This window comes from Mesoplodon densirostris, chromosome 10 (assembly GCF_025265405.1).
Source record: "Mesoplodon densirostris isolate mMesDen1 chromosome 10, mMesDen1 primary haplotype, whole genome shotgun sequence".
Taxonomy (NCBI): Eukaryota; Metazoa; Chordata; class Mammalia; order Artiodactyla; family Ziphiidae; genus Mesoplodon; species Mesoplodon densirostris.
The window spans coordinates 109,220,774-109,364,952 of record NC_082670.1 but is presented as its reverse complement, the minus strand read 5'-3'; the positions used below and the strand labels follow the sequence as shown (position 1 = coordinate 109,364,952).

The following is a 144,179-nucleotide window of genomic DNA, read 5'->3' as shown; positions in this document are numbered from 1 at the left end:
GGTAGCACCCCCTGGGGGGAATCTGGTGACACCCAGGAAAACCATCTCTTGTGACCAATGCCACTTCCAGGAGTCTTCAGTGAAGACACACTGCATCCCACGAGGCATGTACACAAGGCTGCTCTTCGCAGCTCTACGTGTAACACAAAAGAATGTAAACAAACAAATGCCCATCAGTCGGGACTAGCTGAACAAAGTAAGGCGGGTCCACGCAGCGGAGTGCTGTGCACCTATATGTAAGAATGAGGAGTACCTCTGTCTTCTGCAATAGCATGATCTCCAGGAGACTACATAAGTGAAAAGAATAAGGGACGGAATGTTATGTAGAGCAGATCGGATACATGTGCCTAAGAAAGGGGGAATATATGTGTGTGCTTGTGCTATATGTATTAAAAAAAATGAGGGGGATAACCCAAAAGCTAATAGGTTACCTGTGAAGTGGGGACAGAATGAGTCAGAAGGAACAGGAAAGGAAGTCAGACCCACAGAGGGTTTCCAGATTTCACTTAGAAACGGTGATTTGCACCCCTCCAGTGGGAGGTGCTCTAAGGACCAAAGAAGTGCAAAGAAATCTTAAAAGCGTTTTCGATAATCATATATAGTTAATAATAGTACTGGAAGTGTAATTCTGAAACACACACACATAGTAAATAAGAAGTAGGCAACAAGTATCACTAGGAACCAAGCTTTTTGTTGTTGTTGTTAAAAAAGTATAAAATCTAACAATTTAAGGAAAAACTCCGTTAAGTCTTCATTTGAATGAAAAATACCATTATAACCTCAGCACACTCTTAAAAGAATAAAGTATTTCCCAGCAATGTCTAGAAACAATGATGGACCCAGTAATCACAAGCACCCCTAGCACCCAGGCTGTGGCTTCTAAATGCCATTTCCTGCTGAGAGAGTACCAAGGCTCCATGGAAAACAGCTAATTCCAGATATGGGGCAGGAAAGAGAAAAGATAAGCCTGTAACATCTGTCCTTCCTAGGGTCATGTCAAAAGCACTCAGGAGCCAACTTGGAGAGGCTCAAACTAGCCAAAAATGAGGCAACTTGATCATCAGAAAGAATAACTGCAATGGACTGGAGCTCATTGCCCATGGGTTCAAAATGAAATTAAAATTAAAAATCTCTCGGGCTTCCCTGGTGGCACAGTGGTTGAGAGTCCGCCTGCTGATGCAGGGGACGTGGGTTCGTGCCCTGGTCCGGGAGGATCCCACGTGCCACGGAGCGGCTGGGCCCGTGAGCCATGGCCGCTGAGCCTGCGCGTCCGGAGCCTGTGCTCCGCAGCGGGAGAGGCCACAATGGTGAGAGGCCCGCGTACCGCAAAAAAAAAAAAAAAAAAGATTTACATTCAGTAGTATTTAGTCAACATTAGGTCAGAGGAAGAGCTGATCCATCCCGGGCGCCCACAAGTGTCTGTGAAGGTTGGGCCAGGCACCTGGGAGTGAACCCTCCCCAGGACTCCCTGCTCAGCAGGAAGTCTGCACCCCACAACCTCTGACTTCATCTGGTTGTGCTGTATTTGTGAAAGTTAAAAGCAGAGGGTAACCTTGGAAATCATCTATTTCAATCTCCTCACATGTCAGAAGAAAGTCTCAAGGTGGCACCCCAGGTCCCTCCACTCCAGACAGAGCTGATCTGTAGCTGGGGGCAGAACCACCGGCATGGCGGCCCCGAGGTTGTCAGAAGCGTCTGTCCTTCTGCGTCAGTCAAGAGATAGCTGTTCCCCTGAGCCCTCTGAGGGCCCACTTCCATCCCAGCTGCCCTGTCTCCTCCTCTAGAACCTTCCAGACACTGTCACGGTCCAAAACCTACAGGCCTGTCCACCAGAATGGCTGAAATTTAAAAGGCTGACAGGACCCAGTGCCAGTCAGGGAAGAGGATGAATGGAACTCTTACACGTTGTTGGGCAGAGGGTAAAATGGTACAACTACTTTGGAAAAATATCTGACAGCTTCGTAGAGAACAAAACATACACTTCACCTATGACCTGGAAATCTCATGCCAGAGTCATTGCTGAAGAGAAATGAAAACATGTCCACACACAGACTTGTGCAAGAATGTTCACAGCAGCTCTATTCTTAATCACCCCCAACTGGCAACAAGCCAGGTGTCTTTGAACTGGTGACTGGATACACACCTGGGCTACCCACCCCCCATGCAATGCAATACTGCCCGACAATAACAAGGAGCGGACTCCTGACACATGCAACAGCGTGGGTGAATCTCACGTGCATTATGAGGGAAACAAGCCTGAGACAAAAAAGCGCTGCGATTCCATCTACAAGACGCTCTAAGACAGTCAAAACTAATCTTTGGTGGAGGACTCGGAACAGTGCTTGCCAATGGACGGTATGGTTGGGGAAGGAATTTCTGGCATGATGGTATCTTTTTTCTCTTTCTTACGGAGGTATAACTGACATAAAACATGATATTAGTTTCAGGTGCACAACATAATGATCCGATATTTGTATCTATTGTGAAATGATCACAATAAGTCCAGTTACTATTTGTCATCCTACAGTTGCAGAATTTTCTTCCTTGTGATGAGAACTTTTAAGACTTACTCTCTTAATAACTTTCAAATATACAGCACAGAATTATTAACAACTGTCACCATTCTGTACCTTCCATCCCCAGGACTTATTTTATAACTGACCTTTGACCTTCTGGGTGATGGTATTTTGATAAGGATCTGGGTTACATAGGTCTGCGTATTTGTCAGAAATGACAAGTCATAAGCTTGAAATTGAGACTTTTCATTGTAAGTAAATACTACCTCAGGCGTAGAGAACAAACGTATGGATAGCAAGGGGGAAAGGGGGGGGATGAATTGGGAGATTGGGATTGACATATATACATTATTGATACTATGTATAAAATAGATAACTAATGAGAACCTACTGTAGAGCACAGGGAACTCTACTAAATGGTCTGTGGTAACCTAAATGGGAAGGAAATCCAAAAAAGAGGGGACATATGTATATGTATAGCTGACTCACTTTGCTGTACAGCAAAAACTATCACAACATTGTAAAGTAACTATACTCCAATAAAAATTAATTTTTAAAAATGTTACCTCCAGGGCTTCCCTGGTGGCGCAGTGGTTGAGAGTCCGCCTGCCGATGCAGGGGACACGGGTTCGTGCCCCGATCCCGGAAGATCCCACATGCCGCGGAGCGGCTGGGCCCGCGAGCCATGGCCGCGGAGCCTGTGTGTCCGGAGCCTGTGCTCCGCAACGGGAGAGGCCACAGCAGTGAGAGGCCCGCGTACAGCAAAAAAAAAAAAAAAAAAAAAAAAAAAAAATGTTACCTCCAAAGAAAAAAGTGTTTAGGGGTGAAGTACTGATGTCTGTGAGCCACTTTGAAAGGCATCCTTATAAGCTGGATTTGTTTAGAGGCATGGATAGATGGACAGATGGGTGAGAAGCAACTATGCAGTAAATGTTCCAGAGTCCATGTGATAGGTATATGGGAGTTGGCTGCAATATTCATCTTTTCTGTAAACATCCTCATAATAAAACGCTGAGGAAAAATCTACAGATAAAACCCACAGAGGTGTGGGCAGGAGTTTGCAGGAATCTGCCCACGTGTCCCTGCTGTCCCAGTTCTTGGCCAGGTGTTAAATACTTGGGCAATCCCACCTGTCCCCAGTCTGACCTGCTTCCCCCCACCCACTGGATCACTCTGCCCAGCCTGGAGCATCTCTCCCTGAAATAATCTTCCAGGTAAACTTACCTGGCAGGCCTTGCTCATAGCTATAGTCTAGCCAAGCCCTCTATTCTGCGAACTCTCCTCTCTCTGAGAATATCTATTCATCTTTGACTTCAGGTCAAAGCAGAACTGAGACATCCGTTAACAAACATCACTGAGTGTTTACTAGGTGCTACACAGTGGGGTGCAGAGGACATTAAGAAATGGTCTATAGAGTTGCCTTAATGGTCAGAATGGGATGTTTTGGAGGTGAGGGAGGGGTGGATGAACAGAGGCCAGATCACAATCTTATCTTTTACAGCTGCTAAGAGGTTTGAATTCTATTCTCAAAGTAGCAGAGCCCTCTAAGCCCTCCTGAAAAGCTGGGTGTAAATCAAACCACATTTCAAACATTTTACCAAAATGCCCAGGAGATTTTGAAACTTAAAAAACTATATGGGAGATCTTTTTGGAGATGAAAAATTATTTTACATTGAAAATCATTCATTTTTACCTTTTTTTCCATTTCAAATTTGAAAATATATGCTATAGTTTGCCTTCTTAAAGAGAAGCATACTAATTACAAAACCAACTCTGTTCACAGACAGTTCCCAGCAGCTAAGGGTCTTAGGTCAGGAGATGATGTGGTCCATATCCCAGGAGACACTAGGGGGTTAACATCTGTACCGTTAGTGAGTTTGAGAGTCAAATCAAGACTCCTTACCCTCAAATGGTCTTTATTTCATCAGTGAGCAACTTGATTACACATATGTATGGGGTTAACTCTTAGTTAAATCAATTAGATCTCAATGTATTGATATAATAGTTTAACATAGAACCACAACCTAACAAGGCTGGGAGAGGTGTAGGAATCACCTGGTCCAAATCCCCCTCATTTCATAGTGAAAGCCGATAAAACCAGACTATGTTAAGTGACTTGGAGTTACACAGCTAGTAAAAGGCAAGGCTGAGACTCAGATCCAATGTTATTCCAAGTTCAGTGTTCATTCTACACCATACACTCAGCTGTCATAAACCCTTCACCACTTGTCTCTGTTTTTTCTTAATCCACAGTATTTTACATTTCTTGAGAGAAAGGTATAAATAAAAATAAATTAAAAAATTTGAAACATTTCTATTATTTTTAAAGTTTTTGTAAGAAAAAAATGTTTGGGGGAAAACAATTACTCAAAGTGGCTAAAGCCCAAGGTCTACGGCATGATTCCATCACATACATTCCACATCACGTGACTCTCTGTGCAGAGAAGCTCCCTAAGAGTTTATGAGTCTGAAAACACAACCTACTTCACTAAAGGGTATCAAAATATCCTTCCGTAAAAGCAAGTTCCACCAAATGAGAAAAGGAAGTCTTTAAAATGCATGGCCTCTCTGAATGCCCTGTCACTGACAAAGCACCGAAGGGTTGGCATTCCAGGCTTTGCTCCAAAGGGTGAGCTTGCATTAACTCATGTCCCCTTACAACCACCCCTGGAGGTGCTACTCTTACTGCTGCTCCAGTGGGACCCTCAGGCACAGAAACCCCTGCACTGCCAAGAGGCAAAGTCTGAACCCAGCAGTCTGGCTCCCAGGCTATTCGTTGAACCCACAAAGCAATCCACTCAGAGATGTCTTGTTATCAATTCTGCACAGAACTTAGTTCCTTCAGGGGAGTCCGTCCTTCTTGTTCTTTCAACTTTATCCTTTATTCTCCCTTATACTTTAAGGGATGGAAGCAGACGTCCCAGACAGCAGGATTCCAGCTGGGTTTTTCCAGTGGGAGGCGCTCATGGACCCACATACCCCCAGACTCCATAGTGACTGCAAGCTGGACTGATGGGGGGACAGCAGCTCTATTTACCCCCTGCTCTCTGGGCACCAACAGCTCACCCTTTAACACACCTCCAGCCCTTCCTTAGGTGAAAACCAGTTTCCTCCATGCAGTCCCTCTCCTGAAATACACAGGTCAATTTTTTTTCTTGAATGCTGATTGATTCTGACATCTCACTTAAATATTTAACATTTTCCTGTCTTCTCAAGTGAATTTAATGAACGAGTGTAACCTTGACTTGATGAGCAAAGACAGTCATGATGCTGTAACAGTGAGATCCTTGGGACCTGTTTAAAGAGCACAAGCACCTGCCACCCCTCCTTCCCAGGACCTCTTTGTAATGATGGGAAAAATATATATTTTTTAATTTATGAGCTGTAAAAGCATTAGAAAACAATATAAGGTGCTCCCTGAAGACCAGAAATGTAGAGGAATTCCAGGAAGGGAGAAAGCAGTTGGAGCCGGGTGGGTGGAGAAATCAGGGCAGAGGTAAAGGCGTTCTTCCCAAGGGAACCCTGGAGAAGCCTTTGATGGCCTCACCATGGAAGAGACCACGGTGAAGACAGGGCATGGAAGCTGCATCCAGAACGGCTGTGAGCCCTGCCTCCTCTGTAAATACAATTCTGGGCAGCGAGGAGCTCCCAGAAAGGGGAGGCCCCAGCTGAGGTCCTCGGCTGAGAAGCAGACAGAGCACAGACAGACACAGGGGAAGGACGCAGTTCAGCCCAGGACTGGGATATGGGGGACACAGCCTGCCTGCCGTGGTGCCTGTGGGGGAAGGGCGGGGGTCTGCAGCCGGCACACCAATCTGCACCACGCAGGGGGCCTCCCCGTCCCCACAGAACCTGCCGATGGGGGATCCGATGCTGGGGGACAGAGGCCACAGCAGAGGAGCCAACACTGACCAGGATCATCTTTCCTTAATAAACATACATGGTACCAGACATTGCAGAGAAAGCACCACCAAGTGTGACAAAGACGGAGAGAAACTTGAAGCGGATAACTGATCCCAAAGGCATCAGAGATGATTCAGGACACTAAAGAAAAACACAGTATACATCTTAAACTTATTTTAATTTCTTAAAATTAAATTAATTTAAAATGTTTTAAGTTTATTTTAATTTTTCATTAATTTTAAATTTTATTTTAATTTTTTATTAAATTAGTTTTAAATTTCTTTTAATTTTTCAGTTAAAAAATCTGTACTGGGCTTCCCTGGTGGTGCAGTGGTTGAGAGTCCGCCTGCCGATGCAGGGGACACGGGTTCGTGCCCTAGTCCGGGAAGATCCCCCATGCCGCGGAGCGGCTGGGCCCGTGAGCCATGGCCGCTGAGCCTGTGCGTCTGGAGCCTGTGCTCCGCAATGGGAGAGGCCACAACAGTGAGAGGCCCGTGTACCACACACACACACACACAAAAAAAAAAAAAAATCAAAGGAAAATAAAGAGGTACTCTATTGAGAAGTCTCCCACTTTGCCCCTCAGCCTCATTCCTCCCCACCCCATGGGTAATCATTTATATTAGTTTCTTGGGCAACTGCAAGCAAATATGAAAAAATACACTTATTTTCCTTCCTGGCTTACACAAAACATGGCATAGTACATGTATTAGTTTGGTAGGGCTGCTGTAACAAAGCACTACAAACGGGGCGGCTTAAACAACAGAAATCTATCGTCTCAGTTTCTGGAGGCTGGAAGTCCAAAATCAAGGTATCAGCAGAGTTGGTACCTTCTGGGGCCCAGAGGGAATCTGTTCAGGCCTCTCTCCTTGGCTGGTAGATGGCCATTTTCATGTTCACAGACCATCCTCCCTGTATGCATGGCTGTGTCCCAACGTCCCCTATTTATTAGCATGCCAGTCACACTGGATTAGGGCCCACCCTAATAAAGGACCTCATTTTCTCTTGGCTACCTCTTTAAAGATCCTATCTCCAAGTAAGGTCATAATCTGAGGTACTAGAGGTTAGCACTTCAACATTCAAGTTTGGGGGACAAAATTCAACCATAACACTGTAATACTGTTCTGCTCTTTTTTCACTTAGTCATATGACCCTGGAGATCTTCACATATCAATACATAGGGAGTTTTTCATCAGACATCATTTTTTGTAAATACCAAATTCCCATAAAAACTTGAGTCGGTTTATGGACTGTATTCGGTTCCAGTGAAATAACTACCTATTTTTCCTTCAGTACTACATTGCTTTAGTTTCTCTACTTATAATGTTTCAATATTTGATAGGCCAAGTCACCTCTCTTCACCATTGCCTTTTCTAAGTTGCACTGGCCATTTCTGTATTTCTTTCGAAAAATTATTAGTCTTTATTAAATTAAAAACAAAAATTAAATAATTTAAGAAATACAGAAAATATCTGAAGTTAAAAAAAAAAAAACACTGCCCCAAATCCTACGAAGCAGGAAAGAAAACAGTGTTAAATATAGGCTGAATATCATTTCAGACATATGTCTAAAGCTATATATAAATTGAAGGGTTCTGTTGAATATTTGACCTTAACAGAAGAATGAAAACTTGTGTGAAATTTTAAAAATTGCTGAACTTCAGAAAAAAAAGGTGTTTTTTTTTATCATAAGATGTCCCTAAAAGATTTCTCTAAGGTTATAAAACAATTAGAAAGTTGGATTTATTGTATGTTTGTATCTACATGTCTCAATTTTGGATGAAAACTGTCGATTCCCTGCTATGAAATAGGAGATTTGTATTCTTACACTTCTTTCTCCACTAGCATTTTGTTACTTATATTTTCATTTTTATTTTGTCAAGTGTTATAACACATTTAGTTGAACAAACATTTCTCCAGTTGCTTAGTTTTAGTCTGCGTTTATATGAATTTAACACTTAACACTGACCCTTTCTTTTTTTTACTACATAAAATTTTTTATAACATTTTTTAGTCTCATCATCAGTTCTATTTATTGTAAAAAAAATGACAAGAAGTGCCATATGCAATATTTCTTGAATTCTTCCATGTTTGCGTGTGACTTCCTGTTTCCTTTCTTTGGCTGGTGACAATTATCTTGGGTCCCACTTCCTTCCCTCAGAACATTACTAATACTTCACCCCCACACCCCCGCAATGTTCACTGGTCATGAATGCTGCTGACCTCCTCCCTGATAAATGACTTGTTTATCCACCTGGATGCCTGAAGAATTATGCCTTCAGTCTTAAAGTTCAATAATTTAACAAGGTCTAAGTTATTCACGGTTCTGTATAAATTTCCCCCTAAACACTAAGTGCCCCTATGAGCAAAAGATTTAACAGTTTCTCCATTACAGGGTTTACCTTTATTATATTCATGAACATTCTGTCTGCTCCATGTCCTGGGTTCTGTTTTTGAGTTACTCCAGTTATCCTTGTGTTGGTTCATTTTGTCATTCCTTCAAATCCGTCACCTTCATTGCTTCAGTCTCTTTGTATTTCTCCTCTGAAATTACTGTGTTATCTCAAACCCTCTGTTCTACATTAGGAATCTGATTTCTTACTCGTTCCAAATGATTTATTAAATCTGTAGTGGTGCTGGAATCTCATGTTTCCGTATCTCCTTACTTTTCATCTCTGTTATTTTATTACCTTAGCCCTGAGCTAGGTTTTATGGAGTTGATATCCTTTTTTAGATCTTCCATATCATGAAACACACCTGGAAGTTTTCTTCTGTTCCTTAAACTATGATTTCCTCCAGACTGCATTCTTTGTTGCTTCTATGCAGTATTTTATGCATTTTGGTTGTTATGAATTTTCATAGCTGCATGTCATTTCTTTCATTTTGCACATTCTTAGGATGGTACCCATCTGCCCAGATCTTCTATTTGCCCCACTATCGTGTGGATGAGTTCTCCTTGATACCCTTCTTAAGAGGTATTTTATATTAAATTTTGTGTGACTTGAGGGCATGTGGTGTGGCCAGGGGCAGTGTTGAGCCAGCTGGAGTTGTCAGAAGCCCTCGCCAGGGCGCTGGACACTGGCTCTCTCTTCGGAGCGTTCATTCGGGGTCTTGTACTGGGACACCTTCCCTCACTCCTGCGGGCTTTGAGCCACTTCCCAATGTGGCACAGACTCTGAGACGATGCCCCTTCTGGCCTCTGTAGCCTGGTGGTGATGATGTAAGCTTTCCCACTCTCAGGGTTTCCTCTCTCCTACCTGCAACTCCCTAGTTACTGCTCTGTCCACTTTTCTTCCCACTGGAGGATGTTTGTGAAATTTTCTGTATTTCTTTTTGTGGGAGTAGGTGAAGGAGAGGAGATTCAGTACTTTAAAATCCCTCTGGGGGAATTTCAGTTCAACACTTTACTGGACTATTTTACATGTCAAAAGTTGGACCTTAGAGTCTAGTGTAGATTGATGAGAAGAAAAACTCCAAAATGAGGAGCTGGGGATTGCAGCAAGCTAAGGAAGAGATGAGAGAACACTAAAAGTGGAAAGGAGAGAGCCCAACTATATGGCCAGATACTGGTTATAAAATGTAAAAAATGACCAAGGAAACATCCAATGGGGCATATTTATCGTTTGATGTGCTGTGCTGTGAGACTGAACTACCCTAAGGCTTCAAAATTTCAGTCACATAGGCTCGACACACAACCTTCAATCAGTGGTACTTGGAAGAGTGAAAATATCGTGCTGGTTTTATGCAGAGTGTCCAAGAAAAGAAAGAAACAGTGTGAAAAAAGGAAGTAAAATCAGAACACAGATCAAAAATCGCTGGAAGCAGAGTCTTAAAAGGCAGGAGTGATCGAGAGAACTGTAACTCCTTCCCCTTATTCAGCCCTGAAAATACTGGCTGGGGAAAGCAGGTTTTCAAGCATCCTCACCAGCCAACGGGAGGACGGGGTGGCATTCAAGGTACTGACATACAGTTACCAATGTTTAATAACAAAAGTTTCAAATTTTCCTTGAAACAGTTTTCATCACATCCATGTTTTCTTAGTTTTGCTACATGGAATGGTTATTAGTGCCTCCTAAATCCTTAATGTGGAATCAACATCAGAAGACTTCTAAAGACCATTCATACCTAAATATTAGATAAAACTATTATTCATTGGAGATTTTTGCATTTTTTAATTGAAGTAAAATTTACATACATTGAAATGCACAGATCTTAGTATGCAATTCAATACATTTCGAAAAATACCTACACCCATGTAACCAATAGTCAAGATATAGAACCTATCACCCCAGAAAACTCCCTTGTTCCCACTTCTACTTAACTCTCCCATTCCAAGCAACTACCGCTCTGAATTTTGTTGTAGATTATTTTGCCTATTTTCAAACTTCCTCTAAAAGGAATCATACAGCGTGGATTCTTCTGTATCTGGCTTATTTTGCTCATTGTAATATTTCTGAGATTTTTTTCATGCTGTTGTATGCATCAGTAGTTTGTTCCTTTTCATTACTGATTAGTATTCCATTGTATGGATATGTTGCCAATTGTTTATTCTCATACTGATAGACATTTTTCTTTCCAGTTTTTTTTTTTTTTTTTTACTGTTTTTTCTGTGTGTCTTCTTGTGAACAAATATTTTGGTTTCACTTAGGTAAAACTTAGAAGTGGAATTTCTGGGGCTTCCCTGGTGGCGCAGTGGTTAAGAATCTGCCTGCTAATGCAGGGGACATGGGTTCGAGCCCTGCTCTGGGAAGATCCCACATGCTGTGGAGAAACTAAGCCCGTGCGCCATAATTACTGAGCCTGCGCTCTAGAGCTTGCAAGCCACAACTACTGAGCCCGTGTGCCACAACTACTGAAGCCCGCGTGCCTAGAGCCTGTGCTCTGCAACAAGAGAAGCCACCCAATGAGAAGCCCGGGTACCGCAGCGAAGAGTAGCTCCCACTCGCCACTTAGCCCGCGCGCAGCAACAAAGACCCAACACAGCCAAAAATAAAAATAAATAAAATTTTTTTAAAAATGGAATTTCTGGGCAGGTGTATACTTTATAGGAAAACACTAGTTTTCCGAAGTGGCCATACCATTTTATACTCCCACAAGTAATATAGGAGCATTCTAGTTGTTCCTCATCCCTGCCAACACTTGATACTGTCTGTCTTTTTATTAACATTAGCCATTCTGTTGGGTATGTAATGGGCCCGCATTTTGGTTTCAAATTGCATTTCTCTGATGACTAAGATGTGAGCATCTCTTCATGTGCTTATTGGCTATTTGTATTCTTCTTTTTGAAGTATCTGCTTAAGTCTTCTGTCCATTTTTGAAAACTGGGTTCCAGTGTCATTTGTTGAAAAATCAACTGACTGTGTTTGTCTATTTCTGGGTTCTCTGTTCTATTCCAATGACCCACTTGTCCATTCTTATTCCAGTACAATGCTGTCTTTTGATTTCTTTAGCTGTATGGTAAGCCCTGAAATCATCCTGTGTAAGTCCTTCAGCTTTGCTGAACTTTTTCGAGATTGTTTTGGCTCCTCTATGTTCTTCGCACTCCATAAAAGCTTAAGAATTTATTTATCAATTTTTGCCAATGGTCTTCTGGGCTTTTGATTAGAATCAGATTAAATCTATAGATCAACTGGGGGAGATTTTCCATTTTAGCTAAATCAAGTCTTCCAGTCTATAAGCATGGTAAACTTCTCCATTTATTTGGATTTTTAATTTCTCCTAGCAATGTTTTATATACAAATGCATTTTATATCCATATAAAATGTGAATGACTTATATACAAATAGTCAATAAAACTATGATTATGTAATTTTTAAAAAATTCTGGAGTTCTAAATGAACTGATAAAAGACACAGTGGGGAAAGCACACAGTAAATACTATATGGATAAGGGCCACTGGTCACATAGGATCTTTAAGTACTATAATAATGGTGATATTATTATTATATATTTTTTTTGAGGTACACGGGCCTCTCACTGTTGTGGCCTCTCCCATTGTGGAGCACAGGCTCTGGACACACAGGCTCAGCGGCCATGGCTCACGGGCTTAGTTGCTCCATGGCATGTGGGATCCTCCCGGACCAGGGCACGAACCCGTGTCCCCTGCATTGGCAGGCGGACTCTCAACCACTGCACCACCAGGGAAGCCCGGTGATTTGATTTTTAAGCACAGTAGTAACTCTTAGTGAAGAAAAATGATATTGGAAACAAGATTTTAGTCTGACTGCCGTTTTGTGTAAAACATCCTGACCCGCCTCATGTCACATCACTTGTTGCAACGCTCATCACTCAGAGGTCTCTCCTATCTGTCCATGAAAGCTGTCCTCTTGCTTCCAGCTGACCACCACTTCCTGGGGTCAGGTGTTCCTCCTCCCTGGACCATTGAAATTATGTCCTAACTGGTCTCTGTATCCCCAGCTTTTCAGCTGCCAACTCATCCCATGTGCTGGACTCCAAAGTTACTTTTTAAAACATACACCTGCATGTGTAATATGTATTTGTTATCTCTCTTAAACAAAATGTCTCGGATACATTGCTTGTTTTTCTTTAATATGGTATGGCAAATATATTCTCCATATATCCATGGTAATTCTGTTAAATTAGAAATGACTAATTTCCCAGTAAGTAAAAGAATATGCTTTGAGTAATCTGATTAAGATTTCTGAATCATCACTCATTTTTCTTATTTAATTATAAAATTATTAAATCTGAAAACATTGAGATTAAAATGCTGCAGTAAAACAGAATACACCTCCTACCTCTGTGAAGAAATTAACTTCCCACCAAACCAAACCTCTAGACTGCAAAAGAAGCAAGCAGCAAATTGAGTCGATTAATGATTTGAGTCTTCCTGACTGTGACATAAATCATGATTTAAAATGTGATTAGCAGGACCTCCCTGGTGGCACAGTGGTTAAGAATCCGCCTACCAATGCAGGGGACACAGGTTCGAGCCCTGGTCAGGGAGGATCCCACATGTCGCGGATCAACTAAGCCCGTGCGCCACAACTAGTGAAGCCACGCACCTAGAGCCTGTGCTCCACAACAAGCGAAGCCACCGTAATGAGAAGCCCATGCACCACAACGAAGAGTAGCCCCCACTCGACGCAACTGGAGAAAGGCCGCGCGCAGCAACAAAGACCCAACACAGCCAAAGATAAAATAAATATTTTTTTTCTAAATGTGATTAGCAATGATGTAAATAAAATCCATACTACCTGGAAGCCATGTATTCAAATGTATGGATAGTTTGCCATCATGTAAACGACCCTAAGAGAAGACTCTGATGTGATTTTCAAAATATAAACAAGCAAAAGGAAATTTCTACTCAACAGAATTACAGCTTTGTGCCTCAACGTGGAACATACACTTCACTTTCAATCCATTCTAGAAACCTGACATAATTATGCCAAGACAAAAATACAAAACAGAAGACGTGGTGCGCTACTGCATGTCTGCTTGCCAAACTGGAAGGGAAGAAAGCAAGTCATTATGCTGCTTTGCCGTCCTGCGCATTCCAGCAGTTCCGACGGACAGAACAGCATCCATCATGCTTTGCATTACAATTTTTCTTTGCCACTTTCTCCCAGCTCATCATAACATAATTACATTCCATTTTTTCTAGCCAGGGGCTTCTATTTTCTCTCATTCAGGACAACAGCTGCAAACCCCAACCGTGATGCCTCCTCAAAATGATGAAATGTGTTTACTTTTTGTTTCAGTCTTGGCAGTTCCAATTTTCACACTCCTGCTTGACAAATTTTCTTGCTGCCAAAAAATGCATTCAGCCCTGAAACTTCCATAGGGCTGAGCAAAGGAGCTCCCAGGGTACTTAGAACTTGCCTGTACTGTAATTTATCCCCGAGTCAAGTCATTCTGGAAATGTGTCGAGAGGACATGCTGCTTTCATTCTTTTTATAGCTTCATAATTGCTAAAGGAGGACTGTCTTTGTGTCAAGCCCATCTGAACATTTTTATTCTTCCTTCTATTTATGTCTACTCACGTATACGTGCATCAAAGTTTTTGCTGAGGGTTGGGGACATCAGGCCAAAATCTTGTCAATAAAAATCCTATCCTTCATGGCAAAAAACTCTAAGATTTTATGTGAATAGTAATACTAGTCAACAGTTTTCCTGAGCGTTATTCTGTGACAGACACCTTTCTCAGTGCTTTTGGTGACATGCCTAATCTAGTCTTCATGCAAGTCGTGAGGTGGGTGCCACTAGTACCCTCACTTTTCAGAGGACAAGGAGGCTGAGAGGGGTTTGAGAAAGCTGCTTGGGAGCCCACCGCCAACAGGGTGGAGCTGGTGTCAAATTCAGGCTGCTGGAGCCCCGTTCTCTCCGCCTTGCCCACCTGCCTCTCACCGTGGTCATCCCCAGCTCCCAGTACTCAGGAGGCCCAGAGCCCTCCTTCTAGCCCTGCCAAGAGTCCTAGGCTCCTTCCTCAGGAAGTCCACAATGGATATTAGAAACCTACCTGATAGACAATCAGAACTGGCTGCATCTTATACACTGAGTGCCTTGTTGAAATTTCTCTTCCTCATTATATAGATTTTAAACTCCTATTTATTTATTTATTTAAATAGTGGGACATAGGGTTGGGAAGGCAGGTCACACCTAGATTATAATGATGATGACTCCCAGGTTTTTCTCTGATTCTCTGGAATTTATGGTATGGACAGTGATCATCAGTGAAGGGTTATAAGGCCCAAAAATTGTTTAAATGAGTAATTTGGACATATTATAGACAGGAACTCAGTGCCAGGCTACACAGGATATCTACTGCCCAGCTCCACAGGTTGCCTGCCAGTTACACTGCAGTCCATGGCGTGTGCCCTATCTATATAACATGATCACCCTAATCAGATACACGGCGGAAATTTGCAGCTAGTTATAAAGATTGTTTTTCAGTAAAATGCTATGGTCTTGATCACACACTATTTATTTGTCTTTCATCCCCAAGGGATGAAGTTGAGTAGGAAATGCAGAGATTTGCAAGCCACCAGTGGACGGAGGCTCAGCGGCCACATAAGAAGTCTGGCTGCACTGAGACTGCCACACTGAGAGAGACTTGTGGAAAGATGAGAGACAGACAGACAGACAGACAGAGATGCCTGGGGAGCCCCAGCTGTTCAACCTTCCAGGTGCCAGCCATGTGACAAGTGAGGCTTCCAGATAACTCAGCCCATCACCAACCACCTATGACCTCACAAGAGACCCCAAGCAAGGACTGCCTAGCTGACCCAGTCAAGCCCCAGACTCACAGGCAAAACAAATGGTGGCTACTTTTTAGATCGCTGCTTTGGGATTGTTTGTCACGCAGCCATGGATAACTGAACACCATGTGAAATATCATCAGAGAACAGCAAGGGTAATATCCTAGTGAGCTCACGTCGTCACCAGATGTTTGCCAAAGGACCCACCGTTGTGATGAGCTCACAGCGTCTTCGGGTGGATGCCGTGGGAGCACGTGCAGAGGTATCATTACCTGTCGGACTTGCATCCTTTAGACTGGGTCTTATTTGAGGACTGAGATAATTCATGGGTCATGTATTGAAGTTTTACCTGTCACCCGGGGACTGAGAAAAGTCTGTCCCCAAAGCAGGAACCAAGTGGAAGGGCCTAGGAGGCAGATAAAGGAGGATCACTTTCTTGGCCAGGCAACGGGCAACACAACGTGTATGAGAGGCCAAGTCGTGGGCCATGGGTGGTGCCTTCCTCGGGGACACCGGCCAGGAGCGGGAAATAAGAACCCATGGCAAGAGCCTGTCTGGTTGTACAAGGCCCTGGGGACTCAGGAGGGAAGCAGTGAACAGCACAGGGTCCCTGTGCCCATCAAGGTTACCAAACTAAGATCTTGTATGAGCTGACGCTTTGGACGCTTCTCATAGGTTCATGGTTTTCTCTTTTGTTCCCCTTGATATTTAATAAGGTCTTATTGAAAACTCCATCCTACTTTTGGATATGCTACAGGAAATCATGCATGGCCGCGGCTTTAAAAGGGGAGTACTACGTCTTGAAGAGACAGGTATCTTCCCCCGTGTTCACTGCAGCACTATTCACAACAGCCAGAATGTAGGACCAACACAAGTGTGCATCAACAGATGAATGGAAACAAAATGTAGCCTGTGCAATGAATACATGGGTATCCACCCCCGCCTTAAAATGGAACAGAACCCTGACACCGCGACAGCACGGATGAACCCCGAGGACACTGTGCTCAGTGAAATGAGCCAGAAACAAAAGGACAAACCCCGTACGATTCCACTTCCACGGAGTGCCCAGAATAGGCAAATGCATAAAGACAGAAATTAGATCTGAGGCTATGAGGGCTGGGGGAGGGGGAGGAGGAGTTAGTGTCTGGTGGGGACAGAGATGCAGTTGGGGAAGATGAAACTTGTCTGGAGATAATGCAGGTGATGGCTGCCCAACATCATGAATGTCCTTAATGCCACTGAGCTGCATACTTAAAAATGCTTAAAAGGGTAAATTCTATGTTATGTATACTTCCACAATAAAAACACAGAGAGAGAGGGGTACACATGCCCACCCAACAAGATGAACTTTATGGGGGACAGAACCAGGGCCACTTGGTCCAGTCACCCCTCTCTACATATAATTCTGAAGCCACTGCTAAAACCAGAGGTCTTGGTTTCATTGACTAAAGAATCCCTTCACTAATTATGATAAAATAAGAATAATGACGAAAACAACACACAACATTTCCTGAGCACTTACTAATGTCACTCACTGTTCCAAACACATTTATTAACGCATTTAGTCACAACAATAACCTCATGAAGAAGGTTCTAATTTTTAGTTGTGTGTGTGTGTGTACATATATATACACACACAAGAGAAACAAGCAACAGAGAGGTTAAGTAACTTGCCAAGAGTCACAGAGCCGGTGAGGGGTAAGTAACTTAGTACCCAGCAGCTGGCCCTGAGTGGGAGCCACTGTGTCTCAGAGCCCCCCACAAATGAGGGGACAGACAGAGGGGCTGCCCATGCAGGGAGCTGGTGCCCCACAGAAGCAAGGGTCCTGCCAACTCCAGTGCAGGCTCAATATAATGAACAGATTACATGATGTAATGATCAGACTCAACTGGAAATAGGTTCTAAAACCTCCTCAAGTTTTGTTCTTTATTTTTTATTTTTTGTTACAATTTACAGAAAAAAACACACTGTCCAACTACCAAGTGGCTTGAAATAGAAAGCCCCTCTAAGTGCTCCATGCAGGCATCTAACTTCTCCTGGGAGGACACAGTGGGCTCCAAGCACACCCTCCCCCTGCCCCGCCTTGCAGACCTGATCCTCTTTCAGAAGCCTCCACTCCAGACTCAGCCTGAGTACCACAGGGGCTGCTGACCCCAGGAGGTCCCCTGTGCCGGAGCCAGTCAGGGCCTGGCATTCCCTGGCTGCAGCAGTGGGACACGAAGGGTCATGTGACTGCTCAGTCTCCTCCCCATACCCCACCCCACTGGGGTACAGGGACAGAGCCAGACCCATGGGCACAAGTGGAGATTTTCTGTGGACCTGTGGGAAAGACATTCCAGAAGAGACGTTCTCTCCTCCTTTGGACGTTGATTGAAACCAACATATGAAACGGGGCAGCGGGGGACCAATAGAGACACGAAGCTGGAGCCTCCGGGTAACCCCGCTGCAGCTCCAGCTTACCCCACTCGGCTGTAAACCTGGACCGCCAGTGACTTGAACACTCTCCCATCTCTTTCTTGTTTAAACAAATCCAAATTAGGGTTTCTGTTAACTGCAGCCAAGTGTGTCTAACTGATTTATGTGTACTATAACTGATACATACATACACACACACACACACAAAGCTTTACGCATGAAATGAAGTTTCTTCTTGACATGTCACCCTGTGTATACACAAATTCAGGCTTGGTGGTTTTACATATAGTGTGTCAAGTAAATTAACAGAAAGTTAATACAAACACTTGAGACCGGAACTATTTATTAGAGTTGTCACCAAATAAGCTCCAGTTATTATGGTGCTATTACAGACATAGAATATTAATGTAATTCCCCAGGCAGGTGTAGCCAAGCACTTACGTGAAGACCTCGGGCTCGAGAGTGAAACAAACCAGAGCCCCAGCCACACCTCTGCAGTTTTCTCTCTGGCTGTGTGACCTGAGGTGACTTGCTTAATCTCTCTGAGCCTCAGTTAAATTAGGTTAAATTATCTGAAGAAGGTAATAAAATTATCAAACTGCAAAAACAGGATGAGAACCTATATTGCCTTCTGCCTCCAAGGTCCATGTTCTTTCCACTAACCCACACTTACATTTAAGGGAGTGCCCTACAGAACCGGTGATGGAAGTGGACCCGTGTGACAAATCAAGGCTCTGCTAAACAATCTCGGCCACTTGCTCCTTGTGCGCTGATCCCCAGCTTCCTGGTTTTCTCCTCATTCATCCTTAATGAGCATGGAGTTCCTTTAAAACCAATTCCCAGCTCTCTGGGCCAGGATCTTTGAGGAAGGTGCCCTCGGGCACATCCTCCTCCTGCCTTCTTGGTGTCCCCTTATCACCTGTCTGGAACTGCCCTTCCCCTGCTGGAACCCATGAGGCTGCTCCTCTTCCTCCTCCAGTGAGGGAGCCCTGTGCACAGATCTTTTGCCATCAGGCCCTATGATCCTGAAATGGACAGAGAAGGAGAGACCACAGAGGAAAGGTCCTCAGGGATTGCAAGAGCTTTGTTTCCCAACAAGTTGGAACAGAACCATCTACTAGACTGTGTGAGCCTCAGGTCAGTGGCTTTAAATCCTGAATTATAAATAAACCAACTACTTTGTGATAAGAGTCCAGACCTCCTGAAGGAGAAACACTTAGCTCAGGATAGAAATTAAACCCAAGAGGAGCCAAAATATCAAGTGAGCTGTTCTGACAACATCTCAGTCCTTGAAAAGGAAAGCTACTGAATCCTCTTCCTAACAAGAGGCCACCTGGACCACTGGAAACTGTGCATTTTAGTAAAATAACTCAGAGACGAGTCCCACAGTCTAGTGTGACATATGTATTATGATTTGTGATTACACATGAACTCTCCAGCCCATGCCCCAAATAATTCATCTCTCCTAAGAGACATTATTAGTTTTCACTAACAATGAGCTTGTTTGTGGTACCTTTGAGCTGGAATCCTGGGGTCCAGCAACCCCTTCATTTTGCAGCGGGGAAACCAAGATACAGAAGGGCTGCCCGGTTCATAAGCAAACTCAAAATGAGAAGCCATAGCTCCCAGCCCGGTAAACTGCCCACTGGTCCATGCCATCTAACCTAACACATTTCCTCCTCGTACCTTCATGTTCCAGAGCTCGCTGCTGGAAGCCACATGGGCTCAAGGTGTCCAAGGTACATTAAATTAAAATGCCAAGTGACGGAGTACATGCAGAGCACAAGTCCACTCATATAAATGGTGTGGGGACTGCCACCTTAGCCGGTCCATTCCAAGTGATCTCAGGGCTTCTGCTGGAAATGGGCAACAAAAGAAGAGCTCTCTCTTTCCTACTGGCTGTGAATAAAGAGTCACGGGCCCCCAGGAGCAGCCAAACAAGAGGGGATGAGAACCCGCTTTGGAGCAGGAGGAGGGAGAGAAAGCAGGTATCATGAGAGTCTTGAGCTCCCAGATCAGGCCTCACGCAAAACAAGCCCCACCTCCAGGCTTTCCAACTACCTGAGCCAATGCCCTGCCTTTCTTGTTCAAGGAGGAGCTCACCTGAACTGCCTGCACTGATGCAGCTCATGCAGCAGGGAAGGTTTGGATGGATGCAGAAGAAACTGTTACACGTTCGTTGTTTTCCTTCAGGTATGGAAATGGTGGGGACTCAGGGGGCTTTGCTTTCTACTTTTCAGCCTTCTGCACAGTTTGAATTTTTATTTTTATAATAATGAGTAAATAAATGTTTCTGAATGACTGGAAAAAATACTTCTGATGAAAATTCAAGCTTGAGTGTCAGGTCCCCTATAATCTCTATGACAACGGTGAGGGCTGATTAGGAGGGAAGGCGGCCTCCTTTCTGATATCAAGTTGGATCTTTCCTGTCCCTTTTTTTTATGCATTTAAGATGAGATTATATAAAGGTTATTTAAGGAAGATATCTCACACTCATAGATTATAATTTAAAGTCATCGATTACTCATAATATATTTGTGGACAAATTACAAAAACACAGAATAAATGACAATCACTTGAATGATTTAAATCTGGTTGAATTCAGAAAAAGGTTTTGGTGGCTAATTCCAAACTACAGTGAGGTCCTCAAAGCTCTGGACGTGACTCTCAGTTATGACACTCATAAAAATATCTAATTACATTAATAAAACATATGGATAAGAAAACTGATAGCATGATAATCAAATTTCCATATAACACTGAACTATGAAAAATAATTTATATTTTACCCAAACACATTCTAAGAAAGACCTCAGGAGGCTGGTAGGCTAGTCAAATAGAAGAAACTAGAATTCAGTTGGAATAAAGATAGGGTTCTGAATTTACACAGAAAAAAATGACTGAAAAAAACCATGGGATTGTGGGAGACTTTTCATCACAGCAGCACAAATTTTGTCTTCTCACATGACTATTAATCACTGTAGAACAAAGCTTCCCCCCAATTAGTCCACATGGAACCCAGGGTCAGGGGTGGCTCTTCACACGTGAACTGGAGTTCCCTCCCAGGTCTGGCTCTAAGATTTTAGCATGAAACGTCCTTCGGAACCTTGGGTCTCCTTAGCCACCCCCCACACCGTGTTCAGTTCCACCACTGTTTTTACCTCATGTGTTTTGCAACTCTGCCTTCTGGTGTATGCACATTTAGGACTGCTACTTCTTCTTGGTGAATTATGTAATGTCCTTTTCCGTCTCTGGTAATTTGTTGTTGTTGTGGTTCTGAAGTCTGCTTCATCCAATATTAGTATAGCCACTCCTACTTTCTTTTGATTAATATTTGCATGGTATGTTTTTCCATCCTTATACTTTTAACCTATCTACATCTTTATATGTGAAGTGAATTTCTTATACACAGTATACAGTTGGGTAATTTTTATCTACTCTGTCCATCTCTGTCTTTTAATTTGTATATTTAGACTATTTCCATTTGATGTAATTTTGATACGCTATGGATTAACTCTGGAATTTGGGGGAGGGGAATGTTTTCTGTTGATTTCCTCTCTTTTTCACTTCTGTTTTCTTTTTCCTGACTTACTGATATTTTTCAAAACTCCATTTAACTGTATCAATACTCTTTTAAGTGTATCACTTTACATTGATTTTTTTAGTGGTTGTATATTATATACATAAGTTATCACAGTCTATGGCGTTGACATTTCACAAACCTAACCTAATCCCTCAACTGTCCCCCATTTATGACTGTTTTATATACTTTATATACCCTACATATTTTGAGAATCACATCAAAGATGGTTTTAATTTTTCCTTCAGTCATCAAACATAATTTAGAAAACTAAAAAGGAGAAGGAAAATTTATGGTATTTACCCTTATTTTTACCCTTACTATGTTTTTTCTTCTTTCCTGATATCCCAAATTTCCTTCTTTTATCATTTCCTTTCTGTTTCAAGAAGTTTCTCTGGTTATTTTTTCAGCTGGCAACATGTTTTCCTTCATCTGAAAATGTCTTCATTTCCCTAAAAGATGTTTGCTGGATATAGAATTCAGTATTGATAGTTTTTGTTGAACTTCATGTTTTTTTTTATGAGAAATCCACTTGCATTCTAATTGTTTTTCCCACACAGATAAGGTGTCGTTTCTCTCTCAATGCTTTCAACATTTTTAATTTGTCTTTAGTTTTCAGGGTTTTATTTCAGACACACAGAAACCAATCTTGGCATGGATTTCTTTGGGTTGCTCTGATTGGGGTTTCCTCAGCTTCTTGAATCTTTAGGTTTATGTTTTTTGCCAAAGCTGGAAAATTTTGAGCCATTATTCTTTGAGTACTTTTTCAGCCCCAACTTCTTTCTCCTCTCCTTCTGGAACCTCAATGACGCAACTGTTAGATCTTTTATCACTGTCCTCCAGGTGTCCCAGAGCTCTGTTCATTTTTTTCAGTCCATTCTTTTTGTTTTCCAGATTGAGCAATTTCTATTGTTCCAGCTCCAAGTTCACAGTTTCTTTTCTCTTGTCTTCTCCATTCCTATTTAGCCCATCCACTGATTTTATTATTATTGTATTTTTCAGTTCTAAATTTTTCATTTGGTTCTTTATGCCTTGTATGTTTTGCTGAGACTTTCTATGTTCCCACTTGTTTCAAGCACATTTTCAATTGCTTGTTGAAACATTTTTTATGATGGCTGACTTAAATCCACTTCAGATGATTCCAACATTTGTGTTATTTTGGTATTGCTGTCTGTTGATTGTCTTTTGTCATTCGAGTTGACACTTTCCTGGTTCTTGGCATGACTCGTGATTTTTTATCATACCCTGGACATGTTGTGTGTTATGTTATGAGCCTCTGGATCTCATCTAACACTTCTCTTTTAGCAATAAGCCTCCCCTGCTGCCAGTGAGGGAAGGAGGGTGCTGCCTGTCACAGCAAGTGCGCCACTCAGCCTCCAGTGCAGACCTCATCACTGCTGAGCAGGGCTGGGAGTTTAGGCTCTCGACTAGACCTCCATGGATACCTGCCTGGCCGAGGAGAGAAGGACACCTTATTACTGATTCTCAAGTGGCCTCTGTTAATGCTGCAGGGAGAGGGGCTTGTTACCACTGGGTATAAGTCCTGGTTCCCACTTAGCCTTCTCTGATACCCCCCAGTTGGGAAGGAGGTCATCTCATAACAACTGGGTGAGAGGGAAAGTCCAGGCTCCTCAATTAGCCTTTGCTATGGGGAACAAGTGGGGCCACAGTTTTCTCTGGGGTGTTTGGCAGGAGTAGAACCATTATTGTCTAGAAGTTTTCTGTCTAGGGCTTCCCTGGTGGCGAAGTGGTTAAGAATCCGCCTGCCAATTCATGGGACCCGGGTTCAAGCCCTGGTCTGGGAAGATCCCACATGCCGCAGAGCAACTAAGCCCGTGCGCCACAACTACTGAGCCCACGTGCCACAACTACTGAAGCCTACGTGCCCAGAGCCTGTGCTCCGCAACAAGAGAAGCCCCACCACAACGAGAAGCCCGCGCACCGCAACGAAAAGTAGCCCCCTCTAGCTGCAACTAGAGAAAGCCCGCACACAGCAATGAAGACCCAACGCAGACAAAAATAAATTAATTAATTAATTTAAAAAAATTTTTTTCTGTCTAGCTAAGCTATCCTTTTCTTGCTCCTCTGGCTAAAGAGAATTTTATCAAGGTATTTTGGGTCTGTTCTCACTGGTGTTTCCAGGTTGTCATCTTCTGCAGCAACCATTCATTCCAGGGCACACGAGGCAAAAGGAAAACCCAGAGAACTCACTGCTGTGCCATTCCTCAGATCCCAAGATCCCTGATGGTCTGCCTTTTCCTTTCCACCTTTCAGAGTCTTTTCATCTTTGTTTTATAAATAATGTCCAGGGTTTTTAGCTGTACTTAGCAGGAGGAATAGGGAAAAGTTTAACTGTTCCACCTTATCCAGATCCACTATTCATTTCCTCGCTTTAAAAAAAAAATCATTACTTATGTATATCTCCCTAAACGGTACGTCATCCAATTTTCCTATCTTTGTAAAAGTTATCATATTGTGACTTGTCTTTTCGATTCAATGTTATGATTCTAAGGTGCATCCCTGTTGCTGCATTTGGCAATGGTCCCCTAATCTTCCATCCTGACTAGAATACAATTTACTATGCATTTTCCTGCTGATGGACATTGTTGCTTCTGGTTTTTTGCTACTGCACACACCGCCACGATATACTTTCTTATACAAGGTTCCTACTGCACAGAGGCAAGAATGTCTCAGGAGTGGAACTGCTGTGAATGTAAAAAATCACCGAATTTCATCAAACTGAAACTAAAATCACTTGTAAAGAAAATGTTATCTAAAGCTTTCCTCTGGTCATTAGGTATCAGGTCCTTGGACTTCCTCATCTGCTCTACAGCTTTTTCCATCTCTCTGCTCTGCCTTCTGTGGTATTAACTATACCCTATAAGGCAGCCTCCCTCCACGATCCCAAGGCAACTGCCAACAGCTCCCAAATGCTAAATGGCCTGGGACTTCCCTAGGGTGTGGGTCCGATCCCTGGTAGGGGAGCTAAGATCCCACATTCCTCATGGCCAAAAAACCAAAACATACAAAAAAAAAAACAGAAGTGATATTGTAACAAATTCGATAAAGACTTTAAAAATGGTCCACATCAAAAAAAAAAAAAAAAACAAAACAAAGAAAAAAAACCAGCTCAATGGCCTTCCTCCTGCTGGTCCAGAAGGAAAAGGGAGAAGTTCTGCTCCAACATTCCCAAGAGAACTGGTGACATCACTAACATTTAACCTTAGTAACTCACCACATTTGATGGACTGGGGGCAAGGATCAGGGAAGAACAAAGCTGCAGTAAGAATGTGGGTGGGAGACAGGCATCTGGATCCACTCACCAGTTAGGGGAGTTTCCAGTCTGGCCACATAATCCAAACAATTCAAATTCACCTTCAGGCAAAACTGAAGACAGTGTCATGGACTTTTCATCTATTCCACTAGCATTGACTGAGCAACCCCAGCGCACCAGGTAACACCCTGCATGTCGGAAGGGTGAACAGGACACATCAAGGCCCCTGCCTTTTGCCAGAGGCTAAGGAAACAAAGATAAAGACAGTACATTCCTTGGCCTTCAAAGATTTCGCAGCCTGGTACAGTCAAATAAGCACACAACTGTCATACAGCATGGTTAGGGACTGTGAGAGTCCATTTCACAGATGAAACGACTAACTCTCAGAGAAGCTGAGTGACTTGCCCAAGGTCACACAGCTAGTTATGGAAGAGCTAGGAGGAGTCAAATGCCAGTCTCAGACTCCAAAGTCACACTCCAACTATGCGCCGCATTGTTACCATAAACAGCACTTAAAGTAAGTTTTCCCTACAATTTGGAAATAAATTTACCCTTTCTGACGGAAACCAGTAGAACTTAGCAGACAATACAAGAGGTCAGCTGCATGGAGAAGTGCCCCTCTTAAGAGGTGTTCTGCAATCTGCAGGAGGTGGCAGAGATGGAGGACCAGTGTGGAGTCACAGCACAGAATGAAGTGGTGGAAGGAACGGAGGCTTAGAGCCAGCCCGACCTGACCTCCACCTCAGCTCTGCCCCTCTCGTGTGAACATCGCTGTGTCATGAAGCTGCTCTGACAGTCGCGTTGCTCACCTGGACAATGCTGATGCTCACACCACTGGCGGGCTGAGGATTCATCAGGATAACGTGGTGATGCAGCAAAAGCACGTGCCCACATGAGACACTCAAGGAGTGCTAGGCTTTAAACGGGACCACATGTAAGACAGTGCCATGCAGGGAGTTACAGCCAAGCCAGAGAAAAAAGGAATCCCTCAGAAAGGGAAGTGAGGCTGAGAACTTGCCAGCGTTATTGCTATGACAGAGGAGCCTGGGCACCCGGAAATGAACGCTGCCTGTTCTCAGGGTCCACCTGAGCTGCGCTTACTGGAATCCCCTAGGCTGCTGGTTGAAGATGCAGGTTCCTGAGTGTGGTGACCATGGTTGAGAAAGTGTGCTTATTGATGCTCACATTAAATGGCTCCGATCATTACTTCCACTGCCTCAGTTCAGAACTGACGGACCTAGAGTTGGACACCATAAGGCTTCATTATTGGTGAGTACTTGGCTGTTTTCCGAAGTGCACGGACATGTAACATTCTCCAGGATTAGACCACACGCTGCGCAACAAAGCAAGCCTTGGTAAATTAAAAAAAATAGAAATCGTATCCAGCATCTTTTCTGGCCACAACACTATGAGATTAGAAGTCAACTACAAGAAAAAAAAAAACTAAAAAACACAAACACATAGAGGCTAAACAATATGCTACTAAACAACCAATGGATCACCAAAGAAATCAAGGATGAAATAAAAAAAATACCTAGAGACAAATGAAAATGAAAACACGACGATCCAAAATCTTTGGGATGCAGCAAAAGCAGTTCTAGGAGGGAATTTTATATCAAGACAATCTTACCTCAAGAAACAAGAAAAATCTCAAATAAACACCCTAACCTTACATCTAAAGCAACTAGAGAAAGAAGACCAAACAAAACCCAAAGTTAGTAGAAGGAAAGAAATCATAAAGCTAAGAGCAGAAATAAATGAAATAGAGACGAAGAAAAAAATAGAAAACATCAATGAGACTAAAAGCTAGTTCTTTGAGAAGATAAACACAATTAATAAACCTTTAGCCAGACTCATCAAAGAAAAAAGGGAAAGGGTTCAAATCAATGAAATTAGAAAGGAAAAAAGAGAAGTTACAACTGACACCACAGAAATACAAAGGATTGTAAGAGAGTATTATAAGCAACTATATGTCAATAAAATGGACAACTTAGAAGAAATGGACAAATTCTTAGAAAGGTAAAATCTTCCAAGACTGAACCAGGAAGAAATAGAAAATATGAATAGGGGACTTCCCTGGTGGCACAGTGGCTAAGAATCCGCCTGCCAATGCAGGGGACATGGGTTCGAGCCCTGGTCCGGGAAGATCCCACATGCTGTGGAGCAACTAAGCCCGTGCGCCACTACTACTGAGCCTGCACTTTAGAGCCCGCGAGCCACAACTACTGAAGCCCACACACCTAGAGCCCATGCTCTAGAGAAGCCCACGCATCAAGAGATGCAACAAGAGAACAACAACAAGAGAAGCCACCGCAATTAGAAGCCCGCGCATCACAACAAAGAGTAGCCCCTGATCGCCACAACTAGAGAAAGCCCGCGTGCAGCAATGAAGACCCAACATAGCCACAAATAAATAAATAAATTTATTTAAAAAAAGAAAATATGAACAGACCAATCACAGGTACTGAAACTGAAACTGTGATTTTAAAACTTCCAACAAACAAAAGTCTGGACCAGATGGCTTCACAGGCAAATTCTATCAAACACTTAAAAAAGAGTTAACACCTATCCTTCTGAAACTATTCCAAAAAATTGCAGAGGGAGGAACACTCGCAAACTCATTCTACAAGGCCACCCACACCCTGATAACAAAACCAGACAAAGATACTACAAAAACAGAAAATTACAGACCAATATCACTGATGAATATAGACACAAAAATCCTCAACAAAGTATTAGCAAACCAAATCCAACAACACATTAAAAGGATCATACACCATTATCAAGTGGGATTTATCCCAGAAATGCAAGGATTCTTCAATATACACAAATCAACCAATGTGATACACCATATTAACAAATTGAAGGAGAAAAACCATGTGATCACCTCAACAGATGCAGAAAAAGCTTCTGACAAAATTCAACACCCATTTATGATAAAAACTCTCCAGAAAGTGGGCATAGAGGGAACCTACCTCAACATAATAAAGGCCATACATGACAAACCCACAGCTAACATCATACTCAATGGTGAAAAACTGAAAGCATTTTCTCTAAGATCAGGAACAAGGTAAGGATGTCCTCTCTCACCACTATTATTCAACATAGTTTTGGAAGTCCCAGCCATGGCAATCAGAGAAGAAAAAGAAATAAAAGAAATACAAATTGGAAAAGAAGTAAAACTGTCACTGTTTGCAGATGACATGATACTATACATAGAAAATCCTAAAGATGCCAGCAGAAAACTACTAGAGCTCATCAATGAATTCAGTAAGGTTGCAGGATACAAGAGTAATACTCAGAAATCTCTTGCATTTCTATACACCAACAACAAAAGATCAGAAAGAGAAATAAAGGAAACAATCCCACTTACCATCACATCAAAAAGAATAAAATACCTAGGAATAAACCTACCTAAGGAGGCAAAAGACCTGTACTCTGAAAACTGTAAGACACTGATGAAAGAAATCGAAGATGACACAAATAGATGGAAAGATACACCATGTTCTTGGATTAGAAGAAGCAATGTTGTCAACATGACCATATTACCCAAGGCAATCTACAGATTCAATGTAATCCCTATCAAATTACCAATGTCATTTTTCACAAATCTAGAAGATGAAAAATCTTAATTTGTATAGGAACACCAAAGACTTTGAATAACCAAAGCAATCTTGAGAAAGAACAACAGAGCTGGAGGAATCAGGCTCCCTGACTTCAAACAATATTACAAAGTATAGTCACCAAAATTACAAAGTATAGTCACCAAAACAGCATGGTACTGGTACAAAAACAGAAATATACATCTATGGAACAGGATAGAAAGCCCAGAAATAAACCCACACACCTATGGTCATTTAATCTATGACAAAGGAAGCAAGAATATACAATGGAAAAAGACAGTCTCTTCAATAAGTGGTGCTGGGAAAAATGGACAGCTACATGTAAAAGAATGAAATTAGGACATTCTCTAATACCATACACAAAAATAAACTCAAAATGGATTAAAGACCTAAATATAAGACTGGATACTGTAAACTCTTAGAGGAACATAGGCAGAACACTCTTTGACATAAGTTGCGGCAATATCTTTTTGGATCCACCTCCTAGAGTAATGAAGATAAAAACAAAAATACACAAATGGGACCTAATTAAACCTGAAAACACACAGCAAAGGAAACCATAAACAAAGCAAAAAGCCAACCCATAGAATGGGAGAAAATATTTGTAAATGAAGTGACCGACAGGAATTAATCTCCAAAATATACAAATAGCTCATGCAGCTCAATATAAAAAAAATAAATAAACCAATCAAAAACTGGGGAGAAGATCTAAATAGACATTTCTCCACAGAAGACATACAGATGGCCAAAAAGCACATGAAAAGATTCTCAAGGTCACTAATTATCAGAGAAATGCAAATCAAAATTAAAATGAGGTACCACCTCACACCAGTCAGAATGGCCATCATCAAAGAGTCTACAAACCATAAATGCTGGAGAGGGTGTGGAGAACAGGGAGCCCTGCTACACTGTTGGTGGGAATGTAAATTGGTGCAGCCACTATGGAGAACAGTATGGAGGTTCCTTAAAAAACTAAAAACAGAGCCACCATATCATCCAGCAATCCCAATCCTGGGCATGTATCTGGAAAAAACCATAATTCAAAAAGATACATGCACCTGTATGTTCACTGCAACACTATTTACAATAGCCAAGACATGAAAGCAACCTAAATGTCCATCGACAGAGGAATCGATAAAGATGTGGTACATACGTACAATGGAATACTACTCAGCCATAAAAAAAGAACAAAATAATGCCATTTGCAGCAACATGGATGGAACTAGAGATTATCATATTAAGTAAAGTAAGGCAGACAGAGAAAGACAAATACCATATGATATCACTCATATGTGGAATCTAAAAAAAAAATGCAGTGGAAGCAACCTAAATGCCCATTAACAGATGAATGGATAAAGAAGATGCAGTACATATATACAATGGAATATTACTCAGCCATAAAAAGGAACAAAATTGGGTCATTTGCAGAGATGTGGATGGACCTAGAGACTGTCATACAGAGTGAAGTCAGAAAGAGAAAAACAAATATCGTATATGAATGCATATATGTGGAATCTAGAAAAATGGTACAGATGAACCTGTCTGCAAGGCAGAAATAAGAGACACAGACATAGAGAGCAAACATACGGACAACAAGGGGGGAAGGGGCGGGTGGGATGAACTGGGAGATTGGGATTGACATATATAAACCAATATGTATAAAACAGATAACTAATGAGAACCTGCTGCATAGCACAGGGGTTCCTCTACTTAGTGCTCTGTGGTTACCTAAATGGGAAGGAAATCCAAAAAAGAGGGGATATATAGACGTATAGCAGATTCACTTCGCCGTACAGTAGAAAGTAACACTGTAAAACAACTATACCCCCAATAAAATAAATAAATAAATAAATAAATAATAAATAAATGATACAGGGACTTCCCTGGTGGCGCAGTGGTTAAGAACCTGCCTGCCAACGCAGGGGACACGGGTTCAATCCCTGCTCCAGGAAGATCCCACATTCCGTGGAAAAACTAAGCCCATGCACCACAACTACTGATGCCCGCATGCCTAGAGCCCGTGCTCTGCAACAAGAGAAGCCACTGCAATGAGAAGCCCACGCACCGCAACGAAGAGTAGCCCCCGCTCGCCACAACTAGAGAAAGCCTGCGCACAGCAACAAAGACCCAACGCAGCCAAAAATAAATAAAAAAATTTTTTTAATGATACAAATGAACTTGTTTACAGAACAGAAACAGACTCACAAGCTTAAAGAATGAACTTAAGATTCCGGGGGGGTGGGGAATGGTGGTGGTGGAGGGATAAATTAGGAGGTTGGGATGAACATACACACACGACTATATATAAAACAGATACTTAACAAGGACCTGCTGTACAGCACAGGGAACTCTACTCAGTACTCTGTAATAACCTATATGGGAAAAGAATCTGAAAAAGAATGGATACATGTATATGCATAACTGAACCACTTGGCTGTACACCTGAAACTAACACAACACTATAAATCAACTACACCCCAATATAAAATAAAAAATTGAATTAAAAACTAAGACAATTATAAGCAAAAAAATTAATAAATAAAAAATAAAATAAAAAACAAAGTGCACCTTAGTGAGGTCCTCTTTTTGGGATTGAGCTAACTGGGATCCAATCATTTGTTCTGTGTTTTTAGATTCCTTTTGGAAGACAGACTAGGACTCTAGCAACTTGGGTTTTCAGGAGAACTTAGAAAAATGGGATCCCAGTCATCTAAATGCTCTGAGGGCAGCCCTCCTTTAGGGAATCTGGCCAGTTTAATGATTAAAAACTATGTACTCCCCACAGGCTCATTTTTAATTAACTAAGCAGGCCAAGCAAACTAAAAGTAATCCAGTTACAATGGTCATTATGGGAAACTTTTGATCTCCCCAAACTTGTTTTTCTTAGGATTAAATTGGAGGACCCTGGCTCAAAAATTAAGTAACATGAATGATGTATTTGTTTTCACTGGTATCTGGAAGCTTCCAACTGTGCACAAAACTATAAAATTGCCTCTTTGCAAGATACCGTTTCTAAACTGGCCAAAACAACTAAAAAAAACCAGAAAAGAGTAAAACGGCTTTCGAATCCACATGCTCCTTGCGTTCCCCTCCGCCACCTCCTTTGCCTGGGGCCCCATCTGGTGTGCCTTCCAGACCCCTCTGGCCCCGGCTCCACCAGGCAGCCACCAGCACCCCTGACACCAACTCCCTCTGCTCTACCCCCTCTTCTGTACCCTCCCCTCCCCAACGCTAACCCACTCCTCTGATAAGTGGCACGTTCTCAAAAGTTCACCCCTGCTACCACAGTGCAAGGGACAAAGCAAGCAAAAACCTCTATTCTGTAGGTTATCAGGCGTCACATGTTCAAATACGCCTTATCTCCTTGAAAAGCTGCTTTCAAGCACCATGATTCTGTCTTTCAAGCACCAGCCCTGAAACTTGTCAGCATCTTAAACTGGACCGAGCCGAGTCGTACAAGGCGGCCCAAAGCGCAAGCCCTTGTTAAGGATTTTCCAAAAGCAGCCGAACACCACCATCGATTTGAAGATGAATTTAACATGGTCATTCAGACGTGTTCCCTGGGGTTTTCAGATTTGTATCACTTGGTGCACATGCCTGTGGGTGAAAGTCAGGCTCAGCGCTGGATAGAGTTGGCTCAGCGGGGGCTCCCCGAAAGGGAGTCAGAGAAGCCAACCTCTATAGTCTTGGGGGGACGCTGGAGACCTTGGCAGAGAGAGCTCCACCCAGCAGTCACCACAGCCTTTCCTGAGCCTGCTGCCTGGGACAAAGTTCAGGCGTGCGTGCAGAAGTGCGGTGAATCAGTCCATGGCTACCATAATAGGGTTCAAATCTTTAAAGAAGACTCCAGTCTCCCTACAGAGGCTAAATCCCCTCGGGTAGCCTTTAATTCTGTGTTAATGGCTGAACACGGAGCTTTTCCTCCTAGTGGAAAAAAACAGGATGGAACAGGAGGCCATGTCCACCCCAGGTCTGTTCAATTTGGCGAATCGGTTCTCTTGCACCTTAGATGATTCAGCAACAACAAAAAGGAGTCATAAAAATCCTCTGTTTTCAACTCCACCAAAACCAGAACATTCTTGATCTCTGCCATTATTGCAAGACACCAGGACATTTGAGGAAGGACTGTTATAAGCTAAGTGCTCCAGGCACCTTCAGCCCTCTAGCTGATCTGATCCCCATCCCTCTCCTTAAACAGCTCGGGGAAGCCCCACTCCAGGTCAGGAATGAAGCTCCACCTGTCCTTGTAGGCACGGGTCCTACACTCTCTGTGACCCGCCCCTCTGCCATTAAACAGCCCCCGCCTCGGAGCTAAATAGCTCAGACAGTGGGGTCTCACCTCAGCAAGTCCCTGCCTCTACACCTGTTCCTTCTTGGGTCTCACCTCAGCAAGTCCCTGCCTCTACACCTGTTCCTTCTTGTTCAGGCTCTTTGACAGATACCTACGCTTTTCTCCTTAGTTCCTCCTGTTCATCTGTTGGGTTGAGATTTCCTGGAAAATCCCAGGCTGGTATTTCTTTCTCCCCAAAGGAGATGACAATTATTGAGTTTGATAGCAGCAGTGATGGCAACAACCAAAATTGTCAACGGGGCAAATTAAGTGGCCCTAGAACATGCGGTCTCTGTTCTGTATCTGATGGTGTCAAACGAACTCGAACACCAGCCGCTCACCCCTGTTAGACTGGGTGTCACCTTTCCTGTGGCAAAGGTTGCAGCTGACACTGGCAGAATCCACAGTGCAGCTCCTGTTAAATTCCACAGAGACCCTGAAAGCCTCTTCCCCACATTAATCATATTTAATTATGATTATCCTATAAATAAGCAGCCCTCCAGAGCCACTACTCTGATAACAGAGGACTATAAGGCCCAAGCCTTTATTGTCCCTGCACTAGTCCCTGTAACACCCCAATGTTACCTGAAACCCAATGGCAGAGGCTGGAGATTTGTCCAGAACCTCCAAGCAATAAATAACGCTGTCCTGCCTCTGCACCTGGCTGTTCCTAACCCTCATCCTTTATCGGAGGTCCAACCCAGCTGGAAGCAAATTCTTTAGAGTCACTGATCTATGCAGTGCCTTCTTTTGTGTTCCAGTTGAGGAAGCTGGCCTGTTCCCTTTGCTTTCACTTAGGAGGGAAAACAATTCACCTAGACTGAGATGCCTCAGGACTTTACTGAAAGCCCATCTTACTTTTCCCAAGTCCCGAAGGATGATGTGGAAGATAAAAGGTTTCCTAGAGGTTCTATTGAGACGTTGTTGCAATACTTAGATATCTTACTTCTTTGTTCCCTCTCCCAGGCCTCCTCACAGGAAGGCAGCATCCATTTACTAAAAGACTTCAGCCCTAAAATAATACAAGGTCACCAAGGAGACACTTCAGTTTGCAGAAAGCCAGGTTCCGTATTTGGGTCACCTGATAGCAGAACAAGGGGTACACCTAGATCAGAAAGGCTCTGTGGCATGCTGAGATGCCCCAAACTGCAAACCAAATGCCAGTTACGATGTTTTCTTGGGCTGGCTGTTGTTGGAATTGAATTCCGCATTTTTCTCTTTTGGCCAAACCCCCGCGGGGTTTAGTGTTTCACTAAAAAATGACCATCCCAACTCGATTCTATGGGGAGAACAGGATGACACAGCCTTTAAAGCCTTAAAGGAAGTTTAATGAACACTTCTGCCCTCGGGCATCCCAATTATCAACTTCCCTTTTCCCTTTCTGTGTACAAGAAAGAAGGGAATGCTCCTGGGGTTCTCACTGGAAAGCAAGGGGCTTACCATCAGCCCACTGGGTACTACACCCAACAAGCAGACCCTGTAGCACAAGGATACCCTCCCTCCCTTAAGGCCATCCCCCCCACTGCCCTTTTGGCTAAGGCCACCAAGGAAACAGCTGTAGGATCTCTTGTGACCATTTTCGTGCCTCATGCAGCGGAAGCCCCTCTAAGTTCTCACCAGACACATCTGTCTGCTAGCCATCTTCCCTCTGATGAAATTCTCTCCTTGTATAACTCACTCTATCATTTTAATAACCTCAACCTTGCTACCCTTCTCCCCTCTGCTACTGACAAAATCCCCCACAACCGCTAACACTGACAGATCGCCTCCTGACACCCACCCCCGTGACCTACAAGAAACTGCAGAGCCATGCTGGCGTCTCACGGTTTCCTGATGGTTCTTATTTAAAGAAAATAAGGAAAATATTGCACTGGATATTCGCTATCCATGCCTTTTGATGTATCTGAAACCACACCCTTGCCTTTGGCTACTTCAGCCCAACAGGCCAAATTATATGCACTTACTCAAGCCTGTACACTAGCCAGAGGCAAGACTGCCAACATTTATACCGATGGCAGGTATGCTTTCAGAGTCGCCCATGACTTTGAGATGCTACGGAAGCAACACAGTCTCCTCATTCCAGCAGGGATAAAACTAAGAATGGTCCTTATGCTCAAGAACTATTAGTAAGATACCAGAACATCCTAACCTTGACTTCCTGGAGACTAGGGGAAACCACCTTGCCGACAGTTCAGAGAAAAATAAATAAATGCTGCTCTTCAAGGAGCAGACAGCAGCCAACCTCTGTCCTGGGTCAGAGGCGTGTTTCCCCCAACGAGAGCTTAGAAAAGCTGGCTCGGGAAGCCCAACCATTTGCCTCAGAAAAGCAAGATTAGGAATTCAACAGTCACTGGTTTCCCATATATATATATATATATATATATAGAGAGAGAGAGAGAGAGAGAGAGAGAGAGAGAAGAGAGGAGGGAGGGAGAGGGGGGGAGGGAGAGAGGGGGGAGGGGAGGGAGGGAGGGGGAGAGAGGGAGAGAGGGAGAGGGGGAGAGAGAGAGGAGGGAGGGAGAGAGGGGGGAGGGGAGAGAGAGGGGGAGGGAAAGAGGGAGGGAGGGGAGAGAGGGAGAGGGAGAGAGGGGGAGGGGAGAGAGAGGGGGAGGGAAAGAGGGAGGGAGGGGGAGGGGAGAGAGAGGGGGAGGGGGAGGGAGAGAGGGAGGGGGAGGGAGAGGGAGGGAGGGGGAGGGAGGGAGGGAGGGAGGGGGAGGGAGGGAGGGAGAGGGAGAGGGAGACGGGGGCAGAGAGAGGGAGAGAGAGTTCTGGTTCGGACCAAATAACAACCCAGTCCTACCAGAGACTTTTAACTCCTATTATTGACCACTGTACATGCCTGAACCATTCGTCCACCAATTATATGATAATCTTCATGTATCAATACTGGTGGGGAAATGTCGATAAGGCTGCAAAAAGCACTTATTTTGCTTGTCCTACATGTCCAACATACAATTCACGGACACCTGTTCGTATCGCTCCTGTACATTTGGAGCCTTGGCAATTGGATTTTATCCAGCCTCCCTCATCTCGTGGATATAAATATGTTCTGCTCATGGGGTGTATGTTTTCTCACTGGAATGAAGGCTTCCCCTGTGGACAAGCCACTGCCTCTGCTGTGGCTCAAGTCCTGGTGGAGCAGACCATGTCCACCCAGGGAACCCCTCTTGAAATTCACAGTAACCAGGGAACTCACTTCACCAGCCAAATCCTTATAGCAGGTCTGTGCTATCCGGCTGCTTGTGCAACGCTTCCACTGTGCTTATCACCGTCGATCCTCTGGGCTGGTGAACGCATGAACGGCATCACTAAGACCAGACTGGTGAGGTCTGCAGCCGCCCTGGCTAAAAGCACTGCTGCCGGTCCTTCTGAATCCTGGCTCTACCCTCCGGGAGAATCATAAACTCCCATCTTTTGAAACATCACAGGACACCCAATGGACCTGCCTCCCGCTTCTTTTTATCCACAACTGATAAATGGAGACGTGCTTCTGTGCTGCAAAGGCCTAATGGCTTCTGAAGTAAGTCAGAAAGAGAAAAACAAATACCGAACGCTAACGCATATATATGGAATTTTAAAAAGCCATCCTGATGAACCTAGTGGCAGGGCAGGAATGAAGACGGAGACGTAGAGAACAGACCTGAGGGCGTGGGGCTGGGGACAGGGGAAGCTGGGACGAAGTGAGAGAGTAGCACTGACGTATATACACGACCACATGGAAAATGGATGCCTAGTGGGAAGCTCCTGCACAGCACAGGGAGATCAGCTCGGTGCTTTGTGACCACCTAGAGGGGTGGGATGGGGAGGGTGGAAGGGAGGCTCAAGAGGGAGGGTATATGGGGATATTTGTACACATACAGCTGATTCACTGTGTTGTACAGCAGGAATTAACACAACATTGTAAAGCATTTATACTCCAATAAAGATGTGAAAATAAATAAATAAAATATAAAAATAAAAATAACCATGCTCTGGTAGAACCTTTTTCGCAGTGCACTCTTGGGAAATGGAAACTAATACCATGCCCTACAACCTGGATCCAAAAGGACTCTCTCCAACCTCGCTGAAAGGACCCCATCAGGTCCTGCTGACTAACTTTTGTGCCACCAAACTCCAGGGAGAGGACTCCTGGATCCACACGTTGCACCTGAAGAAGGTACTGAACCCCAACCGGACCTGCACACTACCCAGAAACCTGAAGATAAAGCCCATTAGAGCTGAACCAGAGGGCGTAGGAAGCCGACAGATTCCCGAGGACGTCCGGACCGGATCTGAACACCTTTCTTTCAACGTTGCCTTCACCTGTGTCCTCCTTCCCTTCCACGAACGGACAACGGCACCATCCACATTTCCCAATCCCTTGCAAAACCTCTCTGATTGCCAGATTTGCCGTCAGAAACCTCAGTCCCTCCAGGATAGCAATGGCCCTTTGGTTCACCCTATAAGTCATTTCACTGGGGCTCCAGATGCTGTTGTCTGTCCAGACTGTTCCACACATCCATTTAATAGAGTCAGGGTGCTAAGCCCACCTAAACTTATTCCTTGCTTCAATTTGACCCTGCCGTGAGATAGGAAAACAAGATCTTGACTATTTGTATGAAAGGCTCTGTGGAGTTGACAGTGCAAATCAGGTCGTTTGTAAACTTGCTGACATATCTGTAGGTCTAGGTAACCTCTCAGTGTGTAACAACCTAATGTCTGGCTAAGTAATGCTAAGCCTCTGTGCCAATAAAGGTATCCACAGATACTATCACTTGTGCAAGGGCCGGCTGGTGTACACCCTCTGGTTACACCTTCATATGTGGAAGTTTGGGCATGCCCTTATGCTTAGGCAACTCATTGCCTTGAGAGCTGGGGAACACAGCAGACTGTGCCCTGCTGTATTCACTGTCCTGTTCTCCCTGCATCACCAAAGAGAGCCTCTCATTGGTCTATCCTATTAAGCCTCTATAACCGCTTCAGCAAGAACTTCCAGGAGGGACATGAGATTCTGGTTTTGCCTCCATAGGGAGAGCTTTCTTCCCACAGATTGGAGTGAACACCAACGCACAACTGATCAGGAATCTCTCCCTGATACTAGGAGTGTTAGCTGACTCAGTAGCCACTGCAGTTTCAGCTCAGCAACAGTCACTTAACTCACCAGCCACGGTGGTTTTGTATAACTGCATAGCCCTTGATTACTTACTTGCTAAGCAAGGAGGCATTTTTTCAATAGCTGCACGTGGATAAATGCCTCTGGGGAAGTAGAGATCCAATTACATCAAATTAAAGAGCAGGCACATTGGCTACAGCAAATATCACCTGACAACCACTATTTTTTGAATTATTCAGCTGGCTACATTCAGTTCTGGGCTCCTGGTTTTGAACCGCCTTGAAAACTGGGTTTGTTAGGTTTTTAATTCTGCTTTGTACACTTATTGTTAACTTCTGCACTTACTGTCAAACTTTGGTAAAAATGACAGGCCTAGTAAGGTGATGCTAGTTCAGCACTTTAAGATCATTTCTAGTGCTTACAACCATGACTAAAAATGGACTTTTAATAAGAAACACCTGAGAGTTCCCCTTACTGCCTTTCCTTGTTACTCAAGTGAGGCCTCGTGAAGTTTCTGATGTACGAACTTTCCTTCCCTGGAGGGAGCTGACAATCAGGGAAGGTCCTTCCTGGCATCGAGGGACAAACCACTGCTGTGCAGAGATCCTGACTCTTGATCAGCAATGCGTTACAGGAAAGATCTTGATCCCAAGGGGGGAAAAGTGGAATTAATTACAGAAACTCAGCTAAAGTTGGAGTCAGGCCTGTAGGGGTCGCTCTCACGCCCCACCATGCATGTCAATTACCCCAAACAGGAAGAGGCTTCCACCTACATCTCTCACAGGAAGGGTCCTCTACCTACTGTCCAGCAGGAGGAAACTGGCCCTCAGCCCAACAGCAGCCCAAATCGGAGACTGCAGCGGCCCAGCCAATGGAAAGCCTCCAGATCCCAGCCCCTCCAATGGACTTGTTGGTCATTCCAGCCCCTCCCAACTCCCCCCTTTTCCCTATAAAACCAAGCTCCCCTTCCTTGTTCTTTAGATTTGCCTACGGTCCACCCTAGTTCACATATCCTGAATAGCAATTTCTCTGCTATTCCCAGGTAAACTTGCTTTTGCTGGTGAAATAACTGCTAATTATATTGTTAAAGTTGACAAGTCACATCAGCTATATTAATATTGCAATGTATTAATATGGCTGAATCAGGTTTCTTAAAATGATACAATTTCTTTTTCCATTCTTTTAACCACCCTACATTTGTATTTATATTTGTGTTTATATTTAACAAGTGTTTTGTAAACATAGAGCTGAGTCTTTTTTTTTTCTATCAAATCTAACAATCTCTGACTTTTCAGTGGTGCGTTTAGTCCATTTACATTTAAGCTACTCATATGCTTGAGTTTAAGTCTACCATCTTGCTATTTATTTTCCATTTGCCCTTTCTGATCCTTTATTCCTCTTTTCCAGGCTTCAAGCTTTTTTTAACTATTCCTTTTTAGCTCCTCTATTGGAGTTGAGTTTTAACTCTTCAGATTATAATAAGCCTCCTTAATTAATCATACTCTACCTCAGATTGATATCATATATTTTACTTCTACATATGATATATATCCCTCCACATACTTACTATTTTGCTTTAAACGGTCAGTAATTTTCAAATGTGTTTTTTAAACTAGTCTTTTATATTTACCTACCCATTTACATTTCTAGTGGTCCTCATTCCTTCTTGAATATATGGACTTCTAACTGGGACCTTTTCTCTTCATCCTGAAGAACTTCCTTTAGTAGTTCTTAGAGTATACAGCCCTTCTAACAAGTATTTTAGCTTTTATTTTTTGAAAATGTCTTCATTTCACATTCATTTTTGAAAGACATTTTACTGGGTTTAGAATTCTACACTGACACTTTTTTTTTTTTTTAACACTTTTCAGAAGTCATTCCTTTGTCATGTGTCCTCCATTATTTCTGGTGGTCAGCCATCATTCTTTTTATTGTTCCCCTATGTTAATGTCTTTTTATGGTTCTTCTCAATGTAATTTCTTAATTTTTCTGCCTGCTTTTAAGATTTCTCTCTCCATTTTTGGTTTTCACTACTTTGGCTATGATGTGCTTAGATGTGCCTTGGTCTTTGTGATTTTTCTCAGAGTGCACTGGGCTCTTTGGATCTGTGGGCTGATGTCCTTCATCAATTTTAGGAAATATTTGGCCATTATTTCTTCATATGTTTCTCTGCTCTACTGTTTCTCTTTTCTCCTTCTAGAACTTCAAATGTACATATATTAACCTGATATTGTCCTACAGATCTTCAGTCCTCTGTTCTTTTTTAAAAAATCATTATTCTTTTTCCTTTCTGTACTTCACGCGGTTAATTTCTATAATCTGTTTTTGTGTTTACTTACCCTTTCATCTGTTGTGTCTAGTCTGCTGTTAAACACTTCTAATGAGTTCTTCATTTCAGATATTTTTCAGTTCTAGAATTTGGTTCTTTTTTAGTTTCCATTTCTCTGCTAAAACTTTTCATCTGTTCATCCATTTTGTCAACTTTTTCCAATAAATTCTTTCACATATCACAGTATTGTAAAGTTCTTGTCTGCTACTTACAACATTTGGCTTATTAGTAGGTCTGCTTCTTTTGACTACTTTTTTTTTCTCCTTCTTGATTATGAATCCATTTTCATCCTTTTTCACATATAAAAGTGATTTTTTTTAAACTGAATGCTGGGCATTCTGTGAATCCTACTAGACACTCTGGATTTTGTCATCTTCCTCTACAGGGTGCTGAGTTGTGTTCAGGGACACTGCTGGATCACCTCAATTTTGTTGAGGCTCGATTTCCAGTCAGTTTTCTGTTAGTCACAGGGCACAGCCCTTATTCCTATGGCATGACTCCTACTTGTAATGAGCATATTCAGGATATGTGAGTAGGCCTTTCTGGGTTTTAACTGAAGGCCCAGAAGGGAGGTTCACCAAGGTCTCTGGCCTGGTTGGCTGGACTTCTTCAGTGCTGAGTGACCTCTGAAATCCCTGTTCAACTCTCTGTTCCCTGGGAGCCGTTCCCTACTAAGCCCCATGGCATCTTGACCTAGATTTTGCTCAGCTGAGGATTCAGCCAAGCACCTGAAGAGGAACCTTCCACAGCAGGGGGCCCCAACCCCCAGGTCTCGGACTGGTTAGGAAGCCAGTGCACAGCAGGAGGTGAGTGGCGGGCCAGCGAGCGAAGCTTCATCTGCTGCTCACCACTGCTCGCATTACCACCCGAACTGTCCCCCAACCCGTCCCCAGTCCACAGAAGACTTGTCTTCCACAAAACCGGTCCCTGGTGCCAAAAATGTTGGGGACCACTGTTCTACAACATTAAGGGATTCCTTCTCAGCTGCTCTCTCCCATCTGGTACCAACACACGAATTGCAGCCGTCTTAGCAGCTCCAATCTCTGCTGTTTCCTCTGCCCAGGAAACTGATGCTCTTCACTGGACTAAATTTTCCTGCACTGTGGTTTGCACATCACCCCCTAGCAAGAAGCCAGGTTAAATATGGAGGTCATCCTGAGTGCTTCCCTTGGCTCAAGGATCATGGCTAAAAACTACTTTGCCGCCCACTTCCCTCTGGGCCTACCCTACAGCTGAGTTGGTGCCCTCAGCACAGGTCCCAGCCCCCGCCTCTTTCACATCAGGCAGTTACAGTCAGTCCCATTCAGGGTGACACCCTATCCAATGCCCCTACTCCTTTCATTCTGAGCCCTTCCTAAGACACAGGAATTACAACATGGCCATTATTTGGAGGAAGGTGACATTCAACAAAAAGCCTCCAAAATGTCTCAAAATACAAAGATTATATAACAACAACAACAACAGGACAATGGCTTCTAAACATAGGAATGTATTCTATTGAAGGCCTAATTCAACATGAGAAATTAGAAACCCCAGAATAGCTGCTGGCTTGCATTGCATTTTAACAAGGCAGAAAATCCTCTGGACAATATGCCCTAATGGAGGAATGTCAATGACAATTCAAAATTCAAAGCAACTATGCAATTCATAACAAACAAACAAAACAAACAAAAAAACAGAAAAAATACATATATTTCAGCCTGAGATTGAGAATGTGTGTGTATGTGTGTATGTGTGTGTATGTATGTACGTATGTGTGTGTACAATGTATTCCCAATCTCCAGCTGAAGTTAAAAACACAAGTAAAAAGTTTTGCTCCAGGAAGGCATCAAAAAGTTTCCAGGGGGCTTCCCTGGTGGCGCAGTGGTTGGGAGTCCGCCTGCCGATGCAGGGAGCGCGGGTTCGTGCCCTGGTCTGGGAGGATCCCACGTGCCGCGGAGCGGCTGGGCCCGTGAGCCGTGGCCGCTGAGCCTGCGCCTCTGGAGCCTGTGCTCCGCAGCGGGAGAGGCCACAACAGTGAGAGGCCCACATACCGCGCAAAAAAAAAAAAAAAAAAAAAAAAAGTTTCCAGGAATATTCTGGGCGCCTGCTGTAGCTGGCAGCGGATTGGGATTGAAGGTTTATCACAGAGAATCTATAAAATGGAAAGCAGAGACTTCCCTGGTGGCGCAGTGGTTAAGAATCCGCCTGCCAATGCAGGGGACACGGGTTTGAGCTCTGGTCTGGGAAGATTCCACAAGCCGCGGAGCAACTAAGCCCGTGCACCACAACTACTGAGCCCACGTGCCACAACTACTGAAGCCCACACGCCTAGAGCCTGTGCTTCTCAACAAGACAAGCCACCACAATGAGAAGCTCACGCACCGCAACGAAGAGTAGCCCCCGTTCTCTGCAACTAGAGAAAAGCCCGCGTGCAGCAACCAAGACCCAATGCAGCCAAAAATAAATAAATTTATTAAAAAAAAAGAAAGCAACGAACAGACAATTAACATTAACAATTCATTATATGCAATACTAGGCCCACTATAGGTGCTTTCAAATATTTTCGAATAAATGTATATAACCCAAAACTTTAAGCATTCATCACAGTAGGCTTCCCTTCAAGCAACACACTTAAGATTCTTCCCCGGTTCCCTTTGTTGACCTGAGTTCTTATTCAGCCACTGTGTTTACTGTTTTTGCAAATTTGTTTAACTTGGAAAACGCTGCCACGTCTCTGAGAAGCATTTTATCTTCACATCTGGCTTTGGGGACCATCAGCTTACCAAGTCCACTCACGCCTGTCAATGTTTACACAGCTTTATTTTAGAAATCTGGTAAACTCTGGCTTTGAAACACGTGTATAGAAGATTTTTAACATAAGAAGCCCTGCATGCATTGTTATTTTAAAATAAATGTATGCAACTGTTACATTTTGTGCTTCTGGGGTTTTGTTTTCCACAGCTGACTGGGCACACTCCCAGTTAGGAAATAAGGTCAGTAAAACAGCTGCAATCATGAAAAAGCGACCAGCAGCTGAGAGAACCAAGGGACAGGACTGCTGCTGTATTTATGTGATGCTGTGGAAGAAGCACCCCACTTAAAGATATAAAATGCTAAGGTGTGAGATTTCCGTACAGTGCTTCTTAAAGGCTCAGAAAATTGTAAATATGTTGGCAACACTTCATGGATATATTTACACATATAAAATATATCACGCGAAATGTAACATTTATCCTAAAGGATGCTTAGTTCTGAGGCCAATGAACACTCAGGTAGTGGAGTGGAAGAAATTTAACATTTTTCTTCCTGGAAACCAGTAACTTTGTTCTCATCTCAACCCTGCTTCTATCTAGTTGTGTGACCCTAAGTAAATCGTTGAAATAACCTGAGTTGTCTTAGTTTCCTTGTTTGAAACCAAACGATTCCTCAGAATTCCGTTATTTTATCCACCCCACTCCCAGAAGTCTGTAATTCTCTGGGAACTTGATGTATTTGTTTCAGATAATTACTGAATACATTCTTTTAGCTGAGTGCTATGGATTGCAATGAAAGAATGGTTGGTAGGAAATATTTATGCCGTGTCAAAGCTAATGTTTAGAGCACAGAAAACAGGCAGCAAATGTCCGACTCAGGATCCTGGTATACACTCTTATTGTCAAACCTAACCTTTTAAATTTTAAGTCGGATGCTCTGAGGTTACTCATATGATGAATTAATTCATAAATGACTTTCATGCTTATATGTCCCTACATGGACCCTCACATGGGCAAGTACTGCCATAGCTGTTCTCTATAATGAACATACAGATAAAGAATTAATTAGCATTTTCTTTAAAACGCTTAAATCATCAAAACAATTTGCTAGCATCTACAGATTCACACTTCCTTTCACTTAACTAATTATACTTCCCTATGGCTCTTCAGATCTTTATGTCCCTCTAAACACCAATTTGCAAGTTATAAGATAGAATCACACAAGTATATGGTCCGTTTTCTCTCATATATTGTACACTTTTCCTTTAGAACTATGTAATCTTCATTTATAATGGCTAAAAATATTTAATGGAGTTGTTATAACAATTTTTTTTCAACTTTATCTCTCTTAAACTAAAATATGTCTACTATTAGCATGCTTTTGTCTATTTCTTCTTGTATCTCAATTTATGCCTAATGAAAGATGATATGCGATACATAGGTATTTATCACCACTATATTTTCATGGTGGTTTGTACTCACTAGCATTATAAGGTGCTTTTGTCTTGTTTAGTACTTTTTGGTCTGGATTTTAACTTCTTTAATATTAGGGACATGACCCCTTTACACACACACTTTGGGTTTTTGCTGCGGTATCTTTGCCCATGTTTTTATTTTGCTTTCCTCTTTTGCTTCGTGACTCAATCTGAAAATCTTTTTCTTCTAATGGGAAAATTATATTTACATTTATTAGTATGACTTGTTTGATTTTAGTTCTATCATAATTCATATGATGTTTTCTGATTTTAGATACTGCATTATGACAATTCCTGAAGCACTTTTTAAGAGTGTTAACATCTTTGGAATTGGGATGTCTTAAAATTGATGGTATGTCATGACTTAATTGGCAACACTGTTTCCTTATATAGTGATGATTAAAATAATGGTGATTTTATAACCAATACAATCTTAAGAGTCAATAAAGTTTGGTATACATTTTAAAATATATTTGATGTATTTTGTTTACTTTTTATTGTTGTTCTATATCTATTAAGGAAGATTTGCATTCTGTTCTAGTGGTTACTTTTATATGTTTATATAAAACCTGTAATCTCCTCTTTCTTTTGCTAGTATCCACTGGTTCCTGGAAAAGTGAACAATAGAATTAGCTTTTGTCTCTTCCTCCCTAACCCCTTCCCATCTTCCACAACCCAAACTAGTCAATAACACTGTTTCTATTAACGTTTATCTTTTCATTCTTAAATATCCTTAAATGTGGACAACACAACTTGTCAGCGTTAAAGACAATGCAATCCACAAGCTTGTTCTCTTATTTATACACTGCCAGAGCATGACATTTATACTACACATCAGTTTTCTCTGTTTAACAAATCACCTCAAAATGTGGTAGTTTAAAACAATGAACATTCATTATTCGTCACAGCTGAGCAGCTCCTGGGGGCCAGCTTGGCTACATCATCGAGGTGGTACGAGGCTGGCAATGGGGTTGGTCCTGAGAGGCCTCATTCGCAGGTCTGGCAGTTAGTTGACTTGATGTCAGCTGAGGCAACAGCCAGAAGCCCCTAATCATCCAGCAGGCTAGCCTGGGCTTGTTCAGATGAAGGGAGAGGGGCTTTCAGCAGCAAGAGAGGGCAAGCCCCAACACACAAGCACATGTCAAGTCTCTGCTTGTGTTACATCATTCTTGTTCCGCTGACCAAACAAGTCACATGGCCAAGGCCAGAGTCAGTGCCGGAGAAGGGCCGTTTTGCAGTCTACCCCATGCCCTACCCCATTAATCTGGTTCCTTTGTTATTTTTGCCTAATGTCTCTTGCCAAATGTATTCGACATTCAATCCTTTTCTGAACTTCCCTCTGGAGTTCATCCTCCAATGGTCCCCTGCAAAGGGATTCAAGAAGGCGGCTGTAGCGTGGGGGAGGAGCCTTCTTCTAACCTGCACGAAGGCACGGTGTATACCGGCTGTGGCGGTGCTTTCAGCTGAATCTAAGGAGGAGGAGGGTGTGGCTACAATACACGGACTGGGGATGGCCAAACTTCCATCCCTGCACTGCAGTGTTTCATTCAAAGTCAGCTGCCAGGCCCCAGGTCTCACTGGACTGGGACAGACCTTCTTCGTACCCAGGAGCCAGCACTGAGGTCTCTGGGGCAGGGGCTGGAATTTACGTTCCTGAGGCGGAGCCGGCACCCCCGACCCCCGGTTCCCGGATCCACGGGCTCCCCAGTTAGAGCAGGACACATCCGTGCCCTTTTCTAAGTAACTTCCACCCACAACGGCAAGGTATTTCCTATCCTTCCACATGCTTGGGCCAATGAGATTTCAGCAGAGCCTTGAAAGTGCCTGCGTGCTCGGACTCCCATCTGTGCCTCTTCCGTTTCCGTGAGGAGAGCATTCCTGGCCAGCCCATTGGTCCAAGGAAGCCGAGAGGTCTGTGAGCAGGGCAGGGCCCCCAGCCGAGCCAGCCCGGCCAGCCCAAGCCGCCCTGTGGTCCTGAGTATCGTCCTGAGCAACTGAGTTGTGAGGTGGTTTGTTACACTGCAGTGTTGTCATCACTGAGAAGGTGGTCTGTGAGTGTCGGTGACCCTGGCAAAACTCTCAAGGGCCCCAGTGAAAAGGCGACCTACATTCTGGCTTGGACCACGGCCCTCTCAGACCCCCGCTGGAGCCTCTCCTCTCCCAGCTGACGGCAGGGTTCTGCCCCTGGAGTAGCCAGAGCCCCATAAGGCTCCGGGCTTCCTTTATTCCCCCCCCACCCCCACCCCCACTCTCTCAGTCCTCACCACTCCTAGACTCTAAAACATCCCAGCTCTTTCCCACTTGGCACAGTGCTGAAGACGCAGGAGTCCCTTAAGACCTATTCTTTGAATAAATTAATCAGTGAATGCATTGCAAGGTCATTTTCTGAAAGTGTCATGTGAGTTAAAAGGTTCATATCGCATCTAATGCACTTCAATACATCACTGATATTATGAACAAATAAGCAAAATTATATTTTCGGTGGAATTTGATTTTGATTGCATTTCACTTAAAATCTGGCTCCAGGATTCGAACAGTGACACACGTTGTGATGGCTGGTAGGACGCTGTGACAAAAGAGAAGGTAACATTCCCCTAAATGTCCTCTAGCTTCTGAAGTTAGTATCAAGAGAAACCCATTTGGCCTAAAAGAAATCTGTCCCTGCACCAGTACACTTCCTTAATCACTCAGCAGAACTAAAGCTGGATTCTTTACTGCCTACTTCTCAGAACTTTTAATATGCTAATGCACATTGTAAAGCTCTGAGAGGGGAAACCAGTACACCGCATTTCCTAAGCCAATTTGGCCCTGGAACGCTGAGAACTTCTTGTGCTTAGGGCATTGGTATGATTGATACCAGCCCATAGAACAGTTGGCAAATTTCTGCTCTTTTCCAATGGCCCACAAAGTAATGAATCATTTTGTCAGTTACACAGTTACATTTAAATTCCACCTTCCTGGCCCTAAATTGACCACCCCGGTGGTCAGTACCCTTTTTATGGCTGCAGCACACTTGAAGGAAATAAAAGGATCAAGGTGGGGGGGCGGGGGGGTAGCTGGGTAGGAAGCCACTAAACAGGTCCGCAATGACTGCAGTGAAAACCCTTCTTCAGCTGCACGAAGTCTCACAGGTCTGTAAACAGTCCATGGTTACCTCGCTATTCATCCTGTGACACTGGGTCTTGGACTAGACTTGTGGCTGGAGCTGCACTAATGAGGAAAGCTTTGAAGCACTCAGGGAACCCTGGGCGTTGGCACCAGCACAGGTTACAAGACACCCTTTCATTCCTGTTGTGAACAAGCACCATCCTGCATCTCACAACCTGATCGTTGCTGTGGCTGCACACAGACGAACTTGGAGCAAAAGAAATTCACACAGGCTCAAGATTTAACAGCACACCTGTCCTCAGAAGTCACAGAATTGCTGCGAGCTCTCCGAAAACCAGAGGGAAACCAAAGAGCCAATCGTGGTAAATTACACAGCCCCCAAACTACATAAACATGGCCGATTAAACGATATCCAAATAGGTCACCGATTTTTTTCAACTGTACTCTGCTTCATTTAGTTATTGGGACTTCCCTGGTGGTGCAGTGGTTAAGAATCCGCCTGCCAATGCAGGGGACATGGGTTCGAGCCCTGGGCCAGGAAGATCCCACATGCCACGGAGCAACTAAGCCCGTGCACCACTACTACCGAGCATACACTCTAGAGCCCTCAAGCCACAACTACTGAGCCCACGTGCGTCAACTACTGAAGCCTGCACACCTAGAGCCCATACTCCAAAATGAAGAGTAGCCCCCGCTCACCACAAGTAGAGAAAGCCCATGCACACAGCAATGAAGACCCAAAGCAGCCAAAAAATAAATTAATTAATTTAAAAAATTTGATTATAGAGTTATTTCAAAACAAACACAAATACAAAAGCAAAAATGAAAAAGGTCTCTAGCCCACTTGCTCCTCCAGAGGTCACGGGAATAGCATGCACGACCTTGGACCCACATGGATTGGGTTCAGAAGTCTGCATGTATGGAAAAATCAGTGACAGACCAAACTGCTCTTAAAAATCTCTTTTCTCCAAGGTGCATGACATGTGGTTTGTGCCTGCAGTACTGCTCCCTCAGTGAGAGCCACCAAGGCCGAGAGTTAGAGGCATTTTCCACGGAGAGAAAAGTAACGTTATCAGTGGACACAACAGGTAACTCTGACAAATGGAAAGGCCTGCCTGGGTCTTGGACAGAACCCTCAACATTGTAAAATTGCTTAGTTTCCCCAGACCAGCATACTGGGGTTTTTTAGCAATCCTAAATAAAATTACAAAGTGATTTTTCTTGGAAAGTTGACAAATGACTCTAAGATTGAAGTGGAAAAGTAAACGTGTAACACGGTAGTCAAGAAATACTGAAAAAGAAGAAAAACTTATCCCGAGTTTGAAGCCAAGCAGTCATCAACTAGATTCCTTCAACTGTAACTTGCTTAATAAACAATATCCTGTAACCTGCCTTCACTAATTGTTCTCGCAAATTGCATACCCTCCAAACTTCAGGAAGCTTAGACAAAGCATCACAAGACTCCCCATAGATAACGCCTCTGACACAGGGTCACTATAGTAACAGTTGCTTCCACTGTGTTTCCGCAACAGGAAGCTAGTCTTCCCCAGTTCAAACCGGTCAAGACCACAGACCATTCAGCTGGGCCTGGGCCAGCACCTGATGGATGACCTTTTGACGTCAGAGGGCCGAAAACTCCACCCTCAGATCATGCCTAATGCTGCCATTTTCTGAACATGCTCCCATGGAGAGGCATGTTACTCAAATACACATGCGCGGACCACTGATGACCTCACCTTCTTCCTTCCTCTAATCACGCCCCTCTGCACCTCCAATCACCCTATACTCTTCACTCATAAATACCCTGAACCCCTCGCCTTCAGGGAGAAGGATTTGAGACTGGTTCTCCTATCTCCTCACTTGGTTGCCTTGCAAATAAACCCTTTCTCTGCTGCAAACCTCGGCATCTCAGCATTTGGCTTGCTGCGTGTCGGGCAAACGAACCAGGTTCCATAAAAAGTTAAAGGACCTTATAAAGCTGTAAGAATTAAAGTAGAATATTACTGAGACAGGATAGACAGATCACCCAGTAGGAAAAGAGACTGTAGAAACGGACAGAAGTAAGAAAATTTAGTACAGGAGAAAGTTAGAATTTCAAACCAGACACTGCAGAGAGAGTGTTCAATATTGGATTGGGACAACCAGCTCAACACTCAGAAAAAACAAAATAAACCTGGATTCCCACATCACTCTTTACACGGAAACAAATCCCAAGAGGGTTAACATTTAAAGATTTTCAAACAGACAAAGCCATAAACACACTAGAAGAAAAACTGATGCATTTTTAAATAATCTTGGGTTGGAAAAACATTTCTAAACATGTTGCAAAACCAGAAAAGAACAAAAAACCCTTGTAAAAATTCCATAAAGTTGAAACACAACAGGAGTAGGAAGGGGATATCTGTAATGCATTACAAGAAAAAAACGTAATATCATTTAGATCTCAAACCTCAAATAAACCAATAATAAAACAAACAGGGAAAGAAGCTGGAGGAGAAAACTACAAAGGGATACAAACGGACAATAGCCATATGAAAAGATGTTCAACTCTGTTAACAATAAACAGTGAAAATAAAAACAGGATAATATTTCCAACCTAACAGAATATCACAGGTGAAAAAGACTGCAAAGGCCAGTGCTGGCTAAGACGTAGGTACTTACACGTTTGGTGGGTGCAGGCTGCTGGCAAAACCTCTGATGTGAAGTACGCACACCTTTCGCCCAAGAAATGCCATTTCTAAGAATCAAAGGAAGAAAATCGTTAGAAGTTCAATAAGCTTTATGTACAAGGATTTTCATCACAGTATTGACAATTGCTAAAAAAAAAAGTCAGAAAGGACTGAGAAGACCATTGATTAAAAACAATTAAGTAGGGCCTCCCTGGTGGCGCAGTGGTTGAGAGTCCGCCTGCCGATGCAGGGGACACGGGTTCGTGCCCCGATCCCGGAGGATCCCACATGCCGCGGAGCGGCTGGGCCCGCGAGCCATGGCCGCGGAGCCTGTGTGTCCGGAGCCTGTGCTCCGCAACGGGAGAGGCCACAGCAGTGAGAGGCCCGCGTACAGCAAAAAAAAAAAAAAAAAAAAAAAAAAAAAAAAAAAAAAAAAAAAAAAAAAACAGTTAAGTAAATTCTGGTACAGTGTGTACCATACCATGCAAACACCACAAGTTATGATCTGTGTTTACTGACATGAAAAGCTGCCTATAAGTTGTCAAAGCATCAAACCAAGCCACAGAAGAAGTGTGGTTCCTTTTAGGAAACAGGGTGTGTGTTTGTCTCAAAGGGCGCATGACATTATTTTCTAGAACAAGGCTTGTCAAAAGGGTGCTGTGGTTGTTATCTTTTTGGTATACTTTGATTTAGTTTACTATGCTTACATAAAAATTTCCATAACCAATGTTTCCAAAAAAGAAAAAACAAGTAAAGAATAAACAGGTAAGGGGCTTCCCTGGTGGGGCAGTGGTTGAGAGTCCGCCTGCCGATGCAGGGGACACGGGTTCGTGCCCCGGTCCGGGAAGATCCCACATGCCACGGAGTAGCTGGGCCCGTGAGCCATGGCCGCTGGGCCTGCGCGTCCATAGCCTGTGCTCCGCAACGGGAGAGGCCACAACAGTGAGAGGGCCGCGTACCGCAAAGGAAAAAAAAAAAAAAGAATAAACCGGTAAGAAAAGCCAGGCCGAACTTTGAACTGAAGAAAGTGACTAGGGGGCCAACTACAGGTGGGAGTTTCGTGTGTGATTAGGGTGGCTTCCCGAGTCCGTAAGAAAAAGGTGATTTATTAACAAACGGTGGTGGAAAAACTACGGCATCAATTAGGAAAAAGATGGCTTCTCTCCTCTCACCACAATTGATTCCAGCTGGGTTAGAATTTCAATGTAAGAAATAAAGACAAAAGAGACAACAGGCTATAAGGATGTATCGCACAACATGGGGAATACAGTCAGTGTTTTGGTATTTTGTAATTACTGTAAATGGAGTGTAACCTTTAAATTTTTTAAATTTATTTTTATACAGAGTACTAGAAAACACAACAGAAGAAAGTTTTTATAACCTTCAGGTGTGTGATGGGAGGGGGGGGTCTTCAGAGAATCCCAGAGGCCTTAAAAAGCAAAGATTAAGATTCTGTAACAAATTTTAAATCCTATATGAAAAGGTGCCATAAACCAAATTAAAATACAAATCTCATACAATGAAAAATATAGTATTTATTTGCAATATAACAAAGTCTTCCTGGAAAGATATAATCAAAGCCATGGTTATGGGCCATTTTGTTTTCTTCTTCATAATGTTTTGTATTTCCTTAATTTTTGCCACTGAATAAAAACTTTTATAAGTAAACCAAAACTCTTTTTAAAAAATTAAAACCAAAAATATTTGGAAGGAAATAAAATCATTCACAAAAATGTTTGAAATAGGGAATGGAGAGGACTTCCGAAGCTTAGCGGTAAGAGGAGGAGAGGAAGCCGTTTCCCATGCGGGCCCTCCACTGGGTCTCAGGCCCCCAGACCCCATCAGACCGCTGTGCCACCTCCTGGGGAGGGGGTGAGACCCCGAGCTCGGACCAAACCATGACGTCCTCATGGAGGTTCAAATGTGCCCCTCGAAGAATGACAGGGCCTGCCAGTTTTTGCTCAAAGCTCTTCAATATGCATCACGTCACAAAGCCCAATCACAGCTCCTGGGAAATAACAATAGAATCTGGGTAATGAAATAAAGTCTAACCTTTTTTTTTTCCTTTGTGCGTAGTCTAGTTTCACTCGCTCACAGGAGGCCACGTGCAGAGGCCCCGCACCCCAACACCTGAGCCCAGCTCCTCGCAGGAAACAGCCGCGCAGAGACCCCAAAGACGCCACCGAGAGCTCAGCTCAGCACGGCGGCGGCAGGCCGTGTGCAGAAGCACCGCCCACAACACGGGAAGACGGCGGCGGGCCGTGCGCAGAAGCACCGCCCACAACGCGGGAAGACGGCGGCGGGCCGTGTGCAGAGGCGCCGCACCTGCACCGCGACGCCTAGGATGAACAGCTCAGCTGTGCCCGATCCACAAGATCCACAAGAACTCCGCCCCCTTCCCCCGATGCCTTTGAGAACCTGTAAGGCGGCCCCGCCCAGGAGCCCCCACCTCTCCATCATCTGGTCAGAGGATAAAGCCTTCTTTTCCTTCTCAGCTGACCTTGGTCTCCTTTTACTGGCTCCAATGGCGTGGGGCAGAAGGGCCCGTGTGGGGAACTAAGTGGAAAGGTCGGGAACAACCAGCGGGAAGGGGAAAGGAAAGGGCGTGTCGCTTCCTCCTGGGGGTCGCTCCCAGAAGTTGCCTGCACCTCTTCCTCTCAAATGCCATACGTGGCTGCAGGGAAGGCGGGGAGACGCCGTCTTTATTCTGGGAAGTCTCGCGCATAGGTGATAGTACCATGGGAGCAAGAGAGGATGGGTATTGCAGCCTAGCATGTAGCGCATGATCCCATTTGTATAAGATACACCCCCAGCATTCACAAACATGAACCTAGACAATGGGAGGACGCTTGAAAAATATTGGGACTTTGGGTGAGTTTTGCTTACTTCCTTGAACTTTTCGTATTGATTGAATGTTTGGAAATGGATGTATTTTTCAGTATAGCTTCTTTTCCAAAATGAATGATGTACATGAAATCGAAGGCCAGAGACTTCTTGTTGAAAGACATGTGACCCACGGGACGCTCTGGATCTGGGATGGCCCTTCAGAGTCTCCCAAATTGAGGGCCTTTGTACCCCCCTCAAAGACCAGTCACTGGAGGCACACTGCCTCCGGGGAGGGAGGAAAGCTTGGGCAAGGCAGCTCCTCTGGAGCCAGAGAAATTCCAGGAGGGACCAAGCTACAGGGGCTCAGCAGCTAACACTCAGCAGGTGGAAAGTGTCTCCCTGCTGAAGGGGGTTCTATCTGGTGGGCTGCAGTGTACATGACACCAGGGACAGAAAGGCACGGCCTGGAGCTGGAGAAGGAAGCAGAGGAAAATCAGAAATGTCACTTTATACAGAACCACTGTATGCAACCACTATCTTTCTTCAAATCTTCCTCAGAAAAGAGAATAGTCTTAAAACTAAACCTAGGTATGGCAAAGTATGAACCTGAGCCTAAGCAAGAGAAAACACTAGACAGACCCAAATGGAAAGACTCTACAAAGTAACTGGCTTGAACATTTCCAAAACGTCAAGGTCATGAAAGGCAAAGGAGACCTAGGAAATATTCCAGACTGAAGGAGACCAAAGAGACACAAGAAAATGCAGTGTGTGATCCTGGATAGTGGATTGTGTGAAGAACAAGATTAGGACTTGGGCAAAATTCAAATGTAGATTGGAGGTATGATAATAGTTTTGTAACTGATGTTAAATTTCCTGACTTTGATAATCAGTCCATGGATGTGTAAAGTAATATCCTCGTTCTTAGGATTACATGAGTAAGTGTTCAGGGGTGAAGGGTCTCATTATCTGGAATTTGCTCTCAAATATTCAGAAAAAATACAATTATATATATAATTTAAATCCTGAGAGAGAAAAAGTAAATATGACAAAACATTAATAATTGGTGAACCTAGGTGAAAGGTATACGAGAGTTCATTGTAATAGTCCTGCAACTATTCTGAATGCTTGAAATTCTTTCAAAATAAAAGGAGAAAGAGAAACTTCCCAAAATAGAAAGCCAGTAGGAGGACAGTACCCAGCCACACTAAAGGAACTCAGATCTGATAAGGCTCCTAATGGACAAATGTTGCAACTGATAAAAAGTGGATTATGATCATTATAGACTGTAAACTTGAAGTTGATTCTGGGAAAAATTCTATTGTATTTTCAAATGGATGCATTGTGAGTGCTTATTAAGGAGAGTGAGGCTCTCTAGTGGTCAACATGAACTTCCCCCATTAAATAAATAAATGCAAATTAGGTCCAACGAGCCTCATTTTCTTTTCTAAAATAAATTAAAGAAATGGTCATCAGCATAGTGTATCTTGATTTGGCAAAGTTTTGGGGTAAGCTGTGCATGACATGCTCATGGATAAAATGATGCAGCACTTGGCATTTTTATAGCAACCTGAACAGCACCACCCAGAAAGCTGACTGAAGCTGGGGGGCAGTGGTAATAGTTTCCTAGGGCCACTGTAACGAAGTTCCACTGAGTGGTGGCTTAAACAACAGAAACTTCCTGTGTCACAATTCTGGAGGCTGGAAGTCAAGATTATGGTGTTGGCAGGGTTGGTCCCTTCTGAGGCCGTGAGGGAAGGCTCTGCCCCAGGCCTCTCTCATTGGCTGGTAGACCGTTACCCAGTCCAAGCTCGTCCTGCTCGCCACACAGGCCAATAAAGCGAGACAAGTTGTTGGGGCAAAGAACAGCGACTTTATTCAGAAAGCCAGCAGACCGAGAAGATGGTAGACCAGTGTCCCAAAGACCCATCTTCTCTGAGTTAGAATTCAGGCTGCTTTTTTATACTGAAAGGGGAGGGGGTAAAGTCCTAGTTCTGGTCAGACTGCGGAGGGGAAGTGTTAATTTCTTCCTTCCCGGAAGAGGCAGGGTTCCCTGGAGATGGGCCATTATGTAGAATTTAAGCCTACAGGCAACGTCCCTTTAGTGATTAACTTTTAGCAAAAGCCATAGAATACAAAGGTTAAAAGAAACACATCCAATATGGAGTCAGATTTGTTCTTCCCCATCACAGACAGCTGTCTTCATAGTCATACGGTGTTCTCCCTGTGTGCATGACTGTCTCCAAATCCTCCTTTTTCTAAAGACACCAGTCACATTGAATTAGGGCCCACCCTAATGAGCTCATCCTAACTTGATTACCCCTGTAGAGACCCTATCTCAGTGGATGATGAGACAGATGGTATAACAGACATGGAATGATGGTGGGTGGTCCAAAGCCAGGTCCCTCACATGCTCACTGTGCCACCCTGCCATTCACCACTGGCTGTCCTGAGACTCATCCTGCTCCTGGGTGGTGTGAGGATTCAATGGAAAAACGAGCAAAGGCACTGTGCAAACTGCAAGCCCACCATAGCCCCCTGAACTCAGGACCACCACCTGCTGGGAAGCAGTCAGTGCTCCAGCACGTGAGAGGACTGGGTGAGATGAGACAGGGTCCGCGAGCGGGCGAGAGCCGTCATCACGTCTTTTACAGTCATCTTTATCAGGTTCAGGAGACATCTACTCATCTACAAATCTAACTGTGGGCTAACTTATAAAACATACTTAGGAGATTTCCTCCCATTTCCACCCGTTATTCTTCGGAAAAGTGGAGACATGCAGTACTTTAAGGATTCTCCACAGCTTCCTTCTAGATGGCGTCTTCTCAGACCCCCCGCTTCCCCTCAGCCCCTCCATCAGCCAGAGGGTCTCACGCTTCCTTCCAGGAACTGAGTCGATTTCTCTGCACCCAGCAAAGACAGCTGGCATTTCTGTTGCCACTTTGGTTTCTGTTCCTTTCTGCTTCTCCAGCCTAGATCCTGCATCTTCTCTCCCCTCTAACATTTGGAGCCTCCCCCTTTCCAAGGCTGTCTTGGTTTTTGTCTTTATACAGACTTAAAGCTTCTATCTTAACGCATCCTCAGGTTACCCTAAGGCCTCCTTCTGCTCAATCAGCATTTCCCAGGTGTGTCCCATGGGAACCCATATTCACATCACAGACCCAGAGGTCCCAAAGTCAAGAACGGTTAGGAAATGCCTTGCCTCTTTACTGCAGGATTCATTAGAGCCTTTAATACTGTATTTTGATTCTCCCCAAAGGGACATGGAATGCAGCATTTCCAAATGGTTCTAAACCAGCTCTAATGGCTTTAGAACTCTGTCTTCTGGAAACTCTTGAGAGACTAGCATCCGGCTTCCACGAGTGCTGGTCTGCACCCAGTGTCTCTGCTTCCAGTTGGTCTGTGACGGACGTGGCCGTCTGTCTAGCAAATCCTTTTCCCTTCCCCTTGGTCACACAGTGAGACTCTATTTCCCAATCTCCCTCGCAGTGAGGTGGGACCGTGTGGCCTCCATCTTTCCAAAGGGAGTGAGCGGCCTGAGATGTGCCTCTTCCAGGCCTGATCCCCACAAATCTGCTGTGCACTTGTTCCCCCACTCTTTCCCTCTGTCTGGAGACCAACAAACACCCAGGGGACTAGGCAGAGCCTCCACCGGGGAGGTGTCCTAACAGCTAAGCAGAGGAGGACAGCCACCTGGATGCTGCGAACACCTGCAGGGCTCCCGCAGAAGCAGAAGACGGCTGAGCCTCTCTATGTTAAGCCCTGAAGGGCTGCGGCCTGTTCCTACTTCAGCCCAGCTCTCACTCTGCCACCGTCATCAGTGACGTTTTGGCCAGATCCTGGGGTCTGGTCTTCGTTCTTAATTCTTCCCACAATCTGACGCTCCTCCTACCACTTCCTCCTCTGCAACCATGCTCTCTGTCCGTTCCTGCTGCTTTTATCCACGGAATATTCTTTTCCTCTCCATCGCCCTCTCTTCCTCCACCTCCATCCCCAGCCTGGGTGTGTCTTTGATCCCCTTGCTTCTCTCTCTCCAACATGGCTTCACCTCTGATCTCATGGCTTCTACCATCTCATCCAAGGAAAGAGAGGAAGAAGGGAGAGCTGAGAGATTAACTGTCACCTCACCAGAGTATATTCTTCCAGGGACCAAGCCCGTTTTATTCACAGCTGTTCATTAGCATCTAGTTATGCCTGGCACAGAATAGTTGCTCAATACATGTCTGTTAAATGACTACACAAATGCACAGACGGCAAGGGAGGCATTACTCTTCCAATGGCAACACCCCAATAATGGGAAAGGACAAAATCCGGAGTTCGGCTGGGAGTTCAGAGAGCAGCTGGGATCACACCGTGTCACTGGGGAGTCGCACCCTGCGTAACCCCAGCCTTTCTCGTGCAATGTGGTGTGAGCGCCAGCAGGTGGAAGGAAAGGCCTGGGGACTTAATTAAAGAATGCTTCGAGAGAGGAGCTACCTGAGCAGTGGTGGGCAAAAGCAGAGAAGGGGAAAGCAGAAACATCTGCTCCCTATAGAAGCCAACTGTTCTCAAGCACAAAAGAAGTCAACACAAAGTTGTTGAGGTTCTCCTACGTGCCAGCCATTGTTGAGCTCTAGGGATGCAGGGATGAGAGCAGCCACTCTCTGCCTGGAGGTGCCCACCACCCAGCAGCATGTGAGACCCAAAACCACAGTCATCAGGCCATGGGCCCAATGCTACCTGTCAACAGCAGAGGGGGAGGGCCCTGGGAACACAGACAGTGGCGTCAGTCATTCTGCTGGAGATGTGTTCTGGGAAATATAGACGGAGGAGGTGACATCTGAGCTGGACTTGGGAGCTAATTCCCTAATTATGCGCATCCATTGGGTCCGCAACCATTTACCAAGCACCAGCTTGGTGCCAGGCTCTGGGCACAAGGGTGAGCAGAAACAGATACAGCCCTGCCCTCATTTTGTGGGGAGAAGGGCCACTGATCTCACAATTACACCAACAAATGCAAAACTAAACCTGAAACCAGGGCTAGAAAGGAGTGGTGCAAGGTTTTATGGGAGGTGAAATAAACGTCTGTGGATTGATGAATCTACAGAGAATGTGTAGGGCAAAGACTGCCGGCTGGATCATCATGTAAATAACGGAGCTACTGGCCACCCAGGAGAGACTAGAATTCCCAGTCCCACTGCCATGGGCGAGGTTTGACTGTGTAACTAAGTTACGGACAACAGTATCTGAAGAGTGACTTCTGGGTGTGTCCTGAAACGGGGGAGGCTTCCCCCCTCTCCTGTTCCTCCCAGCTGGAGGTGGTGGTGAGCTGTCTTGGAGCATGTGGACCAGGGCAGTACTCTAGGGAACGTGGAGTAAGAAGGGTGGAGGGGAGGCGCCCGGGGCAGTGACTGTGGAGCTGCCTGAGGAGCCTTGGAGCCCTTCCACCAGGCACCGTATGAAGGAACACTTCCCTTCCTTCCTGTTAGGGAACTATCCCTGGAATTCTCTGTTAGAGCAGCTGAACCTATACATCTTGACCCACAGGGTACGCGAGATACTAACCACGGCTTAATAAAGCAACAGCAGACAACAGTTCGTGTGCCTGGACTCTGCCTCCCGCGAGATATGACGATTCATAGACTCAGGATGTGAGGATTTCATTGCTTGGGGGAGACGAAATAATCTCGGGGATGTGAGAGAAATTTGGCACCTAGAGGGTTTGTGACCTTTCAAAAACCCTGAAATCTATTAGATTAAGTGGTGTGCAGCCTTGAGTGCCCCAAGGCTGGGCTCTCTGGGTGGTTTGTCATCACAGGAGTGGGCAGGTGAGGCCTAGTAGACAGACAGAACCTCCCTTCCCCAGCTTCCCTCCGACAGATTCTTATTTAGTTAGTTATTCGTGTATTTATTTATTTATTTATTTATGGCTGCACGTGGGCTCAGTAGTTGTGGCTGGCGGGCTCTAGAGCACAGGCTCGGTAGTTGTGGCGCACGGGCTTAGTTGCTCTGTGGCATGTGGGATCTTCCCGGTCCAGGGCTCAAACCCGTGTCCCCCGCATTGGCAGGCGGATTCTTAACCACTGCGCCACCAAGGAAGTCCCCCTGTGACAGATTCTTAAAGCAGAAGAGCCTCCAAAAGAAACGCCCCTGTCTCTGCCTCAGGACAGGACCCAGTCAGCACCATCCGTAAGAGGTGGGCTTCTGCCCCCTTTCAAGACCTCCGGAGAAGGAGTCTGCATTTAATAATACCTGCCTCATCAGCAGAAAATGACTGGGGTTACGTGATAGTTATCAAAGCACTTTCACGCCTACTGGCTCTCCTATTTCAGCCTCCTAATAACGTGGGTGTGAGCCAGGTGCGGTACGGTCTTGTCTGCTGTCCTCCAAGAATCTGAGCTAATCACAGGAGGTCATGAGGCTTCCAGGGGCAGAGCGGAGCTAGGACACCAGGTAAGGCCCTCCTTCCTGTCACTTACCAGCTTTGCCCGTCCATCACCCAAATCAGTGACCGCTCCCTGACCATCCGTTCTCTGGAGGGCCCCAGCCAGCATGTGAGTGGGCCGCCAAGGTGGACAGGACAGAGCTCTTGGCCTCTGGGAGCTTTTGGGGGTGTGGGGAAATGTGACAGGTTTGCACACCTGGCTGCAGTGTGACGCTCTGTAGGGGAGCACCATGTGATGGGCACAGGCCACAGTGCTCCCAGCCCTTCAGGCCAGAACCGTCACTAAGAACCCAAAAAATGAGTTTGTAGCAACTGCTGGAATCCCGCCCTCCCGTGCCCACGGGTGCTGAGCATGAAGCCTCAGGCACGGATGCCCTGCACCTGCGCACGCACTGTACACTCACTGTACACTCACGTGTGCACACACCTGTACACACGTGTACACATGTACACACACACGCAGGCGCTGCGGCGCGTAGTCCCTGCAGCCCGGAGCGGGAGGGTGGGCGCGGAGGGCGAGCACCTGTCCGCCCGCGGAGCTGCCAGGCCGCCTCCTGCCCGCGGGCGCCCGCGCCCCCTCCCCGCGCCGTCTATCTATTTATATCGCTCGCCGGCTCTGCCCATATTGGGCAGCACCAGCAGGTCAGGCGCCCCAGGCCGGGTCGCGGCGCCATTGCGGCAGCCCCTGCGGAGCGAGTGCGGCCGCGCCTCCCGTCGGGGTAGCCCCGTAAGTAACGGTGACCGGGCTGCGGGGACCACCCGAGGCCCCTCCGGCACCTGCGCCCCCGCCGCGCGTGCAGCCCCGCGCCCCTGACCGCCTGGTCCTGGGCCGCCCTCGCCGGCCCTGGCGGCCGTGGAGGGGGCGCCTGTGTCCGCCCGTCCCGGGGTCCTCCAGGAACCGAGGACAGTGCCCGGCACTCGACAGGATCCGCTCTCTGAACTGTAGACCGAGGAGTCTAATCGCCCTGCGTTTCCCAGCCCCCAACCCCTGCGCGATTCTTAAGAGTAACTAACGAGCTCGATGCATGTTAAAGGCTCTGGTAAGAATGCAAAACGTCAGCTCTTCAAAGGAAACTTGCCTTATTTAGCTTTATCTCCATCCTGGCCGTCATTAAAAGCCAGGTGTGTGGAGCGGATTGTTACTTTGCAAAAAATCCAGTATTTTCCAAAGCTCCGGGGAGACTCAGAGTGCATTCAGGGTGGGGCAGGTGTCCTGAGCCATTTTCAGCCAGGGTCTGTACAAGATGGTGATGCTGAAGCAAACTAGGGTGTGGGGAGTAATGGGAAAAGCCAGGGGTCACCAAGGTAAATGCTGTAGGAGAACTAAAGCGACAGGGGTGAGAAAAATTATATAAATGAGGACTGACTCTCAGGTCTCCATTAGGGCGGGGAGGCGGGGCTGGGAATGGGGAGGAGATGTGCCATCTGAGAGGTGGGGCTTCTCAGGTCCTGCTGGTGGTTGTCGCCATGGGAATTAAGAAACCACTGTTGCCCTATCTTGCTTTTTTTTTTCAACAGATGCTGGAATGTTTCAGCTCTGCATGTTGACAATTAATTTACAAAAAAAAAAAAAAGTCTGAGCAGCCAATTTGCTATCTCTGGCTTCAGTTCTCTAAGGATGGGGGCCAAATTCCTGAGCGCAGTGGTGACGGGGAATTAATTTTGAGGATGGGAGAAGTGGGTGTCAGAATGTGTCAGGCTGTAGGCAAGGAAATCAAGTTAATGATTCTGGGTGATTTGTTTGACTTGGACAAACAGATAGCAGCTTGAAGAATCAAAATATCTTCAAGACAGTGGTTAATAACATGTACAAAACCTAAAAGAAAAAAAAGTTATGAACCTATAATTTAGGACTAAGCAAAGCATTCATTTAATTGCACAAACCGTCTTGAGCAACTCTTCTATGCCAGGCACTGTCACAGATGCTAAGAGTACAGAAAGGGTTAAGACCTGACCCCCTACCCTCAATACGCGCATCAGCGAAAGGCCAGGAGGGCAGGGCGAATGCGTAAATAAATTGCACTAACAACGGTGCAATAACCACCGTGTTCAAGGTACAAGCAAGGAAAGGCAGAGAAGGCTTCACTGAGGAAGTGACGTCTGGGCTGAATTTTGAAGAGCCAGTTACATTTTTTCAGGTGGAAGCAGGTGAAGAATATTCCAGACACAGGGAACAACATGTGTAGCCACATAGCATTAGAATAGTGAGTGGTTCAGTACTACTAAGAGATCGGAAAATATGAGGAGGGAAAGTCCGGAGATGGGGCAGGAAGGGCTGGGAGGTGCCGGGTTAGGAAGGGCCTCCTAATGCCTGGAGGACGGGTAGTGCTGCTGCAAACAGGCTTGAGGCATTTTTTTAAATGTGGGGTAATGATTTCATACATGAGAGTCACCAACTTGCAGAAGGGCTGTGTTTTAAGCTTTGGAACTGAGGCATCACTGACGTCATGTTGACATTCCTTGGCTTGCCAACCAAAATCTGTTGAAGGGGGTTTTAGGCTGGAATGTAGGACCCTAACCAAGTAATTTCTCAGGTCTTCAGTTTTTTTGGTCGATAAAATTCAAGGCTTTGCTGTTGATCTACTCTATCACTTCATATTATGACCTACTCACATACTGAACATTTCTATGGGAAAAAAATGTACACGCTAATTCTGGAATCCAGTAACTTCTTTTCCCACCAAAGCACAAGTAGGAAGGAACTGTTTCTGCCTTTCTCTCAGAGCTGGAGAAGCAGGTTGTAGGCATTTGTGTTTTCCAATGACTCATAAGTTGGGCTGCCTACACTTTGACAGGTTAAAAAGAAAATTCTCAATGTATCTACGTATCCTGTCTGCCTGTCTGTCTGTCTCTCTCTCTATATGTACACGCACTGATGTGGTTTACACTGTATGGGGCTGGCCAAAAAGTTCGTTCGTTCGTTTTGATGTTATGGAAAAAGCCAAACAAAACTTTTGGCCAACCCAATACGTTAGGTTTTCAAAGTTATAAGTTACTCTAATGTTAATACAATTTTTAATTTTAAACTTAGTTTATGCAATATTTAAGACATGCAAAAAGGCCTAATGAATAATAAAGTATGTTATCGGGTTCCCGCCATGCAGCTGATGAAGTCACACGTTGATTACGCAACTGAAACTCCTTGTCACCCTCCTCCAGCTGCGTGCCCTCGCTTCCACGCCTCCTGAAAGCAACCACTGTCCCGAACTTGGTGTTTAGAATTACCTTTCATTTCTTTATATTCCACTACAGTTGTACATACCCTTAAAGAATATACAACTTTTTTTTTTTTTTGCGGTACGCGGGCCTCTCACTGTTGTGGCCTCTCCCGTTGCGGAGCACAGGCTCCGGACCCACAGGCTCAAAGGCCATGGCTCACGGGCCCAGCCACTCTGCAGCACGTGGGATCCTCCCGGACCGGGGCACGAACCCGTGTCTCCTGCATTGGCAGGCGGACTCTCAACCACTGCGCCACCAGGGAAGCCCCTTAACTTTTTATTTTGATATAATTTCAAACTTACAGGAAAGTTCTAACAGTAGGACAAAACACTCCCATAGACCCTTTACCAGATTCACCATTTATATTTATTTTGTCATAATATATCACCTACATTTACTCTATTAGAATATATAGTATTGTTTTGCATATTTTAAAGAAGATATCAGCGGTGGGCAGCACCTATTCTTTTAGTCTTTTTCACACATTGATGTTTATGAAATTCATCCATGTCGATACATGTAGCTCTAGTTCATTCTTTTTTTTTTTTTTTTTTGCTGTACAATATTCTCTTGAGCGACTATGCTACAGTCTATCTGTTCTCCTGTTAATTAATATTTAGGTTATTTCCAAATTTTTACTATTTCAAACAGTGCTGCTATGAATTTAAACTAGTTTTAACTTCAGCAAAACATGGAGTCATGGTCATGTATCAATCATTTAGAAAAAGTAGCAACTTTAAAGATAATATAAAGATTATAAAATTAAACATTGTAAAAGCAAAACATTGGTAGTTTAAACTAACATTTTTATGCCACTTTAAATTTCATTTTATTTCTTAAATAAATTTATTTAGCTATTTATTGGCTGTGTTGGGCCTTCATTGCTGTGTTTGGGCTTTCTCTAGTTGTGGGGAGCAGGGGCTACTCTTCGTTGTGGTGAGCGGGCTTCTCATTGCGGTGGCTTCTCTTGTTGTGGAGCACAAGCTCTAGGCACGTGGGCTCAGTAGTTGTGGCTCGTGGGCTCTAGAGTGCAGCCTCAGTAGTTGTGGCACACAGGCTTAGTTGCTCCGAGGCATGTGGGATCTTCCCGGACCAGGGCTTGAACCCATGTCCCCTGCATTGGCAGGCGGATTCTTAACCACTGCGCCACCAGGGAAGCCCCACATTAAAATTTATAGGAATCCATTTCTTAAAACTAAGTATACTGGACATGGGTAAAACTGCATTTTGGATTTGCAAAGTAATTAGGCTTTATTCTTGTGATGTATATTTAATTTTGCTACTCATTTTTTCTCCATTATTATGGGTTTCATATTATTCATATATTCATATTATTAATATGAATGCACAGTTCAATCTTCTATAAATTGGAGCAGAGAATAACTTCCCATTGATATCACTGAGAACATTTATACAATTTTTTTCTGCTGATGAACGGAGAATGCCCTCTGTGCCCTCATTACAAGAAAAAGTTGCTGTCGGCTCTTTTATTTGTGAGCTGTGTCTGTACCCACAAGCAGTTTGTATATGAACCCAAACATTGTTATTGTTCAAAAAACGTTTGTACAGGTGTATCCAGTTTCAGCTTTACCAAGCAAATTACATGTTGTACATGCATGGCCTTATTTAATTCTCCCAACTATTCTTATATAATTCTCAAAACTAATTCCAAGCAACGAATCAAAAAGAGGCTAAGAAACTTGCTCACGCTGTAAATGGTAGAGCGAGGTATCAGAACCCAGGTCTCAGGAACCGAAGTCAAAGCCCACGTTCCGAACCTCTGAGCTACCCTCTGCTACCCCACTGTGAGCACCTGGATACAAAAGACTGATCCAACTACTTTATTTATATACAGTAACCCCAATTTACACATGCAGAAACCAAGGTTCAGAAAGGTTACATAATTTTATGGGACTTCCCTGGTGGCGCAGTGGTTAACAATCCGCCTGCCAGTGCAGGGGACACGGGTTCAAGCCTTGGTCCGGGAAGATCCCACATGTCGCGGAGCAACTAAGCCCGTGCGCCACAACTACTGAGCCTGTGCTCTAGAGCCCACGAGCCACAACTACTGAGCCCGCATGCTGCAACTACTGAAGACCGGGCACCTAGAGCCCGTGCTTTGCAACAAGAGAAGCCACCACAATGAGAAGCTCGCGCAACGCGACAAAGAGTAGCCCCCGCTCACCTCAACTAGAGAGAGCTCACGCACAGCAACAAAGGCCCAACACAGCCAACAAATTAAAAAATAATAATAATAAATTAATTTTTTAAAAAAAGGTTACATAATTTTAGAATGACAGAAAGCAGTGGCTAAACTGAGATTCAGGCCCAGGACTATCTCACTTCAAAGCCCCATCTGCGGGCTTCCCTGGTGGTGCAGTGGTTGAGAGTCCTCCTGCCGATGCAGGGGACACAGGTTCGTGCCCCGGTGCGGGAAGATCCCACATGCCGCGGAGCGGCTGGGCCCGTGAGCCATGGCCGCTAAGCCTGTGCGTCCGGAGCCTGTGCTCTGCAACAGGAGAGGCCACAACAGTGAGAGGCCCACGTACCGCAAAAAAAAAAAAAAAGCCCCATCTGCAATGCCAGCATCTTCTGTGTACCTTACGTATACAAGGAACAATGCTGAGAATGCTTATTGAAGTATGGTGGCTAATTTAACTGACCAGGTATCTCTCAGGATTTACACCAGTAAATTCATTTGGTCTGTAAATCCACAGCAATTAGAGTAGCTTTCAAGAGTTTTATAAAAGGCATTTAGAAGGAAGGGATACTTAAATATATGTGCCCATCTAAAAAATTCATAAATGTTTCTTCTGAATGTTTGAAACAGTTATTTCCTTTTTAAAAGTATTTTTTTGTTGTTGTTGAAGCCAGCGTTTGGGGCAGAGAAACTGTACCCAAGTAAAGTATTTATTCAAGAAATCGATTTATCTTTGGGAATCTTGGGGACACCAGATGATCTTTTTAAAATAGGAATGTGACTGTTCCCCTTCTCAAAACTCTTCATCTGGAGTTAAGCAGAGAATTGGAGATTAGGCACCAGACATAATCTAGAAAGTGGATTTATTTATGACAGTGGCACGGGAGTTGTTGCCCCGTTGCCTGTTTTATATCACCCATGAGCTAAGAATAAATTTTATCATTTTATTTTATTTATTTATTTATTTATTTTGCGGTATGCGGGCCTCTCACTGTTGTGGCCTCTCCCGTTGCGGAGCACAGGCTCCAGCCGCGCAGGCTCAGCGACCGTGGCTCACAGGCCCAGCCACTCCGTGGCATGTGGGATCTTCCCGGACCGGGGCACAAACCCGCGTCCCCTGCGTTGGCAGGCCGACTCTCAACCACTGCGCCACCAGGGAAGCCCTGAATTTTATCATTTTAAATGGCTTTTTAAAATCAAAAGAAGATGTGAAAATGTATGAAATTCAAGTTTCAGTATCTGTAAAACAAATTTTTTGGCACAGAGTGATGCTCATTTGCTTATGTATCATCTATGGCTGCTTCTGCATTGCAACGGCAGAGCTGAATTAAGACAGAAACCCTACAAAGCCTGAGATATTTTCTCTCTGGCCCTAGTTTGGTGCTTGCTCTAGAGGGAGTGATTAAGAGTGCAGACCTTAGAGTCAGATGGAACTGGGCTCAAAACTCAGTTCGTGTGCTTGTAAAATGTTGTAGCCATTTAATGAGAAGAGGTAAACGCAGGAGAGCTGACTTAGGGATTTTTGCCTTCTATCAAGGAGAAATGAGCATAATTAGAAGTTTCTACAGTTCTTTTACTTGACAGTGTAATAATAGAGAATATAAGAATATACCTAAAGTGAAACTTTATACAATACATAATTGCAGTTACCTTAAGCAACCTTGTCTCATTAGTTCTGCACATGCCACTTACACTAGTGAGGACTCCTGAGTGCCAGGACCAGCACTCCCAACTCAAACGAGCTTAAACAATGAGGGGAATGGTTTCTCTGTCAAAACTGAAAAACACAGATATAAGGCATGTTTCAAGCTCCACTGCTCTGAAATCTCTGCCTTCTTTCCTGTACTGGCTTTGTCCTCATGCTGGCTATGGGGACACGGCTGCAGCGGATCCAGACCTCTCATCTTTGTAACACGTGGACACCCCCAACCAGTGAACCAGAGACTGAGCTTCACTCCAATCGGGCCAATCTCAGGTCTCCCACCAGCCCCTGAACCAGCCTCAGTGGTAAGAAGAAAGGGAGTCAGTCCCACCCCAGTGGCACCAAGGACTTCAGGCTGGATGTGGGGAGAAAGCCAACACTGTCCACTATAGAGTTGTGTATAAGATATTACCTATAACATGTTTATCAAGAAAACAAGTCCATAATGTACTAGGTATTTCATTTTTAACCTCTCTTTGAAACTAATGCCACTTAAGTTTTCATTAAACTAGCCCTATGCTAAAAAGTTCAACGAGGGTAGCTTGGTTCCTGCCTTCAAGATACAAAATCCTAGGCTGTAGTCCTAACACTTGGGTCCCCGGCGTCTGGTTTCTTTCCAGCAACATCAAGAACTAATGAGTCTGAACTATCTGCATTGTGTTAGATCATGTGATCCGATCTAGAAGCTGCCCCTGGCCTTCTAGCATTGTGGGTACTGGTACCCTTTGAGGGATTCTTGTATATCAGTACAAATGGAATAGAAATTTTAAAATATTTATTTCCTTATAAGAAAGCTTTTACCTTTTTTAGTTTGAAGTAACAGCTGTCATCTATAAAGCTGATTGATGTGTTTATGTGTAAAGAAGCCTACATAATATGATTCGGGCTAGTCATAATGTGTTGTAGGAGAATTCAGAATATAATGACTTCTTAATTACCCATAATTGGATTCTCTTTGTAAAAATCTAAAACAAATAAAGCGAAAAAGCAAACGTTCATTTTTAACCTGCAAACCCTCGCATAGAAAGTCTGAAGTTCTTATTGAAATAAAACTGAGCCATTAATGCCAGAAAATCCAGCGAGGAGGGTTTTATTTCTATTTCAAGTATACAGATTCCAAGACTGGCTAGTTGTTATGATTCCACACCCTTCAGCACAGTGATTTTTAGGACTTACATTTGCCATTATATAATTAAACATTCCTATCATGCTTAACATTTGTTTCCTGAAATGAACTTTAATTCAACACTGAAAAAGTGCCAAGTCTCACTGAGACATATGAGATTTCTAATCCTTTACAGGATCACAGAAATTTAGAAGATTTATAAGCTTCACGGCTGACAGATTTTGCTTTCACAGTGTTGAAATTATCACCTCCCTGCCTTTCTGAGCTCCTCCCGCTGACTTTTCTACCATCGGGGTTTATTCTCGCTGCGTGCGACTTACAGCCGCATTAGACCTGGACAGGGTGACAGAGACTGAGATCCGCTCCTCCCATTAAGGCTTCTGGCTCTAGGAGTGTTCTTTAAATCAAAAGAGATAATTAGCTTCCTTGAAACATCCTGTTTGCAGTTCCCTGGGGAAGGGGAAGCTGAGACAACCAGCTTAAAGAGATTTTTAATTAGACTAGTGCTTTTTCAGGCAAGAAGTGATTCTACCTCTGCTTCTGTGAGACAGGGAAGAGAGAGAAGCCGAGCAGGAGGGGCAGAAACGGGAGGACTTTTGCGTGTTTTCTAAGATTAGGATGATTTACTTGTAAGTTTCAAGTATTGTGAATTCTCACATCAGCACGTATTTGGTTGCGCTTTCCAAAGCACTGTTTTGAATTATTTGCCACATAGCAAAGTTTGAGCAGAATTTTAGTGGACTTTTTTTTCAGCCAGCCTACAAGACCCCCTCCCTTGTGATTTTTCAGATTGGTGCTGATAGCATTTGGGTGCATTTTGGGGGACGGTGCACATAACCTTTTCGGTGATGTCGCACCTCCTCAGAGAGGATGCTTCCTAATGCCTCTGTATCCTCCATCTGTGGGTCAGCTGAATTTGGTAACTGGAAGTGGAAATACGAAAGTCGCTCATCTTATCCCTTTTCTCTTCATTCACCTTGGAAGGGAGAACTTTCCAGCCTCCGCTAGAAAAATCTCTGCGGCCAATTAGGAAAATATTGTTAGTGGTTAATAATTTCCTGTTTTTAATTTTACAATCAACAACGTTATTTTTAGATACCAAAGTAGTTATCTTAATGCTAAACTACTCTGCTTGGAATGAATAATATTTACCTATAAATACTTCTTAGAACTAATGCTGCATATTTAAATTACAGAGAATTTTTTTTTTTAGAAGAAAACTCCCTCTTTTCTTTCCTTCAGGAATGTCACATGACATCTCTGTTGCTTGGTGAGTAATCAGACATGTAAACAGGACCTCAAGAATCAAGCTACATTTAAAGAAGACTTACTTAGAAACACTGGAGAGGACACCATGGAGTGCAAGACTGAGGGAAAAGAAAAATACCAACACAGCTTGAATTTACTGAATAAAATTAAGAACATGAAAGAACTAGCAGAGATGATTGATGTTGTACTCATCGCAGAAGGGGAGAAATTCCCATGCCACAGGCTGGTCCTGGCTGCATTTAGTCCTTATTTCAAAGCGATGTTTACCTGTGGACTACTTGAGTGTACTCAGAGGGAAGTCGTACTTTATGACATCACAGCAGAAAGTGTGTCGGTGATATTAAATTATATGTACCATGCGGCTCTGGAGATCAGTAATGCCAATGTACAGACTGTGGCTATGGCCGCCTATTTTATGCAGATGGAGGAAGTCTTCAGTGTGTGTCAGAAGTATATGATGGACCATATGGATGCCTCGAACTGTTTGGGTATCTATCATTTTGCAAAGCAGATTGGAGCTGAGGATTTAGCTGATCAATCGAAGAAGTATTTATATCAGCACTTTGCTGAGGTGAGCTTACATGAAGAGATACTAGAAATTGAAGTGCACCAATTTCTGACACTTATTAAATCAGATGACCTGAACATATCCAGAGAGGAGAGCATTCTGGACCTAGTTCTGAGATGGGTAAATCATAACCGAGAACTGCGCACAGAGCATCTTGTGGAACTTCTGAAGCAAGTTAGGTTGCAACTGGTAAATCCTTCTTTTTTAAGACAAGCCCTGAAAAGGAACACAATGCTTCTGTGTGATGCAAACTGCATTGACATCATTCAAAATGCATTCAAAGCCATCAAGACCCCTCAACAGCACTCTCTCAATCTTCGTTATGGCATGGAGACTACCAGTCTTTTGCTGTGCATTGGCAACAATTCTTCAGGAATCAGGTCAAGACATAGGAACTACGGAGATGCCAGTTTTTGCTACGATCCTGCATCGCGCAAGACCTATTTCATCTCGTCTCCCAAGTATGGGGAGGGTTTAGGCACTGTGTGTACTGGTGTGGTCATGGAAAACAACACTATCATTGTGGCTGGAGAAGCAAGTGCCTCTAAACTCTCCAGACAAAAGAGCAAGAATGTTGAAATCTACAGGTTTGTATCTAGCCATATACTTGTAACTTTGTTTCAATTATCTTGCTTTGACATTAGCAGCCGAAGTACTTCTGAGTGATCACATCTTAAATTACATGTAGTCAGAATTACCCTGTAATCATGTATTTTACATAGATGTGAAATTCATAACGAAATCATCCACATTTTAAAATTATTTTTCTCTCCCTTTCATCATTAAGGACATATAGTTAAATTTGCATAGGTTAAATGTATATACTTTATGATTCCTCTGTATATTTTCACTTAGCTTTCACTATTCATATGCTGTAATTGCTTTGTTTTTGAAGAGCTGAATATAACTTTCAACAAGAAGCAAAGTTTATTAACACTGACGCCTTTGAACTGACTTTTATTAGTTCACAATTCAGAGTAATAAGTAATTCTTTTTCTTGACCAAAAAGTACTATTTATCTGTCAGTTTTCATTCTGTACTTTTTTAAAAATTTATTTATTTTGGGCTGTGTTGGGTCTTCACTGCTGCACGCGGGCTTTCTCTACTCGTGGCAAGCGGGGGGCTGCTCTTCATTGCAGTGTGTGGGCTTCTCATTGCGGTGGCTTCTCTTTGTTGCAGAACATGGGCTCTAGGCATGCGGGCTTCAGTAGTTGTGGCTTGTGGGCTCAGCAGTTGTGGCTCGCAGGCTCTAGAGCGCAGGCTCAGTAGTTGTGGTGCACGGGCTTAGTTGCTCCACAGCATGTGCGATCTTCCCGGACCAAGGCTTGAACCCATGTCCCCTGCACTGGCAGGCGGGTTCTTAACCACTGCGCCACCAGGGAAGTCCTTCATTCTGTACCCTTAATGAGTGGGTCTTTCCTGAACCTCTACTAGTGTAAAATGTTTGTAGCCTAAGAATTCTTCAATCCTAGAACTGTAAGAGCAACAGGAGTACCTGCTAAGAAGTAGTGTATGTCTAGGTGTTGTGTGTAAGGACAAAAGGATTTGTTTCCTGTTACCCAGCAAGAATTCAACCCTTAAATCTACCTGGGTGAATAAGAGTTGTACGTGTAGGTCCTGGAGCTCTCCTTGCACTCCCTCCCCTCTCTGGGCCCTCATAGCAAGGTTTTTCAGACTTTTCAGTTGGTAAGTGATTCTCGACCGCAAAGTGGGGACAGAGAAAGAATGAGAGGTCTGCTATTTTCCTGTCATCTCGCCTCATTGCAGTACCTGCTTCAGGCTCTCGGCCCGTCCCGCTGTCCCCTTCACACGCTGAGCAAGTGTCCCTTCTTCCCAGCAGTGGGGGCGGGAGCACAAGCCCTGGATAGTGACTGGCCCTCTGCCTGTGGTGACAGAGCTGTCACTGAGCAGCAACAGGTACAGGCCCTCAGGGGCTTGTGGGAAAGGGGCCATGGTTCTCCTGGGACGGATCCTCTGGGTCCCTGACATTTGTTTCCTACTTGCTCTTGGCTGGGTGCCCTTCTTTTCACCTTAGAGCCTCCTGTACAAGAACCTCGGGTTCTTTAGATACCTATTTTCGTCCTCTTAAAGGTAGTGCAGGCCTTCCCGTGGCGCAGTGGTTAAGAATACACCAGCCAATGCAGGGCACATGGGTTTGAGCCCTGGTCCGGGAAGATCCCACATGCCACAGAGCAACTAAGCCTGTGCACCACAACTACTGAGCCTGAGCTCTAGAGCCCGCAAGCCACAACTACTGAGCCTGTGAGCGACAACTACTGAAGCCCGCGCGCCTAGAGCCCGTGCTCTGCAGCAAGAGAAGCCAGCGCAATGAGAAGCCCGCGCACCGCCACGAAGAGTAGCCCCCGCTTGCCGCAACTAGAGAAAGCCTGTGTGCAGCAACGAAGACCCAATGCAGCCAAAACTAAAATGAATAAATAAATTTTAAAAAATAAAATAAAGGTAGTCCACAATTCTGCCATCAGAGTTAATTGTTAACAAACGTCCAACCCCCTCAAAGTGTGTGTTTTCATCCTTGAAAGTCTTTCCTCTTTAACTGTTTTTGAATGCCTGCTTCCTTTTTATGCGTGTGTCTAACTACACACCCCGCGTTTCCTTTCTTTCCTGTCTTGAACTCACGCCGGTTCCCATCACCAACAGCTCTTCCACATGGGTCAGAATTAGTGTAAAAGTATCTGTTGCCCTCCTCACTTCTCGCAATAATGAAACTGTCAGCAAGGCAAATAAAGAGATTATCAGAAGCATTGCTTGAGGCTTAAATGAGACTCCCAGTGCTGCCTGCATAGTTAAGATCTGACAGTAGCACCCAAGGTCACTTTGGCCCCAGGTCTGTGATACATGCGAGGAATCACGGTCTTTGGTCCACTCCTGCCGTGTCATCTCTGCTCCTTTATCTCAATTTTCTTTGCCAAGATGCTCTTCGTGTGCCTCTCCTCTGTACTTTACAGATTTCCATGCAGATATATTTCTTTTTGACTTAAAAGAGGAAGTAGATTAGCATTATAGTAGGTTGTTTCTTTTGTAAAAAAATATGCCTTTCCATCTCTTTTAACACTCTCTCGTACTTTGGTAGACAAACAGCTGAGGATGTAAGCGTTGTCTTTAAACTGTCAACCTCCGTGAACACTGAATGCTTTTGCCACTATTATCTTCTTCTTTATGTCGTATCGAAATAATAAGTTTTATGGTTTCATCTGGGCATTTTCTCTCCCCATTTTTAATTTAAAATGTTAAAACAAAAATCCAATTAGCAAGTTGCCCAGCAAACATGTACTTCCCATCCTTCATGGGATTTATTTGGTTCTTGGCCTATTTTCTTAAACCGTGCCTCAGAAAACCAAAACCCATTTTTTAGTTCTATTTATATATTCACTGTCTTTGCTTCAGTAGCCCCCACCTGTAGACACCTAATTCTCCCTTCCCCCCTAAAATCCAGAACAATTAAAAATAGTGGTGAAAATATCACCTGTGCTGCTAGGGACTTTGGTTTCCTACCTAGAATTACACAGAAGACAGCCATCGTGAGGTTTGATAAATGTCTGCATTCAGTTTGTGACAAGGCAGACATGCCTGCAGGAAAAAAGCACCATCTTCCAACTTCCCTGTCCAGCCTGAAGGAAAACAGTGTCTCTGGGGAAGAACATAAGAGTTGGCCTGGAACAATGGGGAAAACTTCTGTAATATGATTAACTGTCACATGTTTGATGCAAAATTTGTTTCCAAACAACAGATTTTTTTTCTTATTTTCCATATTTTTTCTGGTTTTTGTTTTTTGTTTTGTTTTAGTTTTGAATTCCAATTATACTTTCTGGATTTTCGAGGACAGAACTAATTTCACGTCTTTTATCCCACTGTCCCCAGGGGTACTTTTGTCCTCCCTTAGACTATTTGTCCTGATCATGATTTGAGAAAATAGACTTGCCATTGTCAAGAGGCAAGACAGAAGATGGGCACAGACTCATCCACTTGGTGACCACGTAATGCTACACACACACACACACACGCACACACTCAGATAATTACTTAATGTGTTGGACTCTAGGAGGTGTTGAGAGACCATATCACCTAGTGTCCCTGCTCTTCTCCCAAGACTCTTCTCAGACCAACATAATTATTCATGGTAGAAATTACTGAAATTACCATACCTCGTAGATTAAAATAGTTGTGAAATGCCCAGCAGACACCTACACGTGGGTTTTTATACACTAGCATGCTCTTGACTCTGTTCTAAGCCAGTTAGAACCACAAGAACAATCCTTAAAATTCTATATATCCTGCATCATCCCATTAGAAATCTGAATTTAAATATTTCCAGATTTTCTGCTCTAAACAAATTTCTTTAATGTAGTATTAAAATGAGACTTCTAGGGCCTCCCTGGTGGCACAGTGGTTGAGAGTCCGCCTGCCGATGCAGGGGATACGGGTTCGTGCCCCGGTCTGGGAGGATCCCATATGCCGCGGAGCGGCTGGGCCCGTGAGCCATGGCCGCTGGGCCTGCGCGTCCGGAGCCTGTGCTCCGCAACGGGGGAGGCCACGGCAGTGAGAGGCCCGCGTACCGAAAAAAAAAAAAAAAAAAAAAAAAAAAAGAGACTTCTAGTCAACAGAATAAGACATTTTTTATGTTTGTTTTTTACATATTCTCTTTTAGAAAATGATTTGCTGAAAGACTTTCCTATTTTTAATTTTCTTTCCCAGAATTAGGAAATGAAGGCTAGTCCCTGGATAATCTATACTTTTTCTATATATTGTTTTTTTCTAAAATTCTCCAGGTAGGTGTGGTTGACTGTTTCTATGTACATTATATTTTGTTCAGCATTTCTTTTCCCCAAAAAACACAAACCTGTATCACTATCTTAATGTTTTTCTCTTCTCCAATTAGAAGAACCAAATCATATTGTTTTTCACTGGAAAAGAAACAAGTTGTTTTGGCAAGTTGTCTTTATATGAAATCTAATTCTGGGTTCTCTCTCTGTTAATTTACAGGTATCACGATAGAGGAAACCAGTTTTGGGAAAAGTTATGCACAACAGAATTTCGAGAGCTCTACGCTCTGGGCACCGTCCACAACGACCTCTATGTCATAGGAGGACAGATGAAAATGAAAAACCAGTATCTTATTACAAACTGTGTTGATAAGTACTCTGTAGAAAGGGACACCTGGAAAAGGGTGTCCCCCCTTCCACTACAGTTGGCGTGTCATGCTGTAGTAACCGTGAATAATAAACTTTACGTGATTGGAGGCTGGACCCCTCAGGTTAAGACATTTCCTGTGTACCTAACTGGCATGGCTGTGCTGAGTCTGGCTGCTCTGCTGAAAAATGCTGTAGTTGTTGAATACTAAAAGAGTGTGACTCACATTTCGGTAAAATGCCTTTTATGTTATAGAGTATTAAATGGAAGATTTTCAAGTGTTAAAGCAGCTTAGGAGAATGAATTTTAAAGTGTGTTCTTCTTAGGCGTGACTTCATTCAGTACTAGTGCTGTGTTCTTCATGACCCTCCCCATTCTTGCTGACTACGAAGGATGCTTATGCTGAGGGGCTATCTGTAAGGAGCATCTAAGCAGGAGGCAAAGAAGCTGGATCCTCATCCCAGTTCTCTCTGCTTTATAGCTGTATGACCTGAGGCAAGGAATTCTTAGTTCTTTTTCATATTAAAGTTCTTATTCTAAGTGGGAAACCAGAATGTTCATCCTGTGATGGCACAACCATTTCCACAAAAGTATACTGCAATTTTAACCTCTTCATGTCTTTGCTGGGCATCTGCAGATAGAGAAACCAGAGACTGTCTTGAAGCCCAGTGAAGGGACGCAAGACAGGATGGAGAGGGAGGGAGACGCAAGAGGGAAGAGATGTGGGAACATATGTGTATGTATAACTGATTCACTTTGTTATAAAGCAGAAACTAACACACCATTGTAAAGCAATTAGAGTCCAATAAAGATGTAAAAAAAAAAAGACAGGATGGAGAGGTCCGTGGAGTGGGACCCCAGTGGCCCTTTCTCTTCTCTTTGGTGGCCCTCCGAGCGCCTTGGGGCTCTCACAGAGGTCTCACTCCAGCTGCCTTCTGCCCTGGCCAACCAGTCTTTCTCATAAAGATTAATCTTACCAGCTCATTTTCTGTCCCCATGACATACACTCATTTTATTTTAGCCTATATGATTTCTTCTTTCTCCAGATGCGCTTCATGATAAAACTGGTGCTTTTTAAATCATTTCATAGGCTTAAATTTTGCCTTTTATGATATATCATACTTGTTTTCATAACAAACTTCACATTTAATACATTTTAAAATTCATGCTATGTATCAAAAAGTAGCTTAGATTTAATCACAGTTCGTAGCTGAAACCTGACAAATTATTTGTAACAAAGCGTTTTCAGAACTATTCATTGACAGAGTTCATTTTGCATGAATATGCTCCAAAGAAAAGCTTTTCTTTGCTTTTTTCCACTAAAGCAAATATTAAATACTTAAATTAGAAGGAAAATTAAAACAATAAAGTCAGTATTTCCTAATTTATAATGTCTTCAAACACGTCAGTATTTACTGCATAACGAAAGCTTTTGCTAGTCTGTACCGAATGCAATACATTAACTTGCAAGCAAGCGTGGGGCAGTGACTGCAGTACGGTGACTAGAACCCTGAGCTAAAACTAACCGCATCCAACCTTCATACGTATGGAAAGCGTTTCTCTGTGGAACACCTGCATCCAAAACAAAAAGCAGAAGACACGGAAGCATCTTTAGCTTGAAGTCATAGAAGTTCCTAACACACGGTTGACAAAAAATAGTACTTCACCTAAAGCTTAGGAGTAGGAAAAGCCACATACATCTGTACGTATTCAACTTCTACTTTCTCTAGTCATTAAAATATATATATATATATAGGTACATAAAATAAATACGTAAAAATAACTGCAAATAATTTCTATTAATCCATGTATCTTTAAAATTAAATTCAGACCACTCCTATATTATGGTATAAAAATACTCTCATGACTAAAACACTCAAATGTTTTTGTAATTTTGTTCCATTTGGATTAGAAAAATAGTATAAAGAAAAATGCTTTATAAATTATTAAAATTAGCTTCTCACAAATATTATTTAATCCACCACTATAAAGCTTGGTAAAATAAAATTATATTTTAAATACTATTCAAAAAAGCTTGGTTTCATTTTTAAGGCTTTGCAGTGCTTCATTTTGTGTTTTTTAAATGCTGTATGTATTGTCTCACTGCTCAGATCACAGATTGTTTGCTATAACCCAACACCTTAGCCCCATTATCGTAGAATATAAATTCCTCCGATATTGACAGTGTACTTATAACCCCAAGTCAGATAAATAACCTCTATTTATCTCCTTGGCTGTCTGCTTTGATTAATTGCATTCAGGTACTCACGAAGATCTCTAAGTGGTACGTTATTATACTGGCTGTCATAATTTCATACAGATGGATCTTCCTGATGAAGAACCTGATCGATTAAGCAACAAGCTGTTGAAGTATGACCCCAGGCAAGATCAATGGACAGAGCAGGCACCCATGAAGTACTCAAAGTACCGATTCAGCACAGCTGTGGTCAACAGTGAGATTTATGTTCTGGGTAAGAAGAAGCTAAAAGAGTGTAACTCCTTTTATTTTTCTCAGCAGTTTGCCTCAGTGAAAATGAAATATTCTCCCTTCCTCTTGCATTTCAGTTCAACTATATACACAACTAGCCCCCAATTCTCTTTTGTTTCTTAATTTCTAGAGCACAGTCACATAAGATTAAATGAAAGTCCATTGACTTGTTGAAAGCAAAGTTATTTTTATCAAATTTTTAAGTCGCTTGGAATGCAAGAACAGTAGTGATACATCCTTATATACCCACCAAGTAAAATATGGTGAAAAGGCAGTAAGCCTTTGGCTGCCTTCAGCCAATGAAACGTGGGCTTTTGCAACCAAGTAACTCTCTGTACTAACAGAAGAGAAAGGCAGCAGACGTTAAGACGATGCCACAGGTTACACCAGTCCTCTTTGTGTTGCCTCACCCACCAAACTTCTACAGAGGTTATTAAGTAATTTTTTACCCAAACGCATTTTTTTCTTCTCTCTGGCATGAATACGTGTGGTCCTGCACCCCCCACTAGGGACTGGTAAAAGACTGGTTCGTTCCCACTAATGTGGGTCAAAGTGACTCTGAACATCCTCTGTGTCTCCCCATCCTTCCCACTCCTTGTATTAAGTCCTCTGCTCGTCTAATCCCTGTGCCGCTCCCTAACGTCACCCTCTGTCACCTCGTTTCCCACCCCTCCATCACTTTCCCATGAGTATGGGAAGAAAGAGGCTGAGACAGGAGGCTGAGTGGACTGGTAAAATGATGGCGATGCCAATTCTCTATTTCGTCCCATCTGCATTGATGCCTAACTGGCAAAAACAACACGGGGAAGATGCTGGGTAACAAAAAGATGGCCGAAAAAAGAAATATGGGCTGAAAGCAAACCAAGCACTTGAGCAGCTTTTTTTTTTTTTTTTTTTAAACTAAAGGGAAGCCGTTATCTCTTGGCTGCCTGCACAGCATGAAGCAAAATAATTAACGCACTCAAACATTAACAGTTCTATGATTTTAAGAACAACATAATTTATGACTGCCTCAGTTATGAGACTCACTTGTGATTATAACTGAGTTTTTCCTCTGGGTTTATATTTGTTACTTTCGTTATAACCTTATGCAGTGTCACAGGCCCAGTAGAGATAACATCTAAACTAGGATCGATTACATGGGATGGAGGTATAACTCAGGAGTGAAGGGCTGATCCACTTATTAAAGTTGGAGGCAGTCAAAAGTGGGAAGAAGTGCTGTGTCAGTTGAAGCAAAATGAGATTTCCCCCACTGTGGAGCCACAACTAGGTGCAATGTGGAATACAACTGATAGCGTCACCTTCTTGTAAATTGCCTGGAAAGGACACCAAGACACCCTTCGGAGCTCCGCTGCACAGCATGAACAAACGTCCACTGAGTGAATGGAAGGGAGGAGATTTTAAAGGACCTGTAAGATGCGGGTAAGAGAAAGAGAGGAAAGAGTGCGCTCCACGAAAGGAGGCGCTGGGGAAGCGTGGGGAGTACAGTAGAGAGAAAGGCAGAAGCAGAGGTCTGGAGGTGAGAAGGAGAGGCTAGGAGTAGAGGACGCGAGAAGGACGGGTGAGTGAGCCCACAAGAGCAGGGACGGGTGGGGCTGAGAGGTGGACACGTGCCTGGGAGCAGATTACAGCGGCTGGTGGATGAAGAATTAGGAGGACGAGAGGGAGCAGTGAGAAAGTGCACAGAAACACGATGAGAGAATGTCTGAGCAAGGCTGCCAAGGTCAGGATATAAAGAACGCATCAAAGGTGAGAAGAAAATGTCAGTGGGGAGATCATGTGACGTCATTCTTCTCTTGCTGCTTTTAAGAATTTTCTGGGGACTTCCCTGGTGGTCCAGTAGTTAAAAATCCAATGGTTAAGAGTCCAATGCAAGGGATGTGGTTTCTATCCCTGTTTGGGGAACTAAGATCCCACACGCCGCAGGGCAACTAAGCCCGCACACGCCGCAACTACTGAGCCTGTGCGCTCTGGTGCCCGCACACCTCAACTAGAGAAGCCCACATGCTGCAACAAAGATCCCATGTGCCACAACTAAGATGCGATGCAGCCAAATAAATAAACAAATTAATTAATTTTAAAAAGTGGCTCCTTCTGCATTTGTTTGAAAAAAAATAAAAATAAATTAAAAAGAGCTAAATATATAGAGACACAATCCTTGTGTATGGATTTGAAGACTCACTATTGTTAAGATAGCAATATTCCCCAAATTGATCTATAGATTCATTGTTCTTTAAAGTTGACAAGCTGGTCCTAAAATTATGTGTAAATGCAAGGAACCTAGAATAGCCAAAACAATTGTGAAAAAGAAGAAAGTTTGAGGACTTATTTAACCCAGTTTTAAAACCTAGAGTTACAGTAATCGAGCTATAGTGGTATAAAACCAACGGCAGACATATATATCAATGGAACAGAAATAAGAGTTCAGTAATAAATTTTTACATTTTTACTCAGTTGATTTTTGACAAGGTGTCAGGGCAATGTCAGTGGGGAAAGAGGAACTTTCCAACGAATGTGTTCAGCCCCTTACCTCACACCACAGCAAAAAAAAAAAGGAACAATACTGTATCGTGCACTTAAAATTTTGTTAAGATGGTAAATCTCATGTTAAGGTTTTTTACCACAATGAAATAAAATTTTAAAAAATTAAAATTACAAAGCATGCTGTTAAGGTAAGAAAGATGTAAAGGGGTGTGGGAAACACACATACTGAGGAGAGAAAATATGGTGTAGAAATTCAAAATTATACATCGAAGGAAGTAGGAAGGAGGTAGCAAGAGCCCTGGGCTCGAGGGGAGGAGAAGCATCGAGGGACTCATGAGTGAAAACAGTTATTAGGAGCTGAGTGCAAACGAGGAGAGGTCTTCTCAGAATTGAAGGGAGAAAAAATTCAGTGGAAAGTAAGTCCTTTTAAATAACAGGTAAAATTCAATTGAGTAACACGGGTATCAGACTAATACTTTCCATCAGAGAGATACTGTGTTTTCTTATCATACTGCAGTTTGATTCAACGAATACCTGTTGGGGCATAAGACGTGTCAGACCCTGGGCTGAGTGTTGAGGACCCAGGGGTGGGAGACACACACTGAGCCCAGAAGGAGGGATGGCCCCGGACAAGGTACAGAGAACCAACCGTGCATACACAGGGCTAAGCGCACACCTATGCGGATGGCAACTAACTCACACCACTGGTAGGAATTAGTCAAATGAAGAAAAAGGAGAATGGTACACTTGGCACCAGGCACAGGATGAGTCCAAATGTGGTCGAGAAAGATTACACGGAGTTACTTTAACGCTCTAATACCTCACTTCACCAGTGGATATTAATTTGGTCTGTTTCTCCATTGAATGCTGACTCCTGGTGGCGGTTAAAGGATAAGACCACTACTCAGCATCTGAAATCAGAAGCGCTGACGTTGTTGCCCACCTGCGTGCAGGAGGGTTGGCTGGTCAGAGACCTTGTCACCGGGCAAAGCAGATGGATAATCGTAAGGCTGTGGGCAGGGGTTTGCTCTGGGTTACTGCTGTCACGGCGGTGGGAGTGGGGTGTTGTCACCCTTAGGCGCGAGGTTTGTGTTCGTGGCAGAGGCGGGAGTGTCAAGTCAGCCTCGGCAGAGGGGTCAGAGATGCGTCAGCTTCTGACCGGCTGCTCCAGAGGCAGGTTCCCTGAAGCAGGTTGTCACCGACTGAGTAATCAGGTTGAAAACCAGTTCCGATGTTGGCTTGTTACAATGCCGGTAGTAAAAATAGTTTTTTCTTAGGGGTGCGGCCCTTTTATATACTCTCACTCTCCCCTTTGGTCTTCTAACAGCCAAAGCAAAAGGAGAGACCGTGAGTGTGATCCAGATGTCCTCCACTGTGCTTGTTTCTCCTCGAAGACAAGATTTTATCTGTGGGTCTGATTTTCAGTTTGCGTGCCCATCAGCGTAAGTCCATTCTGTTTTTGCCTCTACGTCATTTGCTGGAACATTTGTTAGGGCAGTGGCTCCGTAGATTTAAGACTCTGGATAAACAAATCAAGCTGTGCAACATACAAGTGTAACAGATAATGACACGGAGGAGGTGGAGGACACTCTAAAGGCACCATCTGGACTTTTCCAGGTCCGACCATGAAAACATGTCCCAACAACTGCCTGAGTCCTCCCTGATAGTCTTCCTTGATAATCCCCTTTTTTTTGCGCGGATAGAAACTGTTGTACCTCATCTGTGCCGTCGATCCAGGTACAAACTGAACTGTCAGCAACGGCACAGACTCCCCTTGGTTAGCAACCAAAAAATCCAAGGCTTTGCTGATTTCCCTAACTATCTGGGCAAAGGAATTTTAACTGGTTGGTTTACTATTTTCTACATCAGCCAAAGCGGGGGACAGATTGTTGAGGACCCCCTGAGTTGAAGAGCAGCCATGCATGGGATGGTTAGCCTCGGGATTCTACTCCACCAGTGTTCGTCCTGTCCTTTCAGGCCCTGTTAGAGGGTGTAAACCCCTGAGGGTATTGGGACATGGACACTGAGACACAGTGTCTAACTAATAGGCTGACAGGACAACTGGTCCTGGTCCTGGACTGGTACCCAGAGCCTGGCTCACACATAGGAAGAGAGAGAAGCAGGGGCCTGCATTAGAGATGTGATCAGCCTCACTGGAGCCATAGGTAGACTGTCTTTAGGGCTCGTGGTAAACTGTCACTATTACATCCCAAGAAAACTGTAATCCCTCTGTGTCAGTGCAAGGACATTTTTCTTCATTTTCGTATTGTATCATTGTTGATAACATTCGTGTAGCCTATCTCTATATCATACTTCCAATTAGCTGCACAGGCGACAGTTTGGGAGAGTCAAGTAATAGAGTTATGATGGTCATCATCCCTCTTAGTAAGACGATAGAGAGAAAAATATCATTAGAGACATAAAGAATAAAAATTCACAAAAAAGGGCTTCCCTGGTGGCGCAGTGGTTAAGAATCCACCTGCCAATGCAGGGGACACAGGTTTGAGCCCTGGTCCAGGAAGATCCCACATGCCGCAGAGCAACTAAGCCTGTGCACCACAACTACTGAGCCTGCGTGCCACAACTGAGCCTACGTGCCACAACTACTGAAGCCTGCACGCCTAGAGCCCATGCTCCACAACAAACAGAAGCTACCGCAATGAGAAGCCCGTGCACCGCAACGAAGAGTTGCCCCTGGCTCACCTCAACTAGAGAAAGCCCGCACAGCAATGAAGACCCAATGCAGCCAAAAAACAAAAAAAAAAACCTTCTGAGTTAATCCCATCTATACAAAGATTTCCCAGGTGTCTTCTTTGCTTGAGATAAAGTAAAGGTCCTCCTGCAGACAAATCCTATCCCTGCAACTTATTATCACCCCATGATTTTAAGCAAGTTGGGTCACTTCTCTGAGTCTGTTTTCTTTTTTTTTTTCCCCAAAGGTATTTCGCTGATTAGACCATCATTTCTTTTTTGTTTTGGTAACATCTTTATTGGACTATAATTGCTTTACAGTGGTGTGTTAGTTTCTGCTTTATAACAAAGTGAATCAGCTATAAAACTATGGAATGCCTCGCAAATACGCGTGTCATCCTCACGCAGGGGCAAATGCTCATCTTCTCTGTATCGTTCCAATTTTAGTGTATGTGCTGCCGAAGCGAGCACTGAGTCTGTTTTCTTCATTCATAAAATGAGGATGCTAATAACACAGTTGTGACACTTGAGAGAGATGGATACTGTGCCAGGCATTTAAGTGCTCAATAAATGATAATGATAGGCATTATTATTACTGAAATAAGCGGCAAGGGGTCCTTTTACACTCTAGTGCCCTAGTAATGCTCAAAATCTTCCTTTAGTAGCCTGCAGTATTCCAGCTCCACCCTCAACAGGTCTCTGTGCGGGCCGTGCGGCCTACTGAGGGGCCATCCTTGTGCTGGGGTCACCCTGCCCTCATGCATTTGGAGTCTAAGGACCGTCTCTTTCTACTCTCTTCGCTTCCTCTCCTTGCAAACACACACAATGGCCCAGTGCACATTCACACAGCCTGCACTTCTGCGTGGGGAGGGACTCTTAAAACCTTGTCTAGGATGTGTTCTTCCGTGGGAACTAAAGGTGAACCCGTCAGACTGCTGGACACTCTGGTTAATGCTGACCCTAATTTAATTTGAGTTGTAAAGATTTAAGAATGTTGGCCTCAGTTAAACTCTGCGCTAAAGTTTCATTGTGGAAATGCTTGTTTTTGAAAACCATGTCATCACAGATACCATGAGTAATCTGAATTTAGATGAAAATGATTTCTGGAATTATGGCAAACTAGCAAGGGGTGTCTTAGTCAGCTATTGGATAGTTTTTCCTGGAAAACTATATATTTCCTTCTTAAACGTGCAGAAACAGATATGCCTAGATCGTTTGCTTCCAGTGGTTCTATTGCTCGTGCAGTTATGTGTGCACTTTACCAGCTTCCCCACACTGCCCTTGGCTCTTCTGGTGGGTAACGTCCTGGAAAGCTGAAAAGAATTTAAAGCGTCTACATGAGCCTTATGAATAAATGAGGCCCTTACGAAAAACCCAGGTATGTAAAATGGGCTGATTTCCATGTTGACTCTTTTCTCAGAGCTTTCTCGGGTAGCCCTTTCTCAGGAAGAGCAGGAAAGAGTGGGGCTGTGTCTTGATGACAGAACCCTTTGAAATCCTCTGGGAGGAGACCGAGGAGAAGGGTGCCGCTCAAGGTCATGCATTTTAAAATGCTTTGTGTTTTAAGAAAGATCTTTTGTCATTTGTACCATGAGAGCTCATTATGAGACAAACTACTTTAATCCAAAATATATCTTAATCTTCTAAAAAAAGTGCTTTAAAAAGATAGTCCAAAAATTTTTAGGTTAATATATTCTATTGCTATGAGAAGACATTAACTCCTCGTTTTAAAGGCTTTCAATCCTACTTTTATGAAGAATCAGGTAGGAAACGAATTAGATGCAGACTCTTATTAGTAAAGTTTTGAGAAACATAGAACCTTCTGGGCTCCACCTCATTAAACCCAATTGTGAGCTCTTGTTGATGCTCTGTTATAAAAATACTGATTTGAATATGGTACCAGGGGTTCTCTCTTTGAAAAATGTTTTTGTGAGATAAACTTTAGCTCTCATAGTATTAGTTACACTTTTGAATATATTATGCTTGCTTCTGAAATGACAATGTACATTCATAAATATACTTTGGGTTTCCATCAAGTGTGGGTTTTTTAAAAAACTTTTTCTTCTTTTTTAATTTCATTTAATTTTATTTTTAAAAAAATAAACTTATTGGGCTTCCCTGGCGGCGCAGTGGTTGAGAGTCTGCCTGCCAATGCATGGGACGTGGGTTCGTGCCCTGGTCCGGGAAGATCCCACGTACCGCGGAGCGGCTGGGCCCGTGAGACATGGCCGCTGAGCCTGCGCGTCCAGAGACTGTGCTCTGCAATGGGAGAGGCCACAACAGTGAGAGGCCCACGTACTGCAAAAAAATAATAATAATAAATTTATTTATTTATTTATTTATTTTTGGCTGCATTGGGGCTTTGTTTCTGCGCGCGGGCTTTCTCTAGTTGCGGTGAGCGGGGGCTACTCTTCCTTGCGGTGCGTAGGCTTCTCATTGTGGTGGCTTCTCTTGTTGCAGAGCATGGACTCTAGGCGCGCAGGCTTCAGTAGTTGTGGCTTACCGGCTCTAGAGCACAGGCTCGGTAGTAGTGGCACATGAGCTTAGCTGCTCCGCGGCATGTGGGATCCTCCCGGACCAGGGATCAAACCTGTATCCCCTGCATTGGCAGGCGGATTCTTAACCACTGCGCCACCAGGGAAGCCCCCCATCTAGTGTTTTTAAAAAGTCAAATTGTATTCAGAAGTTGCTTTAGTTTGACAGGTCAGGCAAAGTCAAATATAGAAAGTGAGCACCGGAATCTATTTGTGGAAACGTGTAGACCTTTCTCAGGCTGGCCCCAGCTGGACTCTGCAGCCACATCCCTCCCAGCCCCAGCCTTGGGCTCTGAGGGCCATTCCTGAACAAGCCTCCCTTCTGCACTTTGTTTATGCTCTTCCCTCTGCTTTTAAGCATCTGCCTCTGGACAATGTATCCTTGTGTTGCCTCTGCCCGTGGCCCTCCCCATGCTCCTGGGACCATCGAGGGGCAGACACCCTGCCTCACTCTGGTCTGTGTCTCTTCTGACAGCCGCCGGGCCTGTTCCACGTGATGGATGCTTACAAACGTCAGCTGACTGAATTGACCTTTCTATCCTGCTCTTCCATCAGGACAAAAGCCTCAAAAATCATCAGAGTTACAGGCCTTGTGGAGAATTTTTTAAAGCAGGGACTTTTCACTTCCCTGTCCGAGTAACCAGCTAATATTAAGTCTCCCCATGCGGCTACGGGTGTTGTTTTCTCCAGCGGACAGCACCCTGCCCTCGTGCACCACGAGGGGGGTTACACAGAGGGTTCCAGTTACTGCAGTAAATGCGTGTCAGAGATCAGTCTAGAGGTGAATTACGCTCTTAGATACAAGGACCAAGTTTCATTATGGTTAAGGTTTTGCCTTTTTCTTTCTTTTGATAAAATTCTGGAGACTTCCCTGGTGGCGCAGTGGTGAAGATTCTGTGCTCCCAATGCAGGGGGCCCAGGTTAGATCCCTGGTCAGGGAACTAGATCCCACACGCTGCAACTAAGAGTTCGCATGCCACAACTAAGGAGCCCGCCGGCCGCAACTAAGACCCTGTGCAACCAAATAAATAAACATTAAAAAATAAATATATAAAATTCCAAACAGTTTTTTAATAAATATAAGTTTGCCTCAGATTACCCAGGCTGTTCATTAAGATGGCAGATTCCTGGGCTTCCCTGGTGGCGCAGTGGTTGAGAGTCCGCCTGCCGATGCAGGGGACACGGGTTCGTGCCCCGGTCCGGGAAGATCCCACATGCCGCCGAGCGGCTGGGCCCGTGAGCCATGGCTGCTGAGCCTGCGCGTCCGGAGCCTGTGCTCCGCAACGGGAGAGGCCACAGCAGTGAGAGGCCCGCTTACCGCAAAAAAAATAAAATAAAATGGCAGATTCCTGGCCCTCACCTTTGGCCAATTCTGGGCTAGTGGGTCTGAAGTGGGACCTGGGGATCTGAGCTGCGGGAAGCGTCAGGCAATTCTGGTGGGAATGCCCACGGGACTGCACGTTGAGAAACACTGATACTGTGAGGAAAGGAAGAGGTGACATCATGTTAATGGAGGTTTTATACGCTCAAAATATTGACTAAGCCTATGGTACGTAACTGGGCCCTGAGCTGGCTTTTAGGAGAGACCCAGAGATGAATGAGGCAAGGTGTCTTCCCTTGGACAGCACGTGTGTTCCAGGAAGCTAGGTCAGGCCATTGGTCAGAGCATCCTGCACTCACAAGTCATCAGAGAAGGCTGTTGGGTACGTTCTGAACTCATTCCAAGAGCGCTCTGGGCTTAGAGACATACTTCTTAAGCTCAGGCTAAACAAGGAAAGAAATGTACTTTTTCAACAGCCAAAGAAGTTCTCCAGGGAATGCCAGAGTCTGCTTTATTCTGAGAAAAGACTTGGATTTGAACTACACTGAATGACTCACCATGTTTTTGCTGTCAGTGTCCATGAAATGTACTTGCAGTTAATCCTATGAAGGATCTTCACCTTGATTATCTGGCACCCTCAGTGGGGAACCCAGAAATAAGTATTCTCAGAGGCCAAAGTTGGCCTATGGCTCTCAAATCGCAACTTAGCTTTAGTCATTTTCATCACTGACATCCTACAGATTCACAAAGAGTGGACAGTTCCACATTTCATTGTGACAATTAGTGAGAAATTGCACTCTATTCGATCAATGTATAATTGCAATGCTGTATTATAATGGTTTCATATTTGTCTTTGATTTCTCAGTAGACTTGTCTTATGGGAAAAAAAACACCTTAAACTTGTTATTCTCTAACACGTAGTACAGATATGAAGTGGATAGCCAAAGTATGCTTACAGATTGCTTAAGACTAACTAGAAGTTTAAAGTGTTTTGTTTTTTGTTTGTTTTTGTTTTTATTGCGGTACGCGGGCCTCTCACTGTTGTGGCCTCTCCCTTTGCGGAGCACAGGCTCCGGACGCGCAGGCTCAGCGGCCATGGCTCACGGGCCCAGCCGCTCCGCAGCATGTGGGATCTTCCCAGACCGGGGCACGAACCCATGTCCCCTGCATCGGCAGGCAGACTCTCAACCACTGTGCCACCAGGGAAGCCCTTAAAGTGTTTTTGATGCTGAAATGAGAGAATGTTCAGAAGCTTCTACAGTGTGAAAAGCCCTGATGGACAGAGATGATCATGTTACTGAGAACAGATGAGAAATGTCTTAGGAGGATGTCATCTGGGCCTCTGACTTGTTGTTTATGTTTGCAGAAAAGCTTAAGGGAACACAGCCAAAGCCTTGTGCTACTACATGTTTTATGCTTTGCTTTTATGAAAAGAGGCAAATTGCTAAAAGCCATACCGAGAGCAAGAATTTTGTTCAACAAAGCAAATCTTAGGTATGTCTTCATGTAGCCTAGTGTATAGAACCATCTATGTCCATAGCATATTGTGAAAACAGATTGTATTGTTACTTCTGAATCCTTGAGAAAATGTTAAATCTGAAATCGTCAATTCACTACAGCGGGGAATAACGTAATATATGTTTTAAAACAGCATGAAGACTTGAAATGGAAAAACTTTGATGTTTTGAAGAAGATATCAATTATTTTAAAATCCTGTCATTTTGAGTAAAATGTATTATCTTCAACTACTTTATCCTTATTTATACATGTGATCATTTTTTTTAATCACTCCCTTCACCTGTTCTTGGGTAAATACAGAAATGAGCACAAATTATCACTTTCTGTAAATCATTTTATTTACACAAAAGATAAATATACCAAAGACTTACTAAGATCTTTTTTTTTTTTTTGGCCACGCCATGCAGCTTGTGGGATCTTAGTTCCCCAACCAGGGATCAAACCTGGGCCCCGGTAGTGAAAGCAGCAGAGTCCTAACCACTGGACCGCCAGGGAAGTCCCAAGACCTTTTTTCTATAGTAGTTATTCAGCACATACTGTCAAGCCTCCTTTAAAAGAAACTCAGGGAACAGAATGATGCATACTTTGCCTTCATACTGGACATCTTGTGCGTCTACATTTGCAAGGTGTGGAATATATTTGATTAATGGTTCTCTGCAGGGTCACTTGAGAGAAGTATTAGTATAAACTTGGCCTGTGTCCTGTTAGGTTATGTCCAGCCCAAGTTAAGGGAGGTTAGTGATGGTTCAGGCAGGCAGACCTGGGGGAAAAATGAGCCCAACAACAGACACCAACAATTTCTCTCCATATCTGGGCTGAGAGTCCTATATCCTTAAGAAGATAATATTTATTATCTGACAGGAAGTGAGTTTTCAGCTGTTTGGACTCAGTGCTTGACACATTCTGGAAAGCTAGTCATTGCTTTTTGTTTTGACAAAGGAGCGTAAGAAGAAAAAAAAAGTACCCGGGATGCAGGTGAGGAGCTGGTCCATTCATGCGCTCAGTTAAGTTATTTTTTCTTGACTGTCTGCCCCGGGTGGAAAGCGTGGGGCGCACACATGTGAATCAGACATTCTTCTGCCCTGCGGTGACTTACACCTAATCAAATAGGGAAACGCACATAGAGATAAATAAGAGCAGCGCTATTTACAGGAATCTTGGTCTCTGTTCAGAGGGCAGCAGAGGCTCAAGGAGGGAGTGGCCGCCTGCAGAGATACGAAGGCCTTCCTAGGGGGGGCTACTGAGCTGAGTCTTGAAAGAGGAGTTTGTCACGGTGGGGAGGAGAGGCCAGTCCAGGCAGAGACCAGCCTAAGCGAAGGCCTGGAGATGAATAACCTCACTGCTTGGGGAACTGCAGGCAGCTGGCAGAGCCTGGAGCACAGGGTGCTGGGGATGAGGGGGTGGGGGGCAGGGGGTGATGGGAGGGGAAGGAAGGTGAGGACTGGGCAGTGCGGTGGCCGGTCGTCAAAGCTCTGTACACCTATGGGGGAGGGACAGGCCTGAGATGTCTGAGGGGTCCTGTCGGCAGAACTGGGTGAAAAGCAGGCGTGGGGACAGTGTGACATTAGTCTGAGCTTGTGGCATCTGCAACTCGGGCTCCCAACCACGACCCCAGACTCTCCCTCTCCCACTGTGGGCTCAGCTTTTGCGCCTGCAGGACAGGCTGGGGAAGTGGGATTGGGAAGAAACAAGGAAAAGATGGGCCCAGGATTGGGAAGAACTGACGGGCGAGGCGCGTTGAAATCCGAGGCCCAGGGCTGGGCCGGACGGAAGCCCAAGGGTCATCCGGAATCAGCCACAGACGGGACAGTGATTCTGTAATTGCAGCTTATTTGGCACCCAAGGCTCAGTGCCAGAACTTTCTGGTCAACTGTCTACATTTCCTCTTGGAAATGATAAGACATTTCAAGCACTTCAGTTTCCCTCCAAAATCAAGCAGATCCAGGCTCTAACCAGTGGAACTCGGTCTGCCCTTTCAGCTCTTTTATTTGATTTTCCTGGTCGTCTGTTTTGAGGAGCAAACAGAATGGAGATGGACATTTTCTTAGCAAGAAAAGGCTGGCGAAGGACAGGGAGGGGTTAGTGGGTGAAAAGGGTGCATGCGCACGAGAGAGCACCACCACCCGTGTCCTGTGAGCCCAACACACTTAGACCTACGGCGTGACCTGGAAGTTTGTAAAAGGCAGATGAGCCTACTTTCCACCCTGTCCTGAAGGGCTTTTTTTCTGAAAATACCCAAGAGAGCCCGAAGAAGGGACAAGAAGCTAGGTCATGTCTTCTAGGACTTTAGGCTCCAAATGTGGAGCTCCGAAATGAGTGAGGAAGAAAACCAGAGAGCAGACGACCAGGGTGAGGAGGACACTGTCGCGAGTGGTATATTAGCGTGAAGAGACCGTCTTCCACACGTGAGCCAGGGCGGCCCCTCCACCCAGACACAGGGGCAGCCTCACTCCTGGAAGCCCACAGGCTGCAAAATCCTTGCCTGTCTCCTATGCTGCCACCTGACAGCTCCTACCCCTCTCGAATGTTTGACCAGGGCATTACTCTGATCCATCGTGTCAGTGAAACTTTCTCCCCACCTGAAGGCTCAGCTTATTTCTCAGCCCTTCAGCCTCTGATTGGCTCTATCCAACCTCAAAGTAAACAATTAAGAGAGCTTCGCCCCTACGGCCATCAATCATAGATGCAGCGGACAATTAAACTGAGAGCGAGCAAACCTAAGACGAGTGGCTTCAGTGAGCCCTGCTTTACTTACACAACGTCCTGGAACACGAAAGAGGAAGAGTGACCATCCCATGGAGTGCATGGGAAGAACTAAAAGGAAATGCCCACCATAGTACTTGGGAATAGTTTACAGCACACGTCCATCCTCCTCACCCTCCTCCGCCTGTACATAGTTACCTATAAGTTAACCTTGGCAACAACTTGTGAAATTGGAATTATTATCCGAAACTTACAGATGAGAAAATTGAGACTTAAGAGAAATTATACTGACCAAAGTTGTCCAGCTATAAGTGGTGACACAGGCATATGAACCATGGTCTGTTTCCAAAAGCCCACATGCTTTTTCCCTGGCCCATGGGAGCCTTCAACAGTGAATATATTATTAAAGCTTGTTGAGCCATGCAAGCAACTTTGGGAGCTGGTGTGAACTGCTCCAGACTCACCCTCCCCTTTGGGGTGCAGCCTGCCACCTGAAGGCCGGACTGCAGGCAGAAGGATGTCTGTGTTCAAGGCCCCATGGACAGCAAGTCCTACAGGATGTCAGGGAAGGACCACGCCCCCACCCTCTGCCAGCGCCCGGCCAGGCTTGGTGTGGGGAGACGGTTCCTCCCACGGCCTGCAGAGGGAAAGACTCTATGACCACCAAACACAAAGACAGCAGGTCTTCATCTTGGTAGAAATAAAAGAGGAGAGAGAGGCCTCTTCTATAATCCACACCCTCTGACCCCACCAAAAAAAACTAAAGTATGTCTTTTGCACTGGAGGTCCACTGGGGTATGACTTGCAAAGATAAGTTCTATTTGCCTGTTTTTGAACAAAGGAAAGTCAGGCTCCGAGGTTCTGATGGCACATAAATTAAAGATACGAGGCATGTCACTGGACTTCTGAAGATGTGTTGATCCCACCCAGGACCAAGAGAGTTCTCTTGTAGTGCTGGTGCTGACTGATTAATAAAGACCGTGCTTTTATTTGATTATTTATCTAATTAATCAGCATTCACTTTCAGTTTAAGCTTGTTAAGTCTCTGGTAATAGAGTGGTGCTGAGAGTGTACTGGGTGGTAGAATTACATCCAAGTGAGACAGAGAGTGTGTTCAGGGGCGGGCGGTCAGAAACAAAGGCAGAGCCTGCAAGCCCGTGTCACCCGAGTGGAGCCTGTGAACTGTCTGACAACCAAACAGAAAGGGTACCTATGTAAAAGTTTAGTTTTGTAGCGTAAAGGCTGAACATTATAATTAAATACACTTAGTAAAAGGGAAACGAAAATGACAAGCACTCTATTTCAACAACCGAGAGAATGATACCCATTCTTTATATGCTTTATGTTGGGGAAGCTTTCTTAGCGGGCTTTTATGTGAACTTCTGATTACGCCCAGGTTACTGGCTGCTGGGTGTGCCCAGACTGGCTCTGAGTGACTTGCATTTCATCTGTTTGCCCCCACTACTGGTCTTCTCAAGTGCCCGTAATATAAACCAGCCGAAAAATATCTCGTACGGAGCAGGTAGCCAAATCATCTTGTTCTTACCTGATGGGTGGTTGCCATGGTCAACTGCTACAGATAAATCCTCTTCTTTAGGCCCATCCTGCTCCAGATAGGAAATTCCACTTTTTGTTGGACTAAGAAGCCTCCAGCCGCCCCAGTGCCACACTGGAAGAGGGCCTGTGAACAACAGAGTGTGCAGTTAACTGAGGCCGGCGTGTCCCCTCCTTGGAAACGCTGCTGCTCAGACTTGGCACGGTAACGGGCTAAATTATTTATCCAGGCGGAAAAGAGGGAAAGCAGTTAAGAGCTTCCTGAGTTTATAGCCTTGATCCCTGGGTTCGTACTGAGACAGGACACAGGCCAGGCTACACAGGCAAAGAACAAAAAGGTTCCCTCTGAAGTCCTCTTATGTCTGCGTGAGTCCCAGCCAGGGTGAAAATAAGCTGTTCCCATCCATCTTCTCGGATTCACTGAGTACCGTGTGTCAGGCACTGTGAGATATAAGACAGGTGAAAAGTGGTCTTTGCCCTCAGTGAGCCTGTAACACATCCACTAGGCCAGAAGAAGCTGAGGGAAAGTTAACTTTCTGGTTCATTCACTCCAGACCCGCACATGTCAGGCACTGTGCTAGGTCCTGGGGTGCAGCACTGAAGGAAGATAGGAAACCATGTGATGATGGACAGAAGGACTATCTGACCAGCATGATGACGGGAAAAGGAATTAAATAACACAAAAGAGGAAATGCCACGAGGTGTCATGTGATTAATCTCTAAGTGACACATTGGGTAAAGGCCATGTGATGAGAGCAGTCTCGGTTCTGGTCTTGGTGTTGCTATAAACAACAGAGCCAAGCCCTCACCCACAACCCACTGCACTGACCCGTCCAGGACCCTCCACGGGTAGCCTGAGGCTAGCACTCTCCCAACTTTGATTGGTCGTGTAGACCAGGTCACCAGATTGGGTCTGCATGGAATGAGGTCACCGAAGAGAGGACTGTCTCTCCTTCCAGGGGATTCACCTCCACCCCAGGACCCACGCTTCAGATCAGGAAATATAGCCCTGACATTTAAGACCTTTCATTGTGGTACAAAAAAGGTCACCTACAAACTTGTGCTTCTTATTACAGTGGATTGGAAATTCTTATGCCATTACTTTCCCATGGAGCATTGTACTTAAAGTCACAATTATGTAAATGATATTTCTGCTACTTGTTACAGTCTCTGGAGTTCTGAGTGTAAGGTGTATCTCTTTTAAGGTACTTGTCATGATGTCACTATCTGTTTATTTAATGTGGCCCTTTGCACCATATTAATTTCTTTTCTTTTTAAAGATTTTTTTTTTTTTTTTTTTTTTTGCGGTATGCGGGCCTCTCACTGTTGTGGCCTCCCCCGTTGCGGAGCACAGGCTCCGGACGCGCAGGCCCAGCGGCCATGGCTCACGGGCCCAGCCGCTCCGCGGCATATGGGATCCTCCCAGACCGGGGCACGAACCCGTATCCCCTGCATCGGCAGGCGGACTCTCAACCACTTGCGCCACCAGGGAGGCCCCTAAAGATTTTTTTTGATGTGGACCATTTTTAAAGTCTTTATTGAATTTGTTACAATATTGATTCTGTTTTATGCCTTGATTTTTTGGCCGCGAGGCATGTGGGATCCTAGCTCCCTGACCAAGGATCGAACCCTCACCCCCTGCACTGGAAGGCGAAGTCCCAATCACTGGACCGCCAGGGAAGTCCCCACCCCATTAATTTCTTAACAGCAAGAAATATACCTCACTCATCTTTCTCAGCTCCTCATCACGAGCATGCTGCCTTGCGTGTAACAGGTAATCAGGGAATATCTACTGAATGAACTTTGTCGCTCAAAAATGGAAGACGCATCACGCATCTGTGTTTGGGGCTTCCCTCTGACCCCCAAACCTGAAATTTACCAAAGATTGGCCCTACTGTAATGGGGAAAAATTCCTGCCACTTAAGAAAAGAGGGAGAAGGACTTCCCTGGTGGTCCAGTGGTTAGGACTCTGCGCTTCCACTGCAGGGGGCCCGGGTTCAACCCCTGGTCGGGGAACTAAGATCCCGCATGCCGTGCGGAGCGGGCAAAAATAAAAAATAAAATAAAATAAACAAGAAGAGAAGGAGAGACAGGCTGGCAATGATGGGGATGGAAAGGATGTTTGCCTCTCTAGCCAGGTCTGTGGAATCATAACGAACAGGAAGGCAGATGTCAGAACCGTGTCACCCTCACATTCAAGCCAGAAATTCTTCCTCTAAAGGGAGGGTTATTGTGTGAGCCAGTGTTGGATGTTGTAGGTTATAAAGCCTGTGGTGGAATCAGCCTCATGGGTGAGCACAAACAAATAGAACACTACAGATAAAACGAGATTAGCCTTGGCTATGGAGTCCACAGTAGACACTACCATTGCTTACAAATTATCTCAGAAGAAGCACCAGGCAACAGAAGCACACCAAGATCCATGAGCCTGAGATACAGACCCGGCAGAAAGGGGGCACTGCCCACGGGGACATCTCAGCTCTGGTCACCTCCTTTCTGTGTCACCCTCTGCAGGTGGAATCGGCTGCATAGGTCGAGACAAGGGTCAGGTTCGGAAGTGCCTTGACACGGTGGAGATCTACAACCCAGACGGGGACTTCTGGAGGGAGGGCCCACCCATGCCCAGCCCCCTGCTCTCACTTCGCACCAATTCTACCAACGCAGGAGCCGTGGACGGGAAGCTGTACGTCTGCGGGGGCTTCCACGGAGCAGGTACTGGTCAAGTTTTTTATGTCGATCTTGACCTCCCTTAACTGACCCAACGAACAATCCTAAGAGCAGGGTGGGCACTGGCAAAAGCAGTGACCTTGGGCAACTCACCAACCTCTGACCTTGGGTTTGCACATCTACAAAGTGGGGCTACGCCCTCCACGGGCTGTCATAAGAATTAAGTGAGATCTGGTCTGTAATGTGTCTGGCACACAGCAGACACACAGTAAACGTGAGCTGAACACGACAAGAGGAGAAATGGGGGAGGGAAGGCTAATGCCAGATTGCAGGACTAAAGGAGAGATTTAAAAATATGAAGAGAGGGGCTTCCCTGGTGGGGCAGTGATAAGACTCTGTGCTCCCAATGCAGGGGGCCCGGGTTCAATCCCTGGTCGAGGAACTAGATTCCACATGCTTGCTGCAACTGAGAGTTTGCATGCCGCAACTAAGGAGACCACATGCTGCAACTAAGGAGCCCGCCTGCCACATCTAAGACCTGGGGTAACCAAAATAAATAAGTAAATAAGTATTTTTAAAAAAATAAATAAGAATATGAAGAACACATGGAAATAGGGGAATGACCAGAAACGTGGGGGGTTAGCTCTGCATTTATTGATCTTTACTGAAATCCTGCCCTCGGAAAACTCTCTTACTCCCCACTACTGACACGAGAAATAAATTGCTTGAAAGCCTTTCTAAGATAATACCTAATCTACATGTTTATTACCGAACTCAGCTTCCACATATCTAATTGCTACCATCATTGCAATCTACAGTACGGATTTATAATTTTTTAAAGTAACAGGGAGATTTTTATTCTTTATTTTATTTTTTAAAATATTTGTTTATTTATTTGTTTATTTTGGTTGGCTGTGCCGGGTCTTAGTTGTGGCACACCGGATCTTTTAGTCAAGGCATGCGGGCTGTTGGTGGTGGCATGCAGAATCTAATTCCCCAACCAGGGATTGAACCGGGGCTCCCTGCCCTGGGAGCACAGAGTCTTACCCACTGGACCACCAGGGAAGTCCAGGGAGATTTTTAAATATGCACAAATTTAATAAGTAACTGTCTCCAAAGTTTGATTAGTTGCATCAGTAAGTAAGGCAAAATGCAGTTACAGTAAAAATGACTAACAGTTTAATTCTAACCTTCCTAATAGAAGTACTAGGCCAGGACATATCTAGGAAAAACATGCCCCAGGAGTACTTATAATTTTGGAAGCATGCCCAATTAAAATAGAGCTGCCCCTGCAGCAAAACCAAGCCTGCTATACACCTCCCTTTTTTTTTTTTTTTTTTTTTTGCGGTACGTGGGCCTCTCACTTTTGTGGCCTCTCCCATTGCGGAGCACAGGCTCCGGACACGCAGGCTCAGCAGCCATGGCTCACGGGCCCAGCCGCTCCGCGGCATGTGGTATCTTCCCAGACCGGGACACGAACCCGTGTCCCCTGCATTGGCAGGCAGACTCTCAACCACTGTGCCACCAGGAAAGCCCACCTCCCTTCATTTTTAAAGCACGTAATTATATGTAAGTTAAAGAATAAAGTTTTCATTAGGAATTAAAAGAGACTTAGGCGGTAGATGAACCCAATACAATGAGTGGACCTTACTTGGCTCCTGATTCAAACAAATCTTCTGGAGAAAGATATTTTTCAGGTAATCTGGGAAATTTGAGTGTGGACTGGAGTATTAGATGATATTAAGGAATGGTTAATTTTGTTAGGTCACAATAATAACGGCATTGTAGTTTTATATGAAAGAGGAAGAAAAAGGAAAAACGTTATGAATGATGAGAGACTGTGTAGAAGTTTTTATGGATGAAAATGATATGCTGTCCGGAACTTGTGTTAATCTACTCCAGCAAATATTTTTTAAAAAGTGAAAGGGGATGGGGGGCAAGAATAGATTTTACAACGCTGGTGAAATGTTGATCATTGTGGAAGCTGGATAATGGCTACAGGGGCTTTATTTACTAGATTTTTTTTTCTTTCCACGCCACTCGGCTTGTGGGATCTTAGTTCCCTGACCAGGGATCGAACCCCGGGCCCTTGGCAGTGAAGGTGTGGAGCCCTAACCACTGGACTGACAGGGAATTCCCTATTTACTGGTTTTTGTATTCTTGAAAGTCCCCATGATAAGAAGCTTTAATTTTTCTTTCTCTATTTGTTCTTCAGAGAACTTTACAAAACTTTTTTTTAACGGTTCTAGTATCTTTTATATTACACATCACATGCTTGTGTAAAGGTAGTAACCTGTCACAGTAGCAAGAAACCTGGCAGGGCAAGGAGATCTTGTAAAGACCCTTGTTGGAGCCCCGTGAGTGAGGAGGCCTTGGAGGAGACAGGAGAGCACCCGGGTGCTGGACCGCTCACCCCCCCACACACACACACACACACCCCGCCAGGGCCCTGCTCTCCATGCCCTGGCTGCGGGCTTTCTCTTGACCAGAAGAGAAGGGCAGAGAATACAGAGGGCAGCCTCAGGACCTCCAGAGCAGTGGGGGGTAATTAGTGTCTAAGGATCTAGAAGATACTCTCTTTTGTCTTGTTTCCTTGTCTTATCTTCCTTTGTATAATATTGAGTTAGAGAATTGATATCCCCAGTTTTTCAAGAATGTCTGAACTCACGCTCTGAGCCAATGTCTTTTCTTGGAACTGTAATGGACTCATAATGCTTCCAGCCAGAGGGAAAGGGATTTATTTACTATGCGAGCTCTCAAAGTCCCTTTTAATTATTTGGTTTTAAGATGGAAGATTGTCTGGGATTAGCTGAGTGAGTTGTCAATGGGGTTTTATGGAAAACAGAACAATTGTAAAATAGCGTGCCCATTACGAACTAGAGATCTCAGCGTCAGACCTAAAAACAGGCACTGAATTTTCTCTCCTGTGTGACACAAACCTACTCATCCCATTTATTTACTCAAAAAACCACAGTCAAGAAAGTACTCTTTTAATCTGTTTAGTTAGTTCCATAAAAATGTATTGAAACAAACTGTTTAGAGGCACTTGGGCTACAATTTTGAGATGCTCAACAGTTGATGGGAAATATAGACACCAAAACACATAATAAACATAGTAACTGCATATTGGTTAAAAAAGGAGGTTGAACACCTCACTTTTCTCCCACGTCCCACAAAAATGACAGTAAACGGAATGAACACAGTCAGACAAAGAGAAGAGGAGAGAGGGCAACAACAACACAGTTTTGGAAGCAGGAAAGCAGACGGATGAATAACTGCCCAGACGTGAGACAGTTCACGGCTAACCTGGCAACAGGAAAAGGAAGCACAAACCACAGAACCCCAGGCAGTCCTGGGGGTGGACAAGTCTAGAAGAGGGAATGAAGGTGACGCTGAAAACACGAGGACAGCGGCAAGACGGGAAGACCCCAATCTCCTGCCCTTCCCTCGACACTGAGATAAAGCCCCTCCTGCACCCCAACAAAGACCGAAGCTAAGGATGGGGGTGGGGCAGGCAATCAGTACTAAAAACAGGGAGCTGAAGAGAACAGCTACATCCTGAATCTTGAGATCATCAGCTTTCTTCCTTTTCTGGCTCCCAGACGTGGGCAGCCATAACCTCCAGACAGGAGACTGGAAGATTCTTCTTTGGGAACCTGACCAGCCCCAAAATAAGGCAAAGCCAAATCACCCCATAGAGGACCTCACAGAAAAGGCTTCCATGGTATCCCTCTCTTAAAGATGAGCAAACAGCTGGGGCTCATCAGACCTCTGAGGAAAGCATGTACAGAAAAGGCAGAAATCAAAACATAAAAGAAGAAAAGCACCTGGAGGAAACAGGCTGTGCCAGGAGAAGCATCCTCGGAGAGATGAAAGAAAACGTGTGTCAGCGCAACAGGAAAAGGATACTTAAGAGGTCTTGGAGGTTATGAATATGATAGCAGAAATTATATGTACAATAGAAAACTTGGAGTGTAGAGTGGAAGAAACTTCTCAGGAAGCAGAGCAAAAAGCAATCAGATAGAAAATGAGAGAAAGAGAAAGTAAGTCCATGAGGTCCCATGGTTGAATAGGAGTTTCAGTAAAAAAAAAAAAAAGAATAGAGAAAATGGAGGGACAAAACATCCATGAAATAAATTAGGAAAAATTCCCAGAACTAAAGTTACCAGTTGAAACACCTCATCCCCAGCAGAGTGGAAGAAAGCGGACACAGAGTAAAGCACATCCCTGCAACGTCACAGAAGGCTGGGGACAAATGAGGATCCTGAAAGCTGCCAGAGAGAAAGGACTCATCTCGTAGAAATTGTCAGGAATCAGAACAGCACCACACTTAGGAAACGTGACACTGGAAGCTAGAAGAAACTTAAGCTAATGATTCAGAAGCCCTGGAGGAAAGTTACCTTCCACCTACACTTCCGTGCCTGCTGAACCTCTAAGTGTGGGAGCATGGTCTCAGACATGCAATGTTCCCGAAATTTATCTCCTGTGCTCCCTTCTGTTAGGCTTTGCTTCCCGAAAATGAACACCTAAGCCAAGTACTAGTGGACAGGGGGCCAGGAGACAGGATTAAACACAGTGGAGGGAAGGACATTGAGGGGAGATCCCGGGATGACAGCTTGTACAGCGGCCTGAACAGCCAGTTCAGAAGGCAGCTGGTCAAAGGCTCTGGGGGAGGGGACTTGCAGAAGAGAAAACTGACCAAATCTTCATGTTCTGCAAGATTTAGACACTTGGAGAAGAGCGATGAAAACTAACAAAAATAAAACAATTGACTTGAGAGGAAACAAGCAGTTGTGCAGGAAAGGAGAGTGTGTCACCCGGTCATGTGTGAATAGCATTGATAACAATCACGTCTAGTCATGTCAGCGGTAAACACGGAGCCTCAACCGTTCAGGGGAGTGGGGCAGACACGGTGGGGATGTGGTAGAAAGCTGAAACCACATTTTCTACAGTGGAAGTCAGGAGTGCATGGCTTCATCTGAGAAATCAAGAAGTTGCAATAGGGACTTCCCTCATGGTCCAGTGGACGCGGGTTCGATCCCTGGTCAGGGAACTAAGATCCTACGGGCCACAGGGCAACGAAGCCCGCGTGCCACAACTACTGAGCTCAAGCGCCTCAACTACAGAGAAGCCCGCGTGCCTCAGTGAAGATCCCATGTGCCACAACTAAGACCCGACACAGCCAAAAAAATAATAATAATAAAAATAAAGAAAATAATAAAATAATAAAAATAAAGAAAATAATTTTTTTAAAAAAGAAGTTGCAGTAGTATAAAATATGTTATTTACAGATGACAGTGTTCAGTGCCAGAAGAACCAGCCAGGTTGAAAGGCAGAAAATGGGGAGGTGGGTAGGAGACAACCATTTTTAAGGCCTGAACCTTGTTAAGCTGTTTGGCTCTTTAAATCGTGTGCATGTATAACTGATAAAACAAAAGCAAATTTGAGATACATAAATAGAGTACATGTAAGGGAGGAACAATGAGGGGAGTATTAAGGAAAATATCAGCAGGTGAGCCTGCAGGGAGGCAATCCTCTGCGGGTCTCATGCATCTCTGAGCACCTGGGAGCAGAGACACTGCCTGCCTTTGTTCCGGAAGACCCTTTCAAGCGTGTTTGTACAGCAGACAACCTTAGAAAAGAGAGACAGTGCCTCCCTCCACGGCAAGGGCCATTATAAAAGCTTCCAGTTCCTAAGCTTAGGGCTCCGCTCCTACAAGGCAGCCCACTGATTGTACAGGTGTCGCCTGACACTCTCCATGCTGCCCTGTGGGATTTGCGGCTCAGTACTTTTAAAATGCAGACACACTGGCTGCTGCTGTTGCTACGAGCGACCCCGTCCTTCCTCTATGACCAGGAGTTTCGTGTTGTAAAGTCTAAGACTCTTCACAGTTCTTGACAGAACTGTTGAGTTCTTTGACTCAGCAGAGGAAAGACAGAATCAAAAACTCTGTTCTCCACCCCCAGCACAGAGTGAGGAAGCCAACATTATGTTTCCAAAAGATCAGAGCTCATAACACCAACTCTTCACACACTTACAGATTTCATAGAAGAGGAGGGAACATTTCCCAACTCTTTCTATGAAGCCGGAATTTCCCTGATACCAAAACTGGACAAAGACATGCCAGAAAACTACGGGCCAATATCCCTTATGAATACGGTTGCAAAAATGCTCAGTAAAATACTAGCAAGCTGAATGTAGCAACATACAAAAAGAATTATGCATTCTAACCAAGCAGGCTTTATGCCAGGAATGAAAAGTTGGTTCACCATACAAAAACTAATCAGTGTAATACACCGTATTAGGCAGACCTGCTCTAAAAAAAGAAAGTTACAGAAAATTCTTCAAATGAAAGGCAACTGGTATCACTGAGAAACCTGGAACCTCGCGAATCCAGGAAGACAAAGAGAAATAGTGAACACCCAGGTAAATATAATGGACATTTTTCTCCTCTTCAGTTCTTCAGCACATGAATGGCAGTCGACAGCAAAAATTTTAACACTGTCTGATAGTGTTCTCAGTGTGGGTTAGTGCTACACAGAGAGGGCTGTCTCCCTTGTGGTGACAATTAAACGTAACGGGGTAGGTAGGCTAAGGGACTAGATGGGACTGAGGGGGGTTCCTGCACCCACTTGAAGTGATGAAGTATCAGTGAAATAGTCTGTTAAAAGTTACTGTACTCCTGGGCTTCCCCGGTGGAGCAGTCATTAAGAATCCGCCTGCCAATGCAGGGGACACAGGTTTGAGCCCTGGTCCAGGAAGATCCCACATTCCACGGAGCAACTAAGCCCGTGTGCCACAACTACCGAGCCTGCGCTCTAGAGCCCGCGAGCCACAGCTACTGAGCCCGCGTGCCACAACTACCGAAGCCCGCATGCCTAGAGCCCATGCTCCGCAACAAAGAGAAGCCACCGCAATGAGAAGCCCACGCACCGCAACAAAGAGTAGCCCCAGCTCGTCACAACTAGAGAAAGCCTGTGCACAGCAACGGAGACCCAATGCAGCCAAAAATCAATAAATAAGTATAGGGCCTCCCTGGTGGCGCAAGTGGTTGAGAGTCCGCCTGCCGATGCAGGGGATACGGGTTCGTGCCCCGGTCTGGGAGGATCCCATATGCCGCGGAGCGGCTGGGCCCGTGAGCCATGGCCGCTGAGCCTGCGCGTCCGGAGCCTGCGCGTCCGGAGCCTGTGCTCCGCAACGGGGGAGGCCACAACAGTGAGAGGCCCGCATACCGCAAAAAAAAAATAAATAAATAAATAAATAAATAAATAAGTATATATTTTTTAAAAAGTTACTGTAATCCTTAGAACAACTACCAAAAAACAAACTATACAAAGAAGTATGCTTAAAAATTCAAGATAAATTAAAACGGGATATTTAAAATATTCACGTAATCCAAAAAGAAGAAGGAAAGGGGAAAGAGAGGAGCAAAACATAAAAGAAATAATAAAATAGTAGACCTGAATCCCAGTGTGTTGATATTTACATGAAATACGGTGGTCTTTTTTAACTATCTAAATTTATTTATTTATTTATTTTTGGCTGCGTTGGGTCTTCGTTGCTGCGTGCAGGCTTTCTCTAGTTGTGGTGAGTGAGGGCTACTCTTTGTTGCGGTGCGTGGTCTTCTCATTGTGGTGGTGGCTTCTCTTGTTGCGCAGCGCGGGCTCTAGGTGCACGGGCTTCAGTTGTTGTAGCACAAGGGCTCAGTAGTTGCGGCTCGTGGGCTCTAGAGCGCAGGCTCAGTAGTTGTGGCGCACGGGCTTAGTTGCTCCACAGCATGTGGGATCTGCCCAGACCAGGGCTCGAACCCATGTCCCCTGCATTGGCAGGCGGATTCTTAACCACTGCACCATCAGGGAAGTCCCAATACAGTGGTCTTTATCAAATCATTTCACCTCACAGACCTTCCACTTGCTTAATCTCATTTTTTAAAGTATTTTTCTTAAGAAAATAAAAAACTAATTTTCTTGAAAGCACCATTTCCTATTTGAACTCCTGTGAATCTCGAAGGGTAAAACACATTCTATGTTTCTTATAAATAAGCCCAGGGAATTCCCTGGTGGTCTAGTAGTTAAGACCCCACGTTCCCAGGGCAGGGGGCAGGGGTTCGATTCCCGTTCAGGGAACTAAGATCACGTGCAATGCACGGCACGGCCGAAGAAAAAAAAAAGGCCCAGAATACTCAGAAGTTTGTTTATAGTCATTACTTGGGATGCCAATTACCCCTTGATCAATAGTGGTTTTGTACATCCATTCCTTCAATCAGTGGAAAATATAAAATCTCTGATTAACTAACTGAATTTCCAGACAGCGGAAGACTGTTTCTGTGCCACGTGATTTTACAGTATGCTGATGTACCGCAGGGGGCTGCAAAGGACTCCCCACCATCCCAACCTCGTTCGCAGAGGCAACTGCACGTCCTCAGACGGTCGTGTGGCTTTGGTTCTGGTTTTGCCCAAACCAGGTCCCTCCTCTAAGAGGTGCTCACTGCGGTCGCGCCTTGGTTACACTCATCACCCTCTCCTTCCTGCTTGAGTCGGAGGCAGCTATATCACCCTTTCTGCTGACCGCTGGCTCCACCTCACTAGAGAGGGTAGGTAACACCTCCACCTGAGGACAAGCCCACCAGCTGGACAGGCCAGGTCAGCCTGCGCTCAGTAACCCGTTTTATGATTTATGATTGACTCACATACCTATTCATTCAAAATGCAATGGAACTTGACATGGCTTATAGAGAGGCACACGACACAATAAGAGCAATTAAAATAAATCAGGGGGCTTCCCTGGAGGTGCAGTGGTTAAGAATCCGCCTGCTAATGCAGGGGACACAGATTCGAGCCCTGGTCCTGGAAGATCCCACATGCCGTGGAGCAACTGAGCCCTTGCACCACAACTACTGAGCCTGTGCTCTAGAGCCCACGAGCCACAACTACTGAGCCCATGTGCCGCAACTACTGAAGCCTGCGAGCCTAGAGCCCGTGCTCAGCAACAAGAGAAGCCACAACAATGAGAAGCCTGCACACTGCAACGAAGAATAGCCCCGCTCGCCGCAACTAGAGAAAGCCGGTGTACAGCAACGAAGACCCAACGCAGCCAAAAAAAAAAATAAAATAAAAAAATAAGGAAATGGAATGAAGGGAAAATAAAGACATATACACACCACTATATATAAAATAGATAAACAACAAGGACCTACTGTACAGCACAGGGAACTCTTCTCACTACTCTATAATGACCTATATGGGAAAAGAATCTAAAAAAGAGGGCATGTATGTGTGTGTATAACTGATTCAGTTTGCTGTGCACCTGAAACTAACACAACATTGTAAATCAACTATACTCCAATATAAAATTTAAGAAAAATTTAAGAGAAAAAAAAAGCAAGCCAGATGGGGGTAAAGTCGCCAGCACTCTCATGCACTGGCTGTATGAGGACCACCAGTTCATCTCTGGTCCCTCTAGAGGCCAGAGTTGAAAGGACCACACGCCCAGCTACGGATTTGCAGTGTCCTCCCTCAGAGGGGAATAAACCACTGCTAGAGGGGCACAGCTTTTAAACGTGGAGAATTTCTCCCCGTAGCCTCATATAAGGCAGTGGGAAATGTCCTCGATAATATTCCTGTAATAAATCAAATGCAAGTCAGCATTTCACCAAAGAGCACGTCAGAAAAAAAAAAACTCTATAAGGGACTAAAAAATATCCCATGCTTTCAGTTTTCTGACAGTCTCACTGAATTGAACGATGAGATCTAGACTAAGGTGGTGCTTCTCAAGTTTGTCCACTGGAGTATATCCAACAACAGGGAGCAGCCCTATGGCACGTGGGGCTACAGCTGAGGCGTCTGCCACACCCACAGCATGTCTTTGGCATTCTCATCTTCAAACGCTCACGTGAATTCTTTATTTGCTTCGTATAAAAATAACGTTTTCAACTGCTGACCCCTGGAGGCGGCCGGCCTCAGGGAGAGTTCCTGACTCCTCGAGTTAGTAAGATGCTGTTGCATTAAGTGTCTGTTTTTGGAGAATTAACTGAACTGAAACGAGCTGACACTGAATTCAGCCACCGGTTTCTTCTTCCTTGTGAGAGGATAACGTTTCAGGAGCCCAGGCTCACACACACGGGTAGGTACACAGCTCGCTCTCTGAGCTCCGTTAGGGTGGGAGCTTAGGAGAGCACCGGGACGGCCCACCGCGTGTGTGCCCTGTCAGGCGGTCCTGGCGGGAGCCCGGATCCCCGGGGTGCCTTCTTCCTGAGTCCCCGGCCACACCCAAGTCTGGGACGACTCAGTACACTCTCCCCTTCCCAGTCAAGAAAGCTCACTCATTACCTTCTTTACTTCTTTGACATTAATGCGGTAATTTTCATTCCATGTAAATTAGAGATTTCTAGGAAAGATGATAATACGCATACATCGTTTAAAAAAAATACGTCTCCCCAATAAACACCGAAAAGAGCAAAAGGAAACAAAATTAATGAAGAAAACTCTGCCTACTCTAAAATTTTACAAGCCCCAGCCAGCCTTAATTTGAATAAAGACATTGCAAGCCTTCATCCAGCTAAACCAAAACAAAACGAAACAGAAACCCAGGTGTGGGAGTGGTAAAACACATGTTCCAAGACACCGGCAGTAAAGGACCCAGAGAAGGCTCCTCCACCTCAACAGGAGGACGGTCGTCCTGGACGTCTGCCCCTCGATGGGCGGCCCCTGGGTCAGACAGACCTGTCAGCCTCTCGCCGCCAGGGCTCTGCGGGGAATAGTGGTTTCCAGTACTGACGCCTGCCAGCAGCCACAGCGAGAAGGCCAGTGGCAGCCCCCAGCCTGACTGGGCCACCCACACCCCTCAGTTGCCCTCAAGCTGCCGAGCTACCTTCCGTTCAGTAAATCCCCACTTTGCTAAAGCCAGACAAAATTCGTGTATGCTGGTGCCGCCAGGAACTCTAACGGACTCAACAAGCAGATTCCTTTTGCATTTAACAACACAACTCAGAGACATATAAAACAGAAACTACACAAACCACAAATGGATAAATCCTCAAGAACTGAATGGACTTTCAGACACCTGTCTCAGAAAGTCACAGACCCAAAAGATTTTTTTTTTACAAAACTAAAGGAAAAAAAGATTTTGAGCTTCGTGTCTACGTAAGTTTTTAATTTAAGCTAATTACAATTAAATAAAAGTTAAAAATCAGCTCCTCAGTCTCACACTTCCAATGTGTCTAGTGGTTTCTGTATTGGACACTGCAGATTACAGAACATTTCCTTTATCACAGAGTTGTATTGGACGGAGCTGATAGCAAGATGTGGTGTATATATATTTATATTCCATGGATTATTCAGCGCAAAAAAGAAGGAAATCCTGCCACTTGCCACACAAGGATGAACCTGGAGGACATCATGCTAAGTGAGATAATCCAGACACAGAAAAACAAGTACCATATGATCTCACTTGCATGTGGAATCCAAAATAATCAAACTCACAGACGCAGAGAGTAGAAATGGTGATTGCCAGGGACTTGGGGGAGGGGGAAATGGGGAGATATTGGTCAAAAGCTACAGACCTCCCATTATAAAGTGAAGACGTTCTGGGGATCTAATATATGGCTGGTGACTCTAGTTAATACTGGGAATTCCCTGGCGGTCCAGTGGTTAGGACTCGGTGCTTTCACTGCCATGACCCAGGTTCAGCCTCTGGTCAGGGAACTAAGATCCTGCAAGCCGCACAACGTGGACACAAAAAAACAAAAAAAAATACTGTATTGTATACCTGAAATTTGCTAAGTGTTCTCAACACATACACATACACACACATGTAACCATGCGGGGTGATGGGTGTGTGAATTAGCTTGATTGTGGTGATGGTTTCACAGCATGTGCACATCTCAATCATCATCACACCGTGCACCTTAAATGTATACAATTTTTATTTGTCAATTGTGCCCCAATAGAGCTGGAAAAAGTAAATACTCACTTCCATACCTAATTTTGTAACATTTTCCTTAAAGAGGGCCTCCCAAGTCATATAAGCTTTGGGTCCCACAGGGCCTGTCTCCTCCTGCCTCATCAACAAGCTGCAGGAAACACAGTCCCACCACGTCCTTCTTCATTCGAAAGGGCTCAGTGGTCTCGAGCACAGGCTTTGCGGATCGCAGATCTGGGTGGGGGTTCCGGCTCTGCCCCTTCTAGCCGTGTGCCTGTAGGCAGGTCCTCTGAGTCTCAACCCTTAGTCTGAAGACGGGTGAGCTGGTGCTTGCCCCACAGGGTGGCGTGACGTAACAGGTCAGCGCAGCCGGCCCACTGTAAGCACACAGTAAGTGTCAGCTATGACTATTTTTTGGTGTTTTTGGAGTGAAGGTTCATTCAGGAAATGCAGGTGAAAAAGGGCATTTTCAGACCAACAAACGCTGAAGGAGTTTGCCGTAAGAAGACATCCCTCCCCTACAGTATGTACTTCGGCATAAGGAAAACTGACCCTGATGAAAAGTCTAAGATGCAGGAAAGAATGAAGAGCAATGCAAGTGTAAATACGTGGGTCATTCTGTGAGCATTGACCATACAGAACAACAATAATAATGCCTTTCAGAGTCTACAGATAGAAAGGAAATGCACATCAACAAAGGCTAATAAATTGGGAGGGAAGTAAATATAATTAAACTATTCTAAGGCCTTCCAAGAGGACGGTCAAGGTATTGATTAATCAGATCTTGGTAAATTGGGTGTGCAAGTTTTAATCTAGGGTAACCCCCACCAAAAGAATAGAAATGGGGGGAATTCCCAGGAGATCCAGTGGTTAGGACACAGTGCCTTCACTGCCGGGGCTCAGGTTCGATCCCTGGTTGGGGAACTAAGATCCTGCAAGCCACACAGCGTGGCCAAAAAAAACGAATACAAATGGGGTTTATAATTTCTGAATCAGTGGAGGAGAAGAAATGGAATGATAAAAAACACTCAGTCTAAAAGACAGCATTAAAGGAGAAAAGAACGAGTGAGACAAGGACGGTTCACAAATGGGATGTTAGATTTAAACCAAAATACATCAGTTATTGCATTAAATGTAAATAGATGAAATGTTCCAGTTAAAAGACAAAGATTATCAGAATGTTCTTTAAAATTGTACCTTTTGCTAGTTATGATATTAGTCAAAAGAATTCTAATGGAACTTATTCTAGAGTAAGAGGGTCAATTAAATGATAAATTTATAAATGATAAAATTTGTATTTACTTAATAACAGACTCAAAATGTGTACACTAAAAATTGACAGAACTAAAAGGAGAAATAGACAAATCGATAATCTTAGTGGGACAGCTTCACACAGCTCTCTGAGTAACAGACAGAACAAGCCCACAAAAAGCAGTAAATATGTAGAAGATTTGAATAACGTGACCTAACGGACATATATGAACAACTATAAAACCCACATCCTTTACAAGCGCACATAGACCATTTTCAAGTATTGACTGTTATATGCCAGGACTGGGCACTTTTCCATACATTATCTCCTCTTATCATCATAAAGTTGTGAAACAGTCGTCTGGCCTGGAAATCTCCCATCTGCCCTCCCAACCCACGCACCCCTTCTCTATCTTACTCCGTGTCCTGTAAAGCCGACCTGTGTGAGCTGCATTCACAGGCTCCTTTCCCCTCTGGACTCTGGCTGGGTTTAGCCAGAATTGTTGGGAGAAAGAAGGGTAGAATAAGGGCATTTGTTCTCCCCACCCCTCTGCGGGGTTGCCGGGAGGGTCCCTGGGGATGGCTAAGCTCCAGGCAGCTGCCCTCTCCAAGTTCCTGTTCCCACCCCTCCCCCTGCGGCCTTCCAGGTGGCAACGGCCCAGCTGCTCTTAGTCCTGGGGGCTGTGCCATCCCTCGTGGGTCTTCCTAAATGTTGCCCACACCTTTCCAAACTCTCTTAAATTGCCCAGTTAGACTGTGCCATCTGTCTCCTGCAAGGACCCTGGCTGTGTCCCAGCATCCTATCTGCAGTTAAGGAAACGTAAGCTCAGGGAGGCCAGTGACTCACACGAGGTCGTGAGACCTCCTCTCACAGGTGCAGAATTAAGGACAGTCTCCCCCCTTGCTGGTATCTTTAATAAATCGCTAACACGACCCTGGAACACCCCTTCCGCTTTAGACAACAGTATGCCCTGTCACTGTGTCTGAGTAACTCCTGAATGTGAGTGGTCACGTGGCCTTTCTTGGTTTCTTAAACATCAGGAACACTGTGTCTTCCACAGTACAGTATTCGGCTGTTTGTTAATTAATTTCTGCTGCATAATACCTTTTAGAGGAAGTTGTTTAATAGCAGTGATGACCTCTGAATTTAACACTGCGTGACATTTGATATTTTGTCCTCCTCCTTTGCTGTTTTTCAGATCGCCACGAAGTTATCTCCAAAGAGATATTGGAGCTGGACCCCTGGGAGAACCAGTGGAATGTCGTGGCCGTCAACGCCCTCATGCACGACAGCTATGATGTCTGCCTGGTGGCGAGGAAGAACCCCCGTGACCTCATCCCCCCGCCTTCAGAGTCAGTGGAGGAGAGTGGGGGCACTGAGGTCTGTGTCTCTGTGGGACCCCCAAGGTGTCTGCCAAGGAGGCACTAGGGATGGAGAGCCCACGGCACGTGTGGGACGTGTGCATTGCATGCATCGCGATCCTGTGCAGAGCGGCATGCGCTGGGCACTGCAGGGGGTGTGTGCAGAGTCCACCCTCTGGTACCCAGGCTTTGCAGTTTCTTCCCCAAGCTTGGAGGGTAAGGGTGGAACCCTCCGCCTGCTTCACCCACAGTTGAGCATATCAGAAAACAGCCACTCCCAAGATATAATTTAGGGATGACATTTAAATAACACATAGAAATCCATCTATTTTACTTACTGTCTATGCTTCTGGAAGCCCAGTGGATTCAAAGAATGCATTTTGGTAGCTATTCTTCACCAATTTCCCAGGAGTTTCACAGGCACAAGGCTCTTGTTTAAGCAGGAACGGTCAGTAAATTCCCTAGAGCTTCCCCAGGGGAAGACCATCCTAGACTGAGACGCTTTCTTCAGTGCAGAGCTGTGTGACTGTCATGACTGCTCCCCGTGTCCCCAGGTTCCAGCTGCTAACCCAGGCAGGAGGGACAGGTCCATGGAAGCTGGAGCCAGTTGGAAACCTGCTTCTGCCACCACAAAACAGGACCAGTCAGACCCAGGGCGGGCTGTCCCACGTAGGCTAGACTCTCAGAAGGCAGGGCCACACCTGTGTCTTTGCAGGTGTACCCCAAGTGCCCATGGCAGTGCCTGGCACATGCATGGGTCTTTGGGTGGCCAGCATGGGGAATGCCCCTGCTCCAGCCATGTGACCACGGTGGAAGCTGCCAGTTTCCCTGGATGGGGTTGGGGGGGGGCCTCGTGGGAGGGCCGTGACTTTTCTAGATGCACTGAGTTCGGGATCTAGGCTCTCGTCCCAGCTCTGCTTCTTAGCACGCTGCATGATCCTGGGCAGCCCAGCCTTTCTAAAGCCTTATTCTCCTCCCGTGCAGAATGGGAAGGAAAGTGCTCCCTAGGGTTGGTGGAGAATTGAGTGAGAAAGCGCTGAGCACAGTGCCTGTGAGACGCAAAACAGGAAGCGTTCTTTAGCTGCTGATACTTTCATGATCATTATCGTCGTAATCAGCATCTCCTGAAGCACAGTGCCCAGAACACCCGGGCTTGGCGTGGCATCTTGGGGTTTCAGAGGGAGATGTGCATGGGGTCTGAGATTGCTCTGAAGCCCCAGCCCCTCCAGGTCCAGGTGGGCTACTGATAAACCAGGGTTTCTTTTGGGCCCTGGATGCTGCTCCTCTGACCCATATTTGTAACTCTGCCCTCCTGCTGGATAGCGTGAGAGATTCTGCCTCAAACATTTCCCCGTTATCCCCTTAACTGAAGGCTGTCCCAATGTGGCATGGGAGGACTCGTAAAACTGGGACTGTTTGCTAGTTCTGTTCCTTGTGAGACAGGATGGTTAGGCGCTGAGCAGGGGGCATGGGGGAAGTGGTCCAGATGTTGACAGAAGCTGCAGCTGCCAGTCACGCCGGCTCAGTCTGTGCTCGTCAAGGAGGCATCACTATTCTCACTGATTGACTTTATAATGAGCAAATGCTCTAAAAATGAGTATTAAATAAAATGTCACTGATGGAAGATCGCTTTCATTTTGGTTTTCATACTGCAATTCAATGTACTTTTCATCTGGGGAGGGGACGCTCAGCACTTCTGGGCAGGAACCAGAGTCGGGGATGACCAGCCTCAAGGACCTCGGGAGCGAGGCCCAGAGGCCAGGACGTGTGAGGTGGGCAAGGGCGGGGCAGGGGGTGCGGTTCCCAGGGCGGCTGAAGCACCGGAGGAAGCCCAGGAAGCCAAGACAAGGAGATGGGGCCACACAGAAGGCCCCCATGGCCACCCCAGGAGCCCGGCCCTGGTGCGTCAGCCACATGTCTCCCGGCGAGGAAGTCCTTTAAGACCGTCCCCCACAGTCCAGTGTATTCGATCAAGCAGGGTGACAGCAGACACAGCAGGTGGGCAGGAGGCCTCGCGGGGCCCGCGTCTCAGCTGAACCAGCCCCACAGCAGTGGGAGCCGTGCAGGGCCAGCGCAGCCGGGTGGAGGCATCAGCAGGCTGCCGCGAGTCAGAGCCGAAGATGCCTGAAGTTTGAGCAAAGAGCGCAGAGGGTCAGCCAAACCGAAAGACCAGAAAATCTTTCAAAGGGTGGTGCCCCCTCCACCAGGGGTCCTTAGAGAGAGCCCCAACCGGGTGGCCTACGCTGTCCACCCCAGGCCCTGCTGGAGCACCGAGAGAGAATAGCTGGGGGGTACACAGTCAAGGCACCCCACTCCTCCGCCAGCACCAGCACACCCCGCCGGGGGGCCCCGGCTCTTCTTGTTCCCAGCTCACTGGCCATCGCAATCCCGTTCCCATCTCCGGCGGTCAGCTTAGCACAACACGTGGACCATTCAGGGAAGGAGACGTAAGGGAGCTCTATGGAGGGGCTTCGGGGAGAGGCCTTCTTGCTCTTTGACAGACGTGGAGAAGATGTGGGCTCTTCTGCTGAGACTCTTCTAGGCTGCAGGGCCCCTGGAACTGCAGAGACTGTGCTGCCGTGAGGAGCGGTCTGCAGCTGGTCCAGAGAGCCGGGCGGGATGGGGGATGGGAAGGCCGCGGTCCTGGGCGACACAGAAGAGCCACAGAACGAACCAGCCACAGGACTTCCTGCTAGACGCTCACTGTTAGGATAAATGTTCCTTATTGTTCAGGCTGCCTGGAGTTACTTGCAGCCTGAGACTTCCGAACGATACTCCAGCCTTCCTCTGCCAAAGTCGCTTTTTCCTGGGATGACACATGTCACCTCTGCCAAAGGGGAGGGCTCAGCCCTGGTCCCTGGGACGTCTGGTGATGAGGTGCTTTGGTTCTTGCAGTGAGGAGAGGTGTGCACGCCTGGTGAGTGCCCATGGTTCACGATCCCGAGCCATTTCTTAGCTATCTCTAGGGTATTTCTCTTCTCTCTGACCTTTGACGTTGTTGATTACTGCATATCCCACCCACCACCTGTTTTTGTAAATAAATTTTATTGGAACACAGTTATGCTTACTGTGTACGTATTGTCTGTGACTGGTTTCACACTGCAACAGCAGTGCCCTGGAAGTGCAGTAGAGACCTCTGGCCCTTTCAGAAAAAGTCTGCCAACTTCTGGTGTATTCCATCAAACTTTCTTGAGGAAAAATAGTGAGCTAAGGGAATATGTAAATTATAAAGGAATACACATACATATTCCTCTATTTTTACATATATAACATTTTACGTATATATAAACATATATAACATGGTTCTATTCCATTCTTCTTTCATTCAATAGTGTGCTTAGAGAGACTATTCCATACACTCTCCCTTTTTACCAGCTACATAGGATTCCATCATCGATGCAGCATAATTTCTTTAACAAACCACCAAGCGGTGGATGTTTCTGTTGTTTCCTCCAGCTGTTCTTTTTTTTTTTTTTTAATTTTCTTGGCTGCACCCTGTGGCACGTGGGATCTTAGTTCCCTGACCAGAGATTGAACCCACACCCCTTGCATTGGAAGCTCGGAGTCAACCACTGGAGCACCAGGGAAGTCCCCTTCTTCCAGCTGCTCTTTGAAGGGGACTCCATTCTTTGCTTTAGGCTCTGACACCAAAGTCCAGGCTGGGGGCTGTTTAGGGGGTGGGGTCTGCATTGCATTTAGGTTCTCTACGGAAGCTCAGGAAGCTCAGGAGCGTTAGGGGTGGATTCAGGAGCCTACCTATCCGTGCTGTACGTGGCCTCAGGCCACAGAGACAGGACAGGTAGCCGCCACGTCGTCGGGGAACAGACCAGTCTCCTGCAGGCGGGTCTGAGCTGGGCAGAGGGCCATCGGGAGCGAGTGGGCAGGGGGCACCGAGAGGACACCGCTGGCAGGCTGTGCCCATCCTGCAGCGTCAGAGGCTCAGCGGCGGACGGTCTCCACCGGCCGTGGAGCCCAGGACAAATACACGGGTTGGAAAGAGCTAACAAGCTCCAGTTCCAGGCCAAACATGAGGTTTCCCACACCAAGGCCACCCGTTTCAGGTCGGAGGCAACCCCACTGAAGGCTTGTTTCTCAGCCTTCCCAGTGTTGTGGGTCTGCAGAGCGCCATTCCAAAAGGGAAGTGCGCCAGTGCAGGACCTGCAGCCTCTGGGAGCGTGGACCAGGGAGGGGCGGGGGCAGCCCCAGCCCGGAGCTGACGGCCCCCAGCTCTGAAGGAACCACTCTCTCCCCTGCCCCACCTCCGCTGAGCACACACCAGACACTGCCAGGTTGTCGAGAATAAAGCAAGAGGCCGCCGCGCCGTGGAGGGACTGCTCAGAGGGAAGGTGGTCAGCACGTTCTGAGCGCTTTTACGGAGCCCGGCCCTGCTCCCCACGCGGTCACGTCCTGGAGGAGAGAAGAGACCTCACGGACAGTGCAGTGACCTCCCGTGAGGGGCTGGGGTCCGAACCCAGCTCTCCAGGCAAGCAGGCAGCACAGCCCATCGCCGCCAGGTGTCCTGGAGGGACACGGAGGGCCTCAGGGAGCCAAGTCAGGGCGTTGGCAGGATGCTCTCCCCTTGGAGGCTTTGGGAAGAACCCACATCCCTGACCTTTTCAGTCTCTAGAGGCCACTGGTGATTCTTGGCTTGTGGCTGTTCCTCCATCTTCAAAGCTGACAATCCATCTTCCCATCTCCTCCGACACCCCCCTTCTGATCCCCTCCCATGGGTGAGGACCTCAGATGGCGCTTGGCCCACACAGATATCCAGGACCACCTTCCCATCTTAAGGGCATCTGATTGGCAATTAATTCCCCTTTGCCATGAAAGGTTCCGTGGGTCAGCATGCACACGTTTGGGGAAAACCATTGCTCTGCCTACACACCATCTAACGTGTAGAACTGCCCATAAAGCACATCTGTTCACAGCCTGTGTGGGATCTCACGTGGACACCAAGGGCCAGGGCCACTGGGGTACAACAGCAGGTGTAAATGCAGGCGCTGTCGGAGGCCCCATGACATCCCCGTGGGGGACAGTGAGAGAGAAAGGCTCCCCTCACCTGCAGGATGACCTGCAGGATGACCTCCATTCTGCTCTAACAAGGGCCACAGATTCAAAGAAGTAAGGTGACCACTACACATGAGCCATCACATAAGTGACTCACTTCTCTGAGCAAAGTGACACTAACTGTTGGGGCAGCCTGGCACGGGGGGGGGCTGGGGGGAGTGGTCCTGGGGCCAGTCCGCAGGGCAGGTGACTGGCGGGCTTGGACGTGCTGGATAGATGAACAGGACGGGCATTCCAGACCCAGGAGCAGCCTGTGCTGAGGCCCCACATGGGGAAGGGCGTGGTGGGCAGTGTGAGGGCACTGGCCAGGCTGAGCGGGCGGGGTCACCATCACCACACCTCCTGGGTCACCATCCTGGGGTCCAGCCATCCCCTCCTGGGGTGCCTGCCCACCCCCATCCCCCACGCCTTCCCGGGCTGGCATCTCCCAGAGCCTCAAGCAGCTGAGACACACAGTCAGTGAAGCAGCTCCTCCCTCTGGTGGCTGGACCGGACAGTGTTCCTGCAACAAGGCTGTAGCCGGGAGCCCTGACACCAGGACACGCTCCCTCCCTGGGGGCCAGGCAGCCACCTGCAGGACACCACCCGGATGGCTGGGCTCAGGAGAAGCTAGAACCTGGGACAAAGTCCCTTAGGGCTGTCTACAACAGGGGACAGAAAGAAGGCCTGCGCCTACGAACGGGTAAGCAAAACAGCTGGGAAAACGGGCCAAGAGATGAGCACATTTCACAGAAAGGGCGCCTGGAGTGGCCAATAAACCACGAAAGGTGCTCGACCTCTAGGATCAGGGAAGAGCAAGTCCACCTGGAAGAGGGACCACTTCACGCCCTCGTGGGCAGGAGCGGAGGCAGTCCTGGGGGCGCTGTGCTGGCCCCGCGGTGGATGTGCTGAAGAGGCCCGAGAAGCCCCTGCGGAGAACAGTGTGGCGTCACCGGCTCAGGCCCCACCCACCCTCCTGGAGGCCAAGCCAGCGCCCCCCCCCGCCGCCCCCACCACCACCAGCTCTCACCGACACTCACAGCAGTGTTCCTGCGATGGGGGTAAGGAAACAAACCAGTGCCCTGGACAGGAGAAAGGACGAGAGTCCAGGTACAGCTGTGTGCGCGACTTCTAAAGAAGGTCTTTAAAGGAAGGAAGTGTGACTTCCCCTTCCTCCCTGCTGCTGGATGGAATGCGGATGTCTGGCTGGCACTTGAGCAGCTGGGTCGCACTATGAGGTGTCACACGTGGCAGAGCAGTAACACAGGAGGAGCCTGGGCCTCGGAGGCCACGGAGACTGGCAGCAGCCCTGGGATGGCCACTTCCAGACTCCTTGGAAGTTAGAGAAGTGAAGTGTCTGAGCTGCTGTTATTTGGGATTTTCCATAACAAGCAGCCAAACGTCATCGTAAGTGACACAGACACCACGGAGGACAAGTGAGCAACAGACAGGAGCCCTTTAGAAGCCTGTGGAGGGTGGACTGGACAGGGCCACCCAGGAGGGAGGAAGGACAGTTACTGGGTGATGCATTTGTCCTGGCAGTGGACGCTGTGCCCAAACAAGGGCGGTGATGGCGGGGGATGGGCCAGAAGACACGGAGGAGGTCGGTGTTGGATGTGGATATGATGACCACAACAGAGCAGTGAGATGGGTTCAAATTTCTGAGTCTGGAATTAGGAAACTGATGATTCTGTTAAACACAGTAGGAAACGAGGCAAGGAGAATGTTTGTGAAGCAAGGGGACAAACTTGATTTTCCCTTCTTGCTCAGATACTAATTTTCTTAGTCCTTTTAGACCCACACTAATTTCCAGTGGGCTCTTACTAATAAAGAATGGTTTTTGTTTTGTTTTGTTTTGTTTTGCGGTACGCGGGCCTCTCACCGTTGTGGCCTCTCCCGTTACGGAGCACAGGCTCCGGACACGCAGGCTCAGCAGCCATGGCTCACGGGCCCAGCCGCTCCGCGGCATGTGGGATCCTCCCGGACCGGGGCACGAACCCGTGTCCCCTGCATCGGCAGGCGGGCTCTCAACCACTGCGCCACCAGGGAAGCCCTAAAGAATTGCTTTTAACAAAACTCAGGGGAGTGATTTGTGAACACAAAGGGGACCGTCAATTACTGACTGACGGACCCCCCTTTAGGAAGCACCGGCATGCTAAGTGCTGTACACACTTTTGCTCACTGAGTTCTCAGCCCTGCGACACAGTTCAGGAGATCACGACTCGGGTTAAGCTACCTGCCCGCAGCACCAGGGCTCATCAGACACCTGGGTTTGAAGCCGGGCCTTCCGACTCCAAAGCCGGGGCCGGGAATCTCGACAAGAATGCTCTTCAAAGCAGCCTGGGCTGAGCACGAAGATGCAGGCCTGCCTCGCACACGGAAGGCGTCCCCGCTGACGGACCAGCCGGGACCTGCCACACTGGAGCTCAGCGCACTCAGCAGACCCTTTCTCGCTCCAGAGCACCTGTCTTTCAAGCCCCTTGTGTCGCAGCGAAGTCCCTCTTGCCCATCAGAACACAGACACACTGGCTCTTGTCTTTGGCCACTTCCCGCAGCAGCCCTGACCTCCTCGGGGGAGGAAGCCGGGCTTGGAAAGGAGACAGGAAAGACACAGCAGCTACCACGGCCCCAGGCCTGACCTCCGGGCCCGTTCCCGTCCTGCCCCGGCCCTGGTCACTCAGGATGGCGGAGGGACACTGGACCCTGGGCGCCGGGCGTCCCTCTAACCCTGCGACTCCCAGCACTGCTGCGCTCATTCACTCAGCAAACACTGCCGAGCAGCCCCCGGCGCCCTTTGCTCGAAGCCCGAGCATGAAGGCAGGCGGCTGACCTGCTTTCTCAGAGGTAACGGGGCAGAGGAGGGGCAGCGCACATACAGGAGGCTCAGCCCGGCGCCTCGGGGGTCCCCTCCCCTGGGGCTGGAGGCCCGCGGAGCCCAGCCCCTCCCCTGAAGGGAACCGGCCAAGCGTCCCTGCAGGAGGTGCTGGGAGCAGAGAAGAAACGTGGGACCCACTGGTCTGCGGAGGCTGTGAGGCCTGGAAGGTGCTCAGAGCAGCCCCTGTGCACCCGGCAGTCAGCAGAGTGCCAGGGGGCTCTGGGCTGCCCCAGGCCGCAGTCCGCAACTGCCGCCCAGTTCCCGCGAAATGAGAGAATTGGGGTAATAAAATAAAGTCTAACCTTTTCTTTTTCCTTTGTGCTTAGTCGAGTTTCACTCGCTCACAGGACGCCACGTGCAGAGGCCTCACACTGGGAACCTCACGTCAGAGCTCCTCCTGGGAAATGGCCGCCGGCAGAGACGGCGCGGGAGCACAGATCCCGCGATCTGCGCCAGTCCCGCGAGAACTACAGGAACCTATAAAGCAGCGCCGCAGCGGCCTTTCAGGGAGAGCGTGGCCCGGGGGGGGTGAGCCGCCCCCCTTCATTCTTTGGTCAAAGGTTAAAGCTTTCCTTTGCTTCTGAACTGAGCTCGCTCTCATTTTGCCGGCTCCCATGATTCGGGGCAGGAGGACACTTGCCGGGGACCAACTCGAAAGGGTCGGTAACACTGACAGCGCATGGGCTTCTGGGCCGGCATCAGTTGGCAGCGACACCATCCTGCAGAAAACCACAGGCCCCAAGCACAAGGAGGCCCCCAAGCACAAGGAGGCAGCTGCGGGGAAGGGTGGGAACATTCTAGAAGGTCCAGGAGCTGTTCCTGCAGGCCAAGTCAGCCTGGATCCAAAGATGCCTGCACACAGCCCTCTTTCAACCCACCTGAGAACGTGGGCCTTTCAGGTTTAAAATATCATTTGCCAAATACTGTGAGTCAAAATAGATACAGTCCACCTTCAGAAACAAGGCAATACACACCAAGAACTTTAAAAATGTTTATTGCTTTTGACCCACCCGGAAATTCCCACTTTTGGAATTCTATCCAGAGTAAATAATAGGATATGTAGGCAACATTTTAGTCATGAAGATATTCAGCCCAGTGTGATTTATAATAGGAAAAAAACAGTGAACAATCTAAACCCCTAACTTCAGGGAAATCGTTACAGAACACCGTGGTGCCTCCCTGGATGTACCTCCCATGAATATAATATTAGAATGAGGTTTATGGAAAAAAATGTTAATAGGAAAACAATACATCATACCTAGAATACTTATTTAAATATTAAAATATTTCAAAATCAAAAATGATTTGATATAAAAGCAATATACAAAATGATACGCGGCACAGTTATATTAAAAGTAGGTAAGGAACAAAAAGGAAACCGACCAACACTCTCTCCAGATGGGAGATTACGGAGCTTTTCCAGCACTTGTCTGTCCATTTACGTATCTTCTCATGTTCTGTAATGCCCTGAATTATTTTCTAATCAGAAGGAGGGAATCGCCCCCATCTTCCTACCAGTGAGAAAACATCGCTGCACCCTCTCCTTCTGCCTCCTTGCTGGTGAGACCTAAAGCCTGGCTACACCTGATGTCCTCCGGCCTCGCTGTGCACGCAGCGGCCACTGTGGCTGAGAAGACACTTCCAGACCACGACTGGGCGCAGGCTTTCAGGTGCACTCCCACTGTCCTAGGCGGGGCAGTCCTGAGGAGATGCAGGCTGGAAACCTGAACACAGATGCCAGGGCTCTTTGGAAAAATCCAAAGGCTGAATTTGGGGTTTTGCCATGGTGCCCCCCACCCCGCACTGCATACCCAGCTTCCTTCACTCAATTATGGTACTCCCCTGAACCCAGAAAGCATTTGCGCTTGTGAGCCCCACAGGAAAACTTGAAACTCCTAAGTTATGGACATCCGTTTTTCCTGCTTTATGAAGGAAGACAATGCAATAGGAAAGAATGAAGTTTATGAGCAGAAACATGCAATGGTGAGGAACAGTGGCTCTTGGCCTCTGGTTCTAGGTGTCCCAAGGCCCAGCAGAATCTCCATCCGTCCTGCAGTTCAATTGCTCAACCAAATCTTGCATTTCATGAGCTTAATTGCGAACTGGGCCTGAATCTGCCACCTCAACTGCTACCCTCAACCCCTACTGGTGATACTGTTTTTAACTGCTGTCTTAGTCAATCTTCATTGACTGTTCTGTTGGTCATGTCCGCCATCTAGCTTCTTTGTCCATCCAAGTTGAACCCCGAGAAGACACATACAAGTTGGCCCCAGGTTCATCAAAAGAGCTTTGGAAGTATAGGTCACTCCTGCAGAAACACTCCATCTATCACTCAACATGGAAGAATATTTTCTAGTAACTGTATTCCTAGACCAACAGGACTTAACTGTCATGTTGTAAAAAATAAAATTATGTACGTGACTAGATTACAGTAAGGTGCAGTGAGTAATCTGTTAGTAATGATTTGCTTTTATATAAATCAGATTGAACCCATTTGGACTTTAAATGTGGTTTCTTAGGAAGGAATGAAGGTCTTACAAAGAGGACAAAGAAGGTAACTGCACACAACTCGAAGGACTATTTGCAATATAACTGCTACCAATAATAGACATCCCAGCAGAATGTTCTAGAGTCCAGAGTTTAGCCCATGACCAATAACACACTTTGTTGTTATTATTGGGATAATGGGAATCTAAGTGTATATAAAATACACCTCATGATCCCCTTCAAGAAAGACTATCTACTGCACCAAACTGAGCCCCTTTTGTAGGTCTCATGCTCACCAATACTAGCAATTGTCGTATACTTCCTGTTTGCTTTGGGTTTAGTTTGCTCTCTTTTCTTTTCCTCTAGGTAAACTCAATTGATCCTGAAGGCCTGATTCTTTCCCCTGCCTAGTGAAATCTGCTGTTGAGCCCTCTAGTGAATTTTCCACCCATTATATTTTTTTACTCCCAAATTCCTATGTTTATAATTTATCTTTATTGATATTTTCTATTTGGTGAGACAGTGTTCTCACACTTTAATTCTCTAGACATGCTTTACTTTAACTCTGTGCTTATTTAAAACAGCTGACTTAAAGTCTCTGTCTAGTAAGTCCAACGTCTGCACATCCTTAGGAACAGTTTCTATGGATTGCTTTTGTTTCCTGTGTATGGACCATATTCTCTTTTCTTTTTCTTTTTTTGCATGTTTCATAATATTTTGTTGAAAACTGGGTATTCTAAGCAATATAATGTAACAACTCTGGAAATCAGATTCTCTCTCCTCCCCAAGGTTTGCTTTTATTTTTGTTGCTGTTCATTTCATGATTTATCTGAACTGATTCTGTAAAGGCACATGTGACCACTGAAGTCCCTGCAGAGATAGCTTAGTGGTCAGCTAGTGATTAGACAGGCATTTCCTAAGCCCCTGGGCCCAGCAAGTCTCCCAGTGTGTGCTGAGGGGCCCAGCACTGGACAACTCTGCCTAAGCCTTCACTTCCTGATGTGGGGAGCCTGGAGGTTGGCCTGATGAGAGCTCAGGGCCTTCCCAGGGCTTTCCCGAGCATGTCACAGCCTTAGGCACGTGACTCCTCTACCTGTGCGTGTGGCCTTCTAGAAGAGCAGGATGTTTTGGAGCTTCTCAAAGCTGCCCTGGATGCCCATTCCCCAGTTTTTCCTTTCAGCTTTTTGGCTAGCCTGTTGTTTGTCCTAAGTATTATTCACTGCCTCAGGCAGCTGTGAAGTTAAACAACTGCCTCTACATGTTTTTGAGAAATGTCCTGGGGAAAAGACTTTTTACACTGGATGAACTCTGAGCTCCAAGTCAGGTCAAATAAAGACAACGTTGCAAGTGGGGTCTTCCAGAGAACCTCCAGGAAAGTCAAACAGTCTGAGACTTTTATATATTCAATATTTCTATTACAACTAAGTCACAAAAATCACTTCTTGAATTTGCTACTGTGTTCAACCTCAATCCATGGAGCTTCACAAACCAGTTAGCCAAATCTCAGGATTCAATTGAAAAGTTCATTCATTTTTCCATCAAAACCCTTTTTATATTATTGATTAGACAATCCAATAGTTTTTCTCTTGGAACTGATACTTCATTTTGTTTCAGTGTACTTATTTTGTTTTCATATCTGTATCTTCCGTTTCAAAGTTTCCTTTACTTGTTTATGTTATGTAAACATAAACAAATGTTGTGTCTCTCCAAAATTCATGTTAAAGCCTTACCCCCCTACCCCCACGATGTGATAATTTTAGGAGGTGGGGCCTTTGGGAGGTAATGAGGGTTAGATGAGGCTATAAGGGTGGAAGTCATGAGGATTAGAGCCCTTGTAAGCGTCCCAAGAGAGCTTGCTTCCTCTGCTCTGCTGTCTGCCACGAGCGGTCTGCGGTCTGCAACCTGCAAGAGGGCTCTCACCAGAACCCAGGCGTGCTGGCGCCCTGACCTCCCAGCCTCCAGAACTATGAGAAATAAATTTCTGTTGTTTAGAAGTCACCCAGTCTGTGGTGTTCTGTTATAGAAACCTAACCAGACTACAGTAATTTACAAGTATTGTTCAATCATTACATTATGATTGAACATTATGTTACAGATAATGTTCAATCATTCCAGAGTCCACTGAAATAATGTCAGCTCTAATAATTATGATATTTTCCTCATAAAGCTAAAATATTGATATTTCCATTAAAACATCTTTGATTAAAGCCAACACTCTTAAAGTTATATTCTCCGATGGCTAACCTCTGCACTTCAGCTTCTATCACAGTGAACACACAGAACTTACTGATTTCCAAACTGCTTCTGCTGCTCTCGCACTTCAAGCTGTCCATCAAGGTGCAATTTCCAGTACTTAATTTGCAGTTCTTTCTGGTATTTATTTGATGCATGGCAAGAAATACAATTTACTGAGAAAAACATGAGAATTACTTAACTTAAATCTTGTATTGCTTTATCCAAAATTAAATTTGATCACTTAGTGACAAATTAAAAAGTCCAAATTGTTTTCTAAACTTTTGGCTGAAACTCCAGACTCTTCCTAGCATTATTACACTGGCACTTTTTGTACAAAATCCAATGACCTTTACAAAGTTGTAAAATATTGCAATGATATTTTTACAAAAGTATCTTTCCACTGAATATATATATATTTTTTCCCACCAACAAAGCTCAATACACTGTATTAAATGCAACTCCCAGTGTCATAAGATCAACAAAAACCATTATCTTCAAAATATTGAAATTTGTATTTTAAGCAAATTATTAAAACACTTTTATGTGAAGCAAATGAAACTTCCTTGAAGATGATTTAAAATGCACTGCTTTGTTTTCCAAAAAGTTGCTTTCTCATTAGATACATCTGTTTTGTAACAAGTGAGTCCATAGTACCCACCCTCATATCAATACTATTCCTTTAGAAGTTCTACTAAATATTTTCATGGAAATGCTCAATTATACAGTGCTAAAAATTCCGACAGTTCCTCTGTATCTTTTTGACTGCTTTAACCTCACTTTGATGACATTTTGGGAGTTTTAAGTTTCCAAATGCTTAATGTATGAAACTGATTATATTTTAAATTTCTTCCTCATTAATGACCACAAATTTTTTTTCACTTGAACCATACGTTTTAACAGCATCCTGATGAAATATACATGTTTAGCACTTTGATCTTTTAACACATAACTTCTGAGCACTATTTGCAGCCAAAATTTGTCATTAGCGCTAACACAAATTCCTGGTTGAAAAAAATCGTCATTTTTCACTCCAGAAATACAGATTTTATGTAATAAAATGTATTTAATACAAGTTTTATTTTGTGCAGATTCTTGCACAGTATCAAAACAAGTTCCAGGCTGGGACTTACTACTACTATAATTCCTTCTTTGTTTTGCAGATTAACAAGACTCACATTTATTATATATGAAACTATTAAAAATGTATCCAGATTTTGTTGCCTCTTCACTTTAGTATTTGTTCTTAATATTTATAATAAAATCTTAAGTGTATAAGTATAAATACACTGCACGCCTACTAGTGTAATTCAAAAGAATTACACTATGCTAACAAAATTATTTTTAGTGATTCTCCTAAAGCAATTTGTTTTGTTAACACATGCAACTTAGCCACCGTTGCTTCAGTGACACAAGATGTTCCTCAGATGTGGCTACAACAGAAGGCCTTTTCTATGGTACTAACGTCCTAAAACTGTCAGTACAAACCTGAGTTGATATGAAAATTTGTATTAGCTAATTGTGACTGTACAGTTACTATGATACTATTTATCATGAAGCATTTCAATATTTTCACCATCAGTATCGTGCAGGGTGCATATGGGCTAAATATCAGCTCTGATCTACCTGCTGAATTGAGTCCAAGGGCTGCCAGTTTCTGCTTCTGGTCAAAACTCCAGAAGAGATTAAGAACTGGTCCTGGATGGCAAGATGGGGCTGCATCTCAGAAGCAGCCCTATGACAGTAGTCGTGCTTACTTTTTTTTTAGGTGAGGAATGCATATCAAGCGATGCCACACCTGGGTCACTTCACTGAAGTTCCTGCCCGCCTCCTGCAGTCATTTGAATTTTCCACCCATAGGTTAGGTTTTCACAAAAGGACTTCCCGTCTTAGAAAAAATCCTGGGGCAAAGATTTACAAATCCTGGCTACCTGCTAGAAATGGGAGGGAAAGGAAAAACAGAAACAGCAATCCCTAAATTAATACCGCACAAAGCATCTAGCCACATCGGCATCTCCAGCTCCGACTGGTCCAGCTCCAGACTGCGCTCCACGACCCTCCCGTAACCCCAGGCAGCGGCGCCCACCTCCTCTAGATGTTGACAGCACGAGGTCTCTTCCCTTAGATTACCTATCACGTGCCACCCGTGATCACAGGTGCCTCGGAAATAAACTTCAAAAGCCCCGTCTGGCACCCCCTCGCCCCACCCACCGGCCCCAAGAACGTTACGTCTTATCCCTCCCCTTCACATAGCCCCGGCTCCAGCCAAGCAGGAATCCTCTCCCCAGAGATCTCGGGCAGGCACAGCGCCTGCCGTGCTCACAACAGTTCCTCCCCCGGGACGCCTCCTCCGGGAGGCCTCCCTGGACTCCCCGGGCCTCCTGACCACGACCTCATCCCCTCCCCCCCGTCGGCAGGGCCCGCGCCCCGACCGGCCCCAGGTTCGCTCAATGACCCCACAAAGGGGTGTCCGTCGGCCCCGCCGCCGAGCACCTTCTGGGCGCCAGGCACCGAGGTGGCGCCGGGACAGGCCGGCCCCGAGCTGCTCACTGTCTACACCAGCGCAACAAGTTACCGGTGCAGTGAAAGGAACTGGGGGAAGCCAACGTCCCGCTCAGCTTCCCCGCCCCGCGTTCGCGGCTCAGTCTACGCAGGCACATACCCCCGTCCCGGCGTGCCCCGCGCCCCTCCCGCCCCGCCCCTCGCCTCCCGCCCCGCCCCTCGCCTCCCGCCCCGCCCCTCGCCCTCCCCCGCCGCCCCGCCCCGGCCCTCGCCCTCCCGCCTCGCCCCTCCCCGCCCCTCGCCCTTCCGCGCCGCCCCTCGCCCTTCCGCGCCGCCCCTCGCCCTTCCGCGCCGCCCCTCGCCCTTCCGCGCCGCCCCTCGCCCTCCCGCGCCGCCCCGACCCTCGCCCTCCCCACGACAGGCCGCGCGGCCCCGCTGCACGCCGGGAGTTGTGGTCTAGGCGTGGGCGGCGCGCGCGGCTGAAGCGCGTGGCAGGAAGCGGAAGCGGAAGCAGCCGCCGCGGCGCTAGCACTGACGTGTCTTTCGGCGAGGCGCGGCGCTCCAGAGCAGGACGGGCGGTCCCGGAGCCGCGGTCGGAGCGTAGCGGAGCCGGAGCCCGACCCGGAGTCCGACCGGAGCCGAGCAGCCGCCGCCATGGCGAGTGAGTCCCTCGGGGCAGCCCGGGCGCGGCCGGCGCGGGCGGGACCTCGCTCCCCCGGCCGTGAAGCCCACCCGGCCCGCGCCCCTGTCCCACCTGGCCCCGCGGACGGCTTCCCGGGGCGGCGCAGGGTCCTCCAGCCCTAACTTTACTCTTGTCTCTTCCCCCCATAGTCAAGTTTTTGGAAGTCATCAAGCCCTTCTGTGTCATCCTGCCCGAAATTCAGAAGCCGGAGCGGAAGGTGAGTCCGGGGAAGGCTTGGGGAAACTGCCTGCACCCCGTTAAAGTGGCCCCAGCACGCCGAGTGGATGCCTCCTTCCCCCGAGAGTGGTCCGGGTGGTCTGCTTGTGGGAGCCTCCACCGAGCCGCCGAGCTTCGATTGGAGCATCCTCCGTGGAAGTTACTCGGGCGGGCAGAGCCTCGGGTTTGCGCTGTCCCGAGGTGGATCCCGGCCTGAGTGAGTAACGCCTCGAGAGCCTCAGGTACTCAGGTTGAGCGCCCCTTCCCGCTTCAGCTCCGGCAGAAGCTGATGGTGGGCGGGTCCTTCTTCTAGGAGATGCTTTTTGTATCCAGCTGCTACACTTTACTCTGTACGGTCGAGTTTGTGCCTTTTCCGTGGGCCGTCACCTTGCTGAGAATAAGGGCATTTTGTGACTCCTGCTTTTACAGCAGGTGCATTAAAACATGGAAAGGTAGAGATGTAGAGCTGTGTTGAATCTTTATCAGAATTTCCGCTGCTGCACAGCTTCAGGCCGAGACGATGTTGCCAGTGTAAGTAAAGCTATGAAACCATGAAGAAAAGTTTCATTGGGTTCTTACAGAGAATTAATAGGAATATGTTTCTGTCCTCACGTTCTTTGCATCTGCCCCACATACGTGCTGCCTTTGATGGGCTAATATGCAAAGTTGTGTGTGTGTGTGCCCTCAGTGTGGTAGAAATAGCGGGGCTCCGGAGGCAGGCGCGCCTGGGACCCACCCGTCACACAGCCTCTTGATAGCTGTGTGACCTTGGCCTTGTAACTGAGTGTGGTGCATGAAGCAGTGGCAGTGTGTGCAAGGGTACAGCAGTGGCTCCAGAAGGGATTAACCCTGGAAGACACGATGTCTGATGGCGGCCTTGAAGGAGGAATAGAAGTGTCCTTGAAGGAAGGGGAAGGAATTCTAGGGTAAGAAATATAGTGGGCGCTAAGGCAGAGAAAACCAGTGTGTGTGTGTGGTGGGGGGGTGTTAGATGTGCTTCAGTGTTGATAGAAAGGAAAGGATGAGTGGAGGGCAGTGGGAGCCCTAGGAGCCAGACAGATTAGAAAACTGCTCTGGGGTAGGGTAGAGGGTGAGAACGGTGGAGGGGCTTCTGCCATCGAGAGTGGACTAGGGGAGTGGCCTAGGAGATGGGGGTGGATGGCAGGCTGTTAAGAGGTAGAGTGACAAGACTTTGGATAAACAGTTTTGGATGTTTTGCTATTGAATTTGGCTGCATCCAGGAGAGGAGACTTGGTTATTTAAAAATGAGGAGTCTTGTAAAAATTGCCCACTCTTTCCCCATAAAGAGTCATTTCCATACAAGCTTGTTGTGTTACTGATCAGCCTGATGTGGTGTGGCCCTCCTTGGCCTCCTGATTTCTTGGTGGGATCAGATGAACAGAGGACGAGTTCTGTGATTTCGCCCCAACTTCACGTGGAGTATCTGAATGTCGAATCCCTGCGCCTTTATGTGGTTGTCTTGTTGAGGCCTGTCTACAGTGGTCAACACGGAGGCACTGCGGCCCCATGCTGACCAGAGAGCCAGGACTTTGACTCCATGCTCATTCAGACTGCAGCTTAGAAGAGTGTTTTTTAAGAACACGATTTTGTCCATTTAGTACCGTTGCTCACAAGGTATTTCCATGTTAAGATCCTTAGTCCACACAATAACTGCTGTGTGTTTTTTAAAGCCCTTTAAGGCCATTCTTGCTGTGCAGGCAGCAGGTGCTACTGAAGACACTTCGGTTTTAGAGCACAGGAGCCTTGGGCAGGGGGTCTCAACTTCCCTAACGATGCTTATTGGTCATCCATAAGATGACTGAATAGTCACCTATCCTAAAGCTAAACAGATGCTACTAGTGGTTAGTGAGTAGGTTGAACACGCAGCCCTCTTTCACTCTTCCAGCATTTATTACATTCTTTTACCCTAAATCCATGGAGAATACACAAAGAAACAATCACAGATTGCAAATTAGTTGACTCCAGAATAACAAGATTTTGTCAGTTACAAAGCCTTTTCAAATGAGACGTCATTGCTCATGTGTTGTAAAGGGGGGGTCTGATTTGGGAATCCCTTTCTGTTGCAGCGTTCTTTGATCTTGGGTCTGATCCTAAACTGTTCATGCTGATGGTTAAGAGCACAGGCTTTGGAGTCAAACCCATTACAGCTGTGAGATTTGGGACAAATTACTTAGCTTTTCTAAGATTCAGTTTTCTTGTTGGAACATAATAAGATCACGTTAACGTGGTGTGGGGATTAAACGAAATGGTGCACACGAAGGTCTTTGCATCTGTGCCTTGTGCGTAGAAAGCACGCAATATGTGTACTGACGCTTGGTGCATGGTTTGCAGTGTTCAGGGCTCCTCAGGTGCGCAGAGAAAGGGCTCTGATCAGAGTCTGTTTCTGTTCATTTGCTGATGAAGCTAACTCGTTGCCTTAATTGGCTCTGTTCTTCCGTAGATTCAGTTTAAGGAGAAAGTGCTATGGACCGCCATCACCCTCTTCATCTTCTTGGTGTGCTGCCAGGTGAGCGTGCGTCTGGTGTCCCAGTGTCGGGGCCGGGGTGTGAGGGGCCGGAGACACGTGTGCAGGCTGCTCTCTGCTTGTTTCCAGATCCCTCTGTTTGGAATCATGTCTTCAGACTCAGCCGACCCTTTCTATTGGATGAGAGTGATCCTCGCCTCTAACAGAGGTAGGACTGGCCCTCTTCATCCCCTGTACTGTGCGGGCTTCACTGGCCTCCTTCAGCTAACGTGCAGGCCTTGGCTTTACAAAGGGTTCAGAGCGTTCTGTGCTGAAACATAGCCTTAGTAAATGCCAGCTTCAGCACCCAGGCACGTCATCCTATTCAGAATTGCTTTGAGTGCAGTACAAAACCTGTAACAGCAAGATAAGTCTACATCATAGAGAATTTCTTAAAACATGGAAAAACTAAAATGCTTTTGAAACAGCTGAAATGATGACATTTCTACCTATCTGTCTCCTGTTTTGATAACATTCTTTAGAATATGTAATTTGTTTCTCAGCTGCGTCTTTTCCATATCTACAGGTTATATATACATGTCCAGAAAAAATAAATATATAACAGTGTATTGTATACTCTAACCAGTTACCTACTTGGGGTGAGGCGGGATTTTGAATGCTTATGCTGATAACTGCTTTTGATTAACTCACTTTTAAAATACGTTTCAAATTAAGTTCCAAATCAGTTGGAAGTATAGCCCATTTTAGCGTAATGGAAATAGAGGTTTATTCACAATTAGATAGAATTGTCCTGGCCTCCTTTCCAGACTCTGGAAATTATTTGAGTGTTATCCTTTTTTATTAACTGATGAAGAGACGAACCTTTCTTATCTCTGTACAACCAGCACGAATCTGTTTACAGTGAATTTAAATGCAGCGATCAGTTTAAATGCCATGTGATTCCCTAAACAGAATAAGATGTTACCTGGCAGACTGAACAGAATGAATTGAATCACCCTCTGATTGCTGATATTTGGGGGTTATTCTCTGAATTAGATACTGCTGGCAAACTGAAACACACTGGGTTTGTATCACGGGCACACGGTCCAGTTTCGCTCATTCATTTTCTTAACGTCTTGCTTCTCCATGCTAACTTCGGTTGTACTTTGCCTCCCCCTTTCCTTAAGGCACATTGATGGAGCTGGGTATCTCTCCCATTGTCACCTCCGGCCTCATCATGCAGCTCTTGGCTGGTGCCAAAATAATTGAAGTTGGTGATACCCCAAAAGACCGAGCCCTCTTCAACGGAGCCCAAAAGTGTAAGTGAGATTTTGAATGATGTTCAGATGTCTGTAGTTGAGAATTTGAATTTGCTGCAAAGTTTGGGGCATCAGAAGTCCTTTTGGGTTTTGGGGGAGGGGGTTGTTGTAACCTCCGTGGCCTGGCAGCCCTGCCTGGCCTGGCTCCGTGGCCTGTGTTAGCCAGAGAGCATTTGGGGCAGCTGGACAAGGCAGGGGATGGGTGTCATGTCCCGAGGCTGCGTGGTCCACGGAGGTCGCCCTCCGCTGCCACAGTTTCCTTAGCACTTAGAATGAGATAATGTTTCCTTCAGAGCTGTTGGAAGAATTCATTTGAATAATGTGTGTAAAACATCAGTGAGTGCCTGGCATGTAGTAGTTAACTTGGCAAGGGTTGTATTTCTTTCTTCTGGAAGTTTAAAAGGATTCACCTTAGGGGAAGGATGGTCCTCTCAACTTAGCTCTGCCAATTACCAGCTCTGTGACTTTGGGGCAAAGTTAGATGACAGTTCTTATGTCCCAGTTTCTTCATCTATAAAAATGGGGATAATAATGATACTTGCACAGTAGTAAATAATAAGCAGCCCTGGTAACAATGACCAGTCATCAGAATTCACCAAGTTCAGCCTGACTGTGAACTGACATATATTAATTAGGAAATGATAGTTACAGTTTCCTACCCAGTCATATTTTCTTGCATACCAGCATGTTTTACAGATCTTAAGTTAGTAGGTTAAAGAGTTGAGTAAGAAAGAGTAATCTAATTTAAACTTGTCAGTTTCAGACACAAATCAGGATTTTTAAATATATATGTGTGTTATTTGTCAGAAGTAAAAATCAGCTGTTTCCTCTTTGGTCTTGGACAATTTTTTTAGCTTTTCTCTGCTGTTTTTTCTTATTGAGCACTTCTTAAGAAGTCAAATAGGGACTGTATTTGACAGGCACTTTGGAGTAAAATTTTATTTTTTTGGCAAACTAAGCAGAAAAGCTGAAATTGAAGCCCAGTCCCATACTCTCAAGAGATCCATCTAGCATCGTGGACTCAGTAAAAATGAGTCGATTCCATTGTGCATCACCATGAAGTGTAGTGAATGATACAGGATACAAGACCACCTACTAAAAGGAGAACCTCCCTTAGGAGAGCTTTGTGGCAGGAGAAGTGGTCCAAGTGATTTGGTGGCACTGTGAGTTCTTTCTTTAATTAACACGTTAAACAAACTGGGAAGGGATTACTTTATCCCAGTTAGTGTTCTGTGCGCTGGACTCAGACCTGAAGCACCAGCCTGTCGGGTGGCCTGGGCGAGTGGTTCTCCCAGGACGCGAGCTACCTGATGGCCTGAGCACGGGGGCTGCAGGTTGGGGTGCCTGTGAGTGCCGTCTTCAACAGCTGTCATAAGAAGCAGGCCTGTCATGCTTCAACTCTTTCCCTCCTGCCATCACCGAAGGGAAGTGAATTTAGGAGGAGGTGGAATGAAAGAGCTCACGTGCTTTTGTTGCAAGCGTTTGAGTTACTGTGTATTGTTGTCACTTTGACCGTGCGGTTGTTGAGTGTTTCCTGGACGAGCCCCTTGGAGGCAGGGTCAGTGATCTTCACCTCTGTTCTCCCAGTGCCCGGCACGGAGCTGGTGTCTGGTAAGTGTTTCCTCTAGGACCCGTGGTGGCCCACCCTGAGAACAGTTTCCTTCTGATTTCTAGTGTTCGGCATGATCATTACCATCGGCCAGTCCATCGTGTATGTGATGACAGGGATGTACGGAGACCCTTCCGAAATGGGTGCTGGGATCTGCCTGTTGATCACCATACAGGTAAGGTTAGGCCGGCACCCCCTTCTGAGGCACCCTCACACCCACACTCGCCAAACAACAGATCTGAATCGAGCATAAAAGGAACTCTTCCTGAGAAGAAGCCCGAGCCCTGTGTTTGCCCTCCTGAATTCACAGAGGAGCCTCCACCAGCCAGTGTCCCCTCAGCCTTCAGGGCCCACGGCAGAGAAGCCAGTTCCTGAGGAGGGACAGCACCACGCCGTGGGGAGCAGCAGTGCAGTCTCTGCGTTCCTTTACTTCTGTTTTTTAACATTCACAGCTCTTCGTTGCTGGCCTAATTGTCCTGCTTTTGGATGAACTTCTGCAAAAGGGGTACGGCCTGGGCTCCGGGATCTCCCTGTTCATTGCCACAAACATCTGCGAGACCATCGTGTGGAAGGCGTTCAGCCCCACCACTGTCAACACCGGCCGAGGTGAGACCCTGGGGACAGGGTTCCATCAGTACATCTCTTCTGATTTTTCTCCATGCATCTGTACAGCGTTTTAAAACACAGCTTTATGCTCATGATGATATGTAACTTGCATTTTTCACCTTAAGCGTACGTCGTAGACATTCGCCCTGCCGGAGTACGTTATCCTGCCTCATTTTTCTGAGCACAGCGTGGATTTCACTGCAGGGATGAAGCAGGTTCTTTCAACAAGCCTTCCTCTGGTGGACGTCTAGGTCGTTTCCAGCCTTTGCTGTTATTACAGCAGTGAGACGGTGAACGTCCTCATATGTTCATCTTTACATGTTTTGACAGTTGCTCTCAGTGAATACGTTTCTAAAAATGAAATCACTGAATCAAAACACTTGGTCATGCAAAGGGCAACTTGGTAAAAGAGGCAGGAACTTTGGTGCTCGTGAGCTGGGTTCAGATGCTGGCTGTGCCCTTGGTTGCCAGGATTCAATGAGAAATAACATGAAATTGTGTGATGCCTGGCGAGTGTGAGTATTCTATCTTAATACCCACGAAGAGTGCGAAGGAAATCTTGTTACAGAGGATGTTTTTAACGAAAAGTTCTAAACATTCAGGGAAGTATGACTTATTAGGAAAGGAAAATCAGCTTTTTTCATCACTAAATATGTTACTCACTCAGAAGAGTCCCGTGAGAAATAAGTATTCATGCACATTTGATTTTTCTTTGAAGTGAATGCTGGAAACAGAGTCCCTGACCTGCAGGGACCACAGAATCTCATTAGTGAGACTAAAAATAGGTCCCCAGACCAAAGAAGGCCGTTCTTGCTCTTTTCCTTCGGCCTCTGTCGAGCTGGCTCTGTTGCTGGCCTGCATCCCTGGGCACCCTCCTGTGGTAGGGCGTGAACGCCGCTAGAGATCCGCCGTGTGGTAGGCGCACGTGTTGTCCTGGCTGCTTGGCCGTCGGCGTGAGGAGCAGAGAGTCCAAGCCCGCCTTGTCCAGGCAGCCAGCACCCCAGAGCTGGGGGCCTGTGCTGCCCGCGAGTCCCCAGGGACGTGGGTTAGGCAGCTCTGAGCCCCTCCTCAGGCAGGACCCCTTCGGCCGGAGCTGAGCAGACCCTGCTGTTAGGACTTGGCAGTTGATTGTTCCACAGGTCTGGTAGCCATTGACTCACAAGCCAAAAAAATAAGATCAGCTAATTGAAAGAGGTAGAATAGCCTATTTCTGCAGGTTGAAATCTCTACAGAAGAAACAAACGAGGGCTGGGAGCCCTCACTGTGTCCCTGTGGTTATAGGAGCAGGCCCTGTGAGCCACAGAACTAATTCCATCTCCTCTCAGTTTTGGCCACTAGGAGGCTTAGAGCCAAATTGAGTTGCGTGTTCCTTTACCTTCGCCTGTGACAGGAATGGAGTTTGAGGGCGCCATCATTGCACTGTTCCACCTGCTGGCCACGCGCACAGACAAGGTCCGAGCCCTTCGCGAGGCGTTCTACCGCCAGAATCTCCCCAACCTCATGAATCTGATCGCCACCATCTTTGTCTTCGCAGTGGTCATCTACTTCCAGGTGCGTTCACATCCAACCCTGGGGAGCTTTGACGTCTGCATTTAAGGTTCAGAAGGCCTTGGTGTGCGTGTCCCACGTCCACACCCCAGGAGTAGTGTGACCCATCGTATTGCACTGAAATGATGAAATGGCACTTGAAGGAGCAGGTTCCATGGCATCACGGGCACTTGCCTGAACTAACACAGTGGAGGCAGATACAATGTTTCTGCAACCATGTTCCTTTGGGTTGGGACTCAGCAAATGGAGAAGATTTTTGTTCAAGGTCTTATGGCTCAAGAGAAGTGAAGAGTAATCAAAGCCTGAGACCTCACTGCTGTCTTACCCAAAGTTTGTAGCTGCTTTTAGGCAGTATCCTCATCCCCCTGCGACCTCTTACCTTTCATGTTGTGAGTCTGTGTAACTTGCTTCTGAATAAGAGACCTGAACTGCCCGTTGCTTTTCTGTAGTTGGATTGGTCTTTATGTTCTCTGATCAGCCGCTTTGTATCCTGACATTCATTGAAAAGAAAAGAAGGGACAGCAGTTGAGAAAGCAGGTTAATGCTTGTGAAGAGGTGTTTATACCACCACGTGCTGAGGACCGAACACATCTGTTCCTTCAGCCAAGACTGTTGGTCCGATGCCTGGTGAATGACAGGCTAACTCTTCCCAGGCTTGGGGTCGGATTGTTAAGCTTTTACTTTAAATCTTGTATATTCTGAACTTTGTTCTAGGCGCTGGGAGATTGTAAAACGTACATAAAGGACACCGTTTCTACCCTCCAGGGGTTTCAGGGGGAGCGGTTATGTTCACGGGGAAGTAGAAGAGCCTAGGTTTTCTGTAGTGATGACGAACACCCTGCAGGTGGCCGTGCTACCTGTGAGGAGGGCGTGGAGGCCCTGTCCGGCCTCGGTCGGGGCACGGCGCGGGCGCTGGAGCGCCCGTCGGAACTTCCTGCGTATTCCCCGTAGATGTGGCTGTCACGTGGTGGGCTTTGTTTTTGACAGAAACACTGTGCTGTGCACAGGGGCATTTTAAGCCAGCCTGTTGGGACCCTTCTGTCGGTGTGCCCCCAAGTGCAGTGCTGGCTGGGGAGGGGATGTGGGGCCCTGGGCACCGCTGCTCGGGGCAGCTCCCTGGGGGCACGCCTGGCACCTGGCTGGAGCGAGGCAGTGAGGGCGTTTGGCTCTGTTGGCTTCCCAGGGCTTCCGTGTGGACCTGCCCATCAAGTCGGCCCGCTACCGAGGCCAGTACAACACCTACCCCATCAAGCTGTTCTACACCTCCAACATCCCCATCATCCTGCAGTCTGCCCTCGTATCCAACCTCTACGTCATCTCCCAGATGCTGTCCGCCCGCTTCAGTGGCAACCTGCTGGTCAGCCTGCTGGGCACCTGGTCGGTAAGTACAGCGGCTTCAGAAGCCAGATGTTTCACCCAGACATGCTTTTGGATTGTGCCTATTACAAGCTCACATGAAAGTTTCTTTTCGGTAAGAAGCCTGCACTGTGGGCACCTGGGCAAAGCTGTTCTTTCCCACCCGCTCAGAGGTGTCTTTGCCCTGCTGCTGAGGTGGGGAACGGCACTCACAGGCTCTCACGACTCCTCCCAGGACACTTCTTCTGGCGGCCCAGCACGCGCCTATCCCGTTGGCGGCCTTTGCTATTACCTGTCTCCTCCCGAGTCTTTCGGCTCCGTGTTGGAAGACCCCGTCCACGCCGTCGTGTACATAGTGTTCATGCTGGGCTCCTGCGCCTTCTTCTCCAAGACGTGGATTGAGGTCTCGGGCTCCTCTGCCAAAGACGTGAGTGTGAGCGACAGCTTCTGGGGGGTGCCGGCCGGGGACCGGCATTTCCCTCCTGCAAGTGGCATCAGGGCTTTCGGCCTGTCCCCCCTCCTGGGATGGTGGCCTGTGAACGTGCACAGCACTTTGTCCTCATTAGGGCCGGTTCCAGAGCGTTCGTGGCCGTGGACGGAGCCCAGGGTAAATGAATCCGTGCTCGCCTGCAAAGCTGCAGCCAAACTAAAACTAGACTTTCTCATCTGACATCTTTGTGGGACCACTGTCGTTAGGGTGCTGGGGAGGGGAGTCTGTGGCTGGTACCACCATGAACTGTACCTGGCCCTCGACTCCACGTCTGAACTTGAACATTGTCCTTGATGGCCATCACGCAGGTTGCGAAGCAGCTGAAGGAGCAGCAGATGGTGATGAGGGGCCACCGAGAGACGTCCATGGTCCACGAACTCAACCGGTGAGTGCTGACCGGCCCTGGCTGGCTGACGGATTTCCCCGGGTCTTCCAGTATCAGTGAGCTTGCTACGGCTCATCGATGCTGGACAGAGCAAATCAGCGCATGCGGCACCTCTCCTGAGAGGCAGCCACACCGCGGGAGACAGAGCGTGTGTCCAGGTGGCCACGGGGCAGCTGCTGAGGCTGCTGACCGCGTGGGACCTCGCCGTGCTCCTGCGGGCAGCCTCCTGCAGGCAGGTCCTGCGGGGGCCCTCCAGGAGGAGGCAGGGAGCATCAGGCTTCTGCAGGGGCGTCCAAGTTCGGGTGAACCTAGGGAGGCTGGCAGGGAGGGCTCAGCATTCGGAAGGTCAGTGCTGGAGGCTGAGACCCACCGCTTGGGGCGGGGGGGCGGGGCGGACAGCGTGAGTCTGGGCAGAGGTGCTGGGGGCCGGGTGGGGCAGTAACCTGGGGACACAGGAGAGGCCGCCGGCACTTGGTGACCCGCTGGGGGGAAGGTGGGGGTGAGGAGAGCACCGCAGTCTGCAGGCCTCTCCCCTCACAGTGGGGCTGCCTCTTGGGCAGCCGGGTTGGCCATAGTGAGTGTCTTAGACTTTTAAGCCAACTTACTTCAACTCATATCTTCCACCATTGCTGGATGAACGTGAATGGTTTCCTGTAGAAGTCTGTTTGCAGGATCAGGTTTTGTAATCAGGACCAGGTCTGTCCTGGGGACCACAGCTCGCTCGCCTCAACCACAAGTCAGTATGGCAAATGCCAGATCATTTTCTGATCCCTATCAGAGATGCTGGGCAATTTCGTTCATTCCCTTAAGAATTCTCTGAAGCTGAGAGAATTTATACTGCTGTTCAGTAGAAATATAATGCAAGATGCATGTAAAATTCTAAGTATTCTGGTAGCCACGTTAGAAAAGTAAAAAGATACACCTAAAACGAATAAAATGTTACATGTCCATTATCTTAAGAAAAAAGAAAGCAAAAAGAAGCTGGTGAAATTAATTTTAAGAATACATTTCGGGGGGCTTCCCTGGTGGCGCAGTGGTTGAGAGTCCGCCTGCCGATGCAGGGGACACGGGTTCGTGCCCGAGTCTGGGAAGATCCCACATGCCGTGGAGCGGCTGGGCCCGTGAGCCATGGCCGTTGGGCCTGTGCGTCCGGAGCCTGTGCTCCGCAACGGGAGAGGCCACAACAGTGAGAGGCCCATTACAGCAAAAAAAAAAAAAAAAAAAAGAATACATTTCATTTAACCCAATATATCCATACTCTCATTTCAAATTGACATAAGAAAAGTCATAATGAGATATTTTATGTTCCTGTCTTCAAAATCTCGTGTGATGTTTTCAGCATCTGCTTTGGACTGGTCCCATTTCACTAGCCACATGTGACTCGTGTGGCCACTTACTGGACAGCAAGCCCTAGTCTAGACCATTAAGGTGTGAGTAGATAAGACTTTATGGGGGCCACGGAGTGACCCCTAAAGGAGTCTGGTTCCTAACTCAGAGGTAGGCAGGTCGGCTGCCCGGCCCTTCCTGTAGCCTGGGGGAGGGAGGCCAGGCTGGAGGGATTTGCTGGCGGCACGTGGCTGACCCGTCTCCCTCCCCAGGTACATCCCCACGGCCGCGGCCTTCGGTGGGCTTTGCATCGGGGCGCTCTCCGTGCTGGCTGACTTCCTGGGTGCCATTGGGTCTGGAACCGGGATCCTGCTTGCGGTTACCATCATCTACCAGTACTTTGAAATCTTCGTCAAGGAGCAGAGTGAGGTCGGCAGCATGGGGGCCCTTCTGTTCTGAGCCGTGGCTCCTGGACCAGGCAGAGGCGGCGTGCTCCACGATGGCCGAGAAGGGAACAAGGAAGCCACGCTGTGGGCGCGGTGTCGGGGGTGCTGCTGTGGCCTGAGGACTTCGGTTTAATAACCTGTTTGAATTTCACATTCTTTCATTCCACTTTCTAAAGTGCTAGAAATTTTTCAATTTGCAATTTTGCTTTTCATTCTGGCATTGGCAACAGAACTGTAGAGGTGAGGTCTTACTCAGCTGACTGCCAGAAGTGACCGTCCCCAGTGTCCACGTCACTTTTGTGTTAACCTTTGCACCTTCTCAGTGCTGTCGGCGACTGCAGTGGTCTCGGCTGCTCTCCCGCCGGAAGGGAATGTCTGGTTGGTTAGAAGCACAAACATTGTTGAAATGTCTCCGTCTCGGGTGGCAGGAGGGCAAGCACCCGGGAGCAGGTCATGTGTTTGCCGGTGCCTGTGGGCTGCTCCCTGGCATGTCCCCTTCACAGTCAGGCGGGAACATCTGGCTTAAAACGGTTTCTCTGGAAGACACAATTGTTTTCCCTTTTAGAAGTTGTTTTTTAGGACAGAGTTTCTTCCAAAAGAAAGGGACGAATTTCCAGAAGACCACTGGCCCATCTGTGCATTTTTCTGGCTTTGCTGTCTCTCTCTTCAGTGGTGGAGCCGGGCCACGATGCCGCAGCTTTGCAAAGTCGCCCCTGGCCGAGCTAGTGGACATCGTGCGGAGGACCCTGAGGGGCTGGCTGTGCAGTTCCTCCTGCTGTCACTGAACTTGCTCTCCATGGTGGGTCCCTTCCCACTCGCCTCCCGAGAGGGGAGGTGCTGTGGCTGGCCTCAGATGCTACCTTCTAGGCTGAAGACTTCCCACTGGAATTTTTTTAGAACATTTTTACTGTGCTTAGGACCAAATGCAAGCGAAGTAAATGACAAGATGGCTCTGATCTCTGTTTTCACCAAAACTGCCCAGAGAGACGAGGGCCCAGGCCCTAGATCTATGGTGAAATCAGGGTCAGAAAGATTTTTTTTTTTTGCCAAGTTTCACCCATGTTTGATACGAAAAGACTCACAATTATGTCTAAGATAAATTGTTTGCAATAACAGGTGACCTAGACCTTAGGAATTAGAACCTTCTCTAAGGCCTTTAGGGAGGCCCCTCTCGGGGACCAGCAGCGTTTGGCTGCAGAGACAGCAGAGGTGAGCTCCGCAGCCTGAGGGCTTCTCCCTGCCCCGCGGAGAAAGCAGACCCCACCAGCAGCGGTGCACAGCGGCCTTCAAAGCACAGAGCCAGTCGAGGTGTCCAGCTTGGCACCCGCCTGAGTCCACAGGGGCTCAGACCTCACTGGCTGTGCTGCCCACGAGACGGGCCAACCGAGGGACAAGAAGAGACTTGCCGAGCACCACCCGGCAAGTTGGTGGCAGAGCCCAGATGGGCCCACAGCCCATCGACCCCAGGCCAGGGTGCCCACCGTACCACACGTGGCCTTGTCCGACCCAGTCCCGAGCGGAGACCTGACGCCCCTGCAGCCCTGCTGCAGCCTCTGACCACTGAGTGGCTCGGGCTCCTGCCCTGCGGTCACTGGTCACGGGGGGGTGGGGTTGACCCCAGCTTTCAGGGGACTGTCACTGTGGACGCCAAAATGGCATAACTGAGATAAGGTGACTAAGACAAATAAAGCCAACTTTTTACAAGCCACCTGGTGGTGGTCTCTTGGTTTTCAGTTCTGTGTTACTGAGGCCAGTGAGGAGGGTGGGGTCTTGGGTGCCTTCGGGGGTGTGCAGGGTGAGGCTTGGGCCCTGGTTTTGCACGGGGTTCCCAGGTCCCCCCGCTTGATGGAAGTCCCTCCTCAGAAAGGCACGCACCTGGAAAGCTTCCTTGTCCTGGTGATGGTGCCAGCTGCACACTCAGGTGTTTGGTGCTGAGCGCGTGGACCATTCCAGCCCCCGTAGGAATAGACGGTGGGGCGACATCTGTCCTGTGAGCGCAGCGCCCTCCAGCTCTCCAAGTCCAGGCTAGGAGGGCACTGCTGCCCTTGGCTGAGACGAGCAACCTTACACACCGAACCTGTAGGCCTGGGAGGGTCTCCGCCCCACCCTGGGCCCCTGGCAACTCGTGGACGGCAGAGATGCGCGCGGTGGCTGCTCCCTTGGATGTGCTGTGCAGAAAGGCTCCTGACTGTTTCCACTGAGTGGAATGGCAGGCATCTCCAGGGTGAAGTGAGAGAAAACCTCCCGCTCGCCCACGCTGTGAAGTGGACGCGCCCGTCCGGACAAGGCCTCACCCCAAGCCCTCCACCACCTCCCTCTCCTCCATGGCCCCCGAGGACACGTGGCCGGCCTTCTTCCTGAGCCGGCTCAGCCTCAGAGTTTCCACGTAGAGCCTTAGACCTCGTCGTGGAAACCTGATCTCTGAGGTGCTGTGCAGCCAGGGCAAGAGGTCCTCTGCGAGCCCTGGAGGGACCGGGCCTGGGGCCTGGCCTGTGCAAGCCGTGCGGCCACAGGAGCCAGGCGAGCAGGCACTGAAACTCGAGGCAGGCAGGCAGGCAGGCGGCCCTGTTCGGACCTCCAGAAACTCAAGTCAGAAAAGCTCCTGCCCGCAGGAAGCATGCGTCCCCTCACTGCCCGGCAGTTGCGGTGCCCGTGGCCGGGAGCAGAGCCCGTGCGAGCAGCCACGTGCGTGGCTCAGGTGACGTGGGTGGCCCCTCGGCCCTCACTGCGCGCCTGTGGCCTCTGTGCGGGGAGCCGTGGGGCAGCTCTCCTCCCCTGTGGGGCGGGCCGTGCACCGGCCACCGCCCACAGGAGAGCTCGTCCTCCCATGGCTCCCAAGAAGAACCAGGCCCCGGGAACTAGACTGTGGCCAACGGTCACACAGCCCCTCCTGCAGGCACCTCTGCCAGGGGCCTCGGCGCGAGGACTGAGGGGCCCGGGGAAACGCGCCCCACTCCAGTCAGCCGGCCCTGCTCCAGTCCCACCACCGACCCCACCTGCTGACCCCACCCCTGCCCGCTGAAGGCCTTTCCTGGGCCGAGTCCCCACCAGGCTGAGTCTTCAGCAAGCTCACGTGCAGGGGAAACAGGTGAGCTGCCCATCTCCACCCGAGGGGGTCAGTCCATGGCCCAGGTTACAGGCTGGCTTCCTGACACGAGAGCCAGGGGGTGGGCATGTGACAACGTCCAAGGGTCAGCAGAAGCTTCGGCGCACACTGCAACACGCACCAGTGCCTGGTTCCGGAGAGCCCCAGATGGACTGTCCCTTGGGCAGTGCCCCCCTCACGCCCCTGCCCCAAACCCTCTGGGACGTGCCATCACCCCGCTCCGAGCCTGTGGCCAGCACACCTCCATGTCACCCGTTCCTCTCACCCGACACATAGCAGGTCCCGGGGTACACGGGGCGAGAGCTGCGTCCGCCCTCAGAAAGCCACGTCCTAACAGTCGGAGTTCTGTGGTGCCCACCAAGCCTCTGGGCCTTGCCGCAGTTTCCCTCTGTCTGTCTGCCTGCCAAACTCCTGTTCATCCTGGAAAGCCCAGCTCAACAAGGAGAAAAACATCTAAAAGCCCGTAAGAAGGGGAGAGAATAAATTACAGCACCTCCTTTCTGTGGAAAGGAACTAGGAGAATATCCTTTACATCCTGAGTTAGAAGAAACTCCAGGACGTGCTGTTGAGGGGAAAAAAAAGACAAGCAGCAGGACAATGCATGCTACTATTTGTGTTTAAAGGTAGAGTCAGGGGAGGGATAAAAAATTGTACGTCATAAAAAGGCCTAGCAAGTTTTCACGAAACTAAACATCTACGTATCCTATGCTCAGCTATTCCACTCCTGGGTATTTACCCCAGAGAAATAAGATGGGATGCCACCCGGAGACTCGTACAAAAAATGGATGAACAAACAGCACTACTCCACACAGCATCACACTCCGACGTCACAACAACTGCTGACACGAGGGCTGGGGTCTCACTATTCAAAGGCAGTTGAAAGAAACCAATCACAAAAGAGATGTCCACACGCTATGATCCTGTTTTTATGATGTTGCAGAGCAGGCAAAGCTGACCTGTGGTGGGAAAACCCAGAGCAGTGATGCCTCTGGTTAGTGTGCTGGAGACTGAACGGGCAGAGGCCTAAGGGAGCTTTCTGGGGTGACAGGAACGTGCTTGACACGACTTGGGTGTCATCTGTCAAAACTCATGGAATTGTCCAGTTAGGGTTAGAGTAGTTCACTGTGTATACATGTAACCTTTTAAAAAACAAACAAACAAATATCCAACTCTAGGTAACTGTACACATGCTGAAGTATTAGAAGTACATGTGCATGACGTGGCCTGATGTCTGCAACTGACTGTGAAATGCTTAAGACAGGATAAACATGGACTGAAGGATGGAGGGAAGATGGAGAGCAGCCAGGTGACAGGGATACGCGTATTCACAGGTTCCTGCAACTTTTTTTTCCTTTTTAGAATTGAGATAGAATTGACATACATTATATTAGTTTCAGGTGTACAACATGATTCAACATTTGTATATATTGCAAAATGATCACCACAGTGAGTCTAGTTAACGAACACCCAACACCGCGCACAGGTAGTTACACATTTGTTTCCCCTTGTGATGAAAACTTTTTAAGACCTCTCTCAGCAACTTTCCAATATGCACTACAGTGTTATGCACTGTCCTCACCATGCTCTACACTCCATCCCCAGGACTTATTCATTTTATAACTGCACGTTTGCACCGTCACCCATTTGACCCCTTCACCCATGTCACCCAGCCCCTCCCTCCCGCCTCTGGCAACTACTATCTGTCCCTGTATCTGCGAGCTTGGTTTGGATGTGTTGTTTAGATTCCACATAGAAGTGGGATCATAGGTAGCTGTCTTGCTGCGTCGGATTTGTCTCACTCAGCGCAGTGCTAAGTCGTGGATACGGAGTAAAGCCCAGGCCTCTGTGCCCATTCTCTCCTCTCTGCTCCAGAGCCCTGCAACTTTCCTTATCTTTGAAATGTTTCCTAATAAATGCTGGGAAGCATAGGGTGGCTGACGGCAGGGGGCGAAGAAGATTGTTCACCTACACCGCTTCGAACGTTTTACATTTTGATTCATGTTCATATATATATTTATATATACTATATATATATATATATATATATATTTTTTTTTTTTTTTTTTTTTTAATTAAAAGCCCAGCTCAGTAAGCTTTCCCTGACTGCTCTTTTCCCACGTGCGCGTTCAGACACACACTCCCTCCCTGCCCGGCCCTGGCCTCAGCCTCCATCGCTGGGCCCCTGGGCTCCAACCTGCCGGCCAGGCTTGCCCACGCCCCCTTGAGGAGGAGCGGAGCCGGCGGCGCTTTGCGCGGGCGCAGCGTGTGGGTGCTGTGGCCTCGCAGTGGCGGGCGGCGCGCGGCGGGGAGGCTGCGGAGACCCCGGAAAGGAGGAGGAGGGCCTGGCGCGACCCCAGCTGCTGCTCGCCCCCGTCACCTCCTCGGGGAAGCCCTCCAGTCCGCCCCCGAAGCACCGGCTCACACTGCTTCCCTGCGGCCTGCCGGCAGCTGTCCGGAGCCTGTACGCCCTCGCGCACGGGGCCGGGGGGAGCGTGCGGGCGACCGGGCCAGGCCCAGGGTTTTCAGAGACTCCGGGCCGTGGGCGAGGCTGGCGGCCCGAGGGCGGAGGTCTCACAGCTGTCCCCCTGCCCAACCCTCGTGCGGGGCCGCGCATGCGTGTCCTGGGACCGGCGGTCCCGCGCGCCCCTGCGCGCGCCCCCCGCACCGCAGCATCCCCATTAATCACTAGGCGACGGCTGTGTCGAGAGGGCAGCCGGCGGGCGCCCATCGGCGCATCTTATCGCGCCGGCCCAGCCGCCGTGCGCGCCGCCCATTGATCGCGCCGGCCGGGCCAGGGTCAGCGCGGGCCGGGAGACTGACAGCGAATCCATCGCCACAGACGCGCGCTGACGGCGGCCCGGGCAGCGCGGCCCGGCCATTAATCACTGCGTCTGCCGCGAGTGACGGCCAGGGCGACAGGAGCAGCCGGCGACAGCCAGCCCCGCGGCCGCCCTCCCCGCGCGCCCCGGCACCCTGTCCCGGGACCTGCTATCCCCAATAAATGGAGGAGGCAAGACGATGTCTGGATGGGTGGACTCCGTTCTACCTCTCAGTGGGCCTGTTCCCAGGGAGGGCTGGGCTGGGAGAACGCGGGCAGCCACTCCTCCCCTCTGGTTGCCCAGCCCTGCCTGGGCCTCACTGGGGATGGGGGGCCAGGGGCCCAGGGAGGGCCAGCACGTCACTCCTGGAAGTGGTGGACACGGAGGCAAAAGCCCACGCCTCTGCCTGTTCTCTCCCCTCTGCTCCAGAGCCTGTGGGCCCTGAGCTGGGGCTTATCCTGCTGGGCCTAACAGAAGTGTCCAGCCACAGGGGCCCTCCAGGCCTTTCCAGGGCCTGCTGTCTGGGTTCGGGAAGGGCAGAGCCTCACGGCTTCTGGCTCCTGTTGGATAAAGTGTGGCCTTCGCTTCTTCCAAGAGGGACAGGGGTCAGGAACTCTTCTCTGAATTATAGTATCTCGAGTGCCTGATGCAGCCACATGTCACCCCACCAAGTCCGCACACAGATCTATGCGATATGACTGCCCCCCTCTTACAGAGGAGGAAACCAAAGCTCTAGGACCAGAGGGATCAAGGGCCAAACAATCCAAACCGCGCCCCTGTCTGCCATGCCCCCTGGACCTCTTTGCTCCCCTCTCCCACCTGCCGCCTCTGCCTGGAACCCCTCCAGGGCAGGGGCTGCTCAGGCTGGTCCAGATGCTGGGTTGGGTGCCCAGCATCTGCTGCTTTCCTGGCAGAGGGCTGGGGTCTGAGACATGGAGGCCAACAGGGAGTGCCCCCCACCACTGTGCGGCTCCATTTTATTAGAAAAATGGTTGAGAAAGGTTTGCTAACCAAGAAGTCACCATCATCTGTTTAATCCTAAAAACCAAAATATTCTAAGAACCAATCTAGGGGGTGTAACCTAAGAGGTGTGGTGGTGAAAAGACACCGGGGCTGAGAAAATGAAGGAGAGGCCAAGGTGGCTCCCCAGTGAGGGCCAGGGACCCAAGAGCCCCTCCGGCCCGGTCGCACTCCTGGCCATTAGCACAGGAACAGGGAGCTGGGATTCATGCAAACACTCCTCCTCAGCCACCCAATTGGCTTGCTGGGAGGCACCCAAGAGAGCCCAGGCCTGGAGCTTGGAAAAAGAGCCACTTCCTACAACCAGCCCCCACCCGCCTCACGTTAATATTACAATTCTTCACGACGGAGCTGAAATAGTGCAAAAAATGGGGCTGCTGTAATTGTTGGTAGCTTGTGTGTCAGC

The 144,179-nt window shown here is 46.5% G+C and overlaps 2 protein-coding genes and 1 non-coding gene across 3 annotated transcripts; 2 read left to right on the top strand and 1 right to left on the bottom strand.

Moving 5' to 3' along the window:
• Positions 1-69,115: 69,115 nt before the first annotated feature.
• KBTBD12 (kelch repeat and BTB domain containing 12) lies at positions 69,116-109,807 on the top strand. The gene is made up of 7 exons (XM_060111512.1): positions 69,116-70,185; positions 74,600-74,870; positions 77,067-77,217; positions 94,554-94,751; positions 109,077-109,258; positions 109,368-109,455; positions 109,794-109,807. The coding sequence occupies exons 1-7, from the start codon at positions 69,116-69,118 to the stop codon at positions 109,805-109,807; spliced, it is 1,974 nt and encodes a 657-aa protein (XP_059967495.1).
• LOC132498107 (U6 spliceosomal RNA) lies at positions 82,773-82,880 on the bottom strand. The gene has a single exon (XR_009533719.1). It is a non-coding gene; the product is annotated as a U6 spliceosomal RNA (small nuclear RNA).
• Positions 109,808-124,895: 15,088 nt separating the features above from the next.
• Positions 124,896-138,536, top strand: SEC61A1 (SEC61 translocon subunit alpha 1). The gene is made up of 12 exons (XM_060109113.1): positions 124,896-125,042; positions 125,213-125,280; positions 127,741-127,806; positions 127,894-127,972; positions 128,931-129,062; positions 130,737-130,846; positions 131,124-131,277; positions 132,668-132,828; positions 134,009-134,206; positions 134,417-134,608; positions 134,980-135,056; positions 136,655-138,536. Exons 1-12 carry the CDS (start codon positions 125,036-125,038, stop codon positions 136,839-136,841), a joined length of 1,431 nt encoding a protein of 476 aa, XP_059965096.1. The 5' UTR covers positions 124,896-125,035; the 3' UTR covers positions 136,842-138,536.
• The last annotated feature ends 5,643 nt before the right edge of the window (positions 138,537-144,179 follow it).

Bases quoted from the DNA above. Each gene is read 5' to 3' on its own strand.
- KBTBD12 (XM_060111512.1), top strand. From the start codon at position 69,116: ATGGAGTGCAAGACTGAGGGAAAAGAAAAATACCAACACAGCTTGAAT. The intron at 70,186-74,599 runs GTTTGTATCTAG...GTTAATTTACAG, and splicing joins AAGAATGTTGAAATCTACAG to GTATCACGATAGAGGAAACC. The intron at 109,259-109,367 runs GTCTGTGTCTCT...GATCCTGTGCAG, and splicing joins AGGAGAGTGGGGGCACTGAG to AGCGGCATGCGCTGGGCACT.
- SEC61A1 (XM_060109113.1), top strand. The intron at 134,609-134,979 runs GTGAGTGTGAGC...GCCATCACGCAG, and splicing joins CGGGCTCCTCTGCCAAAGAC to GTTGCGAAGCAGCTGAAGGA. The intron at 135,057-136,654 runs GTGAGTGCTGAC...CTCCCTCCCCAG, and splicing joins ATGGTCCACGAACTCAACCG to GTACATCCCCACGGCCGCGG.